Source organism: Vulpes vulpes, chromosome 3, assembly GCF_048418805.1.
Source record: "Vulpes vulpes isolate BD-2025 chromosome 3, VulVul3, whole genome shotgun sequence".
In the NCBI taxonomy this organism is placed as follows: Eukaryota; Metazoa; Chordata; class Mammalia; order Carnivora; family Canidae; genus Vulpes; species Vulpes vulpes.
In genome coordinates, this window is record NC_132782.1 from 59109851 (window position 1) to 59254029 (window position 144179).

Sequence of the window (144179 nt, forward strand, 5' to 3'; positions counted from 1 at the left end):
TCACCTCAGGATTGCCATATACTACAAACTGTGACACAGTCAGGCAACCATTCTCCAAGCATGGGCCCAGCAAGCAGTAGAACTGTGGCTAGAATACCCTCCCTTCCCCCAGGAGGTGTGGTGCAGGTGTGTGCTACAGGAGTCTTCAGGGTCTGAGGATTCAAAAGGGAATCATGATAGAAATGCTCAGTCACAGCTTGGGTGAGTACAGAGTGCAGATAGAGACCATGGAAACAGGATTGATTGTGTGTTTTTCATCCTAAAGCAACAGAATACACACTCTTCTTGAGTACATTCTCCAGAACAGATCACATACTGAGTCACAAATCAGGTCTCAACTGGTACCAAAAGACTGAGATCATTCCCTACATATTTTCAGACCACAATGCTTGGAAACTGGAACTCAATCACAAGAGGAAATTTGGAAAGAACTCAAATAAGTAAAGGCTAAAGGACATCCTACTAAAGAATGAATGGGTCAACCAGGAAATTAAAAATTCATGGAAACAAATGAAAATGAAAACACTACAGTCCAAAACCTTTGGGACACAGCAAAGGGAGTTCTAAGAAGGAAGTATATAGCAATACAAGCCTTTCTCAAGAAAAAAGAAAGATCTCAAATACACAACCTGACCTTATACCTAAAGAAAATGGAGAAAGAACAGAAAATAAAACCTAAAAGCAGGAGAAGAGAATTAATAAAGATTAGAGCAGAAATCAATGTTACAAAAACCAAAAGAAGAGTTGAACAGATCAACGAAACTAAGAGCTGGTTCATTTAAAGAATTAATAAGATCAACAAACCCCTGGCCAGACTTACCAAAAAGAAAAGAGAAAGGACCCAAATAAACAAATTCATAAATGAAATAGAAAAGATCACAACCAACATCAAAGAAATACAAACAAGTATAAGAACATATTATAAGCAACTATGCCAATAAATGAGGTAATCTGAAAGAAATGGATGCATTCCAGAAATGAATAAACTTCCAAAACTGACACAGGAAGAAAGAGATAACCTGAACCGACCCATAACCAAAAAGGAAATTGTAGCAGTAATCAAAAATCTCCCAACAAACAAGAGTCCAGGCCCAGATGGCTTACCAGGGGGAATTCCACCAAACATTTAATGAAGAAGTAATACCTATTCTTCTGAAGCTATTTCAAAAAATAGAAATGGAAGGAAAACTTTCAAACTCTTTCAGTGAGGCCAACATTACCTTGATCCCAAAACCAGACAAAAACAAAACCCCACCAAAAAAGAGAATTATAGACTAATATTCCTAACGAACATAGATACAAAAATTCTCACCAAGATACTAGCCAATGGGACTGAACAGTGCATTAGAAGGATTTACCATGACCAAATGGGATTTATTCCTGGGCTGCAAGCATAGTTCAACATCCACAAATCAATCAATGTAATACACTACATTAATAAAAGAAAGGGCAAGAACCATATGAACTCAATTGATGTAAAAAAAAGCACTTGACAAAGTACAGCATCTTTTCTTGATTAAAACTCTTCACAGTATTGTAGGGATAGAGGGAACATACTTCAATATCATAAAAGCCATATATGAAAAGCCCACAGCAAATACCATTCTCCCTGGGGAAAAACAGTGCTTTTCCTCTAAGGTCAGGATCACGACAGAGATGACCACTCTCACCACTGCTGTTTAACATAGTATTAGAAATCCTAGCCTCAGGAATCAGACAACAAAAAGAAATAAAACGTATCTGAATAGCCAAAGAAGTCAAATTCTCACTCTTTGCAGATAACATAACACTCTGTGGAAAAGCAAAAGATCCCACCCCAAAATTGCTAGAACTCATACAGGAATTCAGCAAAGTGACAGTATATAAAACCAATGCACAGAAATCAATTGAATTTTTATACACTAACAATGAGACAGAAGAAAGAGACATTAAGGAGTCAATTCCATTTACAATTGTACCAAAAACCATTAAGATACCTAGGAATAATCCAACCAAAGAGGCAAAAGATCTGTATTCAGAAAACTACTGAACACACATTAAACAATCCATTTGTAACTGCATTAAAAAGAATAAAATACCTAGAAATAAATTTAACCAAGAAGGGGAAAGACTTATATACTGAAAATTACGAGACATTAAGGTAAGAAATTGAAGAAAGTACAAAAAAATGGAAAAATATTTTGTGATCATGTATTGGAATAATTAATATTGTTAAAATGTCCATACTACCCAAAGCAATCTACAGATTCAACATAATCCTTAAAAATTCCAATGGTATTTTTCACAGAAATAGAAAAACAATCTTAAAATTTGTATGGAATCACAAGACACTCCAAATTCCCCAAGAAATCTTGAAAAAAAAGAACAAAGCTGGAGCCATCACACTCTCTGATTTCAAACTCTATTACAAAGCTATAATAATGAAAATGGTATAGTTATTAACATAAAAACAGACACATTAATCAATTTGATAGAATAGTGAGCCCAGAAATAAACACATACATATGTTTAAATTTACAAGAAAGGATCTAAGAATATACGATAGAGAAAGGACAGTCTCTTCAATAAATAGTGCTGGAAAAACTATACAGTCATGCAAAAGAATGAAACTGGACTTTCTTACACCATATACAAAAATTAACTCAAACGGATAAAGATACAAATGTAACACCTGAAACCATGAACATTCTAGAAGAAAACATAGATGGTAAACTCCTTAACACAAGTTTTAATAATGATTTTTTGAATCTGATACTAAAAACAAGAGCAAAAATATCAAGTAGTACTATATGAAATTAAAAGGCTTCTGCACAACATAGGAAACAATCAACAAGATAAATAAAAAGGTAACCTACTGAACGGGAAAAGATATTTGCAGATCATCCATCTATCTGGTAAGGGGTTCATACCCAAAATATATAAAGACGGCATACAATCCAATAGCAAAAACACAAATAATCCTTTTTAAAAATGGGGAGATCTGAATAGACATTTTTCCAAAGACATACAAATGGCCAACAAGTAAATGAAAAGATGCTCAACATCATTAATCTTCAGGAAAATGAAGGGCACCTGGGTGGCTCAGTCAGTTAGCATCTGCCTTCAGCTCAGGTCATGACCCCAGAGTCCTAGGATCAAGCCCTGTGTAGACTCCCTGCTCAGTGGGGAGCTTGCTTCTCCCTTTTCCTCTGCCACTCCCCAGCTTGTGCTTTCTCTCTCCCTCTCTCCCTCTCCCTCCCTCCCTCTCTCACACACACAAATATTTTTTTTAAATCTTCAATAAGATGAAAATCAAAACCATAGTGAGATATTACCTCACACCTGTCAGAATGGCCAGTATGAAAAAGACAAGAAAAAACAAGTTTTGGTGAAGATACAGAAAACAGAGAACCCCTGTGCACTCTTGATGGGAATGAATATTGGTGCAGCATCTATGGAAAACAGTATGGAGGTTTCTCATAAAATCAAAAATAGAATTATCATATGATCCAGCAATTCTACTACCAGGTATTTACAGGAATAAAATAAAAACAATAACTTGAAAAGATATATGCATCCCTATGCTTATGGTAGCACTCTTTACAATAGCAAAGATATAGAAACAATCTTAAGTATTCAATGATAGATGAATAGGTAATGAAATTGTGGTATATATATACAATGGAATACTATTCGGCCATAACAAGGAATGAAATCTTGTCACTTGTGACAACATGGATGTTGAGGGTTTAATGCTAAATGAAATAAGTAAGACAGAGAGAAACAATGTACCACATCACCTTCATTTACAATCTTTAAAGAGAAAAAAAACAAGATCAAAGATATAAAAAACAGACTACTTGTTACCAGAAGCAAAAAGTGGAGGGTGAGATAAGTGGGTAAAAGGGTGGATGGGGTGTCAAAAGATTTTTTTAAAGTTTTTAATTAAAAAAGAAATTAAACAAAAATTTTTAAACATAATGGAATCCAGAGTCTCCACAGTCTCCAATATTTTTCAAAATGTCCAGGATACAATCCAAAATCACTTAACATATTAAAGAAAAAAAAAACAGGAAAGAAAATGACTTATACTCAAAAGAAAGGATAGGAAAGTGTGACCTCAGGATGACTCTGACATTAAAATTGGCAGACAATGATTTTAAAGCAGTTATAAAACTATGCTTAAGTACATAAAGGAAAATATGTTTGTAACAAATGTTAAGTATGATAAATCTCAGGAGAAATAAAAACTATATAAAAGAAATAAATGGAAACCATTGAATTAAAAGAAATGGAAACCACTGAGTTCATGAATAGGAAAATTCAATACTGATTAGCTGTCAATTCTTCCAAATTTTATCTATATATCCAATGTAATCATAATCAAAATACAAGAAAATTGTTCTGTGGATATTGACAAAGGACACACAAAAGACCAAGAATATCCTTACACAATAGTGAAGTAGAATAGCAAAGTCAAAGGACTGACACTATTTGACTTCAAGACTTACACTAAAATTACAGTAATTAAGACAGTACAGTATGGTGAAAGAACAGAGAGGCAAATCAGTGGAACAGATTAGAGAGCCCAGAAACATATTCATGCTTATATAGCCAACTGATCTTTAAGAAAAAAGCAAAGGCAATTCAATTAAGAAAAGATATCCTCTTGAGGAATGGTGGGAGAATAAATGTACATAAAAAAAATTTACATGCAAAAGAAAAAAGAAAAGAAATCTAGACACAGACTCTCCACCTTTCAAAAAAAAAATGCAAAACGGCTCATTGACCTAAATGTAAAACACAAAGCTATATATAATACAGGAAAATATAATATAGGAAAAAATTTGGTGACCATGGGTTTGACTGCAGTTTTTTAGACACAAAACCAAAAGCAAAATCTATGAAAAAAAAAAAATCAGTAAGTTGGATGTCATTGAAATTTAAATCTTCTGCTCTGTGAAAGATGCTGTTAAAAGAGCAAAAAGACAAGCCTAAGACTTAAAGAAAATATCAGCAAAACATACATCTGAAATAAGATTTTTATCCAACATATACCAAGAATTCTTAAAACTCAATAATAAAAAACAAAACAATTAGAAATAGGGAGATTCATGAAATTCTTTGGCAGACTATACCCTACCAGTGCCACCAGTGCCACCATTCCATCACCAAAACTGTTCTCATGAAACTGAATGACCCATTGAGGAAAGCCAGGACTATTAGTGTGGGTGATGCTGTGCGCTTGTCATATATGGGCTGTTTATTATGTTGAAGTATATTTCCTCTATGCCTAGTTTGAATTTTTACCATGAAAGGATGTTGGATTATACTGAAAGCTTTGTCTAAATCTACTGAGATATTTATATGACTTATCCTTCATTCAGTTAAAATGTATCACACTTATTGATTTATGTATGTTGAAGCATCCTTGTATCTCAGGGATAAATCCTTCATGATCATAGGGTATAATCCTTTTAATGTGCTATTGAATTCAGTTTGCTAGTATTTTGTAGGTGCCAGTACCCCATAATGATGTTTTCTTATTCTGGTATTCAGGGTCATCCAACAAAATGTACAGTACCCTCACACTAAGCTCTCAGTCTTCATTTTCCTTCATTTCCAACCAAATGTAGACAGGTAAAAATCATCAGATATTTGCGGGAAACCTACAGCATTTAAGGAAAAAAAATCATACGAAGTACAAAATAATTGTCTCTGGATGAAAAAGTAAGCATTTGGAGAAACAAGACAATTTAGAAAGTATGCCCTGATTGAAGTAGACTTTGCTGAGCCAAACATTTCAAATTTATCTCTTGTTTGATACACTGGGATTTTGACACTTTGGAACAATATTCCATGATAAGATTTGGAGTGGATAAAAGCTATGCTCTTCTCGCATTCTCATAAAAAAAACCATGGCCTACAGACCCTTATATCCTCAGAGATACAAGTACTCTAAAGACCACTGTTATATTCAACTCTAAACTATTAAAAAATTTAAATGAAATGTTTGATCGTTATAAAAGATAAATTAACGAAAGTGATTAATAAAGAAGTAAAAAAAACCTTAATAGAATAAATTCAAGTGGCAAAGATCTACATTCCCAGTTTCCACCGTGAATGAAAGACAAAGAAGGATAAAGAAACCAGGCCCAAAGAGGCTTTACTTGTTAATCTTCTATAAAATCATCAAGTAATAATTATTAAGTTATTTAAATTTTACAGCCTACATAAAAAGAAAACTTCCCAATCCAAACTAATATATTAGTAAGTTTGTACTCAAAATTTGATTTAAAGGATAGTATGTCATAATTAAGTAAATATTACCCAGGAATGTCAGCAAAAATGGCAGGAGAAGGACCTCTGAAAGTTCATTCCTTCATAAAATCAATGAAAAACTTGCAAAAAATGTCAAAATCAACTTTTCAGAAATACTCAAAAGTTTGCAATACCCTAGGGAGCATTTAGTCAAGAAAAACGGCTAGATCTTGATAAGAACAGTGAACTTTGTGGCATTTAACACACCCTATTACCATTTGCTTCCTATCCCTTCAGCAGCTTTGAAAAAACAACAAACCACATTTAGATATTGCAGGGAGCAAAACAGACCCAGAGCTCTTTCAGAGGCTCAATCCCAAAGAGGAGTCATTATTTGATGTCTCATTGTTCCTGGTAAGGCCCTACTGGAAAGGCTTGTCATTATCAACAATCAAGAGGGAAGTGACCCATCACATACAAGGATTCTCAGTAACATTAATTGCTAATTCCCTATCAGAAACCATGGAGGCCAGAAGGCAGTGGGATAATGTATTCAAAGTGCTGTAAAATTAAACCATCTCAACAAAGAATTCTATATCCAGCAAAACTAACCCTCAAAAAATGAAGGAGTACTTAAGATACTCCCAGATATTAAAAAACCTAAGATAGCTCTTCTCTAGCAGATCTGCCCTACAATTAATACTAATGGAAGGTTTTCAAACTGAAATAAAAGGATACTAGGCTATAATAAAATAAAGAACACCAATAAATATAATTACATAGGTAAATGTAAAAGGTAGTATAAATATATTTTTTGTTTATAACTTATTGTCTATATAATTTAAATAACAAATGCATAATTCAATAATTATACATCTTAATTGGTGGGCAAATTAAATTACAAAAATGTAATCTGTGACAATAACAGCATAAGAGGATTAGGGGATTGGATCTATTAGGAGTAGAGTTTTGTATACTACTGAATTAAGTTGGTATTAACTGAAATCAAATTGCTATAAATTAAGATGTTAATGGTAACCCCAAAACAACCAATAATGAAAATACTTTAAGACATATAGTAAAAGAACTGACAACTGATATTTTTTGTAATAGAAAATATCTATTTAACACAAAAGAAAGTAGTAAGGGCGGACTAGATGAACAAAAAAATAAAGATATAAGATATATTTAAAAAGCAAAATGGAATATGTAATTCCTAACTTATTAGTAATTATATTAAATGTGAAGAGATTAAACTCTCCAATTAAAAGGCAAAAATTGCTAAAATGAACAAAGAAACATGATCCAGGTATATGCTTTATACAATAGACACACGTCAGATTCAAAAACACAAATAGGTTGAAAGAGAATGGAAAAAGATACACCAGGAGATCCCTGGGTGGCTCAACAGTTTACCACCACCTTCCGCCCAGGGCATGACCCTGGAGTCCTGGGATCGAGTCCCACATCGGGCTCCCTGCATGGAGTCTGCTTCTCTTTCTGCCTGTGTCTCTGTCTCTCTGCCTCTCTGTGTCTCTCATGAATAAATAAATTTAAAAAAAAAAGAAAAAAAGGAAAAGATACACTATGCAAAAGGTAATGAAAAGAGCTAGAATAACCATATTAACATCAGACAAAATAGAATTTAAGACAAGAACTGTTACGAGATGGGGGATCCCTGGGTGGCTCAGCGGTTTAGCGCCTGCCTTCGGCCCAGGGTGTGATCCTGGAGTCCCGGGATAGAGTCCCACATTGGGCTCCCTGCATGGAGCCTGCTTCTCCCTCTGCCTGTGTCTCTGCCTCTCTCTCTCTCTCTCTCTCTCTCTCATGAATAAATAAATAAAATCTTTTTAAAAAAAAAACTGTTACTAGAGACAAAGAATGACATTTTATAATGATAAAAAGTGTCAACCAAGAAGATATAACATTTATATATACATAGGCATCTAACAACAGAGCCCAAAAATACAAGAATAAAAAACGGAAATAATTAAAGAGAGAAACAGATAATTCAACAGCAATAGTTGGAAATTTCAATACCTTCATTTTCAATAATGGACAGAACAACTAGACAGAAAATCGGTAAGGAAGTAGAAGCCTTAAACAACACTATAAACCAACTAGACCTAATGGTCGTCTATAGAATGCTCCACTCTATAACAGAAAAATACATATTACATTCAAGTACACATGGAATATTCTCTAAAATAGACCATATGTTAGGCCATAAAACAATTCTCATTAATTTAAGGAACTGAAATCATACAAAGTATATTCTCTGATAACAAGAGAATGAAACTAAAAATCAATAAAAGAAGGAAATTGGGGAAATTAAATAACACATTCCAAAATAACCAATGGGTTAAAAAAAATCAGAAAGGAAATTAGAAAATACTGTGAGATTAATAATAAAAACAAAAGTACAACTTATAAAACTGTGGAACTGAGTCAAAGCAAGACTTCAGAGGGAAATTTATAGCTGAAGATGCCTACCTTAAAAAAGAAGGTTGGCATATTTCTACATACACTCCCCCTTCAATAACTACACTCTGATAATATTTTAATTTATTTATGATAGCCACAGAGAGAAAGAGAGGCAGAGTCACAGGCAGAGGGAGAAGCAGGCTCCATGCACCGGAAGCCCGATGTGGGACTCGATCCCGGGTCTCCAGGATCGCGCCCTGGGCCAAAGGCAGGCACCAAACTGCTGCGCCACCCAGGGATCCCACACTTTGATAATATTAAAATAGCATTTGAAACATTGAAAAGCCTTCTCTAATACATGGCCATTTTCTGACTACGGTATTTCCATGTAGAGAGTATATATTTTCATCATTTACATATAAGACAGGCCTGGAAATCCTGTCTCTTTCCTACTTTTGTTCCACCTCATCTTCACCAGAAGGGTGGAACAGGATTCTCTTTCTCCTTTATCTCTTTTTTTTTTTTTAATTTTTATTTATTTACGATAGTCACAGAGAGATAGAGAGAGAGGCAGAGACACAGGCAGAGGGAGAAGCAGGCTCCACGCACCGGGAGCCCCACGTGGGATTCCGGGATCGCACCCTGGGCCAAAGGCAGGCGCCAAACCGCTGCGCCACCCAGGGATCCCTCCTTTATCTCTTTCATCCAACCCCCTGATCACACCAAGTGAAAAGGAAATAATTTACCATAATAATAAACTAACTACACCTGAAGGTTTGTTTGTTTGCTAGGTCTCCATGAACATCCCGGACAAGGGGGAAGAGTAGAATGGGAAGAAGACAGGAGAACAAAGGGAAAACAGACTTCCTAGTGCCCCAGGTAGTGAATTCTCAATTGTCTGAAGGTTACCTGAGAAAAGAAGAAAGAGAAGTTCACAGAAATCATTCAATTGCAAATTTATCCTTGATTCTGTCTAATGAATGCTTTCTGGTATCTGAGACTGAGCCCTTTTGTTTTTCTAACTACGGCAGTTAATGTATTATAAAATACATTGCAGTCTGTGGAGAATGAATGATTCTGTTCTTAATTCCATTTTTCTTTTCATTTCTTTAACCCTCACTAAGTCCTCACTCGCAAGCTACTCCTACTCTGCTACCTGGCCAATTCCTCTTAGTGGCATCACTGTTTCACTGTTCTTTATGTGCCTTTTACAAACCCCTTCAACTCTGAATGATCCAATAAGCATCTCAACTCAGGAATAGGTCAAGAATAAAGAAATACAAACATAAGTTAACTATTTAAAATAAAAATTTTTTACAGTTTATATAGTATCACTATTTTTAACAATATCCTTGTTTCTGAGAGTATTGATCTCAACTCTGGGCTAATGACTGCCAAATTTAATTTTTCCATACTATATTCTCACACTCCATAACATAATTCCAGTTGCCTATCGAACTTTCATTTGATGTCTCATTGTCACAGCACCAAACTACATAAATAGCACTTGATTCCCACAGAGTTCCCAGTGTCAAACCCTCTCATGGGCATTCTGTGTCTCACTTGTCGCTGGGAATTAGAACAGCTTTGCTGGTGCCTTCATTTCAATAAGCCCATCATTAAAGCAACAACTTCAGCTTCTGCCTGAAGTTCCTCTCTTCACAGGGCTCGGCCTCAAATCCAAAGTGTCACACTCTCCTCCCCACTTTCAGGCACATATGACCACAATCCTTACGCAATTAAACTCCCAGTTTATCCCACAGGCCTACATATAAACCTGTTTAGGCTTGTAGTAATATCCCAAGGAAAATCATATCCATGAAGTCAGAAATCCCTCACTACCATTCAACTGTGTTCCTCCTCATTGCAAGTAAATGGGATAACTACCATTTGTGATATCAAGCAAGGTCTGCAAGATTTTCTATGTCCATTCTCAGAAGACGAGCAATATTTTTGCAACAAAGGAAAAAAACCCTGTAATTTCTTCTATGCTTTGTTAAAGCCTTTATTTGTTTATAATCAGATCTTGCTAGTTTTTTATTTTGCTATAAGGAACAGGGAGACTTTGGATTTCAGTGATGGTGGCCAAAGTAATTCAGATCATCCTACCTACAAAGGAAAACTGGGAAGAAGAGATAAGAGATAACATACATACATTATTCACCTGTATGGGTCAGGAGATTTAAGAAGATTAAAGAATAACTTATCTGAGATATTGGAGAAGTCAGAGATTCAGAGAAGTTAGCCAAACATTGGCCTCTTTTGCCTTTAGAGCATTTATCAATTTTAAGTGAGGTGACTGAGACACTAAACAACACTTTTTGACAGGCTTAGCAGCAAGCATGGCAAAAGTGATTCCAGGCTTCCCAATGATATGAGCCCCAGTAAGCCATCCATCTTTGTTTTGGCACTCCCAAAGAGCTGTAGCCAGTGATTTAGGAAAACCACAATAAAACCCCAACTTCAAGTCATCTGAGTGGTTCAGAAAATATAAATTGGATTAAGGTAATCCCAAAGGTAGGTGTTTGTAGATACTTGGAAGAAGGGAGGGAAATCCCCTATGGAAGAAAATAACATCTCTTAAGTTCCAAGTAATTTCTACAGATAATTTTTCAAACAAAATATCCAGCAGATAATCAAGTATAAGCAAACATGAGAAGTCAAGATAACACAAACAAGAGTAAGTATAAACAACAAATCGCTCCAGATTTGAATTGATCAGCTATAAAGTTAAAATAGCTAGGTTTTTGTTTCATTGAAAAGACTAAAAATTTTGTCAGTGAACTAGAAACTATATCCAGTGACCAGAAAGTTTATAATGCACCAAATAGAAATTCTAGAATTGAAAAAGAACCAAACTTCAGAATTCATTTGGTATGTTTCACTGCATATTAAACTCAGCTAATAAGAGAATCTGTAAACTGAAAGACAGCTCAGAAAAAATACTTGAGAATAAAACACAGAGGAATCCCTGGGTGGCGCAGTGGTTTAGTGCCTGCCTTTGGCCCAGGGCGTGATCCTGGAGACCTGGGATCGAATCCCACGTCGGGCTCCCTGTGCATTGAGCCTGCTTCTCCCTCTGCCTATGTCTCTGCCTCTCTCTCTCTCTCTCTCTCTCTCTCTCTGTGTGTGTGACTATCATAAATAAATAAAAATTAAAAAAAAAAGAATAAAACACAGAAATAGAAAAGAATGGACAAAATAGAATTCAGGGTTTGGTGAGGGGTTTTTGTTTGTTTTTTCTTTCAAGATGTACTTTATTTTTTTTAATTTTTTTATTGGAGTCCAATTTGCTAATATATAGCATAACACACATTGCTCATCCCACCAAGCGCCCCCCTCAGTGCCCATCACCAAGTCCCCCAACCCCCTACTCACCTTCCCTTCCACTACCCTTTGTTCATTTCCCAGAGTTAGGTGTCTCTCATGTTTTGTCACCCTCACTGATATTTTCACTCATCCTCTCTCCTTTCCCTTTATTCCCTTTCACTAATTTTTATATTCCCCAAATGACTGAGAACATATAATGTTTGTCCTTCTCCGATTGACTTATTTCACTCAGCAAAATACCTTCCAGGTCTCTCAACATCGAAGCAAATAGTGGGTATTTGTCGTTTCTAATGGCTGAGTAATATTCCATTGTATACATAGACCATATCTTCTTTATCCATTCATCTTTCTTTTCTTTTTTTAAGATTTATTTATTTATTTATGACAGACATAGAGAAAGACGCAGAGACACAGACAAAGGGAGAAGCAGGCTGCATGCCAGGAGCCCGACACGGGACTCGATCCCGGGACTCCAGGATCGCACCCTGGGCCAACGGCAGGTGCTAAACAGCTGGGCCACCCAGGGATCCCCTCCATTCATCTTTCAATGGACACCGAGGATCCTTCCAGTTTGGCTATTGTGGACATTGCTGCTATAAGCATCCGGGTACAGCTACCAGCGTTTCACTGCATCTGTATCTTTGGGGTAAATCCCCAACAGTGCAATTGCTGGGTCGTAGGGCAGATCTATTTTTAAATCTTTGAGGAACCTCCACACAGTTTTCCAGAGTGGCTGCACCAGTTCACATTCCCACCAACAGTGCAAGAGGGTTCCCCTTTCTCCACATCCTCTCCAACATTTGTTGTTTCCTGTCTTGTTGATTTTCCCCATTCTCACTGGTGCGAGATGGTATCTCATTGTGGTTTTGATTTGTATTTCCTTGATGGCCAGTGATGTGGTGCATTCTCTCACGTGCTTGTTGGCCATGTCCATGTCTTCCTCTGTGAGATTTCCCTTCATGTCTTTTGCCCATTTCATGGTTGGATTGTTTCTTTGCTGTTGAATTTAATAAGTTCTTTATAGATCTTGGGTACTAGCCCTTTATCTGATATGCCATTTGCAAATCTCTTCTCCCATTCTGAAGGTTGTCTTTTAGTTTTGTTGACTGTTTCTTTTGCTGTGCAGAAGCTTTTTATCTTGATGAGGTCCCAATAATACATTTTTGCTTTTGTTTCTCTTGCCTTCATGGATTATCTTGCAAGAAGTTGCTGTGGCCAAGTTCAAAAAGGGTGTTGCCTGTGTTCTCCTCAAGGATTTTGATGGAATCTTGTCTCACATTTAGATCTTTCATCCATTTTGAGTTTATCTTTGGGTATGGTGAGAGGGAATGGTCTAGTTTCATTCCTCTGCATGTGGATGTCCAATTTTCCCAGCACCATTCATTGAAGAGAGTGTCTTTTTTCCAGCGGACTCTTTTCTGCTTTGTCGAATATTAGTTGACCATAAAGTTGAGGGTCCACTTCTGGATTCTCTATTCTGTTCCATTGATCTATGTGTCTGTTTTTGTGCCAGTACCACGCTGTCTTGATGACCACAGCTTTGTAGTACAACCTGAAATTGTTTCCCCCCACTTTTTTTTTCTCTCTCTTTTTCTCCCTTTTCCAGTACAACTTGTTTTTGGCCACTCTGCACTGAGCAAAATGACTAGAAGGAAAAACTCACCACAAAAGAAAGAATCAGAAACAGTCCTATCTCCCACAGAGTTACAAAATTTGGATTACAATTCCTCGTCAGAAAGCCAATTCAGAAGCAAATTATAAAGCTACTGGTGGCTCTAGAAAAAAGCATAAAGGATTCAAGAGACTTCATGACTGCAGAATTTAGATCTAATCAGGCTGAAATTAAAAATCAGTTAAATGAGATGCAATCCAAACTAGAGGTCCTAACGATGAGGGTTAATGAGGTAGAAGAACGAGTGAGTGACAAAGAAGATAAGTTGATGGCAAGGAAGGAAACTGAGGAAAAAAGAGAAAAGCAATTAAAAGATCATGAGGACAGGTTAAGGGAAATAAATGACAGCCTCAGAGGAAAAATCTACGTTTAATTGGGGTTCCCGAGGGCATAGAAAGGGACAGAGGTCTAGAAATTGTATTTGAACAAATCATAGCTGAGAACTTCCCTAACTTGGGAAGGGAAACAGGCATTCAGATCCAGGAGAGAGAGAGAGACAACCCCCCCTAAAATCAATAAAAAACACTCAACACCTCGACATTTAATAGTGAAACTTGCAAATTCCAAAGATAAAGAGAAGATCCTTAAAACAGCAAGACACAAGAAATCCATAACCTTATGGGGAGAAGTATCAGAATAACAGCAGACCTCTCCACAGAGACCTGGCAGGCCAGAAAGGGCTGACAAGATATATTCAGGGTCCTAAATGAGAAGAACATGCAGCCAAGAATACTTTATCCAGCAAGGCTCTCATTCAGAATAGAAGGAGAGATAAAGAGTTTCCAAGATAGGCAGAAACTGAAAGAATACGTGACCACCAAACCAGCTCTGCAAGAAATATTAAGGGGGACCCTGTAAAAGAAAGAGGAAGTCCAAGGAAACAATCCACAAAAACAGGGACTGAATAGATATCATGATGACACTAAATTCATATCTTTCAATAGTAACTCTGAACATGAATGGGCTTAATGACCCCATCAAAAGGCGCAGGGTTTCAGACTAGATAAAAAAGCAAGACCCATCTATTTGCTGTTTACAAGAGACTCATTTTACACAGAAAGACACCTACAGCCTGAAAATAAAAGGTTTTTTATTTTTTGAGAACCATTTACCATTCGAATGGTCCTCAAAAGAAAGCAGGGGTAGCCATCCTTATATCAGATAAACTAAAATTTACCCCGAAGACTACAGTGAGAGATGAAGAGGGACACTATATCATACTCAAAGGATCTATCCAACAAGAGGACTTAACAATCCTCAATATATATGCCCCGAATGTGGGAGCTGCCAAATATTTAAACCAATTAATAACCAAACTGAAGAAATACTTTGATAATAATACACTTATACTTGGTGACTTCAATCTAGCTCTTTCTACCCTCGATAGATCTTCTAAGCACAACATCTCCAAAGAAACGAGAGCTTTAAATGATACACTGGACCAGATGGATTTCACAGATATCTACAGAACTTTACATCCAAACTCAACTGAATACACATTCTTCTCAAGTACACATGGAACTTTCTCCAGAATAGACCACATACTGGGTCACAAAACGGGTCTGAACCGATACCAAAAGAGCGGGATAGTCCCCTGTATATTCCCAGACCATAATGCCTTGAAATTAGAACTAAATCACAACAAGAAGTTTGGAAGGACCTCAAACACGTGGAGGTTAAGGACCATCCTGCTAAAAGATGAAAAGGTCAACCAGGAAATTAAGGAAGAATTAAAAAGATTCATGGAAACTAATGAGAATGAAGATACAACCGTTCAAAATCTTTGGGATGCAGCAAAAGCAGTCCTGAGGGGGAAATATATCCCAATACAAGCATCCATTCAAAAACTGGAAAGAACTTAAATACAAAAGCTAACCTTACACATAAAGGAGCTAGAGAAAAAACAGCAAATAGATCCTACACCCAGGAGAAGAAGAGGATTAATAAAGATTCGAGCAGAACTCAACGAAATTGAGACCAGAAGAACTGTGGAACAGATCAACAGAACCAGGAGTTGGTTCTTTGAAAGAATTAATAAGATAGATAAACCATTAGCCAGCCTTATTAAAAAGAAGAGAGAGAAGACTCAGATTAATAAAATCATGACTGAAAAAGGAGAGATCACTACCAACGCCAAGGAAATACAAATGATTTTAAAAACATATTATGAACAGCTATACGCCAATAAATTAGGCAATCTAGAAGAAATGGACGCATTCCTGGAAAACCACAAACTACCAAAACTGGAACTGGAAGAAACAGAAAACCTGAACAGGCCAATAACCAGGGAGGAAATTGAAGCAGTCATCAAAAACCTCCCAAGACACAAAAGTCCAGGGCCAGATGGCTTCCCAGGGGAATTCTATCAAACGTTTAACGAAGAAACCATACCTATTCTCCTAAAGCTGTTTGGAAAGATAGAAAGAGATGGAGTACTTCCAAATTCGTTCTATGAGGCCAGCATCACCTTAATTCCAAAACCAGACAAAGACCCCACCAAAAAGGAGAATTACAGACCAATATCCCTGATGAACATGGATGCAAAAATTCTCAACAAGATACTAGCCAATAGGATCCAACAACACATTAAGAAAATTATTCACCATGACCAAGTAGGAATTATCCCCGGGACACAAGGCTGGTTCAACACCCGTGAAACAATCAATGTGATTCATCATATCAGCAAGAGAAAAACCAAGAACCATATGATCCTCTCATTAGATGCAGAGAAAGCATTTGACAAAATACAGCATCCATTTCTGATCAAAACTCTTCAGAGTGTAGGGATAGAGGGAACATTCCTCAACATCTTAAAAGCCATCTACGAAAAGCCCACAGCAAATATCATTCTCAATGGGGAAGCACTGGGAGCCTTTCCCCTAAGATCAGGAACAAGACAGGGATGTCCACTCTCACCACTGCTATTCAACATAGTACTGGAAGTCCTAGCCTCAGCAATCAGACAACAAAAAGACATTAAAGGCATTCAAATTGGCAAAGAAGAAATCAAACTCTCCCTCTTCGCCTTTGACATGATACTCTACATAGAAAACCCAAAAGTCTCCACCCCAAGATTGCTAGAACTCATACAGCAATTTGGTAGCGTGGCAGGATACAAAATCAATGCCCAGAAATCAGTGGCATTTCTATACACTAACAATGAGACTGAAGAAAGAGAAATTAAGGAGTCAATCCCATTTACAATTGCACCCAAAAGCATAAGATACCTAGGAATAAACCTAACCAAAGAGGTAAAGGATCTATACCCTAAAAACTATAGAACACTTCTGAAAGAAATTGAGGAAGACATAAAGAGATGGAAAAATATTCCATGCTCATGGATTGGCAGAATTAATATTATGAAAATGTCAATGTTACCCAAGGCAATATACACGTTTAATGCAATCCCTATCAAAATACCATGGACTTTCTTCAGAGAGTTAGAACAAATTATTTTAAGATTTGTGTGGAATCAGAAAAGACCCCGAATAGCCAGGGGAATTTTAAAAAAGAAAACCATAGCTGGGGGCATCACAATGCCAGATTTCAGGTTGTACTACAAAGCTGTGGTCATCAAGACAGTGTGGTACTGGCACAAAAACAGACACATAGATCAATGGAACAGAATAGAGAACCCAGAAGTGGACCCTCAACTTTATGGTCAACTAATATTCGATAAAGGAGGAAAGACTATCCATTGGAAGAAAGACAGTCTCTTCAATAAATGGTGCTGGGAAAATTGGACATCCACATGCAGAAGAATGAAACTAGACCACTCTCTTTCACCATACACAAAGATAAACTCAAAATGGATGAAAGATCTAAATGTGAGACAAGATTCCATCAAAATCCTTGAGGAGAACACAGGCAACATCCTTTTTGAACTTGGCCACAGTAACTTCTTGCAAGATACATCCACGAAGGCAAAAGAAACAAAAGCAAAAATGAACTATTGGGACTTCATCAAGATAAAAAGCTTTTGCACAGCAAAAGATACAGTCAACAAAACTAAAAGACAACCTACAGAATGGGAGAAGATATTTGCAAATGACATATCAGATAAAGGGCTAGTTTCCAAGATTTATAAAGAACTTATTAAACTCAACACCAAAGAAACAAACAATCCAATCATGAAATGGGCAAAAGACATGAAGAGAAATCGCACAGAGGAAGACATGGACATGGCCAACATGCACAGGAGAAAATGCTCTGCATCACTTGCCATCAGGGAAATACAAATCAAAACCACAATGAGATACCACCTCATACCAGTGAGAATGGGGAAAATTAACAAGGCAGGAAACCACAAATGTTGGAGAGCATGTGGAGAAAAGGGAACCCTCTTACACTGTTGGTGGGAATGTGAACTGGTGCAGCCACTCTGGAAAACTGTGTGGAGGTTCCTCAAAGAGTTAAAAATAGACCTGCCCTACAACCCAGCAATTGCACTGTTGGGGATTTAGCCAAAGATACAGATGCAGTGAAACGCCGGGACACCTGCACCCCAATGTTTATAGCAGCAATATCCACAATAGCCAAACTGTGGATGGAGACTTGGTGTCCATCGAAAGACGAGTGGATAAAGAAGATGTGGTTTATGTATACGATGGAATATTACTCAGCCATTAGAAATGACAAATACGCACCATTTGCTTCGATGTGGATGGAACTGGAGGGTATTATGCTGAGTGAGGTAAGTCAATCGGAGAAGGACAAACATTATATGTTCTCATTCATTTGGGGAATATAAATAATAGTGAAAGGGAATATAAGGGAAGGGAGAAGAAATATGTGGTAAATATCAGGAAGGGAGACAGAACATAAAGACTCCTAACTCTGGGAAACGAACTAGGGGTGGTAGAAGGGGAGGAGGGCGGGGGGTGGGAATGAATGGGTGACGGGCACTAGGGGTTATTCTGTATGTTGGTAAATTGAACACCAATAAAAAATAAATTAAAAAAAAAGATGTACGTTAAATTTACGTTAGTTAATATGTAGTGTAGTATTAGTATCAGGGGTGGAATTTAGTGATTCATCACTTGCATGTAACACCCAGTGCTCATTACAAGTGTCCTCCTTACAGAATGTGGTGATTTTAAAATATATCCAAAAATTATTTGGCATTTCTCCTCTCAAAAGGTAGAATCTAATTCCTCTCCTCTTGGTCGTGGGCTGAATTTAATAATTCACTTCTAACAAATGGAATGTGGTGGAAGTAACAGTGTGGAACTTCCAAAATTAGGTCACAGAAGGCATTACAGTCTCTTCCTTGCATTCTCTATCTTGTTTCACTTAATCTGGGGATAGCCAGATGTCATATCAAAGACACTCAAGCAGTCTTATGAAATATATCATCCATGTGTAAGGAAATGAGACCTCCTTTCAAGAGCCATATGAGTAAGCATCTTGAAAGAGTTCCCTTTAGCCACATAAAACCTTTAGATGACTAGGGCTCTGGCCAACATCTCAACTGCAATCTCATGACAGAGCTTGAACCAGAATGATGGTTGTTCTGTAATTCCTGATCTAAGGAAACTGTGTAGTAACTAATGTTTGTTGCTTTAAGCTATAAATTTTGCGATGATTTAATTAGTCGTAGATAACTAATTCACGGAGTAAGAAAAAGCAGATACGTAAGAAGTCTTTACATGCATCTTACTAAGGTTTCAGAAAGAGAAAACATTAAACAGAGTAAAAATAATACCTAAAAAAATATGATTGAGAAATTTTCAAACTGAAAACAAAAATCCATAGGTTCATGAAGAAAAACTATCCCCAACAAATACAGATTTTAAAAAATCCATATCGAGGTATGTTATAAATTGCTGGGAAAAAGATTAAAACTTAAAAAGCACATCCCCTCCCAAAATGACAGAAGTACAAAATTATACTGAGAACTTTCTTCTCACCAGAATACAATGAGAGCCAGAGACAATCAAATGGTCTATTTAAAGTGATAGAAGAAATGAACTATTCTACAACTATATAGTGAATATATCCTTTAATAAATAAAACAAAATATATTTCCAAGCAAACAAAAACGAGGTCACCAACAGGCCAGCAATAAAGAAATACTAAAAGTATTTTTTTAGGTGAAGGAATATGATCATAGGAAGAGGCATGGAAATGAAGAAAAGAAAAACAGAAAAATAAAGAATATAGCTGATAATTATATGGGTAAATCTTAGTGTATGTTAACTGTATAAAATAAAAATAAAGTTTTCAGTATTTAAAATACATGTATAATTAAAATAACAACAAAAACACAAAAGACAGGAAGGGAAAATCTCTTAGGAGATGGCATAAGTATTAATGTATATTAGATTCTAGTAAGTTGAAGATCCATGCTGTACTATTAAGAGTAGCCACCACAAGAATTGTAAGAGTATAACCAACAAGTAAAGGAGGAGCAGAAATGGAATTTTTTAAAAAGATTTTATTTATTTGAAAGACAGCATGGGCACAAGTGGGGAGGAGGGGATGGGTAGAGGGAGAAGAAGCAGACCCCCCACTGAGCAGTGAGCCAGATGCAGGGCATGATCCCAAGACTCTGAGATCACGACCTTAGCCGAAGGCAGATGCTTAACTGACTGAGCTACCCAGGTACTCCATAAATGGAATTTAAAAAACAAAACAGAACACTTAACTAACCAAAAAGAAGATGATAAAGGAACACTGTGGCTAAATTCTCTACTCAGGGTCCACAAGGCTGAAACCAAGGTATTAACCCTGGCTGCAATCTCATCAGAGGCTTGGGGGCCACTTCCCAACTCAGTAAAGTTGTTGACAGAATTGAGTTCTTGGAGGTGAAGTACGAAAGCCCCATTTTCTTACTGGCTGTCAGCTCCTATAGGTTGTTCTCAGCTCCCAAAAACCACCTTCAGGTCCTAACCACAGGGCTTTTGAAACATGACAACTTACTTTATCAAAGCAAGCATGAGAATCTCACTCTGGTCCACTATGACAGTTTCTTACATAAAGTAACATAACCACAGGAATGACTAATCACCTTTGCCATATTACCTAATCTAATCCAGGGGCAATGAGCCCACCATGTCCACAGGTTGAGCTCACACCCATGGGGATAAAAATCACAGAGCAGGTGAACACCAGTGCCTGGGCATCTTGGGAACTTAGAATTTGATTTACCACAGTGTGGACTGCAGGGAGACAGAGATCATAAACGAACAGGAAAACCTTGAATGGACAGATAGTAACTGGAAAAGAGGAATACAGCAGAATCCCCAGAATGGTAGCAAGAGGAAAAAGAGCTGAGCAAACAGCACTGGGGGAACTGGGAGAGCTAAGAGCTTTGTCTGGCAATGGATTTTGTGTGAGGCAGACAGTAAGGAAGAGCTACTATAAAAAAAAAAAAAAAAAAAGAACTTAAGGAAAATCTTAATAGAAGAAGGGAAGTTCTTAATATTAAGAACTTAGTCCCTCTTCAAATATTTTCTTCCAGAGATTGCCATAAATGTCTTCATTTCTTTCAACAAATTGTATGTGTAGCTATTTTTGTTTCTTATTTTTATGTTTTGCTCCACTATTGTTCATATCAGTACAACGGACTCAAAATAAAACCACATGCGCCAACATAACTTTGATTACACTGGAAAGATCAGGCTTAGGACTCAAATAGACCTTAAATCAAATCTTTAGTCCTTCACTTACTGGCTAAGTTAGCTTTTTAACCACCACTTATTACTCACTATGTGCCTATGCTAACTGATGTTGCTTATTTAGTGGGTGATCAAGATACTACCTCTGGTAGACTGCTTTATCTCCTATAATCTGGTTAAGTGACAGCTGTGATCACCAGCCAATCCAAATTGACAATAAAATAACTAAACACAGTTTATTTCTTCATTAAATTCCTAAAGGATAAATTTCCCACTGTCCCTATGGTTGTACATATTAAAGAGGATATCTATAACTGCCTAAAGTATATGTTAAATGTCAGCTTCAAGTATTATAATTTTTATTATTTCTTCCACCATAGGAAACCAAGTAGCAAATATCAACTCATGATCTGAAAAACAGAAAAGTACAGTTGAGAAATGTTAGAAGGGGAGCTCATATTAAGATCATGCTTCCCAGCAGAGACTGCAAAAGCACCTCTGGGGCTGAGGCTGCCATTTATCTTGTCCACAGATGTTTTCTCAGAGCTCTGCATATAATAAGTGCTCAATGAATACAATATTGAATAAATGAAAACAATATGCTATGTCTAAATATCAGTTGTATTTTGGTGTACAATGGCCTTATTAAGGGGTCCAGCTTCAGAGTAGAGGTGGGAAACCTACCTGTCAGGAAGTCAAGGGCTGGAAGAGCTTGGAAAGGTTGAGAAATAAATTACGTTCCTGCTGGAAGATACTGTAACTGATTCATTCATTTCATAAACATCCTTTAGCTACTTCCTATGTCCAGATATTATAATTGATAGATGTTAAGTATAGGAGACATGATTACAACTGTCAAGAATCTTCAGTTCAGTAGAAAAAATACTTGTATACCAATAATTTCTATACAAGGCTAGATGTGGTAAGTGGCATGTGTAACACAAACAAAATTGTACAGGAGTTCAGAGAAAGGAGAAATCGCTTTAGACTGTGGATTAGCTAACTAAGGCCCATGAGCCATTAAATTCATCCTGTGACTTGTTTTTGTCAAGGCCCATGAGCTAAAGATAGTTTTCACATTTTGATAAAACAAAGAATAAATAGACTATATGTGTCCTACAGAGCCTAATTTTAATATCTGTTCCTTTACATAAAGTTGTGGACACCTGTTCACAATGAACAAAGAAGAATAAACAAAGATGGCTTTACAGAAGGCACATTTGATCTGGGCCTTTAACTAAGGGACAGAGATGGGATGGGAAAAAGGCACCTGGAATAGAGAGAATGAGTGAAAGCCTTGAGTGAAATCCCAGGGCAGTGAGCTTCAGGGACATCTGGAGAATGATGGTGACAAATCCTATTTGGCAGGACTATGAAGCTTACAAAGGGAGAAGTGGAAGAGTCTAGAATGGCTGCCTGTGTTGGGTGGGCTAAGGAAGTTGACTTTGCAGTAACCAAGGATATCACACTCCATATCATGGAGTTTTTGCAATCGTCTCTATTCAAGGACTCTAATGAGAAGAGTGAAGATGATTTTTCACAAAAAGATGATTTTCTCATTACCACAGTAATGAGATTTTTATGACAATTAGCCAAGAACAAACTCTGTGTTTCATTCTGGCCACCAAATAATTTATGATGACAACATGTATTCTCTTAACTTCAGCCTAAGTCAAACTGAAACTCCCAAACGGGTGCCTAAAGACACCTTGTTTTATTACATCGCATCTCCTCCATCATCTACCTCCCTGAAAATGTGATTTAAAATGGGACTTCAGACAGACCCTCCAGTGTAGCTTTGTTTCACATGACACTATGTTATTAATGCATGACACTATATTATTAATAATATTCACCAACAAGTCTCAGACCCACTATTTCACCCTCATTTAGTGGCAATCTTCTGCAATCAAATAATTGTGCTTGTCTGTCTGGCCCAAGCACAAGGTGCACTTTCACAGACTGTTCTGTTGGTCAGTTCCATTTGCTGACAGCTCAGCAGGGAGGGCTTGATTTAGTCAGTGCATAAAGCTGCTATATACAAGTGGAACCCTGGCTAAAGAAGGGGGAAAAAGAACTGAGAAACACAACAGAAAAAGACACGCAAAGATGAAATGAAATGGAGGGTTGACTGGAAAATCTCCACTTGGAAAAAAGGCGCTAGAAGCTACCCCAACTTCCAAGTCCCCCGAATCCCAAGCACCTCAATTTTCCTTCCTTACAGACTGAAAGCAGAGCCTTCTCCACAAAGACATGCCTCCTAAGGCATGTCCAAGTGACATGCTGTCACTCTGGTCAGACATACTTCAGTTCTCTGACTGGCCCTCTACTCATACTCCAGACTAATAAGGACAAGGGTTCTTGTAATTAAAAATCCAAGTGGGAAGTCAGATTACAACAGATACAGTGAGGAAAAAAATGAAACTTGAGAAAAGGGGAGAGAAAAATCACAGAAGAAATAGTTATAAACTAAAAAAAGAAAAAGAAAGAAAGAAGAAAGAAAGAAAAGAAAAAAAAAGAAAAGAAAAGAAAAGAAAAGAAAAGAAAAGAAACAGTTATAAATTATTTTATAGTAGCCCAAGGCAGGGTGGGCTCAGCTGAGGTTGACTGCAGCCTTCCCTCTACTTCCTCACTGTCCTAGGTCTTCATAGGATTCCTGCCTGGGCCTGTCCTTGGTCCCTCTTGCTCCAAATCTCTTTTTTCTGTACCCCATTAAAGTATTCCTTTTATTACTTATAACCCCAAAAGAATCTGTTAAAATACTTCACAGAGAAGCTGTTCAGTATGATCATCTACCAAGAGCATTCATATCCAAACAGGGGACAACAGTATGAATTCCCAATGGTAGACTGTAAGGTCATGGCAGGATCACTGGAGGAAAGGAGGGAAGGAATAGGATAAACAGAGGTGGAATGAAGGAGGAAAGGAAGAAAATATTTACTGAGTGCCATTTAGTTTTACATATTTCATTATGTGAGCTGCCCACACAAGACCCCTTAGACTAAATGGTTGTTAGTCGGGAAGTTCAACTCCATTAATCCAGATCTGAGAAAATTCCTAAAAGCAACAGTCAGGAACTACAGAGAAAGGCAATTCTGTGACCCTCTCATTGCTCATCTTATTACCCTAACATTATACACATCCAGAAAGCAGACAAGAAGTGTGGGCAGGTACTGACTCTGTCAGGGCTTTAGAAGTCAGTCAACCAACCACTCTGAGGCCCTGTGTTTTCACTAATAAAGCAAAGCTATTGGGGGAAAAAAATGGTCTCTACACTTTCTTCTCATTGTTAAGTTATATACTTTATTAATATTATTTAATTAATATTAAAAATTATTAATTTAAATCATTAATATTAACTATACGATTAAAGATTAAATTATGTGATTCAATGAATTTTGTCAAATTTTCCCCTCTATAAGGTCATTCATTTAGCAGATAAAGATGCTTTTATTTCTTCCATTTAAAAAGAAAGAGGGACCAAAAAAAGAAAAAAAGAAAGAGGGACACCTGGGTGGCTCAGTGGTTGGGTGTCTGCCTTTGGCTCAGGTCATGATCCCATGGGGGTTCTGGGATCGAGTCCCACAGCAGGCTCCCTATGGAGAGCTTCTCCCTCTGTCTGTGTTTCTGCCTCTCTCTCTCTGTGTGTCTCTCATGAATAAATAAAATCTTTAAAAACAAACAAACAAAAAACAAAACAGAATCATAGCCACTCAAAGAAACCCAGAACTTCTCTAGCTCAGGGTAAAATCCACAGAGGATATGACAGGAAATTGATGGAATAAAGATTTCTGTTAATGGTTCCTTTTTCTCCTCTTCGCCCTGGAATTCCTTTTTTCCATCTTTTCCTATCTCTGCTGCTAGATGCTTCCTCCTTTCCTTCTTTTCCTTCTCCTTTGACTCTGTTTCTTTCTCTTTTATATCAATCTCAGAATCTTAGATTTGACACTTGAGAAATGGAAACATTTTATGTACATGTCTTTGATTTCATAGGAATCAACATCATGATCTTCTTCTTACTTTTTTTTCTCTTCTTACTTTTTTTTAAATATTTTATTTATTTATTAAAGTGAGCATGAGCAAGGGGGAGGGGTAGAAGGAGAAGGAGAAGCAGATTCCCCACTAAACAGGAAGCCCTAGTTCTGCTCTATATCCCAGAGGAACATATAAGGTTAGGAGGCTCTCTAATCTGCTGGCTTGGGGTTGATTTATGTCCATGATCAGAAGATCAGAAGGTAGAATAGTGAGTTAAATCTGTTCATTTCTCCATCTTCATTCCTGGAGGTTGCCACAGGCAGATTGAGTTTGTACACTGAAAAATACAGGTTCTGTTTCATGTGTGTGTTCAGGTAATTAGTCCCATTCCTTGCTCCTTCAGGTCTAAGAACAGTAATGACTCCTTTGGCCCCAGCGGCCTTACTATACTCAGGACATGTGGCCATCATTTGTGAATTTCTCTTAATCTTGTGTGTACCTTTGTAAACAGTTCCTTTATTAAATTCTCAGTTACTCCATTTGGGTATAGTTTCCATTGGTTTCCAGCATGGATAATGACTATTATAAGAAGCTACTGCTATAATTCAACTAGGAGCTGATGATAACAGTGGAAATGGAAAGACGTGCTGGACTCCTGCTATATGCTGAAGAAAGAATTGATAGAATTTGCTGATGGAGGAAATGTAATGTGTGAGTAAAAGAAAGGATTCAAAAGTGACTCACTCCAAAGCTATAGGCTTGAGCAGCTGGAAGGATGGAGTTGCCACTTGCTGGGACTGGAAAGACTTCAGGAAGAACAAGCCAGGGAACATTTATCATGTTAAATTTGAACTTAGATATCATCTAGGTATCTAAGGAGTGTTTCAGATAGGCATTTGGAAGTACAAGTCTAACGTCAAGAGAGAGGTCTGGGAGTCATCAGTCTAAAGATAGTCTTCAAGGCTATGGAACAAATGAAATCATCCATTGCCTGAGTGGAGAGAGAGGGGGGAATAAGGAATGTCTTAGGGTGAGAGAGATCACAGTGGGAGAAGGAAAAGCAGAGTCCTCAATCCTCAGACTCCTGATGCTAGGCTCCATCCCAAGACCTCAAAATCATGACTAGAGCTGAAGGCAGACACGTAACCGACTGAGCCACACAGGTGCCACTGTTTTTGTTTCTTTTTATTTTTTTAAAAGATTTGATTTACTTATTCATGAGAGACACAGAGAAAGACTCAGAAACATAGGCAGAGGGAGAAGCAGGCTGCATGCAGGGAGCCCGACGTGGGACTCTATCCCGGGTTTCCAGGATCATGCCCTGGACTGAAGGCGGTGCTAAACCGCTGAGCCACCGGGGCTGCCCGATTCTGGTTTTTTGTATCATTGTGAGTTCCCCACATATGACAAGAGCAGTGATATCACAGAAAAGAAAGATGAACATTCTGATTTTCTTCTTGAAGATACAGAGGATAATCCCATCCAAACTATCACATTTGGCATTAACCAATATTGATGTTTGGTGGAATGCAAAATGGAAAATTTTGAGTCTGTATCAAAAGCCAGAATAATCCATTGACAAATATAGTAGACTACTGGCACTTAAATATGCTTGGAATAGGCATTAATATTTTTGTTTTCACTACTTTTTCTGAATTTGAACGAAATTGAAGCCATCAACGTTAAAGTGCTGTCTTCCAGGTTGGGAACTGAAGCCAATTCCAGAAAATATGGAAGATCCCAAAGCCTAAAGTACTGAGAATGTCAGAAGAAAAAGACAACATGACAAGTTAATGAAAGAAGTGAAGGAATAAAGGCTGGGAAGAGAGAACAGCTCAAAGCTTTAAGGAATAAATTTTGGAAACTCCTATAAATGAATGACAAATTGCCAAAGCATATGCAGTTTAAACAAACAGATCTTGATCTAGATTCCCAAATTCAAGCTGAGATTATCAGAAAAACAGCTTAGAAAATTCAACAAGTGGAAAAGGAATGAGTTTGGAAAGAAGAAAATATCAACTTGGCCTCATGAAGCTACAGAGTGATTTGTTAGAAAACGATATTGTTGTGGTTCATGCCATCCAAAGTAACCACAAGATATCAAGTTTGTGAAGTAACCGAAGTAACCACAAGATATCCTCAAGTTTGTGAAGCCTTCTAAGTGCTCCAAGTCAAAATGAGCAAGTTAGAGAGAAGAACAAGCAATTTGGAGAGATTTGAAAAAGAGACAGGAGTAGCAGTATGCCAGAAGAATCAATTACAGAAAAAGGGAAAAATTTTCTACCTAAAACCCTGAGTGAAATTATGGTGGAAAATCAAATTAAGAAAAGAAAGAAACAGGGCAGCCCTGGTGGCGCAGCGGATTAGCGCCGCCTGCAGTCTAGGGTGTGATCCTGGAGACCCTGGATCGAGTCCCACGTCGGGCTCTCTGCATGGTGCCTGCTTCTCCCTGCCTGTGCTTCTGCCTCTCTCTCTCTCTGTGTCTCTATGAATAAATAAATAAACAAACAAACAAATAAATAAATAATCTTTAAAAAAAAAGGAAGAAACATATTAAAAGCTTAAATGGGCCCAATTTAAGATTCAGCAGTGAAAAAAATAAAGGAAGAAACTGTATAAGAATAAGTCTGATGATGACTATGACGATCTCAAAGATAGCTGGAGCCATCAAAGAGGCCCAGTTGTATACGGGAGACTTCAATATGAAGACAGCCTCAGACTATAAGATACCTCAACATATGAGAATAAATACCACCAAGAAGAAAGAGAAACTGGGACACCTAGACTCCATAGCCCATTCAAAGGAAAAGCACACAAACAGGTGCATCCTCTCTCTTCAAGACCCAACAGTGGCTGGTAATACATCAAGGTAATATCATCAAGGTAATACAGTGACTGGTACAAGAACTGAAGAGCATTCAGTCAATTCTTAACATGTCCAGGCATACGCCTATTACCCAAATCCCCCTGATATACCCAGGAGAAGTTCCAGAAAAGAGATCTCAGTATGATGAGGAAACTCTCCTTGTTTTAAGCAACAGCAGATAGAGTCAGGATGAAAAGGCAGGGTCTTGTAGGCTCAGATGCAGGAGTCCTCAGACTGTCTTCTGGAAAGAACACTGATCTGACAACATGAGATTCATTGTCAGGTCATCAAAGGCATTAACACTCAGCCTAGATCTCCAAAGTTAATGGAATTTGCAAAAGCAAATCCAACTGATGTGAACCTGGAGATCACAAAAAGGGATGAGATTTAACACTTATACGTTCAACAGTATTTGACCAGCAGGATCAAAGAACTAACTGTCACTTTTGATGCAGAACTCTATCTCCCAAGGAATCAGAAAATGAATCTAGATACTCAGATAAAATTATCTTACCTGCACCATGTCACATTATTTCAAGAAATGCTTCTCCTCAAGAATTTTGAAAAACAGGAGAACATACTTCAAGAGTATGTTAATTCATTAGACAGAAAGGAATTAGACATGCAATGGAAAATGAATGAAACTCTTAAAGAGAAGGAAGACAAAAAGAATGAAATTGACAAACTCCAGGACACCCCCCCCCCAAAAGGCACCCTATACGGGCTTCCAAGCTGCCACTGGAGAAAACAATACATTTGGCAATTTCCTCAAGAAGGTCTTAAAGAGGATTAAGTGGAGGAAGAAAAAAGGAGGTTGAAGGAGATGCTGATGAAGTTGTGGAAAGTGATGAATCACATGAAGATCCAGCTAGGAGAGTGATAAGGAAGAATATGAATCTCATGATGAGGTTTTTGATGATTCTATTTGCCCAACAAATTGTGATATGGGTCTTTCAGAACTGGCCCTTCAACTTTAAGAGAAAAGACTGGACATAGAGGAGGGCTTAGTTGAAGAAAATAAAATTATAATAACCTCAAAAAAGAATACGATACACTATCCAAAAAAGTAAAAATAAAAATAAATAAAAATTTAAAAAAGTAAAAATTGTGGCAACTATCCTGAACACAGTGAAGGAGGCCCTAGGCTTTTACAATGAGAGATGCACCAGTGGTTGAATGACCTGCTGGTTGTGAATCCACTCAAGCTCCACTTGAGAGAGCACATAGAATTAGGAGAAATACTTAATGATCTTCCTGGAACCTTGTTTTTTTCTAACCATTCCTTGGGTTGGATGCAAGAACAAATCGTATGACTCCATGAGGAAAATTCCAAGCAACAAAAATTTAACAAAGAATGTTGGAAGAGATACAAACAGCTTATCAAAGAAGAGAGATGGTAAAAAAGGTAAGCAAAATGGAAGAAACAGTTTGTCAACTAATGATCAGCAAGTCTGGCTGTGTGATGGACTTAGAAGCCTTTCAGACATGAATACAACCTTGAAGAGCTAAAGATCAAGAAACTCTGATAGAAATTATTGAACGCAAAGGAAGATATGGTAGGAAAAGTTTGTTGAGGTGCAATGGGAGCTGATGACAAAGATAAAGGAACACACCAAAAAGCTTCATCAGATGAATGATTTATGTATCAAAAGGAGGTAATTGATTGTTTTGGATACACTACAAAACTACCAGGGCAATGGCTTCCAGGGGCCTAGGAAAGCAGATATTGTGGCAAGAGAGAAGGTCATAGAACTGATCCAAGTCCAGGCAGAAAAGATGAAGAGGGTGCACTTATGTATTAGAAAGGTGGTCTTATCCTCTCCACCCATTCAGCTTCTGCAAGAGAAAAAGATGAAATCCATGCATGGGCCTTTAAGTTTGCTTTTTTCTCAAATCCATCCAAGATTTCTGGCATATATACAAGAAGATCTGTTTCCTTGCCACCTACAACAATCCTGTTACTATAAAGTGAACTTACCTAAAAGTCTAAGACCAGATTCAGTTAAATAGTTTTAATAATTTTTCTCCAATTGGGTTATCTTGGAACTGACTGTAGTACCCAACATCTATTTCTTATTGAACTGAACCATTTTAGATCCGTTTGGATCCCACTGGATTGAATGTGGAGTCTTAGAAGGATGTCTATCAAAACTGCAAGAAAGCATCTGTAATAGATCATATTTTAGGAAATTTGTCCCTTGGTTATCTGACTGTTTAGCCACTGGCAAGACAAACTAAATTGCTAAATCATTTAGCAATCTGTGAGAAAACTTGCATTTTTTTAATCCTTGGAAAATAAACTCTGATGTTAATATTCTTGAAAGGGCAAAAAAGAAAAGCACAATCCCAAGGGAGAGGAAGTAAGTAAAAACTCAAACAAATCAGCCATCAAAAGAGAAAGGGACAAACCAGGGGTGGAGGCCAAGCAGCCCTAATTCCTTGGAGTTGGTTATTTGTGGCTGAAGATGGATTTAGGTCCATTAGAGAGACATATTGAATACCTACAAAACAATACAACAGAACTCATCTTTGTGAGAAGACACAGAGGAATACATTTTCTTTGTATCTATTGGGTTGACAGAATAATTTATATAATAATAATAATAATAATAATAATAAATTTTAGGCTCCTCTCATTGGAGCCTAAAAATTGAAATCAATAATGAGACTCTGGAGTTGTGGGGACTGGTTTGAGAATTATAACCTGAGCTAGAAAGGGCTAAATTAGAGAAGATGGGGTTGAAGAGATAAGCTGAAAATAATATGCTCTCTGGGCAGTTATGCAGTTATGTTATTTATATACTATCTGCTTCCCATATATTATCTAATTTAATTCTTAAAACAATGCAATGAAGTACTAGTATTATGTTGACTTTACAGAGGAGGAAACAAATTATGTAAACTATTCTTTTATTGAACATTTATTTCCTGTTTCTTTCTATGCTGAATTAAACATTCATTTCATATTCTTGAAAAGCACAAATTATTCTACCAACAATATCTTAGAACAAGAAATGCAAATTAGAATCCTGACATTGTTAATTTTGTGTAGAGTAGTTATTTGAGAGTTAAGGATGCAGGACATGCACACAGCAGAGTGGTTTGTTTTGGACTGGCAGATACCCAGTTTCCTACTCTGGTTTCAGCAAACTCCTCAGCTCTGAATGGAGCAGAGGAGTGTGTTTCAACATATTGGCTAATGAGGCTTTTCTCTGAAGATGTTTGCACCTCTACCAGTATTCTAAGTATTCCCTAAGTTCTCATGTCCTACATCACTTTTTTTTCAGGTTCTCATCAAGTCATTTGTTGTTTTCAATATAGATCTATGGGATGCCTGGGTGGCTCAGGGGTTGAGCATTTGCCTTCAGCTCAGGGCATGATCCTGGAATCCTGGTATCGAGTCCCACATTGGGCTCCCTGCATGGAGCCTGCTTCTCCCTCTGCCTGTGTCTCTGCCTCTCTCTGTCTCTCATGAATAAATAAACAAAATCTTAAAAAAATAATAATATAGATCTAGAAGTAAAGGCAGGTTACACCACTCTGAGAGATCATCTCTAACAATCATTTTTGATTGTGCATAACATTTTAAACTAGTTCGAAAGTGTCATTTTCATTTTGGGGTAAGTGGTCATGGGAATTCATGGCTATATCCACCTAAGAATGATATCACTGATACCTGGATTCATATTAGTAATAGAACATAGCACATTAGATTGAGAGCTCTATGGGTCCATATTAAGCTACTCCACTGAGCTGTCCCAGAATATAAGTTGTCCCAGAAGGAAAGGTGAAGACAGGCAATAGAACATCAATGTAGAAAGTGACTCAGCAATGTCAATTCTTCCTAACCTGATGAGGTTGCTGATCTGTCCCCCAAATTATATAAGACTTGTTTCCTTCAAAGATTCTTGTATATTCCTATTAACAGGTCTGAACAGTTTGTACCTATTACTGTAAACCTCTGGTATAGTAACTTCTCTATTGGAGAGTCTTTGCCACTTTTTCTGCTACATGCCCTAAAGCTCTACCTAAACTATGTTTACCCTTCAGGGCACCTGAGTGGCTCAGTGGGGTTGAGCATCTGCCTTTGGCTCAGACTGTGATCCCAGGCTCCTGGGATTGAATCTCACATCGGGTTCCTGCAGGGAGCCTGCTTCTCTCTCTGCCTGTGTCTCTGACTCTCTGTCACTCTCATGAATATTTTAAAGAAATAAATCTTAAAAAGAAACAACAACAACTACGTTTGGCTTTTAAGCACTTAAAAAATGTGCTAATCATAAAAAATAATAATAAATTAAAAATACACATTAAATTCAATGTGTATTTGTGTGTGCATGTATGGGTACTTCTGTGTGTTAAGTATGTATTTGTTCTCAGGGTCACAATGTAAAATGTATTTTTTACAAACAGTTATGTTCAAAATGTATTTGAAAGGCACAGTGCAAGAACACTTGTCTCTACTCTCACTTTCAAGAAGTGACTTACCTTCTGGCAAATTTGGGAGAAGAAATTGAGCAGAGTCCTTTCTCATTCTCTTGTCCCTATTGTCTTCTCTTACTCTCTATAATAAATAATGGCCCCCAAGGATATCAGGTCCTAAAGCCAGGAACCTGTAAATAATAATTTATGTGGCAAAGTCTTTGCAGATATGATTAAGCTAAGGATTTTGAGATGGGGAGATTATCCCAGATTATAGGATTGGGCCCTAAATACAATCATATGCATCTTTTAAAAGGGAGGAAAAAGAGATTCAATGTGAAGACAGAGTAGAAAGTGATTTCAAGATACTGACCTTCCTTGAAGATTGAAGTGATGCAGCCACAAGTCAAGGAATGCTAGCAGTCATCAGAAGCTAGAAGAAGCAAGGAATAATTATCCATTCATCAGTGTATAGAAATTTCAAAAACTTACTTTTAAAGGTTCTTTCCATGTCCTTAGTGGGAATGGAAAAGATTACCAGACTTACATCCATGAGTGAGATATCATGAGAATTGGGAAGGCCTCTGCAAACCAATTTGTACTTCAACATGCCTCATTATGATAATGGCCAACACATTAAGTGATGATTACATGCAGAGCATATTATGTACATAATTCTTTACCCTCACAAAAATTTGGTGAGGTAGTCATCATTACCCTTGTTTTACAAATGAGAAAACTCAGAAACAACTTATCCAAAGTCATACAACTAGTGACAGAACTGGGTTGTACATCTATTTTGATTTGCCTCCAAAAACAAGAGCCCTGTCCACTTCAAGTGTCTCTCTGTGTTACTTATCCTTGGCTTCCTGAGGCTGGGCTACCTCATGTTAACCTGTTCCTTAAGCAAGCTGTATGGTGTAGTTTGTATATACCAAAAAATATACAGAATAAAAGAATCTTTATGTGACGCGTAATTCTTTACAGAATACATTTATTGGTTGACAATAAATTACATCACAAAAATCGCAGGGCTAGAAGAATTCTTAAAGATCCAAATGCAGAACCTTTTTAAAGATGGGGAAAACTAGGCCAACAAATTTGCATGCATCTCTAATATGCAACCAATTCATCGAAGCAGAATTTCATTGCAACATAAACTGATTTCTAATACTTCAGTAAGTTCTAACTGGAAAGTAACTCCAAATTTACTTGATCATCCAAACACTGTAAAACTTCCTTTCTTTCCTCTTCTCAAGCATTTATTATTATTTAGGGGATATATGAGACTGATGCTAGTTTTCGAGGAAAGGGAGAGAACTTTGAAATAGCCCTTTTCGGTTGTGCGGATTTGGGGACCCCGTGTTCAGAATATTAACTGTCTCTGAAGTGAAAAATTCCGCTCTACAAAACAAAACCCCAGATATTTATTTACACGAGGTCAAGTCACAAATTAAAAATCCTTTTTAAATAAGAAAAAAAAAAGCTACTGAGCAGCCCTGAAACACAATGTGGTTTGTTGTTTTGGTTTTGGAGGCGGGGGGCGGGGCGGGGGGACATATTCTCGTTTGCTGTACCGGCTTGCCACATATTTGGCTTCGAGGTGGAACTGTCGTGGCATATTTGAGGATGTTCATTACCCTTGACAATTAAAAACAAAATGAAAGGCGAATGCACGTGCTGAAAAGGGGGGTGGGGGAGCGTTCTGAGTAAGGCTACACCGTATTCGTCGTCGCCCTTCCGCATCAATACCTTCCCCGACAGGAGTCTCCAAGCCCCTTCCGCCTGGTAGCCAAGGGCAAAACGGAGAAGCCCCAGCTCCGAGCCCGAGGAAGGAGGCGGCCCGCCCGCCGCCAGCCAATCTCCAGGCGACTTCTGCACCTGCCCACTGCTCCAGCGACCTTTCCCCTCTGGCCCTCCGCGGGCCCCGTTTACGACAGTTTTCCGGCCTGTTGGCGGCCCGGCTGCCGTCTTTCCTGACGCGCCGCTGGCGGGGCGGTTTGCGTCCGCCGCTGGCGGGGCCGCTTGGCTGTCGGGTAGGAGCGTGCGAGCTGGCTGCGGCCTTTGGGCTGGGATGAGCCGCGCTCTCGGTGGAGGCCGCGGAGCCGAGCCGGAGCCATGGTGAGTGCGGCCTGCCGGTCTCCTGAGCGGTCTCGGGCCCGGGCCTCGCGACCTGAGGTCGCGACCTCGGAGGAAAAGAGCCGAGGTTTTCTTCCCCCTTGCGACTCTAGGCTGGAGACGTAGGGCCCCGGACAGCCACACCTTCTGGGACACAATCCCTCTAGGGCCTTTATGGTCTTCTGTGGCCCTTCCGCCAGGGGCTCCGGTCTCGGCCCATCGGCCCCGAGGCTCCGAGATTAGTGGAAACGCGTTTGATTGTCGCTGCTCTTCGCCCGGCGCAGCCTCGCGACCTTCCTTAGTGTGTCCTTCCCCTGGACTCCGGCCGACGCGTCTCTTCTCGGGCCCAGAACACATTGGGGATTCTGCGCGGGGACCGGGAGACGCCACAGGGTCGAAGGCGCTTCGGCCCACGTTTTGACGTTGAAGCGTGTTGTCAGAATTCTGCGGTGACCTCACATCGTGCTTTCTCCAGCAGAAATGTTACTTCCTTCGTTCTTGATTGAACATCAGTGTGGTTTCGTTTGCCCAGAGATGAGAGGTGTTCAGTTCCACTGTCGTAAAAGTAAATAAGCAAATCCACTCGCCCTTCTCTTTCACAGTTGAAAATCCCATAGCTTTACAATGAATTAGAGTCAAAAAGTTGCAGTCCTCCTGAGAGATCATGGGCAGACGATTTTCTTCCTCAAAGTTGTTTTCCCCTTTGAAGTAAAACTTGTAATGAGTTTGGGATGGGACGATAGGTACGCACAGGGAAAGGAGAGAATTCCAGAAGTAAATGATTCACTCTGCTTCCCCTTACCAGGCCAGTACCGTGGTAGCTGTTGGACTGACCATTGCTGCTGCGGGATTTGCAGGTTTGTTTATGGTTTGGGAGTCGAAGTGAAGTGTAGGGGAGGTTGGAGATTTTTTTAATTATTCTGTTGCTTTTGTTTGTAGGCCGTTATGTTTTGCAAGCCGTGAAACATGTGGAACCTCAAGTAAAACAAGTTTTTCAGAGTCTACCAAAATCTGTAAGACATGCTAAACATTTTTGCTAATTCTTTGCTGCCTATGTAGGAAGCTTAGAGTCACACTTGGAGAGGGTAAATTTCCAAACATCCATGAGGTTCTTAGTGCTTTGGGCCCCTTCTCTTGTCTCCCACAAACAGGGTTTAGAAGTTCTGAGGTTTGTGACAGAATTATGGCTAAGGTATTGAAATTTTAGTATCGTGAAAGTTAATAATCACTTTATTGTTTAGAGTACTTCAGTACCATTTGTCCAGATTCTTGCCTTCCCTCATTTGCTCTGCATGACCCACACAGGGATCTAAGGATCTGCAGTGTCTAGGGATCCTGTGTTGTGTGGCCCTGGCACTCCCCAAGGTACTTGGGTAGCACCAGAGTGAAGTAGGCTAAAGAGTATGACTGGATGTGATGTTTGGCTGTGACAGCTTGTTAGTATTTTTATTGCTGTAATTGAATGTGACAATATGGTGATGGTAGGCTTTACTAATATGATGTGGTAGCCTGGTTTTCTCAGTACATATCTTTTTTTTTTTTTTTTTAAGATTTTACTTATTCATGAGAGACACAGAGAGAGGCAGAGACACAGGCAAAGGGAGAAGCAGGCTCCTCTCAGGGAGCCGGATGTGGGACTCCATCCCAGGACCCTTGAATCATACCCTGGGCCGAAGGAAGAGGCTCAACCCTGAGCCACCCTGGCAACCCTCCATACATACCTTAAAAGTCTTGTTTTAGTAATTACCTTGACTCTCAGAATACCCTTGGACCACTCATCATAAAAGATCTCCAAATCCTTTTCTTGAAGCCCTTGTTTTTCTAACACATAATCATATTCTTAGGTCAGATTTTCACCTGTAACACAGCTAACTTGGAATAAGCTTCCCTTTATTCCCAGAATAACTGGCTATGAGGCACCTCTTCTGTCTTACATTTTTTAGAATTTTTCTGGAGGAAAAAATTGATGTTTAATATCATTAAAATACTGGTTGCTCCCTATAAAGCTAAAATGCCATAGTAGTTTTAAAGTTCTCTGAATTGTCTTAATTTTTCTGCTGTGAACATTTTCAACATTTTTTAGCAACTTTCCGTTTATTATCTATGTTTATGAATGCATTTCCTCTCTCAGGCCTTCAGTGGTGGCTATTATAGAGGTGGATTTGAACCCAAAATGACAAAAAGAGAAGCAGCACTAATACTAGGCGTAAGGTAAATAATTTCTAATATTTGTAATATTTTTCTACAACTCTGAGATATGAGCAAATATCCTTTTACTAAGAGTTATAATAGGGTTACATACATTGTAATATCTAAACACTCCCTGTAAAAGTCCAGTGAGAAGGCACACTAGCACATAAGGACTTTTTAATTCACTGAAGATTATTGTTCTTTATAACATTTTTTTTAAGATTTTATTTATTCATGACAGACACAGAGAGGCAGAGACACCGGCAGAGGGAGAAGCAGGCTCCATGCAGGGAGCCCGACGTGGGACTCAATCCCAGGTCCCCAGGATTACACCCTGGGCTGAAGGCGGTGCCAAACCACTAGGCCACCAGGGCTGCCCTATAACATTTTTCGTAGTGAAATTCTGCCTTCATTTTCAGATACTTAAACATGCTTTCCCTTTCAATAAAAGGACTTATATAATGATTAGAAAGTTCAAATAATCTTAAGATTTTATTTGAGAGAGAGCACGAGTTGGGGGAGAAGCAGAGGGAGAGAGACAAGCAGACACTGTGCTGAGCTCAGAGCCCAATGCAGGGCTGGATCCCAGCCTAACCCCAAGATCATGACTTGAACCAAATCAAAGGCAGACATTTAACCAACTAAGCCATCCAGGTGCCCCTCAACTAATTATAAAAATGCATTATTTTCCTAAGGAGCTATTTAGTTCTGTGATTCAGAATATTCATCATCCGTGTATGTTAGGGAAGAGGTTCCTAAACCACTTTTCATGTTGACTTCAGTTTCACAGTATCTTTAATTGGCCTTTATTTTTTTGATGTGATCCAGAAGTAGTCTGAAGTAAACTATACCTTTTTCTTTTTAAATTAGCCCTACTGCCAATAAAGGAAAAATAAGAGATGCTCATCGACGAATTATGCTTTTAAATCACCCAGACAAGGGTAAGTAGTCATTAAATTCTTGTTTTACATGTTTTTTTTAGTGACCAATTGTTACTAGTGGAATAATTTCATAAATTTAATTCTTGACTGTTTCAAGGAAATGCTTAAATCTATGTGTGAGCACCGTTGCCCAGGCTAGATCCATTTGTTTACCAGCTTCAAAATCAATGAAGCTGAAGATTTACTAGAAGGTCAAGCTAAAAAATGAAGTAAATGTGTGATGAATTTTAAGTTCTTGTTAGTTCTTTTATTAACTATTCTTTTATAACTATTAGTTTTATAACTTAACTATTCTTGTTAGTTCTTATATTCTTTTATTCTTAAAAGAATAAATTCTAAGTGAAAAATTTATAGTATAGTCTTATACTTAGTAGTTACTGTAATTTGAAAGTAATGATAAGCATTACCATTTTCTCATCTCCAATAGTGATAAAATGTAGCTTTTACTAGTCTAAATACTATTAATACTGTTTTGGGGTTGGGGGGTCTATATGAAAGGAAATGTTAAGTTTCAGTTAATGAAATGTCATTTTTTTCTATCCATTTAGACCTTGGAACTAGGGGTTACCTAGTTAGAAACCTGTATAATTTGATACATTTCTAAGCAGACCTGGCTGTGTCGAAAGCAAATAATTACTAGGAACACCCAAATCCATGTTCTACTGCTCAAAAAAGGATAGGCCTTTCATTAAGTTTGTGATTGTTTGGTACTAGACTGTCGTAGCCTACTTTACAAAATTTAGCTTGTTTTATTGGTGGGCTTCTGATAAAGTGTAGTTTAGAGCCTATAAAGTTCCGTTTCTCCAAGCTGCTTCTTGGGATGTTGATGCTTCCTGCTCTGAGAACTGCATTTTGAGAATCACTGCTCCAGTACAAAAAGCACCGGTAAGGAACATCATGAAGGCACAATAACAGGAAAAGAAAAAAAACTGAAGGACAGAGAAAGTACAAAGTATACTGGGGTCTTTCCAGCAAAGCTCACAAACCTCTTAAAACATCATGTTTTCAAAGTAACATAGTACAATAAATTCATGTTCATTTATAGGCTTGTAATCATAAATAGGTAACTTACATTATTTCAAGGTCACATGCGTTGGGGGCAGCTCTTATTTGTCACTTTAGTTTTTGAAGGTGCCATTTTTGTGGAATTCTTCCTCACATGAATTACTTCATTTCCCTTTGGTCAAATATATTTGACCATATACATTTGGTGATCTGGTTGCAGTGTCATGATTACTTTAAAAAGTCAAAATACGATTTCTGCTAGGTCCACCTCCCAGATAAGTAGTAGGGATCCTTGAAACAAGAGAATAGGTCTTCACCAAACAGAAATTGAAATGTCATATTATAACTATTCCTTTTTTCTTTCTTCCTATAGGAGGATCTCCTTATATAGCAGCCAAAATCAATGAAGCTAAAGATTTACTAGAAGGTCAAGCTAAAAAATGAAGTAAACGTGTGATGAATTTTAAGCTCTTGTTAGTTTATGTGTATGAGTGCTAGCTTTTTATAATAAAATGCCTCAAAGCTACAAATCTTAAAAATGATTTAACACAATCTAAACCAAAGCTTTGATAGAAGTTTCTTCTTAGAATTTGGAGATTTTAAATCAGATTATACAGAATATTTGGAGATTTAACATTCAGTGATTATGGATAAATACATTCCATTTGAATAGAAATAGACCTCCTCTGGCTTTGAAGGAGCCCCCAATTTAATGGGATACTGAAAAACTGGAAATTAAAACACAATATGATAAATTCTGCAGTGGAATTCGCACAGGTTGTTATAGGAGGGATTTATCTTATTGAGAGAAAACACACAGGTTTTAATAGGATGGGTTCTTATTGGGAGAAAAGGCTGCTCAAATTTGAGAAACCAACCTCACTGCTTAGATAAACCTTAAATCTTAAGAGTGAGTTTAGCCACAACTTTGACCCTTTAAGAAATACATCTAACTCTACACACATATATATGAATTAGAATTTAGATTTCATACCTTAAAAACTGTAAGATTTGACAGTAGAGGTCTTGTTTTTATCAAGAAGTATTTCATTGTATTGAACTAGCCACTTAAAGAAACTGACAGTTTATAAATTGGGTTTTGTTTTTTAAGTTTTTCCATTTGTTATGACCAAGCTTAAATACAATTAGCAAAACTAAAAACTGAAATCGCTCAATTATGAAAATATTCAGCTTGGGCTATTGGAAAATTTGTAAGCTCCTATTTAAATGACATTTGAGGGTAAACGGCTATTTGTCTAACAAACTATCGTAGGATTTTTTTTTTTTTTTTAATCGTAGGATCTTAACCAGAGGACCTGTATAAGAACACCTGAGGTAAAATAGTCTGTGGCCACCAGCAGGAATATTTTCTTTAGCTCTAAGATATTAATTTATACTATCATGTGAACTTTATGTCATGTTAAAAATTCTCATAAATGGAGAACACAAAACTTTCAAGGTCAGATCAAAATGGTGGTAATCCTATTTAGTATTGGAATGTGTTTACCTGCACTTCAGATTAGGGTTATATCCGCCTTCTCCGTTTCCTTAAAATCTGATCAATTCCACTTATGATTTAGAGTAGGAGAAAACACCAGCTTAAGGCAGCCATGGCTTTTATAAAGTTGGATAAATCTTTTTAGTTCTTTCTAGAGATAAGGGCTATAAAGGTTAATTTGTTACTCAAAGTAGTTTTGTTCTGTGAAGTTACTGGAACACTGAAATTAGCAAATACTGAACCATGTGTTCATAGGGGAATTAAGGTTCCTCTGAACCTCTGGGCCATGTTTTTATCAACCAGTCAATATATAGCTTTGTTTTAGCTGTGTTTCATATATAAAGACATTTATGTCGTTGATTCATTAACGTTAAACTTGCAGCCAACCCTAACACCTGTCATTACGTCACAACCTTCTTGTTTAGGACTTCACTAGGCTTGAGGGCCATCTTAAAGTCCCGAGTAAGCACAAAAATGTGAAAAACTTGGCATTAAATGCACCATAGAAGGGATGCTTCTTTACAGTATGGTAACGGAAACAAAGCAAGCATCACTTTGGGCATTGGGTGATATAAATTCTTCACCACTCTGCATGTCCCTGAGCAGGAAATTAACTTGGGTGTTAATTCTGGGGTTACAAATAAATTTTGACAAGTGAATTTGCAAACAAGGACTCTAATAACAGGATCAACTAAATTGGCTTACTAACCTTTTTTTTTTTTAACTAAATCAAGTTTTAAGAAAAGATACCAATTAAAACTTTTAAATTAGGGGCACCCAAGTGGCTCGGCATGATCCCCGATCCAGTCCCACATCAGGCTCCCCATGAGGATTCTGCTTCTCTGCCTTTCTCATGAATATAATGAAATCTTAAAAAAAAATTTTTTTTAAGTTACAACAAAGCAAATTTTTGAAAAACACATGGGAAGTGCGAGAACATGCCCACAGGCAATCAAGTATTAACTCTAAAAGGGCAAACTTCTATACTGGGTATGCTTATAGGTGTTTAATACAAATAGCATGCCTGTTTTAAGGCAAGTATTAAAACAATGAAAAAATGCTTTTAAAATAACACTAAAGCACAAGAGCACGTTTTTCTTTCATAGTCATCAGTTTTATTTCTTCTAGGTTTACCTTTTTTAAGTAGAAGAATCTACATCTCATTATAGAGTATGAAGCAAACCTACCATATTTTTCTTGGGAAAAAGTCACCTGTGTGAGGGTTCCTAATCATAGTGGGTAACTGATGCAAGTATGATCTGTATTAAGAGAGCCTCCATCTTTTAACTTTTTAACAAAATATGTATGTATAATGTTAACATTTATTGACTACTTACAGTGTACTAGGATTGTGCAGGTTTGGCAAGCAAGGAAACAATAGTGAGGTTAAGTAAGGCCCAAAACAGTATCTGGGTGACAAGGCTGGTCTTTCTCAAATCTAAAGTCCATTCTGTTAAGCTGTACTGTGATATCTGTCACTAATTTGATAACCAGGGATGGCTTGGTGTTTTTTTTTGTTTTGTTTTTGGTGGTAATGAAATTTGAATCTGGGAGCTGTCATTACTTTGCTTTGGGGCCATTTTATCAGTAGGCACTCAAGCCTTTTTTTTTTTAAGGGGGAGGGAGGTATGAACACAAGACACAGGAAGTGCAGGTTTCAAGTCAACTTAGGCAGTAATATCCAGGCAACTTTGAGTATACTACCTACATCCTTAGGCCTCTGCCTCTCCACATGTTAATAAGGACCAACTCAAAAAAAACAAAAAAACAAAAAAACACAGGTTCCTCTACATTTCATAGGTAGGGAAACAAAAAGAGCAAAGTATTTTGGAGGTTACACAGCTCATGAAACTACAAGCAAGCCCCGGGGGGTGTCTGATCCAATTTACTATGTTCATTTGTAACAGTTCTCTCTATATTGGTTGAATAGGTTACAGGGGAATTCCCACCCACAGTCTTAAATGTTAGATCTGGCATACTAGAGATTAGTTCCCCTACTTTGTCCCTTCCATTTTGCCTTCACTGCCTCTGGGTTGACATTACTAGAGGACACATGTGGCTTTGTAAAAAAACTCCTTTGCTGGTGATCAAAGTGGACTATGAGTGGTCCTGAAAGTTAAATCCTTTCCTACTTAGAATTTTAGGAAAATTCTCAACATACTTCCCAAATGATGGGAATACCTATGGAAGCATTAAAAAAAAAAAAAAAGTCCAATTATACAAATCAATATCCCAGAACGCCCAAACCATTCAAGAAACGAGAACTTGTATGAAACAGGTGGCATACTCATGCCTATATATTCTAATTCTACATATTGATAAGATTTTCTCTGCTAACCTTAACAGAAGCTTTGAAAAGGGTCTCAAAGGCAGGTAGAAAACCAATTGGAAAAAATCAGGTAACAAGCATCTTAACACAAAGGTAAAACCCTAAAAGCATGCTGAACTGTGCCACACTAAAAAGCTATATTCAGCCTATTGAAAATGTATGCCTACCTTAAAACCTTGCATCAGAAATAATTCTTTAAAAAATTCACTCAGGCAGAATGCTTCATTTAAAGAGTTGACAAGTGAGATTTTAAGTTTCCACACTGGCTGAATACAGAATTGTTTCAATGGGAGAACAAATATGATAGAAAAAATTTAAATTTGAAGTATAAAAACGTTATCTAAAATGCTTGAATGGGTTTTTGGTTATAAAAAGAATCCTGAACTGTGAGTAACCTTGAGTACCAGGAAACTTAAATGACCTAAGCTCTGCTTTTTGTCACTGGCACTGTTGTTCAGAGTACAGTGTGTCTGCTTATAGCCAAATGTTGCCTTAGCAACAGGATCTAGGAAGAGCTTCTATCCAGTGTTACAGATTATTCCTTACCCAATGAAAAGGTCCATGGTCTAGTGTTAAGGTATAATCTGAAATGTTAACATTTGCTGCTACTTTAGTACAGCTGCAATTAATGGAATTTCTCCAGTAATGTTTACATTTTTCTTTACAACCTGAAAAGGGCAGGTTCTAAAGTGAAACTCAACCAGGTCGAAGCAGCATTAGCTCCAGGCAACAATGTAAACTGGTTTGTCTACAAAAACTATGGGAAATATTTTCTAATACCAAAAAAATATGTATCTACTTTTGACAAGTTATTTTTTTTTGACAACTCAAGTTAAAAAAAAAAATACAAAACATTTGGAAAATATTCCTGTTAATTTCACCCCAGGAAAAACATACCAATCAGTGAAACACAAATTTGAGCTCTTCACTAGTATACTTAGTGAAGTACTAGTCCTGTAGCAGGACTCTGCATACAGTTTAGTTGTGAATGTCTGGTTTAGGTACATAGAAACTGCCAATTCTGTACACCAATACCTACAATTCCGAAATTATCAAAGAAACAGGCAAGTCAAATGGACTAGTGGAAAAATCCTCTTACAAAGAGTATAGCCTGCATTATAGTCCATACCTTATTTCAGTACTTGAAGTAGTGAATATAGAAGGTACAGAAGAATGTCAATTTAAGCAATCCACTAATAAACCCTTCTTTAAAAATTATTTCCTTAGTGTTAGGTACTTTCCTCATCAAGAAGGGATTTTTCTGGGTGTGTTAAAAGACTCTTGGATTTCTAGAGTAAATGATAATACTTAGAAATGTTTTGAGCAACACTGAGCCATAGGAAATTGTCACTGGGTCTAAAATTGCCAACTATTGACAATTTTGTATGGTTCAACATAATTTACTTATTTTCAACCAACAGTTGAGTTCAACTTCAAATTACTACCATTTGCCAAAGTTTATAGCAGACTATGATTGTTGCTTTATTACAGATCCTGAAAACCCAAATGTTATTAAAAGTTGTAATTACTATTCAAGAACACTTAAGAACTAAAAGTTTTAAAAAGGAGTCACCAAATTCACTATACCAGATATCCTTATAAAAGTTAACAGGGAGCCAAACCATAACACCAAAGATAAACTAAGTGAGGCTTCAACCAAACATCCTTTTGCATATTGAAATTTTGTCACTTATATCCAGTTCAAATCCAAGTTCTTTAAGGTCTTTCTAGAAAATCCAAGTGTAGGGCAGCCCATGTGGCTTAGTGGTTTAGCGGTTTAGCACCACCTTCAGCCCAGGGCATGATCCTGGAGGCCCGGGAACAAGTCCCACACATTGGGCTCCCTGCATGGAGCCTGCTTCTCCCTCTGCCTGTGTCTCTGCCTCTCTCTTGTGAATGAATAAATAAAATCTTTAAAAAAAAAAAGAAAGAAAAAGAAAATCCAAATGTAAAAATTTCCTTTACCCTCATTCCATTATCAATCTCCACCATCTGCCATAGGACTTACTGCATCATAGCTAGTTTTCCATTCATCTGCCCTCAGTAGACCAAGTTTATTGTAGACATAACCTAGGAAAAAACTAACTAGGTTGGTTTCAAACTCAAAAAAGTAGAAATCTGTGTGAAGACAAATGGTACTATTTCCCAACCTAATTGCAACATTCAGTTAATATACCAACTCCGTAGTGACCTTTCTCAAGTTACTCATTAGACTCACAGCAAATACAAAAATACCTGTGACTTAGCATAAAGGTAATGGATCAAAACTACAGAAGAATGGCTGCCATGGAGAACCGGAACACAAAAAAATGCCAGCTACTTTTGCCTCTTCCTTACTAGCTTAGTGTATGTCCTTAGGTTATTTTACTTGCCTACATGTACCTCTGTGTGTGGGTTTTTGGTTTTTTGTTTTGTTTTTTTGCAAAATCATTTAAAGCAATCTCCCATAACCTGGTTCTAAGGAATGCCTGTAAGGTTTTCATGAACTCATCAGTTTGATGTGCTGCTTCTCTTAACCTACAACTACTTAAAATCTCATCTACCCCTATTATAATTTTACCAACAGTAACTGAGCTATCAACAAAGACCCCTTTTTACACCATTTTGCAAAAGTTTTAGGCCCAATGAAGTCTTTAAAAAGGTTATGCCAGGGAGTGCCTGGCTGGCTCAGTCAGGAGAGCAGGTGACTCAATCTAAGTTTAAGTCCCATGTTGGGGATTGACATTACTTAAAAATAAAATCTCTAAAAAGATGATGCCAAACCCAAGAATACTAGGTTTCCCAAGTCTCCACCTGTGGTTTCATGTAAGTATACTGAAACAATGTAAGGACTACATAAGACCTTTATACATATAAATTTGAGTGTCTTCTAGCAGGTCCTAACTTACCAGTAAGTTTTCCCATAGCAACATCTAACTGGTGTAGTAGCCAAAAAAGATGCACTCCTCTCAAAATAAATCGGAACATATTACTTCTGTTGGGGAGTAGTAGGCTTTTCACTTCTTGATCAGAGTATATGGTATTTACCCCCCCAAAAAAGCCTATCTTGGGAGTGCCTGGGTGACTCAGTCGGTTAAGCATCCAATCAATTTTGGCTCAGGGAAGCATCTCAAGATTATGAAATCAAGCCCCAGGCATCAGTCTGTGCTAGGCGTGTGGAGCCTGCTTAAGATTCTCTCTCCCATTCTCTCTCTGCCCCTCCTTTCCCTCTACTTGGAGGACTGGGGGAGGCCTATATGGTTCTGCAGTACACAAGACAATAGGTTGTTATTAAATAATAAAATCTTGGTTCTGATTTCCTAGAATATGGTTATTCTAAAGAACTGCTTGCACTATTCTAAGATGGTTTTATATTACTTTCTCAATAAAATATGGAAGAAGGAACTTAATGTATCTATTCCATATGAAAGAAAATGAGAACTCATTTTTTCTTTTTACCATATTTACCAATTTGGGTATTAATGAAAATTCTCATACCTTATAATTAATCTGTAACCCTGTTACTGAAAAGAACAAGAGTTTTACTTCTAACCTTTGATGGTTAAAAAAGATGTGTGTGGGGTAAGTTTTTAAAAATGAGAGTATGAAATTATTTGGTACCATTATTTTAAAAATGCAAGGATTATGCTATTCATACCACATCTTAACTTATAGTTACCAGGGTTTTTTAGGAAAATGCATTTAATACCATCACATCTTAACTTCGGTGATAATAAATTTGAGGTGTAGGGTTATATGTACACTCACCTGGCAAATAATACATTTTTAGCAATACTTTGAATTGTCTTTGTTATTATAAATTAACTAAAATCACTTAAAAGTTTTATGCACATAACAAATTAAGACAAATTATGCACATAAAAAACACTTTTCAACACCAAGGGTTGTCTTTCTTGCTCATCTGCCTATGCGTTATTATTGGGGGGACCCCTCCAGTAAACCCACTTTGGTATGACCTCACAATTATCTGCGTAATTACTCTATCATTGTTACTCTGAACACACTTTATGTGAAGTCTTTATCTTCTAAAATTAAGTCATGTGGCTAAAATAAATACAAAAAAACCTACAATCGTTAGTATGACAGCCTTCAAAATTATTTCCTTATAGAATCAAAAACCAAGTTAATGGTCTATTTCTTATTTTAAAATTGCTTACCATTCTTTACAAAAATAAACCAAAGCAAAATTCTGGATTTTACCCCATAGCCTTCCCAAAAGTTGCCTTTGTAAGATTATAAAGACTTGCCTAATAAATATATGATCAATTCCCTAAGCCAATCTACCCCAAAAGACTAAATTTTAAGTGCTAAGATTTCAGAGGATTCATAACAAAATGATTAACTGACCAATTAATATTTTAGTACTATTTATGAGCAAGTATAAATGCTTTTGAAAAAGCAATCAAGATGACTATTCTAGGCCTATTACTAGCTCCAGCTACTTTGCTACAATTGTTATAAAAATTAGAAAGTTAAAAATCAGCAAATGGAAGATCAAAGTTTATTTACTACCTGCATACAAAAACATATTGCACATCAAACAACCAAAATCAAAAAAAAAGGGGGGGGGGGGGAGAAAAAGGAAAAAAAAAGAAAAAGGAAAAAGGAAAAGATACTCTACTGAAGACTAACATGTACTTTTATACAGAATAAACCTCCTGGAAATTGATCTTTTCAGTAGTTCAGGTTATGTCTGAAATGGACAGGACTAATTCAGCTTAGTGTTTTAACTAAAGCTATGTTTGATTTTTAAATACTGTACACTTTAATAAATAAACCAAACAAAGCCTCAATGTAGAACAGTCACTGCCAATATCACCCAGTGTCCCTGCAGATGAGAGTTTAACAAATGAATTCCAGTGGTCTGCAGATTTTCCCCTACATACAGCATTTAAAAAAACACATTAAAACAGACCAGTTTCCAGACTAAACTAATGGAGAAATTACAATTCAGTGCAAAATATTTTAGACTGCATTTCATTCTAGTTTTCCTCAGGTGAAGAAGTGGTTGCATATTATTAAAAATGTAACAAAAGCAGCTAATGCTTTCATAAAGATATTAGGGATCCCACCCCACCCACCTCCCCCCATCTCTGCCATATTTTGAAAACAAAATAACATTTCCTATAGCCAGCAACTTTTTTTTAATGTTACATATACTATTCTCAAGGCACATCTGATGATATATTTTATAACACAGTAGGTGTCAAAGTATGTTTAACATATGATTTCTTCAGGATCCCTCCCCTTTCTGAATTCCAAATGGAGGAACTGAAAGTGCGATGTAAAGACTGGCGATCCATATTCTATCTTTGGCAAGCTTGTACAAGCACTATTGTAAAATGTAATGTAAAAGAACTGTAAACTAGGAACTTCTTCAGTTTATGAAACACCATTCAGGACTGCTGCTTCTTGAGTGTTTTCTTCTTTTAAGGTATTAATCTTTTCTTCTCCTGGAGTACGCTGTAGCTTAGAAATTTCATCGCCAGAAGCACTAGTTGGGCCATTTATTGCCTTTTCTGAAGGACCATGCTCTTCAATCACATCTTTTGCCTGCCAAAGGGAGACAACTTTTTCAACTTCTTTATAAATGAAATCTACAGCTGAGGAGGAAAACAGCTATATAAACATTAATTAGCTAATAAATCATTTTAGTTTCATAACCACATTGGATCAAAGAATTAAAATGTTCTTAAATTTTCAAAGCATATACCAATGTACTCCACTTTTTTCATCTCTACCTTTAGTTCCTAGCAGTACTAAATCAAAGGAAGAATCTGTACTTGTTTACTGAAAACTCGAACCTAATTTAAACCACTGGAGAACTCATCATGTAAAAGACACAAAGTTAACACCCTAATAAGCACATAAACACCTATTTTACTCACCTTTTTTTTTTCTGAAATTCACATTTACATTTCAAATCCCTTAAAGCATTTAAAGAATTGAAACTTAAAAGGTCTATATCCATCAATGAGAAGAGGTATATAGCCTATTGCTCCCCCAAAATTAAGCCAACAGTCTCTATGCCCAATATGCTTGGGTAGACTGAATTTTACAAATGCTATTTGGAATTCTAAATGAAAAGTATTCCAGGCTCAAGCATGCATATCTTCAGTTACCTGGGGCCAAGAACAAAACAAGAGTAGTCTTTAAAATATTATTTGTCTAGTTGGGGAACAAGTGATCGATCATACAGTAAGTTAAGTAAAAATAAAGCTAAACCATACCAAAAAAAACAAAACAAAAAACAAAACAAAAAACAACAAAACCTACAGGTTAAATTCTCCTTACCATTTCTTTCTTGTTTTTAGCCAAAGTTTCCCTTGGGAGGTTTCTTTGTCTGCTCTGAGACTCAGCTCTAGAAATATAATCTGCAACTGTGACTGTTGAAGATGAGAAAAAAATTACAGGTGTTGAAAAAATATTTCTAAAGTTTATTTATGGATAAAGAGTAATTTTACTTTTAAAATAAACTGATGGTGGGTAACCCAATTTCGAAATTTTAAGCGGGGTACCACCTCCAACCAAAAACAAAACTTAAAAAATGTGCCTGTGATTTAATGGTGACAAGAGAAAATTCCAAGCTGGAGATCCAAGGAAGCCCAGATTAAATCTGCTTTCACAAGAATCCAGCCATTTCTTCTGGTTGACTCTACAGTTGTGGGATATAAAGTTTGATATAGAAATCCACAACCAAGAATAGGAAATGCAGCATTCTAAGCCCAGTGTTTGCAACTCTCAGTGGGAAAAAAATGGGGCATATTTGGTGCAATCATGGTGTGCTATATATATATTTAAATTTGAAAAGTTCATCAAAGATATAAAAGACTTAAATATTAGTCGGGTTAAAAAAAAAAGCACAAGATATCCAAATGTGGTATTTTTTGGTTCCTTTTTCACATTTCACGCTAGAAACCATTCTGAGTGATCTAAAATAAAAAACTACAAGCAAACTAAAACCACCCTAAAAATGTGAACAATGATCCTGGTGGGAAAAGGGCCACCATTAATTCTGTAATCACCTCTTCCCCACTTCACAATCTTTCAAGAGACTGACTGAATGAAGCGTATGTGTGTTTGCAAGGGAAGTGGATGGCAACACTGATAGAAGACTACACCCTTGGGCCAACCCAAGTGCAACAAATGATCTCTGTTCTACAGGTACTCTGGCCTTTACACCTCAATCCTTTCTCTTTATGACTTACAACTTAGAATTTACTGATTTGGAGAAGTAGCAAAATAGTCGCTCTCTTTCAAGGAATTATTTTCTCCCAGAAACTGGTGAGGAAAATCTCTGATTATATGAAATATGGTATATTTTAATTTATAGGAGAGGAAGTTAATGTAAAGAATGAAAACTCAAGAAAATTTTAAAGTATTTATTAAAAGTCACTAGGGGAGAAGTGGCCCATCAAGTTCAAATTATATGAAAATAAATCATTTTGATAAAGAAGCTGGATAGTATTTACAATTCATTTTTTGTGAACATGGATTACCATAAAACTTTTATTAAGATCCAAGAATTTTCTGAAACTATTAAGTGAATCTTAATCTCAAAGAAACCACTGAATTCAGAATATAAACAATTTATAAGAAACAGCACTAAAGATGTTTCCTGTCTAATAAAACTGCCTCTTCCAAATTTTAAGAAACCTGGTGTGCTCATTTTTGGAGCTTTTAAAAAAAATCATTTAAATCCACTCTCAATTTATAAATACAATTAATAATAGTTTCCAAATTTGAGAAGAGGCATACTATCATATCCATTTCATTATGATGTCTACATACATGGTGGCAAAACCATTAGATCTGATTCTAGTTTGGGGAGCACCTTAATGAATTCATCCTGTTTCCATAGTTCCACCCTCAGTGACACCTGAACAACCCAGCTACTTGCACAAACATATTGCTAAATTTGAATTCGTCATCCACTTCTTCCACTATCTACACACACAGAACAAAAAACAAACCCTGCTGACTCAAAGCCTGTCTACAGCCAATCCTTAAAAGACTAGCCATTTAAAAGGACAATAAAGATTAATAAATATTTAGTATCTAGGAAAAAATATAGGGATTTGTGCAGCATAATTTGGACTGCAGAATTTCTTTCTAAGGGTCCCAGGTAAATCAACTGGACAAAAGTGCAGAGTCCCATTCCAAGTATACTAAGGAATATTCATTCACTTCTTAATTTATACTAAAGACGAAAAGAAATTTTGAGCAAACGAGAACAAAATGATTGTGTGTATAAGGGAATGTTGATATTTTTAGATGAGGCAACTTTTCTAGAAGTACTGCGAGGGGCAAGAAGAAAATGATGTGCCTGTTCCACTAATGCTACCTTAAGGGGCTTTTAAAAGTTGGGGGGAGGGGAGAAGGCAGGACAAGAATTTCTAAACAGGAAAAGCAGCAATTCCAAAGAACAGTAAAATAGGAATAAATGCAGTATGGAACACAAATCATCAAATCACTGGACACCCCAAATTACTCAGGTTTCACTTAATATCATGCAGAAATGTCTCTACCTCTTCAACACCACTATGTCTTTTATGTCCAATGACTTGGTAATAAACCACCGTTCACAGAGTTAACAAATTATGTTATCTACCCTATGTTAACACCCCACAATGATAGCGTGAATTTTCTTATGTACAAAGTATTATAGAAATTGCATTCACTGCCATGACAACTTTAAACAATGTAAATATGATCTCTCGATCTAAAGAATATTTCTTTCTAACACTACAAAGAAAGTGAAAAGAAAGGAAAACAAACACTTTCTGGAAACCTTCTATTTTGGACAATATTTAATTCCTTTTAAATTTACAACTATCTTTAAAACATGAACTTTTCTTCAAGAGTGGGAACACCTTTAACCAGTTTTCCCAAATGTCTCTACCACCACTAAACTTAAAATATTAAAGATACTTGAGTTTACATTCTTTATTTGGGGAAAACACACCCAAGAATTTGCTTTGGAAAGAATGCAGAAATTGATTAGTTTAAAAGGGGTTTATTTTTGGTGCACACAATTTCTTGTGAATATACACGTGATTCTCTGTATACAGGAAATGGAATTATGTTCAAAATAATATAGACACAGCAAACAAGTTTCTTTGAAGTTACTAAAAATTATGACTACTTAAACATTCTAAAACTAATAAATAAGTACTATTAATTTGAATAGTTAGTAGGTGTAAGGGAAAAGGCATCACACTACAAAAAACAAACAAAACATAACATGCATTCCTCTTATTAGAAAAAGACACTTTCAAGTTTTTTTCTCATTTATACTTTTTTTTAAAACTGTGGGTATTAAAATTCCCACAAAAATGAGGTGCTGAATCCAAATATAGTAAGCAGCACCATGCAAAAGTTGCCCAGTTTTGCCAATCGACCTCAATCACAATCTACAACATAGTCCCTGGGGTGGCAGGCCCAAACTCAAGTATAAAGAATCTGCCAAGTGGACAAAATAATGGTTTTCTCAACAGTATTTCCATGGAAAAAAATTAAGACACAACATTAGTTCAATTAGACAGGTTACTAAACATTTACGGAGTGAAGGAAGAATGCATTTTCTTAAGAGTAGTAGTCTTATTAGTTGAGTAAACAATTTATGCAATGCACATCTTTGAATGTATATGCACACATGTGTACATGTAAGTATAATATATTTAGAAAGCAGACACATGACATTTTTTCATGCTGGTGACCTGGTGTTGTCCACAGGTCCACTCAAGTTACCTGGCTGTCTATCTTCTGCCTGACCCCTGAAACGACGCCTGCGGCTACGATTGCGTCGCTGGGGTTTTTTTTCACTATCATCTGTAATTGCAAAGTTTACCATGAACTATACTGACAAAAACAAAAACAAAACAAAAAAATTTCTTTCCTTCAAAGATTTAAGAAAGGGTAAGAGAATCTTTTAATTAAGCAGGGAAGATAAAACAACATACATTACTGACAGGAAAATAATTTTGTAGTTTTAAGCATTTCAAATAGATTAAAAATGGAATCATCATCATCTGGAAATTAAGAGGGTTTTAACTCTTAATTGAACAAACTCCATAACTTAATTATCATCATTCAGGAATAAAGTCTTCCTTTCCAATACAATTTAGGTTTTTAAGCAAAGTTAACATTTTAGCCCTTTGGAAGTTAATGACTACTCAATATACATACCTTCACTAGTGTCGTTTACATAAATTTTAAAGAGGCAGCTGAAAGCCCAATTTTGGTTTAGGAACAATAAACTGCCTTGCAGTTTGACTATCTGTATTGATTTAATGACATCAAAGGGCACTTTAAATAAACACTTCCGGTTGCAAATAAGTTGGATATACGAATCTGAGAACTAGACACCTCAGACAGACTATCTACCTTGTTTGAAGTAAACACTAAGAAAAAATCAATATGCGAATTGCATTACGTTGGGAATTTTTTTTTTGAAAAAAGCATCATACATTAATATTATACAATAATGTATCTTTTCCCTAAGTGCTTACATACCTAGCCCATTTTCATTAACTGAAGCTGTATCAGATTCAGTCATCCCATCCATCAGAACAGCATCTTCATCAGTCCTTCGTCTACGAGACCGCCTACGACGGTTAGTACTGTGATGAGATTCGCTGGCATCAGTGTCTGCAGTCTGATCAGATTCTGTATTATCAAGTAAGCTGTATGGATTGCTGTCTGGATCTTTGAGCACTATATGCATGTCAGAGGCAAGAAATAGTCGTTTAAGAGAGCTGCAGTCATTAGTAATGTTTTGATCTATATTGAACTATATCTATTAATGATAAAGAAACTTCAATTCTATCCCCTATATTCTGTATTCAAATGTTTTCTGTATCACTATTTTTCCTGGAAAACAAACATGAAGAACTCCAAATGGCAATGAAAAATTAAAGATGAGCTTATACCCTCAGTTTCCTACCATTTGACTTCTTTTGAAAATTTATTAGAAAATAGTATATTGTTACATGCTATTTTTGACACTCACAATTTTAGCTAATCCTGCCCAGAGGCTAGAGAAATGAAAATGAAGAGAAATAAATATTCAATTTTGCCCCCTTTATGGAGTTCAAGGTGTTGGCTGCTTCTCTGTACTAATAATGGATTATTCCCAGATAACTCTCAACACCTGCACTCCATGGCATTACAGAAATGTTACTGAACTGAAGCAATCAAAACAAGTCTACACAAAAAAGCAAACTAAAAAAAACTTCAAATTCTAATTGGTTATAGGAAAATACAGAAATGAATGTTGACTAGTACTCCCATCTCCAGAAAGAGAAGGCAGGGTAAGGTGGGGTGAGGGTGGGAAAGGGAAAGTTTTAAGATATAATTTATAAGAAAAAAAAATACCCATCTTACCTATGTGCATTTATTGCCTCCACCAAATTATAGGAGAAATTCACCTAATCACGATTTTTCCTTTCTAAGTTTCCTTTGGTAACAGCTAGCAAGCTAGCATCTTTGCAAAAGACACTAAGTTTATCCATTAATCATAAGCACTAGGTTAAAGTACATTTATTGTGCAATTCAGCATACTACAACTTTATAAACCTTGGTAATAGTGAGCATTGTAGTAAAATATAAAAAAAAAGTATTTCCCTAAATATCTATAAACTAACCTTAGGGCTCAAAGAATATCACTGGTACTAGAGTACCTTTTAAAAAGCCCTAAAATTTTATGATTTGTTCCAGATTTTTATAGGTTGTGAGCACGTGTGGTATACATTTAATTATATATATGTTCTATAACATTTAAAATACTATATAAACTTTCAAGTGGTATACAATAAAGATATGTAAAGGTCATATTCTGATATAATCTGGTCACATATGGCTGACAATTCTTTCCCCAGCCCATTATGCTAAACAAAAACATTCTGGCAACTTCTACAAAAAGACATGAGTAAGAAGTTGCTTATGCACCTCAGTTCTCAGTCTTTACAGCTCAATTTCACAAAAAATTTAAAAAATTTTAATTTCACAAACTTTGTTCCCAAAATAGTACATAGTACAGCAAAAAGTCTTCCCAGTTAATTTTCAATGTTAAGTATATAAAGTTATTTAGATCTCTCTGTGCATTAAAATTTTCTGGGTCTGTCTAGCAAAAAGAAATAACTAACCCAAATATTCTGGAGAAAAATATACAATCTAATTAATTATATAAGCCCTCCCCCCAAGAAACTAGAGAGAAATCTTTGACCATCAAAACAGAGTCAGCCAACCAAAATTTCTCTGACCTAAATATTCTAGCTAAACTTTCACTGAGAAACACCCTAGAGGGTTTCTCCTTATCTTGCCATATGCTCCACTACTTTCCTCATGGAAAAGACACTTCCCAAAACAGGTGGCCTTGGGAAATGGATTGACTTGTATAAAGTTACACTGTTTACAAAGTAAGGATGCTGACATAGTATATAAAAGACTACCAGAACTGATGGAGGATTTGCCACCACGTGGTCCACCACGACCGCGACCCCCTGAAACACTTCTCCCTCTTCCTCCTGGGCGTCTCCTGCTGTCACGCTGATGTCGGCTCTCTCGATCATCTTCTCCTGCCAATGACCAATCACTCAGCTCATCTTTACGCTCAGATTCTGTTTCAGAGGGGTTAGACAGCTCAGAGTTTGTACCTTGGGAAAGAGAACATAAGCCAATTAGATTCCTATTTTTTTTAAAGGTGAAAAAAAGGAGTGAAATTTTCCAAAATTATTTCCTACAAACCATTATTTAATAATCCTAATTGGCTGATTAAAAGAAAGCTAAAAAAAATTTTAATCAATTTGAAATTTACTAAGTAATAATCACACACTAATATTACACTAGTAATACAGGATCTACTAGTGGGAGATTAAAAATTGGTCCAGATGTATGAAATAGAGCCAATATAATATTAAAGACAACACAAAACATTAATATCCAAATGCAGTTAAAATGGGGAAATAATCAAAAAACTTTGCCCTTTTGGTTTTAAAAACAAATTACTATAATAAAAATAACTGCTACCCAATATTTAAAAACAAATTCAATCATATTTAGAAAAAGGAGTAGTCTTATTATGTAAGTGTACTCTCTTCCATTATTTCAGTGATTTCCAGGGAGCATTTTTTCCCCGTATTTTAGCATTTCTGAAATCAGTTTCTTGTAATTGATGGTCTCTCATAAATTAGAAGTGTATTTCTAGTGGCTATACAAAAACTAATTGTTTTATGAACAATAGTGGCTTAAATTAGAATACACTATTTGAAATCACAGAACAAATTTTAAGAATATTGCTGAGAAGACAACTTTACCTTGACAAGAAGAATTTGTGACTAACGGTTTACAAGACCATTCTTAAGTTTCCAATGACCTATTTTAATATTGACCTTTTAAAAATTTAAACACTGCAAATATTCTAAAACAGTTTGTAATATTATTACTATTATATCACAATTAAAGTGTCAGATTTAGATGACTCAATCACTATAATACTCCCACTTCTCTTCTTTAATTCTGGAATGCCACTTCTACCTCCCCTCTCCTTTTTATCATGTATCCAAACTTATCTCCTCCAGAGGCCTGTTCAATTTCTAGTTTTAGATCAGTTTACTGAAAACAGACCTCTTCTCTCCTTTTATTTCCTTAAAGCAATATGTATCTATCATGCAATGTTGTCATGTGTTGTTTTCCATTTTTTGCCCTTTGGATTTACGTCCCACATGGTCTGTATTCAAATGGTAGAGCTCTTTTTCCTATCACTAAATATCCCCCAGACATCTAACAATATGCTTAACAATTCTCTCTTGATAAATAAATGCTGCATGATTTTGAAGGTCTCTTGCTTATCTATTCCCAAATAAAAGTGATTCCATGATAAACTACAAGTTCCTTACATTAAACTCTAGTCATCTGATGATGAAAGTAAAACATAAGAACTCTTCAGATGCACAAAAGGAGTATTAAGGTACCCAGAATAAAATTTAAGTTTAACAAATGATAGAGCCTAACAACTTCCTATCTCCTTTACAGATAATTCTTTTTTCCTTCACATGACCTTAAATATGGATGTAACCATTCAATTATGTAAGAATGGTTTAATTAGTTGGAACTAATTTTAGAAAAAATATAGCAAGTTTCTAGTATTCATTAGGATTGAGAGTCTTGGGACTGCATCTCCCAAATATTTATTTCTCCAAATGACAAAAAAATTCACTAAATAATGTCATGGTTTGTTAGAATAAGGGCAATTTATCATTTCAGGAGTAGTGAAAACATCTTTTGGAATGTATAAGAATTTTTTAATTTAATGACAAGCCTATACACTGCCTAAAAACACGGCCAAAATCTGAAGTACCTCATTTTTCAAATTTTTACAAAAGTCCATGTTGAATTTTCTCTAGAAATATAGTGGATTATTTAACTCAGTGTCACAAGCAAGGAAATTATTCTAAATTTTAACCTTAATCTAGTATTGTAAATGGTTAAAAGGGGGTGGTCCAAAACATAAATAGATCTCCACAGATAAGATGGTAAAGTCAAAAACAAAAAAAAGGGGGCTAATGAATTGGCTAGTGCTCTTGATTTATTCATATTAAATAAAGTACTTTTAAATGTTTCTGGGATGGTAAAAGGGACTTTACAGATGTGATAAGGTTAAGAATATTGAGGTGGGGAGATTATCATGGATTATCCTGGTGAGCCAAAACTAATCATATGGAATCTCAGCTGCAGAGAACCAAAGAGACAGGAGAACTCTGCAGTCACTGGCTTTACAAGACAGAGGAAGATGGTGTCATATGCAAAGGAACTCCCAGAAGCTGGAAATGTTACAGGATCAGATCCTATTCTAGAGCTTCAAGAAAGGACACACAGCCTTGCTGACACTTAATTTTAGCCCAATGAGACTCATGTTTGACCTAGAGAACTGAAAGATAATAAATCTTAAGCTTTTATAAACTTTTTTTTTCTTTAATTTATTTATGATAGTCACACAGAGAGAGAGAGAGAGAGAGAGAGAGAGGCAGAGACACAGGCAGAGGGAGAAGCAGGCTCCATGCACCGGGAGCCCGACGTGGGACTCGATCCCGGGTCCCCAGGATCGCACCCTGGGCCAAAGGCAGGCGCTAAACTGCTGCGCCACCCAGGGATCCCAAATCTTAAGCTTTTAAGTTTGAAATTTGTTAAAGCATCGGGCAGCGCTGGTGGCTCAGCGGTTTAGCACTGCCTTTGGCCCAGGGTGTAATCCTGGAGACCTGGGATTGAGTCCCTGCAAGGAGCCTGCTTCTCCCTCTGCCTCTGTCTCTCGTGAATAAATAAATAAAATCTTAAAAAAAAAAAGAGAGAGAAGAAGAAGAAGAAATTTGTTAAAGCATCAAAAGAAAACACTGCTGAAATCACTGCAACCACTCTAATTTTGCAAAATATCAAGTGCATTAATCCAAAAAAAATTTTAATAGCTCTAAAAATTATTCATGAAACTAACTCAATTTTTAGGGACTCCAACAAATAAAACCTGTTTTTAACAGGATTCTGAATCACATTTTCCCCTCTAAAACTTCTAAAATCACTTATGAAGATGCTTCACATCCTTTTGAGTGTTCATGTATGCTAAACTTAATTTAATAGCTAAAGTACATTTTATCAACTTCAATAAGCTTTCCACTCATTTTAAGACAGTTTGTGTGCCATTAAAGAAAATGTTGCCAATTAGCTTTAAAATCTCATCCATTCCAAGGACATACCAACTTCAGAGACATTATGAGGAAATATTTCTTATACAACTTATCACCTAAATATCCTGATATTAAGTAGAGAACATCTATAACCAAATTCAAATGGTTTTTCTCTCAAGCTCACTTAAATTCAATAGCTATTTCAAAAAATGCAATTCTACCACCAATCTGCAAAGTTTCAGAGGTAAGAGTGCCATCTACTGAACAACTTGCATAACTTACTTCAATCCAGATGATATGCCTCTACTAACCTTTACTAACCTTTACTAACTCGTAAAAACCTTTACTAACTCGTAAAAAACCTTTACTAACTCGTAAAAATTTTATCTACTGTCAACAAAAGCATTTTGCAAGAGACTGGTCCCATCAGTAAAGCTGACTTTCCATAGAGGCTTAGAAAAGTCTTCAATGAATTCATTATCCTATCATCCAAAAAGCCAAATCTGATTATCTGTACTAGTAATTTGCATCTCTAGAATCATTCAGTATTTCTCTTTAATTACGGGTTAACTGTCTTTTTTATTAAATGTATTTTCAGGAATACAGTTAATACTTCGCAATTTTCTGCCCTTCAAATGCTTTACTAAAATTTTTCAAGTTTCAATACAGAGTTAACTTTAAATAAAAACTACAAAACTACCAAGAAATAAGAACATGGAAATATATGAAAGAAAAGGGATAATTAACCTTTCAGCTGTACAATAAATGAAAGGGCAAATTTAATATAATTCTGGCATCATTAGATGATCCTTCAAACATGAAATCTGGATGTGCAATCTGCATACTCTAAGCTTTTATGTTTATCCATTTTCCCTAAAATGTCTTCAATTTTGGAAAAAGCTTAGGAATTATTTCTCTAAAGCAGTTAGAATAAGCATTGAGGAGTGGAGAAAAGAAAAGGAAAAAGAAAGGGAAGAAAATGAGGTAAGACAAAAGTCAGGTCACTGCTAAGATCCAAGTCCAAATGTAGAAAAATGGAACAACTCCAAAGCTGAAGAAGAATAAGTGAAAATTTAGGATTAGAAAATTGTTGACCACCACCATCCACTAGCCCCTTCCTATATGGGTTACAGCCCCATCCTCACACTGAAATACATTTGGGAAAAATATATACTCATTTATAAAATGTTAATTTGGTTCTGGATTTTTAAAAAGCCCTCCTAGTGAAATGTTATTTCATAAAACAATTCCAAATGTAAAATTATTTATATTCAAAATTGCCAAGTGAGTCAACACAGTACATTTTATAAAGGTAGTACAGATGTGCTATACACAACCTTAGCACACTGACTAGGATATTTTTCATTTTTATTTTCCATGGAGGGTAGGCAAAAGAGAATTCCTAGAGGGACCATCACTAGGTTTTCTTATGTATACATTTTTGTATATAAATATGTATATATAAGCTCCATCTATATTTATTCTAAATATTTAGAATATGATCATAAACTGCCAATGTAACAAAAACATGTCTGATCTAATTACACAGCTGCTTGAACAATATACACCTTTTACTATATGCCTTCACTACCATGCACATAGCTCAAACCCAGCTCCTGCCCCCAAAGCCAAGGGAGAAAAACGAACTAAATAATATTTTAGCAATAATTTTTGAAGATCCTAAACTAGAACGACTAACAAAAAAAATTGGTTTTTTACCATAACCGGAGGTGTAATTAGGGCCCCGACGACCTCTGCCTCTTCCACTATAAGACCTAGAACCTTGTACAGAAGAGACGGTACTTTCATCAGTGGCATATCCTTTTTCTTTTTCAGGCCCTCTGGTGGAAGAAGGTCTGAAACCCATACCAATCTGTCGTAGCTGTTCATCAATCTGTAGGCGTTCCATTCTTAGCTGTTCTACTTCCTATAAGCAAAACAAAAAAGGGTAAATATTCTATGTTGCACCATTCTTACCTTCTTTAAAGCCTACAGATAAAGCTATATTTTCTCTATCAATGAAAGAAGCTGTGATTTTGGCCAATTATTTGGTAAAATACAAATGGGTGCCTAGTAAATACAATTCACAAGGTCACTGCTGACTCAATTCACTAAACATTTACTAAATACCTTAGCAAGCTCCAAGTATACTAAGTGCCACAAGCATACAATAGAGAAAAAGACAAGGACTTTCCACCTTTACGGCTATGTTTAACAGACAGCATTGAAATAAACTATTCGTTGGTGCTTATGGGGCAGAATAAATGTTTCTTATGCTAGAGCAGTATTCACAGTGTGAGTTTAGTTCCTAGCACTAAATATGAATGAATGAATGAACAAATGGTGATAGACCTAATAATGACACAGTATTACCAGATTCAGCCCCTCAAGAAGTTAAAACTTTGCTGAGATACAAGTACCATGTATGAGAGGGACTATTAACCTACTTTTCCATCAAAATGTTGACATCTAAGTTGTGGCCTAGGAGACTTGGTCATTCAGAAATTGAGGTCATTACAGAATGTGAAGGTAAGGTGACCAGACAAAGCTCCTGGCTAAAAGGTAGCAGAACACTGGAAGATAAAGCATGAGCTTTAAAATGCCAGACCGAATGGAGATTTTAAACATGAGTTTAAAAGAAAAAAAAATGACATCATAAGGTGTGCTTTCAAAATATTAACATAGCAGCAATGATATGAGTGACTAACAAAGTAAAACCTACCAGAGATAGAGCTGTTAGGGTATTACAAAACTTGGTAATAATAGATAAAGTAGAAAATGACAATTCCAACTTTTAATACATTATAGGCCATTTCTTTTTTTAAATCTTTGCTCTTTATCAACTCAAATAAATTATGTTAGAAACAATGGTTAAGAATTATCAAATGATGTCTGTGAGATAGACACATCTGATTCAAATACCAGTTACCAAGAAAGCCTATCTTATTCCCTGTCCTCTACCCTATTTGCATGTAAAACGACGACATAAAAACAAAGTGATTTCAGTACAACACATGTATACATATAATGTGATGACAGTCAAATTACAGCAACACAAGCGTGACCCTTTAACAGAAAGGAAAGAATATAAAACTTCAGAGAAAAAGAGGAACAATGTGCATAAGAGGCCATTCATTTTATTATGGCAACAGACCTTTTAACTTCTCATGTAGGAAAACAGGGTAAATTTGAAGCGGAATTAACAAAAAATATTTAATGACTTGAAATTTAATACAAATACAAAACTGATTTAATTTTAACATGTGAAGCAACAGTGATACAAATGTGAACAGTATACAAACCTTTAGGTAAGCAATATGATATTCTAAAAGAACTTGCACATTTCCAATGCTTTCTTTAGTGCCAACGAATACAAATGGAACCATACCCTGTAAGAAAACGAAACATCCTCAGTATTTTGTATTTTAACAAAGTTCCAGCTTAAATCTGACATACCAATATATAATACAGAAAACTTTCCTAAAATAGTGATTTACATGTACTAAAATACAAGATTTACAAATAAACTAAGAATAAAATCAATATAATTTCAAATACTGAGGTTTTCAAGAACTCATTGTATTTGCCCCACAACTTAAGTATGCTAAAAATTTAAATTGCTTTTAAAATATCAGTTTATATCAGATTTTCTAATTTCTAATTCAATCTTTCTCCACATATAAATTACCTTTTAAAGAAATTTTCCTTCAAACTGGTATAAATTTACAGACTTAGACTGCCCTGGTAGTTATGGCTTTAAAAAGATAAAGCACACTAGAGCTAGGCTATCCCTAATGTGTGCTCACATAACAAAACTGTCAATGTCAGTACACTGGAAGGAGTGCCTCCTGACCATTTACAGAAGTGTCACATACAGAGTACAAACATTTACAAACAAATATACTTCCAGCTTTCTAATGGCTAAGGAAAATGAGTAAAAACCTAAATAAACTCTCCTAATCAATTTCAGGGTCTCTCACTTGATTCTACAGGTGAGTTCCTAACAGCTATTTAAACAGACTGGCTTAAGAGGGCATGAAAAAAAGGACTATAAGTTTAGGAAGTAAGAAGTCTTGACCCTATCCTCAGGAATTCATGGGCAGATAAGAAAGAATGTCAAATGAATGAAAGATGGAGGAGGGGTTAAAAAAAAGATCTATTATATTTTAAGCACATACCATGTTTCTAATAGTGTATTATTATCCTATATCTATATCTTATTTAATATTAAAGAGTAACTTTTAAAAATACTCCACTTAAAAAAATTCTCCAGTTTAACCGTTGACAAAACAATTTGCCCGGTCATACCATTAGCAAGTGGGCCAGCCAATTTCATACCCAGTTACCTAATCCCAACAAACCACTTGTTACTTGCCAGAATCTCTACAATGAAAAAGGATCAAGTCCCTATTCTAAAGGCATTCGCAATTTACAGAAAAGATACTAAACATTCCTGCAATAATCTTACTGTATAGTATTAGTGGTATCAATGAAAAACATAGAAATATTAAGTAGAATGTGGATTATGCCACTCCCAGAAGTGGAAATTTAGGGGAATTCCCAAAATATTAAAGTAAATGTTAAAAACAAATAGAATTTTGCCACCAAGTAGGTAAAGAAGTCATTCCAGATGATCTGCGAGGAATAAGAGAAATACAATGCCTTGAACCTGAATTTGAGATGCTAACACCAACAGTTACCACCAAAGAAAAGGACAAGTGGGGACACAACCTTAAAGACACACTTTAAAAAAAAAAAAAAAAAGACACACTTTACAAAATATTTTAATCGCTGCTATAAAGCCATAATAAAAGATTTCAGGAAAAAATTATTACTGAATATACAAATGCGTTTCTAACAGTTATTTCAGTGAAATTCCCAGATTTTTAAAAAATGCCAATACCTGATTACTTAATATTTAATAGATTACACTGACACTACCAACTAGCACTTGGGAAAAATAAAGCAGGATCCCTGGTTCCTCATACCTTATACCCTGCCCCCGCCAAAAAATATATATATATCACACTGAGGTAAAAAATTTACACACTTAAAAAAAACTAGACAATGAAATATTAAAGGATTTCTAAATGATCTACATGTAGATAAGACCTTACCAACCAGGACAAAAAGTGCAAAAGTATTAAGTCATAAAGCAAAAGTCTTAAAAAAATACAATATAAAAAAATTTATATTGGAGGTGAAAATCAAGGAAAAAGAGTATTTGCTACGAATAGGAAAAGACAAAAGACTAGCTTTCTTAAAATGTAAAAGCTCTAACAACTTAATAAAGGCAAAAAATATGCAAAAGACAAGATGCTTAAGAGAAAACTTAAAATGTCTTAAGCATTTGGAGAGAAAACATGTACACCTTCTGGAATAGCACTAATTAAAAGTTTGATGAAACTCTATACTGGCAAGTATGTAGAAAATAGACCCATTTCCGACACTGACGGAAGGAATGTGTGGGGAAAAATAATATCTAAATATTGAAATGCCTTTTACCCTTTGATCTAAAAAACCCACTTCCAGGAATTTACTCTGCAGTGGTAAGGGATATTTGCTGCAGCACTGTTTTTAGTAGCAAAACAAAGACATGAAAAGGCAACCGACAACAGTCTAAAATCTATTAGACACAACAGAGAGAGGAGAAATATGGACAGGACATAGATACACATTTACTTTTCACGCTATACTCTTCAGTGCTGTTCTAACCTTTATAGAACTATATTTCTCTAACAGTGAAAAACTCAAAACCAATCTTAAAAACTGAGTGGAAATATTGATTAAGCACCTAACTCTATACACTTCATAGGGCTAGAGAAAAGTAGAGAATATGAGAATTCAGACTTTCTTGATTTCAGAGTTCATAATGTGGTTGGTGAGACAATAAACATAGGTTGAGAAAATCATCAAATACACAATTATACAGATAATAATTGCTATGATACACAGGTGGGAAAGGTCATTTCAGGCTAAAGATGGGTGACCAAAGACTTCAGAGTAAATAAATTATAAACAGAGTCTATCAGCGCATTAAGACAGCTTAAATTATGAAACGGTGGCTCCCAACAACCTTCAGGTTTGTTTTAACTTGCATTGTTCTGAGTATTTTTAAATCCTGCCTATTATTATAGGTTTCCAGTTTCTCTTATCATCAAAAGATATAGCAACATGCATGCGTTCTCACATGGCAACCACATTAAAGCTAATAAGCAGCACAAGCTTCTTTTATAGAAAGGGACCATGTACCCTCCTATCCCTATCTTGTGTATCCCAACTTCCTATTTAATAAACTACTTGGTTTCTATAAGCATTTCAGTTTCTTAACCCTGGCACAGAAATGGGAGGTAACAATAACCAAAACTGCAAACAGTAAAATACAATAAACTTATTTATCAAGAAAATCTTAAAAGAATCAGCTTTATAACAAAATGTTAAATACTGGAAAGCAACAAGAGATTAAGACAAGGTAAAAGAATAGATACTTCTACCAAGCTAAGAAATTTAGAGTTGACTAATATAATGGCCCTGATCAGTAAACATTTTGATATACAGATCAATTTTAGGAGTGGTCGTATGTCAAATGGATCATCATTATTTTATACATTAAAAAGGGGAAAGTGCTAATTTTAATGACACTTTGATTTTAATCCTCCTCTCAAAGGAAATGGGAAGGAGGGCTGCTTAAAGGTTGAAATTTATAGCAATTCTGGAAGCAGTATAAGATGAAACAATCTGAGCCACAAGTACTCATTTCTGTAATACTAAGTCATGTGTTTTCCTCATTTGTTTTTTTTTTTTTTGCTTCTATATTGGAATTAAAATAATAAAGGAAGTGGTCCTTTAATAGGCATCTTTACAAATTCAATACTTGATGTGAGGTTATCTAGGCTAACATGACTAGTTTTTTCTTTCTTTTTTTTAAAGAAGACAAATTCTTTCCAATAGGCTAACAAGCTCTCCAAGCCGTAATCTATTGTGCAGAACTGAAGCTGCTTCCTGGGAGATAATTTAGGAGAAAATCCTTGCCTTGAGAAAATCCTTGCCTTATATTCATAGGCATATAAGCTTTAAGCCACCATAGCCACCAAAGTAAGAGATCCTTAAAATGATGAGTAAAGAACAGCATTGTAGACAAAACATTAACATGCGAGACAGAAAAAGAAATTTCAGAATGTTGGTGTCATAATTAATAGCAACACAAAAGCTTAAAAGATTTCAATTAAAAAATGATTGTTTTCAGGGAATCCCTGGGTGGCTCAGCGGTTTAGCGCCTGCCTTTGGCCCAGGGCGCGATCCTGGAATCCCAGGATCAAGTCCTGTGTCAGGCTCCCTGCAGGGAACCCGCTTCTCCCTCTGCCTGTGTCTCTGCCCTCTGTCTCTCATGAATAAATAAATAAAATCTTTAAAAAAAAAAAATTGTTTTCAGATTCTAGAAAAGGTTAAGTTTATAGTTATTTACTAAAAATTCCTTTACGACAAACTTTTAAATACAAAAAAAGAACTCTTAAAATTATCAAATTAAAACTTTTTTTCCCCCAAAAAAATTTGCTTTTTACTGGAGTACTATGAAACCAAAATCCCAAGGCCTACAACTGAAAGATGACTTGTTTCTAAGCATGTAAAGCAATATTGTGGGGAACAAAAATTTTAAAAAAGAAGAAGAAGAAAATCGGGACGCCTGGGTGGCTAAGGGGTTGAGTGTTTGCCTTCAGCTCAGGGAGTGATCCTAGAGTTCCGGGATCGAGTCCCACATCGGGCTCCCTGCATGAAGCCTGCTTCTCCCTCTGCCTGTGTCTCTCTGCCAATCTCTCTGTGAATCTCTCATGAATAAATAAAATCTTTAACAAAAATAAGAAGAAAAAAAACTCCACTGCATCAGACCCTAAGTAGTTTGCTAAATACAACTCACCAAAATGATTTCTAAAATATACATTTTTTTTTAATTTTTTTATTTTTTATTTATTTATGATAGGCACACAGTGAGAGAGAGAGAGAGGCAGAGACACAGGCAGAGGGAGAAGCAGGCTCCATGCACCGGGAGCCTGATGTGGGATTCGATCCCGAGTCTCCAGGATCGCGCCCTGGGCCAAAGGCAGGCGCCAAACCGCTGCGCCACCCAGGGATCCCTAAAATATACATTTTTTTAAATTTTTATTTATTTATGATAGAGAGAGAGAGAGAGAGAGAGAGAGAGAGAGAGAGAGGCAGAGACACAGGCAGAGGGAGAAGCAGGCTCCATGCACCGGGAGCCCAATGTGGGACTCGATCCCGGGTCTCCAGGATCGCGCTCTGGGCCAAAGGCAGGCGCTAAACCGCTGCGCCACCCAGGGAACCCGATTTCTAATATATAAAGTAATATCGTTAAGTCAGGCAAGAACAAAACATGGTTTTAAAAAACAAAGAAAAAGGCATATTAAATTACATGTTAAAGGTGCAGCCCTGGTGGCTCAGCAGTTTAGCGCTGCCTTCAGCCCAGGGTGTGATCCTGGAGACTGGGGATCAAGTCCCATGTCAGGCTCCCTGCATGGAGCCTGCTTCTTCCTCTGCCTGTGTCTCTGCCTCTCTGTCTCTCATGAATAAATAAATAAAAATTAAAAAAAAAAAAAAGATTTAAAAAAATTACATGTTAAATACTTACATCTTCTCTAGGTAGTTTATTTTCATTGTCTCCTTCAATCCTCACCCGAACCACACCAGATTTGTCCACTATTTCCTGAATAACTTTGCCATTTTTTCCAATTACTTTTCCTTTAATAAGAGAAAAAAATGTAACAAGTTAAAACCAATATTGCTATTCTTCCAACTCCAGCCCAAATAATTTGACTTGCTATCAAATTTAAAAAACCAAGCAAAACTCCATTTTTTTACTCTCAATATATTCACCCTGAACACTAGAGGAATTTTATCCTTGCCTCAAACTTCCTTCTCTTCAGAATGCCTAAGGTTATTATTAACTAAGATTGACACGCTGCTCACACATAAGACATTTTCCAAGTCTAAACATTTTTTAATGTGCTCTACATCATTTCAATATTTTAAAATACCAATGCAACCCATTCCAAAACTATGGACATACAAGGCAAAAGAAACACTTTATTTCGGCATTAATCATATCAATTTGTTTATATTAACAAATTCAATCTTACTTTCATATTCAAGTTGCTATTCGAACAAAACACATCTATAACTTGAAGATACTTTTAAAATGAATACTCTGTTCAATGAAATGTTTGCACTTAACATTTTTCACCAAGTACTTCATAGCTATACAAACACATATAGTATGTATATAGTATGCTATCTTCCTAGGTATGAAATACTATATATTGACATAAAATCCAAATAATTTACCTTCTACCACACTTAACGTGTATCAAACAGCAGTTACGGAGTATCCAATAACTAAAAGAGAAACTAAAAGGGGGGTAGGAAATTCTCTCCCTCTTAGGAACTTACTCTTCTTACAAAGATTGCAAATTTGTAAAATAGTAAAGCAATACTGGATAAGGTTACCTGATAACAGAAGTAAATATTCATGTAACCTTCCCTGTATGAAACAGATGTATCCCTTATAAAAGTTAACTCCAAATCACTCTTTTTTAAGTAAATCAGCAATCTATTTCCAAAGTAAGTTAATTTTGGTTGAAACGGGTTAAAAATGGAAGTTTTTCCTATTGCATGCTTGAGAAGACAGTTTCCACTGACAAATAAATAAGGGAAGAGTAAATGGGTCAATACAGCAAACACACCATTATAAGATTTTTTTTTTAAGATTTTCTAACCCTATTCTCAAACCTCCTTCCCCACTAATAACCCTAAATTTAAAAGCAGCAATTAAACAGGTAAAAACAAAAACAGAGTAGGACAGGGAATTCACATGATGTAGGTAGGTCTTCTCTGAGCAGCCCTAGCAGCAGTATATAAAAGCAACCTTCATTGTTAACACAGTGAAGCTCAAGCAGCAACTCCATCCTTGACCCTGCTAAAAATAAGCAAATGTCTTTCGAAACATCAAAAATCAGATTGATATATCATAATCCCTCCCCCAGAATCTTTGCCCCTTCCTTCTATTAACTATACCAGTGGTGAGTGTACATCCATCACCTTTCTGGGGTCTGTGGCAGGGACCTACCTGAATGTTTTATTTAGTCCCACCAGAGACCGTCAATATTTTAACTGATCATTTCCAAAGTTTAAATTCCAAAGCATATTGACAAACTGAAGCAGACCTGTAGTATAAATTGAGCACTGAGCATAAATGCTGAAGGGACAGAGTAAAGAAGTGATTAAGGAAGGCTTCCAGGAGGTGAAACGTTTCATTTTTAAATCAATGTTCACATATTTTTCTTTTGACTTAGGAGGGGAGGAAATGGTCAGGGTCTAGAACTCTTAGAGCCTGAATATATAAGAGAATTCTCTTGAACTTACCCACCAAGTAGTCCTCATTCCCTTTTACTCCTCAGTCCACTTTCTTTTTCACTTGTACTAAGAATGTACTATTTTTCAAAAGACTGCTTCACCCATAAAATATTTTGGAGGGAAATGTAGTATTATTATATACAACAACCAAGAAATCTTCACACTACCTCAGAGTATTTCACCAATGTATACAATGGTTATACTAATGTATATTTTCTAAAGGGTCCCAAATAACCCAAATCACCAAAGCAAACCAAGAGAGTAGAGGAAAAAATAGACAGGATCGGTACTCACATCACTGCACAGATAAATGAATAAAGAGAAAAACCAGAGAACTACAAATAATTCCAATTTCCTTATTTCTGAAGTATCAGGAATTTTTACTCAAATTTAACACTACCACAAATTCTGTAGGACCAACTCTATCTTCTATAGAATCAGGTTGAAAAGAACTCTAATTTCCTTGCACACCCTCATCTCCAAATCATTTTTACAAGTAAAAAAACCTAAGTTAAATTATGTTCTATAAAGCAGCAAGCACAATGTTAACTCCTAATAAGTATCAATAATTGTGATTTAAAGAAAATAGGGGATTCATTTTCCAAAGCAGCTTGTCAAAAGTAATTTCACTGGACAATGATAAACATTTGATAATACTTTGTATCTTAATGTGTTAGAATTATATAAAGCTTCTTCAAGCTTTTTCAACATCTCAACTCATCATACCAGCAGTTCAATCTACAGTGAACAGGAACAAATAAAATGGAGCTTACTTATTTGGTAGTATGTCATACCTATTCAAAAGCTTGGGTAAAAAAAACAAAAACAAAAACAAAAACAAAAGCTTGGGTAAAGGTAAGAAGCAAACTAACAGTAAAAAAACAAGAAAACTGTCCAAGCTCTTGTGCTGTAGATTAACTGTCCCAGAGTATACAAACTTGTTACTGGTCAAAACAAACATCTTTTTACAGTGGAAACTTGGGGCATTTTACCTACAGCTAAAAAATGTTTTTAAAAAAAGATAAGATTTGATAAATAGAACACCTAAAACAGAAAATCATTCCCTAAAGGCAGAACAGGTATAATTATGTACAAATAGAGTCCAAAGGGTTCTGTTTCAGTAAGGTCAAGAAACTAATAGTGGACACTCAAGCCCCTCCTAGGAAATGTTTCTGCTGCTTTATGTTAATGCTTACTTTTATAATAAATGTTTAAGATAATTACGGAGTATTAATACATGACCAAAATTTTCCCATTTATCTCAAACAGCATTTAAAAGGATAACACACAGATGTAGAGGGTATTAATAACAAAGCTATTAAACAACTCATCCCAAGCTATAAAGCTCCTTTAACTACAGCTTAAAACTCAAAACCTTGTCACTTAACTTACAACCCATGGGTTAATAATTTCCATTAACGGTGTCAGATACTTAATAATGAAACTTCCCCTATCATCATAACCATCCTTCTCTCCTGCCCATGACTTCTTATCATATTCTATGCCTTTGCAACAACCAAGTATTATTTATTCAAGGCCTACTGTGTAGAAGTTTATTTCCCTATTGTTAGTCCACTTACTTTCTCTTTTGCACTAAACAAAAAATAAATATCACACCTTCTCAAAAAATACTATGACAATTTTGATTGACATATATGAGAGATAAAAATATATTAAGTGAATGGAGTATAAGTAGAGCAAACCTAAGTGGTCAGATGGCTTTTAAAAAAAATGTAGTGACACACTTATTAAAATCATGGTCTTATTAGTGAGTCAACCTGTATAGAAGAAAATTACTTTTTAATATGACAATAATGAGATACTAGTCATATACTACATTACTAAAAAGTGAAAACAACTATCAAATACTCCATATAACTACAAATAAAATACATCAAACAAAATTAAATTTCAATTAAATTACCATAGAGAATTAATAACATTTAACTTATTTAACATTTAGTAGAATACCTACCAACAAGATTCCTAGGAACCTGAATAAAATCCTCCACGAATTCCAAGAAACCTCTAGCCTTTTTTACAGCATCAGCACTCTGCAAGAACAATAAACATAAAATAAAATCCTAATCCAAAACAAAAACACAAAAAATGAAAAATTCTGAATTATGCTCTAGTACAAGATTCTGCTCAGCCCACTAAAGTGACATTTCAGGTCAAGTAATTCATGAAGTACTTTAAAAAAAATTATTAAAGCATTAAGGGAAAAAAAAAAACAGACTATGAGAACATCTCTAAGGGAAAGGGGGGAAAAACAATATGCCCTTTTAAGTTCCTATGAAAACAGCAGCAAAGAGTTTAGCTTACTTACAGTAGCCAAACTTTAACCCAATCCTTAAAATATTTGGCCCGTACTTCAGTGTTAAATTTCTCTAGATGAATGTTAAATACAAATTATTCATATTGTCTATACCGTCTGCACTGTTTTTTCATTCTCAACATAATTTTAAAAAGCGGGTTTTGTGGAGATGCATATTTTTTAAGAAGTACTTATTGATAAAATCACTGAAAGTCCTAACTTCTAATGGGTATAATTTAAAAAGACTAGAAGATTGGAGAAGGGAGCCCTTCTAAAGGGAATCGGTAGTTCTCAGGAAGTTACCTTCCACTTTTACTGTTTTGGTTTTTTTTAAGATTTTATTTATTCATGAAAGTGGGGGGGGGGGGGTGGGCAGAGACATAGGCAGAGGGAGACACAGGCTCCGTATGGGGAGCTGGACTGAGACTTGATCCCTGGACCCCAGGATAACGCCGAGCCAAAGGCAGACAGACGTTCAACCCCTGAGCCACCCAGGTGCCCAGTTTGTTCTTCAGTAATGACAAAGTGTACTGTGGGCTCATCATCATATATAACACAAATATATCTTTTAAATGTTTTTAATCCTTTCCAACTGTAATGTAAGCACTACTCATTTTATATTGAGGAAAATTATGCAGGGAAGTTAAGTAACTTTCAGCAAGTTCACTCCAAGTGATAGAAACAATTCCTATCCAGGCAGTGTGGCTCCAAAGCCTTTTAATTACTGTATACTGGCCATGTCTCAAGTTTCAGAAATGAAAAATGAATTCTAGTCAGATTCACTATATGACCCAGCTTTTCATGAGAAGAGCTTTGTATGAATAGTTAAGACTTCAGAGGTGCCTAGTGCCTCAGTCAGTTAAGTGTCTGCCTTCCACTCAGGTCATGATCCATGGTCTTGGATCAAGCCCATGCTGGGCTCCCTGCTCAGAGTCCGACTCTCCCTCTCCATATCTGTCCCTCCTCCTCATTTGTGCTCTTATGCTTGTGTGCACACACGTGCTACTAAATAAAAAAATAAATAAATAAATAAATAAAGACTTGAAATTATCACCCCAAAACTCATCCATTTATTCTAATGCAAAGGATGGTCGTACTGAAAAGTCTGAATTATTTTTGAGATTATTATTTTCTAGTACACACAAATGTCACAATTAACCAATGACAAAACATTAAATTCAAGTTCTTCAAAAGCTCCATTATATGCTATTTACAACTGACAGTGCCTGACACACAGTAAGCACTCCAAAAAAAAAAAAAAGGCGAATTATATGTAAAGCACATAAAATGGAGTTAAAATCAGAAGCAGGGGATGCCTGGGTGGCTCAGCGGTTTAGCACCTGCCTTTGGCTCAGGGCATGATTCTGGCATCCCGGGATCAAGTCCCACATCGAGCTCCCTGCATAGAGCCTGCCTCTCTGTTTCTCTCATGAATATATAAAATCTTTTTTAAAAATTTAAAAATAAAAAAAATCAGAAGCAGCTGGTTAAACGTCTGATAACAGTACACATTACTCAGTAAACCTTTTATTGTCCATAATACAATATTACTTTCAATCCATCTGTACGCATGTAATGATTACTACAGTTGACTGATTTTTAAACTATTTCACTGGGAAATTAAAATTCCAAATAAAATATGATCGAACAATAGTTAAAATAAAGTTACCAAAGAAATTTTTTTTAAAAATAATGTTATTATGGTGAGGGACAAATAATACCTTACCTCTCCATAGATTCTAAATGTTCCAGTATCTTCATCTAGCTCAATAGCTGTAACTCCAGGAACCTTCCTAGCTTGCTGTATGTTACTACCATGTGTTCCAATTGCCAGGCCCATTAAATCTTCTCTCACAACAAATTCCTCATGAAAAGCTGCTGCAAGTTGCTTCGTGCACTAGTAAAAGAGATATATTAGAATCTATATTACAAAAAGACCAAAATATTTTTTTTGTATGCCCACGTTTGTGGTATTCATAGTAATCAGGAAGAAGCAGCAAACCAAATCTGACTGAACAGATAAACAAAATGAGATATAAGCATACAAAATTATTCAGCCTTCAAAAGGAAACTCTGACACAGGCTACAATGTGGATTGAAGACCATGAACTTAGTAAAAATAAGTTGGGAACAACAACAACAAAACTAATACTGTATGATCCCACCTACATGAGGTTTCTAGAAGTAGACAGATTTATAGAAACAAAGTAGAATGCTGGTTGCCTGAGGTGGGGGGAAGGGGATATGGGAAATCGTCTAATGGATATAGTTTCAGTTTTGCAAAATGAAAAGTTGTGGAAATTGGTTAACAACATGAATAGTCTTAACACTACTCGAATGCACACTTAAAAATGGTTTAAGATAGTAAATTTTATGTTGCATTTTACCATAATTTAAAAAAAAAAAGACAAAAAGAACTAAGGAAAAATATAAGATACTCATTTGGGATATAAATAGAAGGGGAAAAAAGTTTGATAAATATAAGATACTCATTTGGGATATAAATAGAAGGGGAAAAAAGTCTGATAAAGTCATGATCACAGAAAATAATAATTCTATAACAATTTTCTAGAATTATTGATGCAAGGAGTTCTCCAATTCAGATGATTCATTTTTCAAAACTCACTCACATATCCCTTGTTTGGAAATTTTAAATTAGTAGGGGTATTTAGAAATTTGTCCTAAAGACAAACATACCTCAATTTCTCTAAGATCTGAATGTGGTGCATTGGGAGAAGGGGTCTCCTAACAGTGTGTCAATGAAGAATAGGAGAAAACAGAGTACCTTAGGATGGGACAGAAAAGCAATAACAGGCTTCTTTTTTAAAACTTACATCTACATGCCCTCCTCTCCGCTTACATTAGTTATTATAGTGAACTAGTTACTAATGGAAATGTGTTATAAATAACAGCTGACAGGGTAGTAAAAAAGGTGAAGGACAGAGTAAAGAAAAAGTAGTAATACAGTTCTACTAGATATTCCCACTGAATTTCTAAGTTCTGTGACACTTGTTATCTAAGTCCTAACAAAAAACTCAACAGGTATTTAGCAAATGAAGGCTACGTTTGGGGGAAAGTAACAGAAAAAAATAATTGCTCTAAAGGTACAATGACTCCTATTAGCCACAAAATAGGTCCCAACTTCTTGGCTTACCTAACAATCAAGCAGTTTGAGCCAGGGAAGTTGATACACAAAAAACCTTTTGAATAAACCCACTTACTTCTAAATGCTTAGTGGCCTCTTCATTTCTGGACATAAGCATCAACTTCGTACGAATACTTCGCAAATGCATGTCACTTAAAATATTTACTCTCTTCACAGTTGCTTCGCTGGCAGACTATGAACAAAGAAATTAATCACTCAAAAATCCTATTTTTTAAGGTAATACGAACAAGGACCTTCCACATAGAGTCTTCCTTGATTCTTATCTACTACACTTCTCTCCTCACCCACCATTCCTCCTCTCACAGGTAATTTACCCCCCTTTACTGAATTCTCATATTTAGTTCTGCTATTTAAATTATGATGGGGGAGAGGGATGGGAGCAGGGAAGGATCTAGATTCCCATACATTAAGAATTTCATATTGTTAAGAATATCATATTGATCTTTTTCCTTACTCCATGAAAGATAGAAATTTAACATTTTAGAGCTCTAAAAAAAATTTTCTTCCATAAATTAATAAATTCACTGTATACCAAGTTAGTTCTTAACTTTTCAAATATTTAATTATAATAAAATCTGTGAAACATCCATTGGCTACTTTAAAATACGGAGTTATCTTACCAGTATCATTAGCTGTGTGGTTTCTGGATGGTAAAAAATTCTGCATGCTCCTACTGCTTTCTTAAAATCTTTATGTGCATTCTCATTAGCACACCTAGGGAGAAATTAATTCATATTTAAGACCTAAATAATAGATTAAACTCAGAAGGCAATTATAATGCAAATGAAGTATTTCATTTTGACACTATTAAAACTTTTGTTTACTAAAAAGATTTTCTATCGTAAGTTTTTGATTGGATGTTTGGGGGAAAAAAGATTTCTGTGGCACTAGAAAAATCCTCTTAATTCACAAGGCAATTCAATAGTAAACAAAGTTACTCACGCCTCTCTCAAATCCTCAGGAACATCCACTGTGCATTTAAAGAAGGTATTTTTTTTGACAGTTTTATTTTGATTGACAGGCCGAAGTCGTTCAAATGTGACTATTTCATTGTAAGTGGCATCACAAGCAGCATATTCAATGACATAAAACTAAAAGACATCAAAATACTTTAAAAATCCCATCTGAACAAAAATAATGAGCTTAAATGAAGTTCTAATTGCCTTGCTCAGCTTAACCAGTAGACCCACCCCCTTGTGGCACAAATACTAAGCACAGCTTAGTAACATCAATCTGATTTGCCTAAACTAGATTATAGGCTCTTACAAGCATGAACCTTGGTGGTCCTCACATTCTTGAAGTGCGTCCCTGAAGAAAAGCTTAGATGTTTCCAAAATCAGAAAACAAATAAAACTAAATGGTCTAATGAGTTTTTTAAATGTATGGTCAACTATTTCCAAAGGAGATATTTTGAAATAAAACTAAGAATTAAAGTAATGTTTACAGAAACCAAGAGTTGAGGTATTTCCTTGGAAACTAGTCACAAAGCAAGTGTAAATATCACTTACTTCTCCTTTCATCATTCGAACTTTAGCCAACCACCATCCACATGGTTCTTGGTCATTTGCTCTTGAATATACCTGAGAAGAGGAAAAAAAAGGCCTTTATCCATTTATTCTGAAATATTTCAACATTATAATGACTTATTATAAATGCAAAATCCCACTAAACTCTAGAATCAAAAATGCCACTGCACTAAAAGTGCACTAAAACATAATTTAGGGAGTCACATGTGCTTAAATTTTACTACTGAAAAACAAAACAACCCTTTTTGGGCAATTTGGCTCCTTGGAAATCTAATTCCAAATTCATGAGTGTTTCCAAACATAAATTATTAAAGAATGCTTCTCACAAAGCAGTTTAATATAGTAAAACTGAGTTCTTTCAATTTGTCAATACTATCCATCTTTAAGCACTATTCTGATGATTTAAGTATCAGACACAAGGATATGCTAAAACTAATTAAAGACATTTTAAATCTCATAATATTTTTAGAATGCTAAAATAAAGAGCTGTTTTCAAAAAGTAAGAAATCCAATTTTAAAACCTTCAAGTATAGGATTCCTTCATGACGACACTACATCAAATGCAGTAAAATTGTTCTGTTGAACAATAAATTTATACACATTTAGTACATCTAGCAAGGTACAAAGTATCTTATAAACCTCTTTTGTGGGGCAGCCCCGGTGGCGCAGCAGTTTAGCACCGCCTGTGGCCTGGGGCGTGATCCTGGAGACCCTAGATCGAGTCCCATGTCAGGCTCTCTGCATGGAGCCTGCTTCTCCCTCTCCCTGTGTCTCTGCCTCTCTCTCTCTGCATCTCTATGAATGAATAAATAAAAATCTTTAAAAAATAATAATAAAAAAATAAACCAGGATCCCTGGGTGGCGCAGCGGTTTGGCGCCTGCCTCTGGCCCAGGGCGCGATCCTGGAGACCCGGGATCGAATCCCACATCGGGCTCCCGGTGCATGGAGCCTGCTTCTCCCTCTGCCTGTGTCTCTGCCTCTGTGTGTGTGTGTGTGTGACTATCATAAATAAATAAAAATTAAAAAAATAAATAAATAAATAAACCTCTTTTGTGAAAAAAATCTTATATGCCCTGTATTCATAATAATCAGGTATTTTGTAAAGTAACAAATTAAGAAAGTTTCCTTTCAAGGATTAGAGTTATTTCTTATGGTACAGTATCTCGATCTATTTTTCAATACGTGGAAAACTAGGGGGATGGAAGAAAAGACAACCAAGAGGAACTCCATAAAAATCTTTATTATATGACTGAAGGAGGTCTCTGCAGAGAAAGACAAGAAATCTACCAACATACGTTAACACTTATCTTTGGTTAAATACAAACAACTACTGATAATAAGCAAAGTTTTGGAATGCTGGAACCTTCACTGATCAGAGAATAATCTGGGAAGTGGGGGAATACTAGAAATGTAACTGGATATTCAAGCCAAAAGCTCATAATCAACTTCACTGTGCACCATAATCAGAAAGAAGACCAACATAACAGTCAGGCTCCACTGGACTCAATTTTAGCTTTGCATTTCTTTATGACCAAATCTATTTGTAACTCTTATCTTTTCTTATACGTCTCCAAAAAAAAAAAAACAGTAAATTTTACTTCTTTTTTATATAAAACAAAATTCATCCTATCTTGCAAATTATTTTATGTATCCAGTGGAACCTCTTATAAACCTACAAGGAAATCTAATGATCTTGGTTTTTTTCTGTATCTTGAAACACTTTACTATTTCATCATCATTCATCAATTATTCCCAACTATGCTACAAAAAAATGGCTAGAAAAGAGAAGAATGATGGTATCACCTGGAAGAACACAACAGTGAAATATAGCGTTACTACTGCATCATCCTGTAGTTTCTTTACTGCATAGTCTTTCAAGAAATAATAAAAAGACTGGAGACATCATTCTTGCAGTCTGCTTTTGGTTTTCACTCAACAGTTAAGAATTCAGAATTTTTAATTTTCCACCCATAACTGCAAAGACAAAATTCACAGAGGAAGGGCTTTCACAATTATCAGAGGAATCAGGACTGATGAAGAGACAGATAATAGCACGCTAGATTCTAATGGTGAATGTGAAATTATAAGCAGAATCTCCCACCATGAAGCCTCCAGATGATGAATATTCCCAAACAATATACTTCTAAAGAGAAAAAGGAAATTTAGTATCCTCACCCAGTTAATCATTCAAACTGGGACAAAATCCTGCAACAAGACTCTGGACCATTCTGTTTTTCTAAAAGGACATGTGACCATATTCTCTCATCTTTGATGATTGCGCACCAAAATGTACCTCATACAGTTCCTAAGTGGACAAATGCCAAAGGCAGCTGTGTATGCAAAGATGACTAGAAAGAAACAAATGATGGAGACATGCAAAAAACTCAATGGATTAGTCGATGCAATTGGTTAAATTTGAAAATGGTATAATTAAAGCACAAGAATGACTATGCTCTCTGTTCAATAAAACTAGAAGCCACTAAAATTAGTTCCAAAATATTCTTAAAGTACTGCATTATAATAATTCAAGTATAAGATAAATCAGAATGAAATGATCAACTAGAACTTACTGGATGTGTTGGTATCAGTATTTGTAAGATGAATTTCTTCTGGGTTTAGGCATAATAGCTTAATGTGTAGTAAGTAATATTTTAGAGACCTGTACTCATTTTAGGTATATGCATTATCAAAACCAGGAAAATATGGAATAAAAAGTTCTTTTTGCCATGTCTTTTAAAAGATTTATTTATTTATTCCAGAAAGAGAGAGATGGGAATGGGGTGGGGGGGATGTAGAGGGATGAGAGAGAAACTCAAGTAGACTCTGCTCTGAGCAGAGAGCCCCAACAGGGCAGGCTTGATCTCCACCACCATGAGACCAGACCTGAGCAAAATCCAAGAGTCAAACGCTTAATTGTGCCACCTGTGCCAAGGCACCCCTGTATTTGCTAAATACTCATTAAGATTAAGATACTTAATGTTGATCTTCAGCATCCTTTTATTAACGTCTGCAAAATTACATGTAAACATACTTAAATTTTTTTTAAATGGCTACTGGACCCAAGTGGTTAAGTGATGATGACCATTTTCCCAAGTATGACACAGGTTAAAAGAAAACCCTCAGAACAAGAGAGAAAGTGCCCATTCCAAGTACTATTTCAGAAAGGCAGTTCATCTAAACGGACTGGAGTTATCTCTTGGTAACCTAGTGAATAGGTGCCTCAAAAGGTTGGGGGGGTGGAAAGAGTCTTTAAATTACCTAAATCCCTCTGTTCTAATTCCATTTTCACCAAAACACAAATTTCTAAGGAATGTGGCTTCCTATGTGAGCTTACCACCAAAAAAGAGAATAAACCATTCTGGACTGCCTTGAGGCAGCAGCTCTCATTGAACCTTACAAATGCTAGATTCCATTTTATACTTATTCTACCTCCATAAGCTACACTAGTAACTTTACTCCTGAAAGACAAAGCCACTCTCATTAAGTCAACTAAATCCAAGTTCCTGAACTTGAATCAAAAACTTTGAATTTGGCTCCACTTGAGTGTAGTGGGCCCAACCACATTCTTTCCAAAATGAACAGTATTATCTCACACAATAAAAAATCACTTTAATGACCCAGCATTAAAACTGTGCCCTAGTATACTGTGTCCCAGATATTGATTACTATATTTATTACTGCATCATTGAAGTAGGAGTAGCTCATAGAAACTCTTTATTCAGACTTTAAATTTCCAAACTATTCCCAAGGAGCAAATCACACTCTAAAGCAATAGCCCTCATTATTTTAACATTCTAAGTTTCTACAAATCCAAAGAAGAGCTTTTTAAAAAGACCAGAAAGTACCCATGAGAGACCTAAAAACAAAACAGCACTCAGGCTGAATAAGTCCAATTTTATGGAGTGGAGGATGGAACATGAAGAATCAAATTCCAAAATTCTACTTCAGGGTTCCTTCTGCCAAATAACTCTAAGTCAAACCTTATTAAAAATGGCCTCTAAATTCTAGCACACAACTAAACTATTACTTTAATGAACTCCAGTCTGGATCCTAATGTTATCAACCTTTCTTTCAGGTTAATAATGTTCAATATGAGCCTGGGTGGCTCAGTGGTGGAGCATCGTCTGCCTTTGGCTCAGGGCGTGATCCTAGGAGTCCTGGGACTGAATTCCACATCAGGCAGGGAGCCCAGTTCTCCTCCCTCTGCCTGTGTCTCTGCCTCTCTCTGTGTGTCTCTCATGAATAAATAAAATCTTTAAAAAATAAGTAAATAAAATTTAAATTTAAAAAAAAATCATGTTCAGCTATGCTTTTCAAAATCACAACATATATGTTCAAATATGAACACCAAAAATCAAGAAATTTTACCAGTTTTCACCAAATTCCTTATAAAGAAAATTTCTAAGTAATATTAACCATTAAACTGAACACTTAATCATAACAGCTGATTTTATAACTATGAGATACATTTATTGAGTATATTGAGTACTGTTCCTCTATATCCACTATTTCATCTCATTACAATCATAAAGCATTATGAAGAAATGGAAAATGTACATCAGGAAAGCAAGTTTAACATCTAGAACACACTAATGTGATTTATCTACCTATACAGCAGTATTTTCTCATTTATATACTTTGCTGATACTTTTAACAAATGGGTTTAAGTCTTAGAAAATAGCCATTTTCCATATAATAATGTTTACCACTTCTTTAACATATGCAAATCTCCCAAGCACTAAGACTAACAATAGGCTTGGTATTATAAGACTAATTACAGATAAGTAAATTTCAGATGAGTAGCAAGAATCAATTTGAGGCTTTTCTTAAGGTAAAATGGAAGCTACATGTATTAAAAAATACTGAATTTAAAATTTTTTAGGGTGCGCACCTGAGTGGCCCAGTGGGTTATAAGCATCTGACTCTTGATTTCAGCTCAGGTCATGATTTCAAGATTGTGAGACTGAGCCCTGCACTGGGCTCCATGGTCAGCATGGGGTCCACTTCAGATTCATTCTCTCTCTCCTCTTCTCTTCACTCACATGGGCTCAGGTGCCCTCCCCCCACCAACCGATAATTTTTTTTTTTTTTACTTTAAGATAAAGGAGCATCTTATCCCAAATTATTATTACCCTTATTTCTCAAGACATCTATCCCCACATTATAATTAAAATATAAAGACACATAATGTGGGCAGCCAGGGTGGTTCAGCGGTTTAGCACCACCTTCAGCCCAGGGCATGATCCTGGAGACCCGGTATAGAGTCCCATGTCAGGCTCCCTGCATGGAGCCTGCTTCTCCCTCTGCCTGTGTCTCTGTACCTCTTTCTCTCTTTCTCTCTCATGAATAAATAAAATCTAAAAAAAAAAAAAAAAAGACATAATGTCCAACAATCCACATAATAGATGAAACAAAAGGCAAGAACAAAAACTTGGCTCTTATCTCAATCAGAAAATATACCAATTAAAAAAGAAAAGTTTTTTAATCAAATATGATAAAGAGGAAAACCTAAAAAACCTTGTAAAATTATATACTGGCTTAAGTGTCAAGCTAATCTGCTAAACAAAGCAGGTATCTATAAGAAAAGACAAAACACTTCACACGTGAAATCACTGGGGAAAAAAACACTTGCTACTGCACTTCCCGTATCCCAGGATACTATAATATATATCCAGCTTAAGAAAATCTAAAGAAGGGGACCCCTGGGTGGCTCAGCAATTTAGCTCCTGCCTTTGGCTCAGGGCAAGATTTTGGAGTTCCAGAATCAAGTCCCACATCAGGGTCTCTTCATGGAGCCTGCTTCTCCCTCTGCCTGTGTCTCTCATGAATAAATAAAATCTTTAAAAAAAAGAAAATCTAAAGAAATCATTTTCCCATTACTTCCAGTTTCCATAAGCAAAAACCTACTGAAAAAATTTAATTGTATAAAAATGTTAAAAATTTTAAAACATACGCTGCTTTTTAAAGTCAAAGAAAAAGCCATTAAGAAAAAAAATGAAAAAAAAAAAAGAAAAAAAATGCCACTAAGAGTTTAAAAATAAAGCTTTGAATTTTAAACCTTTCAAATACATCTTTCTCTTATAAATCATATGGTGTTTTCTTGAGGACATTAGACCATGACACTAATTTATGTTCTATTAATTCCACATAAGCCTCACAAGTTGACTGGAAAGATAAACCTCAAGTAGCTAAACATTTTTAAAATTGTAAAATTTTAGGATAAACCAAATCAAATTGTCAATATTCAACCATTCCTAAGCTACAAGAATGAAACTTTCATGACTGAAAACATTTTATTTTTTTTTTAATTTTTATTTATTTATGATAGTCACAGAGAGAGAGAGAGAGGCAGAGACATAGGCAGAGGGAGAAGCAGGCTCCATGCACCGGGAGCCCGACGTGGGATTCGATCCCGGGTCTCCAGGATCGTGCCCTGGGCCAAAGGCAGGCGCTAAACCGCTGTGCCACTCCAGGATCCCTGAAAACTTTTTAAAAAGATTTTATTTACTCATGAGAGCCAGATAGAGAAGGGCAAAGAGAGAAGAGCGGAGACAGAGGCATAGGGAGAAGCAGGCCCCTCACAGGGAGCCTGAAGTGAACCTGGATCACAGGACCCCAGGATCACACCATGAGCCAAAGGCAGACACTCAACCCCTGAGCCATCCAGGAACCCCTCATGACTGAATTTTAAATAAATGACTGAAAAGTTCAATAAAAAGCTCTCTCCTGTATCTTTTTTGTTCTAAATCCATTATTGATGGCCAAATCAAAGTCACCTTTCCCTTCTTAAAAGAGGAAGGATTCCTGGAGGTGCAAAAGATCAAGAGTTCTAAATCTGGCAAAAAAACTGTCAACACCATGTTAATACAGCATAATATATGAGAAAATAACACTCAAGACAAAAACTGGAACTGCTCCTCAGCTTCCCAACCTTCAGGCTATATGACCTTGGAAAGCTTCATAAAGTATTCATAGAGTTTAGAAAAGGCCCTCAAGAGACTGTTATGTCAAATGGAGATAATCTGTTTTAAAAGCCAGTTAGGGGGTACCTTGGGTGCCTCAGCCAGTTAAGAGCCTGCCTTTGGTTCAGGTCATGATCCCAGGGTCCTAGGATCAAGCCCTGGGTCAGGCTCCCCCGCTTACTATCCACCTTCTTGTGCACACCCATGCGTACTCTCTCTCTCAAATAAATAAAATCTTAAAATTAAAAAAAAAGTTACATATATATATACATATATATATATATATGTTACTGCTATACAAGCAGTAAGCTGTTATTACTGCTATATGGTATGCAACTGGCAGAACAGTGGCTGATGACTTAACTCTAAAGAATCAAATTAGATTAAAAACCTAAATACTCCTGGGGCACTGGGGTGGCTATCAGTGGTGTCTGGCTCTTGATTTCAGCTCAGGTCATGATCTAAGGGTCATGGGAATGAGTCCATCATCAGAGACTCTGCTTGGGGGTGGGACTGGGGTGTCCTGCTTGAGATTTTTCTCTTTCCCCCTCTCCCTCTGCTCCTCCCCAACATGAGCTCACATGTGCACACTCTCTTTCTAAAGTAAATCTTAAAAAACAAAAAACAAAACCTGAATATTCCTTAAAACAAAAAAGATACAAGCTACAGAAATACTGAAAAGAGTATCTTGGATGCCACACCAAAAAAATTCAGCAAATTGGAATAAAATATTACTTCTTCATGGGTAAAGCCATTAAATACACTTTTTTATTGCCTGGGAGAAAGCATAACAGAAAAAAAAAAAAAAACTATTCACAAAGCCCAAAACTTTCCTACATTAAAGTCTGCATAGACAAAAAACCCCCACAAAATTCACAGAAATGGCTAATAGCTGAAAAACTAATTTAAAAGATGCTCCCAAAAAATAAAAGATGCTCCGTATCTCTAGTGATCAAAGAAATAAACACTCAAAAGACATCAGCTTCCTCCTATCAGGTTTATGAAACTTTATAGATTAATAATAACCCAGCCAGTCGATCTATGAGGATACAAACACCTTCACGTGTTACCAAAAGTATGATGTAGTAAATCAAAAATACATTTTTGGAGGGTAAAATTGGTACATTTTGGCACCATCAGAAATTTAAATATACGTGGCTTCCAATTTCGCAAGTGAACCATTTAGATTCCACAGTATCAGAAAATGGTTTACATAAGGACATTAACTCTCGGTGTTTTTTGGTTGTTTTTTTTTTTTTTGGCAATAGTAAATCTGCCAATCATTTCAATTTCTTCTAATTATGATACGTCTATTAAAATATTATGAGGTGGTTAGAAAAAAATCAGGCAAATCTAAATCACAAATATATACCATATTCCCAATTTCTGTGATACACAGACACACACACAACTGTGGTCAATGACATTTAAGCTAGGGTTCACACACAAGCATACCTACACTGAGAAGGAAAGTTCACTTTTACTTAATATAATTCTGTATCATTTCATTTTTTTAGATTAAACTTTATTTGAATTTAAAGGGGGAGGAAATTTAAAAGAGAACTACCCTAAGACCCAGTAATCACACCACTCTGTATTTCCTCAAAGAATACAAAAACACTAATTCAAAGGGATATATACGCACCCCTATTGTTTACTGCAGGATTATTTATAATAGCCAAACTATGGAAACAAGCCCAAGTGTGTACCGACTGATGAATGGACAAAGATGTGGTGTACACACACACACACACACACACGAGTATTATTCATCCACAAAAAGAATGAAATCTTGCCATTTGCAATGACACGGATGGAGCTAGAGAGCAATGTTAAGCAAAATAAACTAGTCAGAGAAAGGTAAATGCCACATGATTTCACTCTAGGTGAAATTTAAGGAATAAAACAAAGGAACTATAAAGGAACTATAGAGAATAATCAGATGGTTACCATAGGGAAGTGGGGTGGGGGAATGGGTAAAAGAGGTGAAGGGGATTTTGGATACGACTTATCTTGATGAGCACTGAGTAATATACATGGACCTACTGAATCACTACATTGTACCCTAGAAACTAACGTATCACTCTATGTTAACTACACCAGAAATAAAAATTTTTTTAATTTAAAAATTTCGAAAAAGGGGTAAGGAATTTTCATGAATTTTTTTGGTTCAAAATGTAAAGCACTAACAGCCATAATTCCTCAACATTCCAAATCAAACAGGTTCCTAAAACTAACGGTGGCCAAAAAAAGAAAAAAGTACAAAGGAAAAGCCAATAAATCAGTGGGTGGCAAGATCGATTTTAGACTTCTTTATGTGAAGTTTCAAATTTTTCAAAAGTGGAAAAAAGTGACATCATCTTACTTTCAGATAATGATTCTTACAATTTAAAGAGCAAATTTCACTAAGACTGAACCATAAAATACAATGTGAAATAAGACACTCTGCAATCATCAATTTTCAAATCATGCCATCTCTTACATCAATATTTTGTACACAGCTGGGGAGGCAGGCCAAAAATATGGTCCAGAAACTGGACAGGAACTTCTTAGTCTAAGACATGCAAAAAGCACAACAAAACACCATCATGAGCATACCATCAAGTTTTTACTTTAATCTGAGCCTTTATACTACACTTGAATATGTAAACAACAATTTAAAAGTATGAAAAGGGATGCCTGGGTGGCTCCGCGGCTGAGCATCTGCCTTCCACCCAGGGCACGATCCTGGAGTCCCAGGATCAAGTCCCACATTGGGCTCCTTGCATGGAGCCTGCTTCTCCCTCTGCCTGTGTCTCTGCCTCTCTCTCTCTTTCTCATGAATAAATGAATAAAATCTCTAAAAAAATAATAATAAAATAAAATAAAATAAAAATAAAATAAAATAAAATGAAAGTATGAAAAGCACTAGTCTCAGAATTGACCACCACACATTTCTAATTCTAGAACATTTCCAAAATGAAGTCATTTCTTGCTTGACCTGACTCATCACCAGAATTCCAGAAGAAAAAACTTCTAAAATTAGAAATATATTTTGAAAAATGAAAATAAATCAAGCCTTTTATCCACCCCTACAAAAGATGGGGATCAGAGAAGGATACAATATTGAGAAAACCATTTTCCCTGGAGCCTAAAAGTCCAAGTGAACAAGCACAGTAGTGATCAGCAGCATCACCACTACAGTACATAGTACCCAGTGGTACTGTATTTCACACTTAATTTTCAGCACTGGACACTTTGTTTCCCTTTGTCTTCCCATACCATCCAAAGACACAAATACACACCACACCTAAGCTACAGTTACAGGTCTCCTTAGGAAAAAAGCAGTTAGTTCCCACTTTTGGTGGAATTGAACTACGAAAGAAAAAAGTAAAGTGAAGGCTATATATACCGTTAGGGAGTGAGGCTCATGGTGCCCTGATACAAGTTATAATATGTTTTGATTTAGCAAAAGCCAAAGAGTGCCCAGTGAACTTAGAGCAAGTAAATAAAATCTAGGCCAAATTTTAGAATGGAAAGTAGTTCAGGCTGCCAGGGATTAAAAATGCCACAATTCTGGTTCCTAGCATTTAACATCTACAATTAATGAGAATTCAAAATTTACCATAAAAATTACAAAATATAAAAAAGGCAGATAACTGAATTCATGTGCAAAGTGCTCAGAACATTACCTGGCACAGAGTATGTACTGGTAAGTGCTTATAAAAATATTTAGATATTTCATCTGTTATCAGTTCTCCTATACCTCCTGTTCCCCTAACACTACCCTACATAAGCTAAGTACAAATGAGATTTGAAATATCTTCCAATATTATCAAATCAACTCCCTGTGAGAAATATATTTAGTCTAGTAGAGCACCTTGAAAGAATTACATCTCTTAAAAACTACAAATCAAATTTTCTATCTCCAACAAACTCATACCTCTAATAATTATTTCCACATTTCACATAACATCAGGAATATTTAACGTTAACATATTGAAAACAGACATCCATACTCTAGAAAGCATGAAAAAAATCAATATACAAAGAAGTGGCAGCATATGATCCCACTTTTATTTTTAAAAATAGAGGAGGGAGAGCCTGGGAATGACAAAAATGGAGAACAGTGTTTTTTCTTCCTCTCAGCAGTAATTCCTGTTTAGTCCTTTTTGTTTTTCTGTACTTTTTAAATTTTCTGGACATTCCTAAACTATTCAACAAGACAGTAGGGTAATTATAACATTTCACAGTTTTACATATCAACTATGTTAATAACTGCCATAATAAAGGGTATTAAAAAAAAAAATAAAGGGTATTAATATGCTATAGATATACTAAGAAAAAAAACACAAAAAATTTTTAAATTAGCAAAAAGGAAAACAGCAATTAATACTACAGAGCTCTCTGTGCCAGATTTTATACAAAGCGATTCAGTACTATACTATCATTCTTAACTCCCAAATTATTTTCATTTTAGTGGCAAAGAAACTTGACTAAGGCCACAAAGCTAAAAATGGTATAAAGCTGAGACACGAATCCTACCTCTGACTCAAAAACTCAAGCCCTGCCATATTACACAGCCAATAAAAGACTCGAGAAAAGGAATTAGATTTATTCTCTATCAGCTAAACAGATTTTCCTACAAGAATACTTATTAAAAGGGGGGGGGGGGGCACACAAAAAAATAAGCTTAAAATACATACCTCTACTTCATCTCCTTCACTAATTTCTTTTTTTATGTCAGGTGGTGGTGGTAATCTAACTTCATTAAATGGAACCTGGCGTTCTGGCTGCCAGCTGAAAGATGAGAAAAGGAATTCATAATTTTGAAATAACTATTGTAAAAGCCTCTATATGAAAGCTATACACAGTCTATGCTTAGTGGTGCGTTATTTTTTGAGTTAATCATTTAGCTTTCCCTAATTAAAAGCTTCATTCGTAGTATATATTTTTCCAAGTAATTAGTTTGTTGAGGTAAAACGTTTTGCATGACTCTTGATGAAGTTTATAAATTAACATCAACCATAATTATGTATTACCATCCAAATTACTCATCCTAAGGAAATGGTACATTTTTCTAAAAATGAAATAGGCTAAGTACATAATGTCACATCTACATTTCAATAAAGAATTGTGCAACCAACTTATTTCAAACCATTTTACAATCTTATGACCTATCAAAGAAACAGAATTTCAGAGCTTATAAAATGTTAACTGCGTTCTTTGTGTACATGTCCACAGAAATGCAGAAAATCAGTTATTTTGCGTAACCGAACTACAATATTTAATTTTCTTACAAAGAATTTACTTTTCTGCAATGGATACAAATATTAGTATTAAAACTTGGGAAAAGCTGACTTTCATCTTTGAAGCAATTATGACCATATTAAAACAAATTTGGCTGTTGCTTAACCTTTTTTGTGTCATATTGTATAAACTGGATTGATAAAGTTAAAAATTCTTCCCTAGTCTAAGTTCTAATAGGTCATTCATATGCCTGGGAGTTATATAGCACATAAAAATGCACATAAATTCCTATAGCTTCCAACTGCAAATGCTGGGCAAAACATCAGGAGACAAGATTCGTGGGTGCTTCGTTTCACCATTACTATCTAAATGGCAGTCGCTCAAAGACAGGAATCATCCTAACACTTGTTTCTACATGAAACAGCTGCTGGGCAGATATCTTTTCAGGTCGTTCCAGAGGCAGCTTAAAAGTGAAAGCTGAAGACTTCTTTTCTGACCTTCAATTATACAGCGCTCCTTTATAACTCTTCCAAACCAAACCCAATATACGTACAGTCTTTCACATTTTTAAAACAAGACCTAGACCCTACAACAACTGTAAAACTCATACTATTCCTAATATCAAGTTTAAATTAAAGGCGACCCCAATACATATTCTGACTACTAGCAACCATTTGGAAGACCTATATCATTTCATCATTCTGGCATTTTAAGAATTAAGCATAGTATAATCCTATTTGTGCCATCTACTTCTGAAAAAAAAAAAACTAATTCATGTTTACACATGTTTTGGCAAAAGGAAGGAAGCAAAGAAAGGAAGATGAAAAAAGTGACAGTATATTGTGGGGAGAAAAACAGGTGAAAAGTTATCAAAACTAGGACTACCTGAACTGAACAGATGATCTAACAACCAAAGACCTCTACCCAAAAGCAAAATCATTTTCCACTGGCTTTCCACTGGCAATAGGAACACCCAAAAGCAAACATGAATTTACACAACCAATCTTTAAAATTAAGATCTCTATCGATAAAAAATGACATACTTGTTCTCAAAAACAACTGTGAGGGAGTCTTCATGAACATCTTTGATAAATCCCTGCAAAAAAACAAAAACATTATCAAAAGCATGTCAATATCCAATTAAACATTACATCAGGGGTACCTCGCTGGCTTCATCAGTAGGGCATACAACTTCTGATCCCATGGTTGTGAGGCCAAGCCCCACTTTGGGTGTACACTGCACATCAAAGAATTACATTAACTCTAAAAGCCTGTAATCAGACATACAAATATGGAATACCAAAAAGAACAAAAAGATTGGAATTAGGCATACATGAGTTTGATTTCCATCTCCATCCTTTATCAGCTATACAACCTCAGAATTTACTTAGTCTCTCTCTCAATCTGTTTTTACATATGTAGTGTCACCTAACTCGGGATTAGAAAAAAATGATGTGGGGATGGATCCCTGGGTGGCTCAGTGGTTTAGCACCTGCCTTTGGCCCGGGGCGTGATCCTGGAGTCCCGGGATCGAGTCCTGAGTCAGGCTACAGGAATGGAGCCTGCTTCTCCCTCCTCCTGTGTCTCTGCCTCTCTCTCTCTATCATGAATATACAAATATTTAAAAAAAAAAAAAGAAAGAAAATGATGTACAGCCCTAAAACACCATAGGCATTAGTTGACATTCAAACTGAGCAAGGTTGTCTTTAAGTGTTACTTAAAGAATAACTCTGTGAATACCTAAAGTATACTCTGTGAATAAGAGTTCAGGCTCTTAAAATCAGGCTGCCAGGGTTCAAATCCCAAGCTCTAGCACTTACACATTCTTGGACACAGTTTTAACCTAATGATTCATTACAGCATCATTCCTCATGGAATTACGAGAATTAAGAAATGTCATGTTCACCATAGTACTTGGTGAATTTACAAATATCCTAAGTATCATACTGCACCATTAGTAAAAAGCATAACTACGTTTTGAATACTAACGTTCTGTTAATTTAATCTTATTTTTCCTACCAATTTCCCTCCCTCCTTCACTTAAAAATTAAAAAAAAACTGAACTATAGTAAGTATATTCTCTCAAAATCATTTTGGAATGAAGATAAAGATTCACAATAAAAATCAGTGGTCATTTTCTAGTCTTAAAATTAATTTTGAAACTAGTTATTTTTGAGGTGCCTAGGTGGCTCAGTTAGTTGGGCATCTCTGCCTTCGGCTCAAGTCATGGTCTCAGGGTCCTGAGCTTCGGCCCCTCATCAGGCTCCCTGCTCGGCGAGAGGTCTGTTTCTCCTCCCTCTGCTGTTCCCGCTGCTTTGTTCTCTTTCTCTTGCTGTGTCAAATGAATGAATAAAATCTTTTAAAAAAGTGAAATTAGTATTTTTAATCTATCTTCCATTGATTGATACAGCTGAAAGAAATCTTAATATCGGTCATTCAAGAAAGAGCAAAGGAGGGATCCCTGGGTGGCGCAGTGGTTTGGTGCCTGCCTTTGGCCCAGGGCGCGATCCTGGAGGCCCGGGATCGAAACCCGCATCGTGCTCCCGGTGCATGGAGCCTGCTTCTCCCTCTGCCTATGTCTCTGCCTCTCTCTCTCTATCTCTCTCTCTGTGACTATCATAAATAAATAAATAAATAAATAAATAAATAAGGAGCAAAGGACTTCAGTGTAGAATAAATGTTCAAATACTTGCTCAGCCACTATGTAACCTTCTAGTGCAGTCCACTTGGCAGTTCTATGATTAAAATTGACATTAAGCAACACTTTATATTACTGTGGAGAAGGACTGCAAAGTTCTCAACCTTAGTCAAATGCTTACACACACACTCTGAGACACAGAGTACTCACTAAATAATTTTCCAAAACATCTTTATCACACCACACTTCATAATATCCACTAAATACTAGCTAAATAAACACACTTGCAGTACCTGGTTAAAACAAGGCAGAAATGAACATTTCCAGTTTCCTTCATCTTCCTCCCCCCCCCCAAAAAGTCCACTGAGTAATACACTAAAAACTTTAAAGCATAAAACCAAGAATAAAGAGGACAAAGAGAAAAGAAAAAATTGCAACAAAATTCTGGAAATTTACAAAACAGATCGAAGAGGAGTATCAGTAATTTAAAAACAAAGCTACCATTACTAATATTGAAATGCTTATTATATATCAGACATTATTCTAAGCAAAGAGCAAACCAAGAACTAAAACAAACTGGTAATGGAAAAACTGAAAAGCAAGCAGATTACTACCAAACCAGAAAATCCTTGAAAATGAAGAGAGAGGGGATCCCTGGGTGGCTCAGAGGTTTAGCGCCTGCCTTTGGCAGGGGGCATGATCCTGGAGTCCCGGGATCAAGTCCCGCGTCGGGCTCCCTGCATGGGGCCTGCTTCTCCCCCTCTGCCTATGTCTCTGCCTCTCTCTCTCTCTCTCTCTCTCTCTCTATGTCTATCATGAATAAATAAAAAATTAAAAAATAAAAAAGAAAATGAAGAGAGAAACTCTTGGAAAGGAGAGGGTAACAGATGTGATTAAATATAAAAATCATCTTTCTTAATAACATAAGACTCACCAATCACAGAACATAGGTAACCAATATATCTAAATCAGTGCCCTACTCTCACGTTTGTTAGTCAACTGCATGATTTTGTATTGGCTCCGATCTCACACTCCAGCTTCAAATGTCTATTATCTGCTTTATCTGTGTGCTATAGGACATTTCAATGCAAATTTCCTCATATGAAGCATAAACTCTGAATATATTCCTTTCAAGAATGCTATACCAGCTCCTGCCATGTAATTCCAGAGCCATTTTTTTTATTCCTTTCTTCCCTAAAGCTAAAAATTAAGAGCTGCCATTCCAGTTCTGATTATCTGATCCTGCTATAATAATGACAGTCTGGCCAGTTTCTTTATTTCTAGTAGGGTCAGCCTCATCACCTTCTGCAATCATTTTGGTCAGCACTTTCATAGTTAGGTTACCAGCAAATCTATCTCTATTAATACCCTTAACATTTGTAAGGAGTATTTCAGGAACAGAATTTCGTAGTTCATGAATATGAAAGTAAAGCACACCTTTAGAGATCAGTTCTTTTAAACTTTCACTGAAGTTTTCTACTTCTTCACAAACAACTTTCAGAATCTACAGTGTTTCACTGAGAAATCTTTGCCATTTCTGTTTAATTTATACAATGAGTTCCTTGAAGTCAGAGGTCCAAGCCACTGGGAAATTCTACCCTTTATTACAATAAAAACCTATCTTTCTACCTGAAAATCAACACTTATTCAACTCTTCCCAATCCATCCCTTTACTTCCACCACCATCATCAGCTTTATTTGGGTGCACATTTTCCACAAACTTTAAGAAAAAAAATACAACCCTTGTAGACAACCTACACTATTTACTAACGTCCTCCAAACATAAAATTAAACAGATTGAGAATGAACAGTTAAGCAAACATGTTTTAATCCCCAAACCCTAGATTCTAGGGTTAAGTTGCTTTTCTAATGACCAGATCTCTATGAAATTGTGTCTATCTAATGCAGGACTCAGTCATCACTTCTCAGGGTTTTTCTGTATGCTCAAAGTCACTAGAATGACGATGCTAGGTCCCTAATACTTAAGACCCAAAATGGCAGGGTTAGGTCTTTGCCAAAATCTTTGAGCGAGGGTACACTAAGTAACAATGGTAACAGTGGTCTGCACAAGATAAGAATGGTCTCCACAACTTCTGTCCCTTCTGTGTTCTAGTCCAGCCTTTGGGGACTTTGTGTCTCTTCCTAGTCATCATCCATCTGTCCCAGGACCTGTATTTCTCAGAACAAAATCTTTTACATTTCCTTCTCTTCTTCCCAAATATGCAAATATGAAGATTCCAAAGCACCATTATAAAATGGTCCCCTTATATGTTTATAAGTGAAACTCTTTAAGTATCACCAGTAAGCAACAAGCAGTGTAACACATCAAAAATGTAATAAAAGTATCTTTAGAATGTTGTCCCCAACAAAGAAATAAATATTACATAGTAAAAACCCAGGAAATGCCACAAACTATGTGTATAATGCAGGTAAGGGACAGGGCGAAGAAAACAGCAAGAATCCCTGAGCTATAGAAGTATTATTTGAAGAACCAATTTTTTCAAAAGCAATATAGCCTTAAAAAGAAAGGGGGGGGGGGGGGAGTGTAGAGACACGTGGGTGGCTCAGCCGTTGAGCATATGCCTTGGGCTCAGGGCATGATCTCAGAGTTCCCTGCATGGAACTTGCTTCTCCCTCTTCCCAGGTCTCTGCCCCTCTCTCCCTGTCTCTCTCATGAATAAATAAAACCTTAAAAAAAAAAACTTTAATTCAATTCAATAAAGTGGCAAGTTAACCAATAATCAGTTTGCTCTCTAGATAAAACAATAAGCAGGTGGAAAATAAAAGACAAAAAATAATCTAACAATAGCAATGAAAAAAAAAATCTTAGGAACACCCTCAACAACTACAACAAAAATGTACGGGACCTATGCACAGAAACCTTTAAAATTCAACAACTGAATAAAAATAAAATAGTCAGGAAAACGTAAATCATCACATCCTTAGATCTTGATGTAAAAATTTTATTTTATTTTTTTGATGTAAAAATTTTAAATGCCTCTAAAGGAGACGCCACTAAAATACTAAAGAGTGCATGATTGTGTTGAGGGTAAAGAGGTTAATCTTAATAAAATTACATCAAAATCTATTTTTAAAACAAGTTAAAACACTCAAAAAGGGAACTTTTAAATGGGAGTAGAGAGTAAAGAAGATATGCTAACCTACGAATATTAAAGCTTATTTTAAAGCTACAACCATCAAGACCAAAGAAATACATTTTAAGAGAACAAAACAGATTCCAAAAACAGGTCTAAGTCATTTAGGAAATTACAAATAGAGGAAAGAATGGATTGTTTTATATAGTATCGGGACATCTGGATAATTATTGGATAAAAGAGTCAAAAATTTTTTAGGTCAATAAAGATTTCAAAAGAAACCATAAGTTACCAATAACTTCAGACTTAAAAAAAAAAATAACTTCAGACTTTTTCTAACAAAAAAAAAAAAAACCGTAAAACAAAAAACAAAAGCCACGAAGCGCCTAGGTGGCTCAGTTGGTTAAGTATCTGACTCTTGATTTACACTCAAGTCATGATCTCAGGGTTGTGAGACTGAGTCCCACAGAGCCCTCACATTAGGCTCCGCTCACTCAATGGGGAGTGTGTTGGAGGGCATGCATGCATGTGAGGGCTCTAAAATAAATCTTTAAAATATTTTTTAAAAGTGAAAAGCCACAAAAAGTTTGATATGTTATACTACCTGAAAGCTAAAAATTAATAATCATCACATATAAAGGAAGGAGTAGAATGTGAAATACAGCAAATTCCTAATTTATAATAGTCTCAAGTGAGCTAACAGTTGAACTAAAAAACGAAAGTAACAATGGGTATGAACTATGTGAATGGGTAGTCAGAGAAAAAATAAGTTGTAGTTTGAATTATACAAATCCTCTTTAAAATCCTAGGTTTAGGGCAGCCCCGGTGGCACAGCGGTTTAGCGCTGCCTGCAGTCCAGGGTGTGATCCTGGAGTCCCACATCAGGCTTCCCGCATGGAGCCTGCTTCTCTCTCTCTCTGTGTTGCTCATGAATAAATAAAATCTTGAAAAAAAAAATCTTAGGTTTACTACTATGTATTCTAATTTTCACTTTTCTCCTCCCACTTTGTTGCAGACTCTTCCTTACCAGAATATAGAGTAACTTCATTTTTTTTTACCAGTCACATTTAAGGTTAGCAATTTTGAGGTGGAAGCTTAAATTGCTTGTGAAAAGAAAAAGGTGCAGAGTACCTACCCAACTTAAGGGTACATTTTTAAAAAGATTTTATTTATTCATTAGAGAGAGAGAGTAGAGAGAGAGAGACATAGGCAGAGGGAGCAGCAGGCTCCCTGCAAGGAGCTCAGTGCCGTACTTGATCCCCCGACCCCGGGATCACAACCCTGAGCAGAAGGCAGAAGACGCTCAACCACTGAGCCACCCAGGCACCCTTAAGGATACATTTCTGATGACAGCTAAATACAGCTAAATACCAGGTTTTGAGCTTGATGAGGGCAGTCATGGGGGGGGGGGGGGGGGAATCCTACTGGTTAAGCAAAAAGAAACATGACAGAAATTATTTTAGGAATTGAAAGACCAAGATTATAGTAGAAAATCAGGATATAAAAATCAGAGACCCTGTCTATGGGAAAGTTACCTGATTCTGAAGATAAAATTTCTATTAAGGGGGGAAGCCTGGGCGGCTCAGCAGTTAAGAGTATGCCTTTGGCTCAGACCGTGATCTTGGGAGTCCTGGGATCAAGTCCCACATCGGGCTCCCTGAATGGAGTCTGCTTCTCCCTTTACCTGTGTCTCTGCCTCTCTCTCTCTCGCTCTGTGTGTGTGACTTGTCTCTCATGAATAAATAAAATCTTTAAAAAAGAAAAAAATTTTCTATTGGGGCACCTGGTTTGTTCAGTCAAATGAGCATGAGACTGGGATCTCACAATTTTGAGTTCAAGCCCCATATAGGGTGTAAAGCTTACTTGAAAAAATTTCTCTTTTGTAGACCTTCCAGATCTCTCACTTTAGTAAAAGGGAAGCTAAAACCACATACATCACATCTACAGAACCCCAAAATTCACTCCCTAAGTTATAAATGGTGAATCTGAACACTCATCTGGAGCTCTTTTCATGAACTCATTATCAAATGATAAAATGCCTTTCATGACTTGTACTTTTAAGTTCCGAAAGGTTAAGTTTGGTAGCAAGGGGATCCCTGGGTGGCTCAGTGGTTTAGCGCCTGCCTTTGGCCCAGGACGTGATTCTGGAGTCCTGGGATCGAGTCCCACAGCGGGCTCCCTGCATGGAGCCTGCTTCTCCCTCTGCCTATATCTCTGCCTCTCGCTCTCTCGGTCTCTCATGAATAAATAAATAAAATCTTAAAAAAAAAAAAAAAAAAAGTTTGGTAGCAATACTAATTTAAAGAAATAAAGCACCTTTCCTAAAAAGCCTCTTTAAGGCAAAGTTCCAGAAAGAAAACTTCAGTATATTCTTCACAACTGGAAAGACAAGCTATCTTACCCAAAACAGGCTCGAAATAAAACAAGATTTCAGTGTTTAAAATCAACTTATCAGGGATCCCTGGGTGGCGCAGCAGTTTAGCCCCTTCCTTTGGCCCAGGGCGTGATCCTGGAGACCCAGGATCGAATCCCACGTCAGGCTCCTGGTGCATGGAGCCTGCTTCTCTCTCTGCCTATGTCTCTGCCTCTCTCTCTTTCTCTCTGTGACTATCATAAATAAATAAAAATTTTTAAAAAAATGAAAAAAATAAAAAAGGTTTATTTAAAAAAAATAAATTAATTAAATAAAATCAACTTATCAGGGCAGCCCCAGCGGCTCAGCACCTCAGTCCAGGGCATGATCCTGGAGACCCAGGATGGAGTCCCACATCAGGCTCCCTGCATGGAGCCTGCTTCTCTCTCTGCCTCCCTCTGCCTCTCTGTGTCTGTCATGAATAAATAAAATATTTTTAAAAAATAAAATACAATAAACTTACCAAATGCCTTGCTTCACTGAACTGTGGCTTATAACTACGGAGATGCATGAATCCCTTTGAGAACGTTCTCACTAAATCACTAAGAACATATCTTTGTCCAGAAAATTCCTTTGACTGCAAAGTATTTTAAATTCACCCATTTCTTTAGATTTCCGAAAAATCCACTAGTAATCTCCTATAATTCCAACTCATTACATCACAAAATTTGCCTTCTTATCAAAAGGAAAACTCCAAAACCTTAATACTTGGCAAACTACCCAGAAACCAGACAGCTTGAATCTTCAATTTAAAAGTAAGGTTTTAGGGTGGAAACCCAGATCCAAAAACCTAAGATTTATTCCCTAAAGCTGTAACTCTTAAACCTCAGAATTCTCGTTAGCAGAGTTTACGGACTGCCAACAGACCAAGCCAAAAAACCCCTGCCACAAACAGCACCATCTTCCTAAATGGAGAGTAGGTTTTTGAGACTCCAGTCTCAAGCAATAAAAGGGATCCATCAAAAATTTCTAGTTCACATTTACTCTAAGCAAAAGGTAAGAAGTTCTTACACATCACTGCCTCCCTCAAAATATTCTTATTCGATTTAAGATTCACTCTACCTTTAATACTTCTATCAAAATGTTTCTTTCTAAGTCTTTCTCAGGGGGTGCCTGGCTGGCTCAGTCAGTTATGGGTCTGCCTTCCGCTCAGGTGGTGATCTCAGGTGGATCAATGCCCACACTAGACTTGCTGCTCAGTGGGAATCTGCTTCTCCCTCTCCACCTGCCTCCCTCCTGTTTGTGCACAAGCTCTCAAATAAAAAAATACATTTTTTAAAAATTTTTTAAAAATAAAGTCTCAGGATCACTTTCACAAAATTTTAGAATCTTTTTTTTTATTTGGCCACCACAAACAACATTTTTGATGCCTTTTCCAATGTGTTAAAACATCACAAGTAGATGATTTAATTACTGAAACAAGCTTGTGACAAAATTTGGTATTGCTAAAATTAAGAGAATTAGAATAAATTCTCTCTATATTAAAGGCATTGGGCTCAGTTTGGTTGTGTTTCTTCTAAATGGGCTAACTCCATTTTCACCAGCAGCATTAGTTAGTTACTGCTGTGGATACATAGGATTATGAAAACATAACCCATAAGAAAGGAAAAGTTAATAGCATAATTTATACAAAATTCACCTCAGGGTAGCCCTGGTGGCGCAGCAGTTTAGCGCCACCTGCAGCCCGGGGTGTGATCCTGGAGGCCCGGGATCGAGTCCCACATGGGGCTTCCTGCATGGAGCCTGCTTCTCCCTCTGCCTGTGTCTCTGCCTCTCTCTCGCTCTCACTGAATGAATAATTAAATAAATCTTTAAAAAAAAAAAAAATTCACCTCAGATTCTCCTCCCCAAGAACTGCCACTGATTTATCACTTCTTATCCTTTTATCCATTTATTTGCTGATATCATTGTCTGGCCCCAGTCTACCTTCCCAGCCCATAACTCCTAAACAATTTATTAACTCTGAAATCAGGATCTTACAACTGATGGCAAATCTTAGAAAACAGCAGATAACCACATGGCAATCAGTATATAAATGTCAGCATTTGAGCATGCTCAAACTTGGGTCAGCTTGCAATTTTCTGTAGCACTTGACTTCAACCTCCTGACATTTCATTCAGCAAACCATTAAAGGCCAATTTTAGCAAGGATTAAGTTTTCTTACCAGAAGGTTGTTCTGTTGACACCTTCTGATAAAATCAAGAAAGCACCAGCACCAAAACTTGCAGAGTGGATGAAAATTCTTGCAAGAAAATCCTGGAGATAATAGAGGAGAGCTCATTTAAAGTATGCTTGCAACATCAATGCTCTCCATGACACTGAGGAAGATATTGTAAGAAAAAACACAATCACCTGAATGTGAAGATGTTTTAACCAGTTTATTTTGTTTACATCTTCCATTTTATGCATGCAAGTGTTTAAAGATATCTTTCAGGGGCTCCTGGCTGGCTCAGTTAGTTGGTGGAGCATGCAACCCCTGACCTTAAGGTTGTAAGTTTGAGCCCCACGCTGAGTGTAGAGATTACTTTAAAAATCTTAAAAATAACGATACCTTTCAGTAAGTATGAACCACCACAAACAGATTAACTGGCAACACTTCTTTGTGTCTCTCAAAACTAATGCCACTTTAGATGAAATTGTAGTACAATCTTACACTAACTTCCCAAATCTGCATATAGAAAAGTAACCTATTCCTTGGATTCTAAATCCTATTGAAACTGTGTAGACACCTCTGCCATTGGCTCACTTTCATACCTCAAATCAACAGGTCTACAATCAATCCACCCCTTGTCCTGCTCTGCACTCTACATGTTATGACCCATTCTACAAGAGTAAAAATAAGACAAAATACAGTACAGTATTTCTTAACCAGGGTTCTAAGAGACTACAGCCCAATCACTACGGCATTCACAGTGTGTAATGAATTAACTTCTCTCCCATGCATTAGGATGGTACTAGCTATGTACTAACCTGAGAAAAACTGTGAAAATAGTGCTTCTGTGTTATAATTTGGATGATAGACTGGATTATGTTGAGAAACTGACTAGCACAGGTGACCATCATTGCCTAAGTAATTTTGTGTATGTCTCAATTTGCAAATGGAAAGAATTGAAGCTTCCTAAACTAAGGTATTCCCAGGTACTCAAGTACCCAAAGTACTTAAAGCTACTCTTCTCCCCCAAAATACCACGAGAAATCGTCCTCCTGGTGCTTCTATATCAAGTAATGTAAATAACTTACAATTAAACATTTTATGTTTCTGGACTGTGTACTCAAGTAACATACAGAAATTGGGGAAAGGAAAAAATCTCACCAGAGACTAGAGTACAATGGTTTCGCTGTTAAGATCCACTACGTACTATGTGATAGATAAGACAAGAGGGCCCAGGGCAGTAAGGTAAGGGTAATAAGACCCCTAACTGGCAGTATTTTTGCTACAAAGCAAGTCACAATGTCCTCCTTCAATGAGTCTTTATATTCTTCTGACAGCACTTTAGAGACTTTCTGGAGCAATTCTCAGGAGGTTCTATCAACCCTGAATGAGATACAGCTCTCTAAGACGCTGGGCATCCTCCTCCTAATTCCTCCACATGCAAAAACAAAACATCCTAAAGCAAATGATTTTTTAAATACATGGTACTAGCACATTTGCCTATGAATATTCAAAATAAAGTCCTGTTGTAGTAAAGATAAATGGAAAAAAACAACTAGGAGATTTAAGAAATTTTATGTATAAACATGACCCAGGCTGTTTAACCAAGCCTGGAAACCCTGGAGCCCTGATATGGAAAAAAATAGTTCAGTATGTAAAAAATAAAACTTCTCTATAACCAGAAATACCAAAAAGTCAACAGGTATTTTAAATGAGAAGGGGGCATTCTTAAGTGAGTCCTAAGAAATCTCAAAAAGTGACAAAAGACATCCAATAAGAAGCAAACATAAATTTATGGAAAAGCAAATCCAAATAGCCAACAAACATTAAAATTCACAAGTGGGACTCAGCAAATGAAATTTCCATCGAGGTAACCGTTTATATCCAACAGACTGGCCAAAATTAAAGATTACAGAACTCATTTTCTGCCACGGATGTACAGAAAAGCCTTCACATTTACTAAGAAAGCAGAATTAAGCCTTTTGGAAGGTAATGTTAACATTTATTAAAGTTAAAAAAGAAAGTTCCCTTACACCAAGCTTCCCATTATTTATAACCCCTCCAATGGAAACAGATATGTGGAGTGGGAAAGAAACTGAAAACAAAGTGAGTGTCTATTAACAGGGGAATGGCTGAACTTTACCATTCTTGCCATTAGATATTATGTAACCATTTAAAGATAAACTATACTCCAAGGGAAAACAGTCAAATACAGACTACCATATTTTTATAGAGCAATACTGAAAAAAAAAACCCACATGTGTATATGACTATACATCTATGCACCATTCTATTGAGTACAGAGAAAAATCCAGTATGATGTACACCTGGCTATAAAGACAAAGTGAAATGGAGTGGGGATGGGAGGAGATTAAGTGCAAAGAGGACCAAAGAAAAAAGGGAAAAAATTTACAAGTTCATGAATATTTAACATCTACATATAAAATTATACATATACATATGTATGCATAAATATTCTTTAAAGAGGGGCACCTGGGTGGCTCAGTGGTTGAACAAGTCTGCCTTTGGCTCAGGTCATGATCCCAGGGTCCTGGGATCCAGCCCCACATCCAGCTCCCTGCAGGGAACCTGCTTCTCCCTCTGCCTAAGTCTCTGTCTCTCTCACGAATAAATAAATAAAATCTTCAAAAAATAATACTCTTTAAAGAAGAGACACATACCCTTTTTTTTTAAGATTTAGAAGATTTTATTTATTCATGAGAGAGAGAGAGAGAGACACGCAGACACATAGGCAGAGGGAGAAACAGGCTCTCCTGCAAGAAGCCCGATGTGGGACTCGATCCTAGACCCCAGGATCATGCCCTGAGCCAACGGCAGAAGGCAGATGCTTAACCGCTGAGCCACAGAGGCGTCCCACAGAGACATATCCTAAAGCACTTTCTCAACCAGCACTTTTTCCATAGAGCACATACATATATACAAGCACTACTCCATCTTTTTAATTTTTCCATCCCTAGGGATCTCAAATCTACATTCTAATTAACAAACTAGTGTGATGCTTGTAACACCTAAAAGATTTAAACTGTAATTTGATTCCAGTAACAAGCACAAACATTTAAGACTAATAACTGTGATCAAATTTCTTAACTTTAAAAAAAAAAAAAATTTCTTAACTTTAAGCAGCACTTTTTTTTTTTTTGAAGATCTACATAACTAAATCTACAAGTGGAAGTCATTTTAAGTCAATGGACACAATAATAATCCAAATCCAGTTCTTCTTGAAATGGGATTACTTAATGGTTCCACAGGGCCATCTGAAATTATTATAACTTTCCAGTTGCAAAGAGTTAAAGTTCCCTATAGTTCTATGTTCTAGTTCTATGTATCCCTAAAGTTCTGTAACAACATCAGAACTAGACCAGGATCAACATACAACTGCTAAAAGAAAATTTTCAATTAAATGAATCAAAATTAGAAATGATGAAGTTAATTTTGCATATATGTCATTACCTAAAATTAAAAACAAATCAGTGTCCCAAAGTCAAAAATGAGATCCACTTGATCATTTGACAAACACGTACAGAAGGCCTACTATGTATTAAATACATATAACCAGTCACCAGAAAATTCAAGGCTTGAAATATTCTATGATCTGAAACACTATAAAAGCAAAAATGGGAAAAATAAGTTTTACTATAATTAACCAGCCAGTGTAAGAAACAGAGATACAGAAAGCCTGAGTCTTGACCCTGAACAAATCAACAGGGAATGCATGCATGTTCATCTGCCAAAAATAACTACAAACTTCATCAGTTATTAATGAAGACCTCTACTCATCTTCCCAAAAAAAGCAAAGCAAAAAAACGCTGAGGCTAGGGTAAAAGACAAAGTAAAACAACTGATATTTAATTGAGTTTCAATATGGAATCAGCTTTGCCACTCTTTTCAGCATCTTTTAACATGAGGACAAATAAACTAAAAGGATTGTGCGAATAATTAGAATTGTTTGAAACAACAAAGCAATCCTTTATATTACTTCATTTTGTTTTGCTCAAGGTACTTATGAAGACTTGGTATTAGAAAATTTAACAGAGCTATCAAAGTCTCTTACTACTGACTAAACATGTGCAATGAATATTCTTTTTTTTTTTTTTTAAAGATTTTATTTATTTATTCATGATAGTCACACACACACACAGAGAGAGAGAGAGAGAGAGAGAGGCAGAGACACAGGCAGAGGGAGAAGCAGGCTCCATGCACCGGGAGCCCGACGTGGGATTCGATCCCGGGTCTCCAGGATCGCGCCCCGGGCCAAAGGCAGGCGCCAAACCGCAGCGCCACCCAGGGATCCCTGCAATGAATATTCTAAAGCCTTTTAATACTCAATACTACATGGCAAGAAAACGCAGAGGTGCCTCATGATAAGAAAATTTGAAAAGTTTAATGTACAGTTGCCTCCTGGAACAATACAAGGAAATAGGGGTACCCACCCCAACACAACTGAAAGTCCACATATAACATCTGATTCCCCCCCAAAACTGCTGACCAGAAGTATTGCCGATTACACAAAACAATCAACATTTTTTATATATCACAGTATTCTAATATATAGCAAAGCTAGAAAAAAAAATACATTTACACATGTAAGTGGATGCATGCAGTTCAAACCTCTGTTAAAGGGTCAACTGTATATGCATATATATATATATAAAGCATTTCAAATATTTTGAGAAATACTTCATATAACAAGCAATATTAAGATAGTAACTGAGGAGGGATGCCTGCGTGGCTCAGCGGTAAATGTCCAACTTCGGCTCAAGTTGTGATCCCGGAGTACCAGGATCGAGTCCCACATCAGGCATCAGGCTCCCTACACGGAGCCAACTTCTCTCTCTGCCTATGTCTCTGCCTCCTTTCTGTGTGTGTGTCTCTAATGAATAAACAAAATCTTTAAAAAATAAATCGGGATCCCTGGGTGGTGCAACGGTTTAGCGCCTGCCTTTGGCCCAGGGCGCGATCCTGGAGACCTGGGATTGAATCCCAGGTCGGGCTCCCTGCATGGAGCCTGCTTCTCCCTCTGCCTATGTCTCTGCCTCTCTCGCTCTCTCTGTGTGTGTGTGTGTGTGTGTGTGTGTGTGTGTGACTATCATGAATAAATAAATAAAATCTTTAAAAAATAAATAAATAAATAAATAAATAATAACCATCTAGCACACCATTTGAAGCATATTCGTAGTTTTAAATTTTCTAGTAACCATATTTAAATAAATTTTTAAAAAGTACATTAGCTTCCATAATACTTTTACTTAACCCAACATATCCAAAATACTATTTTAACATGTAATGATGTATTTTTTTATACTAACTCTTTGAAATCTGGTATAGGGACACCTGGATGGCTCAGTGGTTGAGCATCTGACTTTGGCTCAGGTCGTGATCCTGGGGTTGGTTCCCACATCAGGCTCCCTGAAGGGAGCCTGCTTCTCTGTCTCTCATGAATAAATAAAATCTTAAAATAAATGAATAAATCTGGCATAGATTTTACAACTAAAGTACATCTCAATTCACGTTAGCACATTTCACCTGTGGCTAGTGGCCACCATATTGGAAAGAGCAGATTTTTATCAAGACGCAGAGCAAATCATTTCTCTAGGAATCCTCCCAATTAGTTTTCTGGACTCCCGCTGTATTAACAGCTTGTTAATAATAATATATAATCAGTAATTTAATGTCATATATTTGAACTTTAAAAAAAATTACACTTTAAGAGGAGGAAAGGGCCCTGGAAGGCCGACGGGCTCAAAGAAGAATGAGGAGGAAGTGGAAGAAGATAAGGAGGAAGAAAGATGAAGAATGGCTCTCCTGTAATAATGTTTAAGAAGCGTGCATGTGTACTAGACAGCTATTCTGCTAAGAATGTGAATTCAAGTGCAGGTCAGTATTAGCATCAGTATAAAACTGTTCAGATTTCTATATAGCTGATAGTATTCTTTTTAGAGAAAATACTCTTAAAAATCTAAGTTGTAGGGACGCCTGGGTGGCTCAGTGATTGTCTTTGGCTCAGGTCATGATCCCAGGGTTCTGGGATAGAGTCCCACACTGGGCTCCCTGCTTCTCCCTCTCCCTGCCACATCCCCTGCTTGTGCTGGCACACTCTGTCACCTGAATCTTTAAAAAAAAAAAAAATCAGTTGTAGAGGTCCCTGTATGGCACAGTCAAGTGTCTAATAACTCTTGGGTTTCTGCTCAGTTCATGATCTCAGGGTCCTGGGATCCAGCCCCAAGTACTCCTGCTCAGCAAGGAGTCCGCTTGCAATTCTCTCCCCCCTCCCTCTGCCCCTCTTCCCACTTGTGCGGAATTGCTCGCTCACAATCTAAAATAAATCAATCTTCAAAAACATAAAAGAGGGATGCCTGGGTGGCTCAGTGGTTAAGCATCCACCTTTGGCTCGCTCAGGACATGGTCCCAGAGACCCAGGATCAAGTTCCACATGAGGCTCCCCTAAAGGAGCCCGCTTCTGCCTGAGTCTTTGCCTCTCTGTCTCTCTCATGAATAAATAAAATCTTTAAAAGAAAAAAAAAAAGACATAAAAGAATAAAAATGCAGACTGTAAGCTTTCTGAGGAGCTCCTACAGTTAGACTTTAAAGTTGAATGTTTGGGCAACCCTGGGTGGCCCAGGGTTTAAGCGCCACCTTCAGCCTAGGGTGTGATCCTGGAGACCTGGGATCGAGTCCCATGTCGGGCTCCCTGCAGGGATCACGCTTCTCCCTCTGCCTGTGTCTCTGCCTCTCAGAAGGAAAGGAAGGAAAGGATGGAAGGAAGTTGAATGTTTCTGGGACACCTGGGTGGCTCAGCGGTTGAGCATCTGCCTTTGGCCCAAGGCGTGATCCTGGAGTCCCGATGGAGTCCCACATTGAGCTTCCTGCATGGAGCCTGCTTCTCCCTCTGCCTATGTCTCTGCCCCTCTCTCTGTGTCTTTCATGAGTAAATAAATAAAATTTTTAAAATAAAGCTGAATGTTTCTAAATACTTTAAGATTTAATTTCTTGACTAGTGTAGCACAGTAGACTTGTAAGAATTAGTGTAATTTCTTGACTTGTGTAGCACAGTAGACTTGTAGGAATCAGTATCAACGGTAAATTTTCAGTTTTTGGAATGCTGCATTGTTTCTTGGAAAAATGATGTAATAAAAAAATTTTTAAATCACACCACTCAAATCTGAAAACCCAATCTGAACCTCGAATCAGCCTATTAATTCTTTGGACCTAGATTCATTTGGCCTCAGTTTCCACAGTTGTTGGTAACATTACTGTCCCCTTCACTGTGACTGAGAAGACTAAATGAGATAAATTCATGTAAAGTACCTGCACAGTCCAACAGATAGCCTGAGTGCTCAATATATAGTAGCTTTGTTAGTGCAAGACAGGATCTTAATGAACAGAGCCAAGCAGAAAGCACCACTTGATAAATTGTTAAAAAGCAATCTAACTGCAAAACACTGCAGATGAAAAGGAAAAAAGGATCTTACGACTGCCTAGTACAAGAATCGGGATCACTCATGGAACACCATATTGCTCTTCCCGCTATTAAAAAAAAAAAAAAAAAAAAAAAAAGCTAATCTGGGGTACCTGGCTGGCTCATTTGGAAGAACATGCAATGCCTAATCTCAGGGTCATGAGTTGGAGCCCCATAGGAATGCAGACATTACTAAAAATAAATAAAACTTAAAAAAAAAAAAAAACTAGTTTGCTACAGCCTTAACATTGTGGTAGAGAAATTGCTTCTTTAATTATTATCAAGTGTTTGCCTTGTCTTTTTTATTCTTTTTAAGACGTTATTCATTTGACAGCACAAGCAGAGAAAGCCAGAGAGGGAGAAGCAAACTCTCCACTAACCAGGGAGCCCGATAGCAGGTTGGATCCCAAGGTGCTAAGATTATAACCTGAGGGGAAGGCAACACTTAACCGGTTGAGCCACGCAGGTGCCCTGCCTTGTCTTTCTAACTAAAATACTTAAATATAAGCTCACTATTGGAAGATTTCCTTTGAAGAACTTCTAATACTATGTTAAATTAAGTATTGGAAATGAGAAGCCCTAGAGTTAAATCTCATTTCAGCATGGACAAGTTACTTATTATTATCAGTTTCCTAGTATGTAAAATGGGAATAAAAACACATTTACCTCAGGGAGTCTTTGAAAGAACAGAATCAGAAAATACTAGTATAAGCTGTATACACTATCTAGTAAGTAACAGACACAGTAACCTATTTTAGAGAATGCACAGAAATATGATATGAAACATATAGGTGTGTGAAAATATGGAAATAAAGTTTGTTTTCTGTACATAAAGCCAAGGCCTTGATAATATCTCTCTAGGTGGATAAAGTTTTCCCCTTTTTTTGGTTTTGTTTTCAGATTTTTCATATTTACATATTGCTTTTATAATTTAAAAAAATAGACTTCCTTACAGAGGAAGTCTAATTTTCAAAAATTAAGTGGCTTTTTCAGTTACACCTTAGTTCTGTTTTTATAAAGTTCTGTATATAACATATACAGTTACGGCAATCTTTGGAATTTCCATGTCTGTGTAGATTCCCATATTTTTACAGTATTAAGTTAAATCTTTTGCTTAAAAAAATTTCAATAATAAAAAATGCATAACTATTATTTTATATTTATAAATATTCTTATATTTAAGATATCTGGAAATATGATTTTAACAGTGTCCCTAATATTAAGACAGCCACCATCTAGCTTTTCAATTACTAACCTGCACAAAGAAATAAATATTCTATATTAATTTTGAAGTCAGTACTCTCTCAAGAAACTCCTCTAAAACTCTAGGTTATGATCATTAACGCTAATAAACCTACTACATAATTTAATTACCATCGAATTTCATTTTAATATTAAATCAAGGTAAAGTAATGGGAAGTTTTGGAAATACTGTAGTGCTTTGAAATTTGTAGTCAATTAGTCAAAGCAGAAATTGCAGAGCTGTAAAAATAACTGTTTTCTACAGAAGACCTGAAATTTCATTCAGCCATCTTAAGAGATTACACATTTCCTTGGAATACCATGGAAACTTTCCTTAACATCAGCAGAAACTGAGGCACTTCTTTCCAACTTTTATTTAAATTACATTCTGAAAAAAATAAATAAAATAAATAAAAAACAAATTACATTCTGCCCACAGCTATGCAATTTGTAATGCTATTGCAAAGCTAAGTATCATATACATCAATTGTTAAGCATTTTAATGACTCCAAGGAGGCACAGGGTTTTTGGGGAGCTAACTAAAATGTTCTAAAGCAAGCTTATGATAACGGTTACACAACTCTTTAAATACACTAACAATCATAAAACTTAAATTCTATCTTAAATATTTTTTTAGAGAAGCACCTTCAATGGCCAGTAGTATAAACCCTAAAATGCCTCACTCTAGGTAGAAACGGCTGTAAATACAAATTTTTATCTAGAATTATATCTCCTCAGGTACTTACAATATATCCCACTCTTTCCAACCCCATAGATTCATAAAGCTGCAAACAGAAGCAAATCAAGTTTTTATCTAACTACAAATCCACTCAAAAAAAAAGATACAAAACATAGTATGCTTTATTAAAAAAAAAATCCTAATTTTAGGTAACATCTTCTTTTAGCTTTTCACTGGTTCCAATTAATTTGGAAGATGAAGTTTCAGTTCCACCAGAAAATCTTTAATAAATGTCTACAGGGTACTGCCTCAAGGCAGGACGACACCGGTAACTAAACCCATGACTTTTTTTTTTTTAATTTTATTTATTTATTCATGAGAGACAGAGAGAGAGAGGCAGACATAGGCAGAGGGAGAAGCAGGCTCCATGCGGCTAACCCGATGTGGGACTTGGTCCTGGGACTCCAGGATCATGCCCTGGGCGGAAGGCAGACAGACACTAAACCGCTGAGCTACCTACCCAGGGATCCCCTAAACTCATGACTTTGAAATTCTACTGCGATTAGCGTTTACAACTGTGTGTAAATGGGAGGAGGGGAGGAAGAAAAGGAGGAAAATCAGAATCACCTGCACACTGAAAACTGGAAAGAATAAACCAAAATGTCAACAGCTGTTAACCCAGACAACTTTTGTTTCCAAAATGCCCTCACTGACCACTATTATTGTTTAAATTAGAAAATTTTACTTAAAATTAAATTGCTGCTATGCTAAATGAAAGAAGCACAGATTCAAAACACTAGTAAGTACACTGTATGAAACTACATATAGAACATTCTGGAAAAGGGGAAACTATGGAAATACTGAGGGGTGAGGCGAGAAGGTGACTGCAAAGGTGCCTGAGAGAAATCTGGGGAATAATGGAAATCTCCAACATGTTGGCAGTTAACAACCTTTACCAAAGCTCACGTAACTATGTACCAGAAAAGGTGAATTTTACCACATGCAAATTAATCTAAAAAATTCATGTATTAAAAAATAAATTGCTTGCGCAGTAAACCTTTTTTTTTCCAAGTGAGCAGTTCTGTGGGATTAAAAAAAAAAAAAAAAGGATCTGAACTACACTTCAAATCCTTCATTTTACAGCAAAGATATGCTCAAGGGTACATGGGGAACAAAATGGGAATTCTAGGTCTGTACTTCAGGTTTGCCATTATCTAACTGCAAGTTCAGGGCTCCTTCTGCTTCACCATTCTCGCTCTCCCAGAGTTCTCAAGACCTGTTTCCACAATGTATAAGTGGGTTATGGTAGGACATAAAATTCCAAACGTTCAAGTGCAATTTGAGTACACACAATGTACTTCCCAACCTTCGCCAAATTACCACCTTTCTTTGTCAAATAAAAACAAGCAATGCACTCTAAGATGTGTAGAGTGAGGATAAGGATCAAGAGTATTTCAAAGTTCCAAAAAGGGAATATTCATTGTGAATTTGATTTTTTAATAACTATGAAAAACCAAACACCATAAAGGCATCTGGGTGGCTCAGAAGATTAAGTACCTGCCTTCAGCTCAGGTCAAGATCCTAGGGTCCTGGGATCCAGCCCCTCCTTGGGCTTTCCTGCTCTGCCAGGAGTGGGCTTCTCCCTCTCCCGCCCCTTCCCAGGCTCATGCTCTCAAAATTTTTAAGACAAAATACCCAAAAAAAAAAACACTAAACAATCTTTACTAAAACTTTCAGACGGATGACCTTAAATCTTATAAAAGAAAACAAATATCTTCTATAGCATCAACACAAATACTCAGCAAAAAATGGGATGTTCTGGGATGCCTGGGTGGCTCCGTGGTTGAGCGTCTGCCTTCAGCTCAGGGTGTCATCCCTGGGTACCCCAATCGAGTCCCTCATCTGGCTCCCCAGAGGGAGCCGGCTTCTCCCTCCGCCTATGCCTATGCTTCGGTCTCTCATGAGTAAATTAATAAAATCTTTAAAATTCTTAAGAAAAAAAAAAAAAAAAAAGGACGTTCAATCTACCATCCACAAGCCTCAAAATAATGGCAAAAAAATTTTATTTTTCCGGGCACCTGGGTGGCTCAGGGCGTGATCCTGGGGTCCTGGGATCAAGTCCCGCATCAGGCTCCCGTGAAGAGCCTACTTCTTCCTCTGCCTAGGTCTATGCCCCTCTCTGTCTCTCTCATGAGTAAAAGTCTTTAAAAATTTTATTCTCAACTTGCCAGAAAAAAAAAAAAAAAGCCCATTACACAATTGTATCACAACAGTGGGAATATGAAACTTTTCCATGGGAGGCAGTGTGCAAGAATGATGAATCCTACCTACCCTTGACAGAAAAAGTATAGCAAGCCCATTCTTTGTGCTTTGTGCCACAACTGTATCTGGGGTCAGAGAAGGCAACCACTAGGTTTTCAATAACAGAAGTCAATGAAATATCTACTCAAATTTCACTTCGGTCTTTTGTCTGACACCAAATGTTAAAAAACTAGACCGCTAATACATCTACTCAAGCAAAAAGACTCCTTTCCACCAAGAAGTCACTGTTTTTATTTTCTGTTGACCACCTAAGGCGACTTGAAACTCGTAAAAAGCTTAGGGAGATCCTTTAGACACCAACTGTGATGCCCCACCAGGCCATTACCACGTGACAGTTAAACCAAAGCCACACAGCTTATCAGTAAACTACAAAAGGAAAAACAAACGCTAAAATGAGGAAATTACGACCACCAAGTAAAACAAAATCCCGTGGGACAAAAGGTACGCTGAAGTGAAACCCAGGGAGACCACATTCTGCGTACACACAATACTCCTGTATTAAGAGGCGGCCCTTCATAAAAATAGCCAGGACTCTCAAACATTTGAGATCCTGGCTTAGTAAGATTGACTGACAGACAACAGCTGGGGGAGACTTTGTATTGATCTCGAAACACCGTCGTATACTTCTGGAGAAGGAGAATCGAGACCGTCTTAAGGACAAAACTAAACCGTAAGGATTTCATTTCCAGTTACGTGACCCCTACACCCTGGAAGCCCCCACCCAATTCCTCTGCTCTCGAATTCCCCTTCGGTTTTCCAGTCCCCATCCCATAAGAGAACGTATCTCCCGGTGCAAACAAACAAACAAAAAACCTCGTGGGGAAGAAACCAGAAAAAAAAAAATCAACAGTTCTTTACAAAAACACTGAATAATATGAAGAAACTAGTCACCTCCCCACCGGTCTCCCTCATCGATTTCCTTTTTCTTCCCCCCCATCTTACTTTAAAGCCTGTAACTCTAGCCTTTTCTTCCGTAAGAGAGGGGCTAAGGCGCCGCCCAATTACCCAGGCCGCAAAAATATCTCAAACCCGCCACCTTACAAGGGTTTCTAGTTTTCTCTCCGACCCTGACCCTCCACTCGGCACCCGCTTCCCCGTCAGACACTGAAGTTTATTAGCCCCAAACCCTAATACAAAGGTGAATTCTTAAGATTCCGCGACGCACCCCCCCAGGGGCGGGGAGGGGTCGGAGCAGCGGGCCGAGGCGCCGGGCTCGGCCCAGGCCGAGGGGCGGGGGAGCGGCGGTGACCGCACAATCCCACCACCTCCTTCCACGACTCCGCAGCCTCCCGGCGCTCAGGCCTGCGCCCGGGGAGCTCCCCGCCGCCCCAGCAGCGACTCGACTCCTCCTCCCCGGCCCGAGCACGGCCGCCCCAGCATCCAGAGGGAAGGCTCCCGAGTAGGAAAACGCAAGAGGTGTCCGACGTGCTGTTTCAAAACATAACGGAGCCCTGGCCCCCGAGACCGTTAAACCGCGGGCGGAGGGGGGAGAAGCGAGGAACCCAGCAGCCCCGGGCTTCGGCCTGCGCGCCCTTTCGACCCCAAACCTCACTCCCCGGGACCACCGGCCTTGCCCCAAAGCTGCCTTAGCCCCCCAGAACACCCGACAAAGCGGCAAGAGGGTCGGTACCTTGTAGAAAGCCCCGTTGGAGCCGCGAACCTCCACCGTCAGCTCCGCCATGTTGGAACCGCAAAGGCCGCTGGGAAGAGATTCTAGAAACTTTCCAACCAGAGGGGAGGAGGGGGGAGGGGCGTGCAGGAGGCGGGGGGAGGGGCGGGGAAACAGGGCGGGGACTGGGATCCCCCGCCCCACACCCCTGGGGTCTCGCCGCGCCGCGCCGCGCCGCGCCGCCCCGCCCCGACTCTCGCAGGGGGATGCCTCCGCGCCTTACATCACTGGTCGGGGGCTCCGCCCGCCGCTGCCGCGCCTCGCTCACCTCCCGACACAATTGCCAGCCCTTTGCTGACCCGGCGCCGCGTCCCCGCCCTCCGGGGCCGGCGGCTTCGCGGCGCGCGCGGGTGGGTGCCTGCGGCCGCCCAGGCCTCTGCTCTCCGCCCGGCCGCGGCGTTTTGCCCCGAAACTCCTCCAAGTGCTGGGAGCCCTGCGGGAGCTGCCTCGCCTGGGAAGGAGCAACTCCGAGGGCTCCGGTTGTCCCCTGGTTCCGCCTTCAGACGAGGGAGGGAGCCTGAGGATGCACGTGCCAGGTGTCCCCCCCCCCCAATTCTTCCATCTAAGCCGGTGGCCTTCCCGTGACCCGGGGGGGGGGGGGGGCAGTTCACAGTTCCACAGATTCTCACGCAGTTCGCTGCAGCCCTCCCCGCACCTGTTCACATTTACACTGGTTCAAAGTCAGGCTGTGAAGTTAGTTTGTGAGTCACAAGTATTTAACAACTTGCTTGAGACTTTGAGGTTAATACTCAGATTGTTGGGAGGTGGTCAGGGAAACTGGCTACTGAGCCCCAGACCACGTCTTCCCCTTCGGCAATGCCTGCAAACGTCCACACAAAGGATCAACGCAGAATCCTCTTGTATGGCTTTCCACCAAGCTCTATGTCTGAATAGTTTGACTATCTATTTGAACAACGTTAAGGCTTTTTCCCAAAGCAAGGTCTTTAGGAAAAACACTAGGACTCTTTTATGTGTGTGTTTTATTACCATTTTGACAAACTTTAAAAATAAAAGGGGGGGGGGATCCCTGGGTGGCGCAGCGGTTTAGCGCCTGCCTTTGGCCCAGGGCGCGATCCTGAGGACCAGGAATCGAATCCCACGTCGGGCTCCTGGTGCGTGGATCCTGCTTCTCCCTCTGCCTGTGTCTCTGCCTCTCTCTCTCTCTCTCTCTCTCTCTGTGACTATCATAAATAAATAAAAAAATAAAAGTGTCCGACAGGTTTTAGTACATTCACAGAGTTGTGTAATTGCCACCACAGTTGATTTAGAACATTTTCATCAGGCCAAAAGGAATTACTGTACCTTTAGGGAGTCACCCCTCATTTCATCAAAGCCTTGGGCGCTATGCAATCACTAACCCACTTTTTGTCTATAGCTTTGCTTAGTCCAGACATTTCACATAAATAATATAAATCATACAATATGTGGTTTTTTTATATAAATTTATTTTTTATTGGTGTTCAATTTGCCAACATATAGAATAACACCCAGTGCTCATCCTATCAAGGGCCCCCCTCAGTGCCAGTCACCCAGTCACCCCCTACCCCACCCCCTCCCACCTCCCTTTCTTATGTGGTCTTCTTTTTTTTTTTAAGATTTTATTTATTCATGAGAGACACAGAGAGAGAAAGAGAGAGAAAGAGGCAGAGACACAGGCAGAGGGAGAAGCACGTTCCATGCAGGAAGCCTGACATGGGACTCGATCCCAGGTCTCCAGGATCAGGCCCTGGGCTGAAGCAGCACTAAACCACTGAGCCACGAGGGCTGCCCCTTATGTGGTCTTTTTTTTACAGTTCTTTCACTTAGCATACCATTTTCAAGATTCAACCATGTTGTATCATGTATCACACTACTCATTCCATTTTATTGTCAAATACACCACTGTATGGATTTTTTTTTATCCATTTTATTAATTCATTCATGCTTTTTTTTTTCACTCATGCTTTGATAGACATTTGAGTTGTTTACACTTTTTTGACTGTTAGGAATATTGGCTTTTATTAGGAATAATGCTAATAATGTTAATTATTATTATGCTAATAATGCAATGAAGATTCCTGTACAAGTTATTGTATAAGCAGAGGTATGTTTTCATTTCTCTTGGGTACATACCTAGAATTGATATTGCTGACTCATATGGATGCCAGCAGGCTGGGTTCCAGGACCAGGGGTGTTCAGCAGGACCAGCCAAGAGGGCCCTTGGCTTCACACAGGATGGAAATCAAACATGAGCCAGCAGGAGGTGAAAGCAGAGTTTATTGAAGACACAGAGCAATTAGCAGAGTGAGTGTCCAACACACTTAGAGAGGAAAGGAGGGAGTTTCATCTTTGTTTGAGGTCTGGGGGTTTTTATTGAGGGAGGAATTCTGGTGTATGGTCCTCTCAGGCTTTCAGGAACCAGTCAGAACAAAGACAAGGGCCTAGGTGTCATTCCTTGAAGCCAGGGGATCTCGCTTTCAGGTGTCTAGCTCCAGTGGTCTGGAATGTGCATTAGGATAGCTTTCCTGAGGATCCCTGGGTGGCTCAGCAGTTTAGCGCCTGCCTTTGGTCCCGGGTGTGATCCTGGAGTCCCAGGATTGAGTCCCGCGTCTGGCCTCTGGCATGGAGCCTGCTTCTCCCTCTGCCTGTGTCTCTGCCTCACTCTCTCTCTCTCCTCTCTATCATGAATAAATAAATAAAAATCTTAAAAAAAAAAAAAAAAAAAAGAAAAAGAAAAAGAAAAGAAAAAAAGATAGATTTCCTGGTCATTCTCACCTGGTCCTTCTTAGATGTTTTTTTGTTTTTGTTTTTAAGATTTTATTTATTAAGAAAAAAAAATCTTATTTATTTATTCATGAAAGACACACAGAGAGAGGCAGATAGATACTGTGTATCTACAGGCAGAGAGATAAGCAGGCTCCATGCAGGGAGCCAGATGTGAGACTTGATCCTGGGACCCTCAACCGCTGAGCCACCCAGGCATCCCCTTAAATGTTAACTATTCTAGAGAACCATTAACTCCTTGTCCCTTACAAGGAGGATATATATTTATTTACAAGGCATGTGTAAAGTAGGGTGGAGGTGCAAGTCCTAGTAAGAAAAAGGAGCAAAAAGCAGATTTTTATAGAGTCCTTTAGTTTCCCTGTCTCAATATGGTAACTCCATTTAACCTTTTGAGGAGTTGGTTGACTCTTTTTCAAAGTGGCTACACCATTTGCATTTCCATCAGCAATGGATGAGGGGTCTAGTTTTCTTCCTGAGTTGTTTTTTTCTCTCTCTCTCTCTCTTCCTTTCCTTCTCTCTCTCTGTTTCTTCCTTCCTCCCTTCCTTTCTTCCCTTCTTTCTTGTCGTTTTGGCCTGTGGTGTATTGTTTTCTCTTCTTCGTAATGTGAGTGACTTTGGGTAGGGCTGCAATAATTCCATTTGGACACAAAATAAAGCATTCCATATTATCTGAACTTTGAAGAATAAAAGTTGGTCCTCTTCAGGACTTGCATGCTGAAAACGTTTGAATTTGCCCCCACCTGCACCAGTTCCCACTAACACTTCACTCTTCCTGCTAGGCACACCTCATGTTTACCATTAAGCAATTGATAATGTTCTCAGCAACCAGTCATTTATCTAAGATCACACAAGTGCTAGGATTTAAGTCTTTCTTTCTTTTCTTTTCTTTTTTCTTTTCTTTTCTTTCTTTTCTTTCTTTCCTTTCATTATTTGGGAGAGAAAAAGCACATGCCAGCAGGCAGAGGGACTGAGGGAGTGGGAGAGATAGGATCTCCAGTAGACTCCTCACTGAGTGGACCCTTCTGCCCCAATAAGGCTCCATATCACAACCTGGAGATCATGACCTGAGCCAAAACTAAGAGTGGGACATTTAACCAACTGAACCACAGAGGTACTCCCTTCCCTTTCCATTTCTAAAACCCCCATCAATAGTCCTGTTTGTTATATTTATAATTAAATATTACAAAAAGTTTAAAATGTTGACATAGATCTATTTTTGTGATTTTGAAAAGATATTTGTTATTAAAAGGAAAGAATGTCGATTATATCTCAATAAAACTGGAAAAAAGTGAAAGTAAAAAAAGTGTTAAAGGAAAAGAAAGGTACAAAACAGCATGTATAATCCCATTTTTTTTTATAATCCCATTTAAAATACAGTGTGCATATTAATAGTATATATTTCCAGAAGGCTGACTTATGGTTGACATAAATTTTATAATTGTTATATTTGTTGCACTCTTTGGATTTTTTGGAATGAGGAAATCACTTTATTCTCACATAAAAATGTATTTTCATCTTCTAAACATTATACGATGAACTAATTCTACAGCCATTAGAGGTGAAGTTTTAAAGTAATATTTATTGATATGAGAAAATGTTTATGATATACCTATAAAAAGATTGTTAAATACTGTATGTTGAATCAGTTTTGTACAGAAAATATATACGTATATTACATGAAAATACATTGTAAAGACTTCTACCAAAATATTAACAATGGTTATATTAAGGCAGTGACATTATGAATGATCAATTTTCTCCCAGTTTCTGTTTTCCAATTTTCTGCTTTGATATGCAGTACCATTTCTAATTTTAAAAAATTATAAATTAAATAAGAAAGTGTTCTTGGGGTGCCTGGCTAGCTTAGTTGGTTAAGTGTCTGACTCTTGATTTGATTTCAGCTGGGTCATGATTTCAGGATCATGAACTTGAACCCCATGTTGGGCTCGGTGCTTAGGGGCAAGTCTGGTTGAGATTCTGTTTCTGGGGATCCCTGGGTGGCGCAGCGGTTTGGCGCCTGCCTTTGGCCCAGGGTGCGATCCTGGAGACTCGGGATCGAATCCCACGTCGAGCTCCCGGTGCATGGAGCCTGCTTCTCCCTCTGCCTGTGTCTCTGCCTCTCTCTCTCTCTCTGTGACTATCATAAATAAATAAAGATTAAAAAAAAAAAATGTTAAAAAAAAGAAATTAAAAAAAAAAAAAGAGATTCTCTTTCTGCCTCTGCCTCTGCCCCTCCTCCCTTCTAAAATAAATAAATCTTTAAAAAAAAAAAAAAAGGTATTCTTTATTTTTTTTGAAAGATTTTATTTATTCATTTGAGACACACAGAGAGAGAGCATGAGAAGGGGGAGAGGGAAAGGGAGAGGAAGAGGGAGAAGCAGACTCCCCACTAAGCTGTAAAGGATGGAGCTCAATCCCAGAACCTAGAGATCATGACCTGAGCCAAAGGCAAGTGCTTCTTCTGAGCCACCCAGGCACCTCAAAAAAGTGTTCTTTAACAATAGAAGTAAATGTGTGCATATTGAAACTTTGTATACACAGCTACTGAAACACTAAGAATTCAAGATTTTTATCAACTTTGTGGGACCATATTTAGTTTGAGTTTTATTAATGAAATGTGATATGGAAACATGCTATCATTTTAAATCTTCTCAAAGTACTGCACTGGAAAATAATTTTAACTTGACTAAATTGAGACTATGAGTTTTCTTTCCTGAAGAAACAAAAATTTAGGGCAGCCCCGGGGGCGGGGGTGGGGGGGCTCAGCGGTTTAGCGCCACCTTTGGCCCAGGGTGTGAGCCTGAAGACCAGGGATTGAGTCCCACATCCGGCTCCCTGCATGGAGCCTGCTTCTCCCTCTGCCTGTGTCTCTGCCTCTCTCTGTGTGTGTGTGTCTCTCATGAATAAATAAATAAAAATCTTTAAAAAAAATATATATATATATATAAGAAACAAAGATTTATAAAGTGTTAAATATGGGTGCCTGGCTGGTTCAGTTGGAAGAGTGTTTAACACTTGATCTTCAGGTTGTGAGTGTGAACTCCATGTTAAGTGTAGAGATTACTAAAAGGAATAAGTAAACCTAAAAAAAAGTGTGAAATTAACTTTTACTATTTCAACCAACAATTTCCAAAACAAATTGTGCCCTATTTCATAAATAATGAAAAATTCAGAAGCCATAGTTAAAAATATTTCAGCTTTTGGGATACTTGGGTGACTCTAGTTGAGCAGCTGGCTGCCTTTGGCTCAGGTCATGATCCCAGGGTCCTGAGATGGAGACTTGCATCAGGCTCCCTGCAGAAGTCTGCTTCTCCCTCTGCCTACATCTCTGCCTCTCTGTTGGTCTCTCGTGAATAAATAAATAAAATCTTAAAAAAAAATAAAAATAAATAAAGAAAACTGCATTGGGCGGCCCAGCTGGCTCAGCGGTTTAGCTCCGCCTTCAGCCCAGGGCCTGATCCTGGAGATCTGGGATCCTCCGAAGTCCGGCTCCCTGCATGGAGCCTGCTTCTCCCTCTGCCTGTGTCTCTGACTCTCTCTCTCTCCCTGTCTCTCATGAATAAATAAATAAAATATTTTAAAAGAAAAAAAATTGGGATCCCTGGGTGGCGCAGCGGTTTAGCGCCTGCCTTTGGCCCAGGGCGTGATTCTGGAGACCCGGGATCGAATCCCACGTCGGGCTCCCGGTGCATGGAGCCTGCTTCTATGTCTCTGTCTCTGTCTCTCTCTCTGTGTAACTATCATAAATTAAAATTAAAAAAAATAAAAGAAAAAAATTAAGAAAACTGCATTAAAATTAACTATTGAGTTCAGTTGTCTTCATATTGTAATAAGTCCCTCAATCTATTTCTTATGACATTGGAAACTCAGGGTGAAAGAAGAAAGAAACTATATCAGTTTTATTTTGCAGTCAGAAATTGAATGTCTTTCCTCCCCAAGGCCCTAACCTAATATGAAGTTGAACTTAAAGCAAAAAGGACTAGATCACATGTCCACTTGAAGAATAATTAATAGAATTAAGAGCATGGGCTCTGAATGTGGATTTCCCCTTTGAAGTCCAACTCTGTCATTTTCTAGTTTGAATTATGTATAAATAAGAAAGAAATTTTTATTAATGTTAAGGTACAATGATTTTAGGCTACTAACATTTTTACTCTACTACCTGCTTTAAAATAAATTCCCACTGAAACAAAAACTTAAGTGTAAAAATAACCACAAAAATACTATATAGGTAAGTAAGTACCTTTTAATTTATTGTTTAATTTATTCTGTTGAAACGAATTACCCAGAAGCCAATGGGGAAAGACATGTAAATTTGAATACATGAACATTTAAGACTTTCAGAGGAAAAAAAAAAATACCATAAGGGCTGGGGGGGGGGGGGTGACTAAATTCCTTACTAAACAAAGAAGTCTTGCAAATCATAAGGAAACACAAATAGTCTCAAAAATGGGAAAGAACACTTGATATAAAATTAAATATAAATGGTCAATAAACATTAAAAACACAAAACTCTCAACAAAAGAAATATATCTAGATGCCACTTTTTCCTCTCTTTGAAAAATAAAGATTTATAAACAATATATTTATACACAATATGAATAATACATAGAAATATATAAAGATTGATGAAAAAAGTGTTAAAAATTTTTGGAAAGAGGTCATATTGGCACAAATGTGTAAATTGGTTCAACCTCTCCGGATGCCTGGGGGGCTCAGCTGTTTAGCATCTGCCTTGGAATCCAGGATCGAGGCCCCCTCCTCCCCCAACATCGGGCTCCCTGCACGGAGCCTGCTTCTCCCTCTGCCTGTGTCTCTGCCTCTCATCTCTCATGAATAAATAGATAAATCTTAAAAAAAAAACACACACAATGGTTCAACCTCCTTGGAGACATTTGTCAATGGTATCAGTGTTTAAATTAATCATATTGTTTAAGGCAGCAGTTCAATTTGTAGGACTTTATTTTACAGATCAACTCAATAAGTTTGCAAGACTGTTTATAAGGATTTTTCAGGGCACCCCGGGTGGCTCAGCGGTTTGGTGCCTGCCTTCAGCCCAGGGTGTGATCCTGGAGACCCAGGATCAAGTCCCACTTTGGGCTCCCTTTCAGACTTGCCAGCCCTCACAGTCCTGTGAAACAATTCCTTATCTGTCTCAGTCTCTCTCTCCCTCGGAATTTCCTAAATAATGGAAGTGTCTTTTGTCATTCATTTAGGGGCTTTTTGAACACTCTGGAGTTTATGCTAATGAGGTGCTTTAGGGTGGGGCCCCCAGATAGCCTCAGGATGGAGCTGGTCACCACAAAGACCAAGGGATTAGAGGGTTGGAACTTTCAGCCCCACCCCTGACCTCTGGTAACCAGAAGGAGTGAGTGGCTGGAAATTAAAGCTCTATAAAAACTCTCGAACAAGGAGATAAAATGACACATCCACATATTGGGAGGGTGGTGCATCCTAGTTCCCTAGGAACACAAATTCCTATGATCATGATTTTTCCTGACCTCACACTATGTACCACTTCATTTTTATCATTTATAATTTCCTTTATAGGGGAGCCCGGGTGGCTCAGCAGTTTAGCGCACCTTCAGCCCAGGGCCTGATCCTGGAGACCTGGGATTGAGTCCCACGTGGGGCTCCTGCGGGGAATCTGCTCCTCCGTCAGCCTGTGTCTCTGCCTTTCTCTGTGTATCTCATGAATAAATGAATAAATTATTTAAAAATAATAATAATTTCGTTTATAATATTTCTGTGAACTGCTCTAGCAAAGTAATTGAACCCCAAGAACAGGTCATGGAAAACTCCACAATCTGTAGGCTGCTCAGAAGCACAGGACAACCTGGATTTGGTTATTGGCCTCTGCAGTAGGTGAAGTCTTATGGGACTGTTCCCTTAAATTGTGATATCTGATGCTATCTCTAGGTAGATAATGTGAAAATTGAGTTAAATTTGTAGAACACACAGTCAGTGTCTGCTGAGAATTGTTTGGTGATACCTTAAAAAACACAAAAGGGTGAACAAGCTATTTGAGTCACAATAAGTGCTGCTGATACAATAGTTAATCACATGTTTAAAATACTTTCACAGCAACATCTACACTAGTGTCTGACCAAACAACTGGGCACCATAGCCTAGCCAGGCTGACAAATAAAATTAACCACCATTGTCTCTTGACTTCTAGACTCTCTTTTAAAGGGCTCACCTGAAACAAACAAACAAACAAACAAACAAATAAATAAATAAATAAATGGCTTACTTGATTATGTCAGTTCCACTTTTTTTTTTTTTAAAGTCTCCTTTTTAAGTAACTTGAAATCAATTTATTAGGAACTTTAACAACATCTGCAAAAATCCTTCACTTTGCCCTCTTCTATTGGTTGCAGGCAAGTTACAGATTCTGCCCACACAAAACCATGGGTTCCCAGGGAGCAAGCATCAGGAGACCCATCTTAGAATTCTACCACAAAATATGGGGATGCCTGGGTGACTCAGTGGTAGAGTGTCTGCCTTTGGCCCAGGGCATGATCCTGGAGACCTGGAATCAAGTCCCACATCGGGCTCCCTGCATGGAGCCTGCTTCTCCCTCTGCCTATGTCTCTGCCTCTCTCTTTCTGTCTCTCATGAACAAATAGATAAATAAAATCTTTAAAAAAAAAAGTAAAGAGAGCAGAACATACCAGTGACTCTGAGAATCTGTGAAGCACAGCCTTAACCAGCCAACTTTTCTCTAGACTATTTCTTTTATTTATTCATTCATTCATCTATCAATTTCTTCATCTGATTTATCTAAAGCACTTAAAGCCAGATACAAAATACACAGTAAAGTGGTGACTGCCTTCATTTTTATTTTTTATGTTTTTTGTTTTTAATATTTTACTTTTTTATTTGAGAGAGAGAGAGAGAGAGATTGAGCATGAACCAAGGGTAGAGGCAGAGAGAGAAGCAGGCTCCCCGCTGAGCAGGGAGCTCGATGTGGGACTCTATTCCAGGACCACAAGATCATGACCCGAGCCAAAGGCAGATGCTCAACCAACTGAGCCACCCAGGCTCCCCTATTTTTTATGCTTAAGCAATTATCGATAGTGTATGCCTCATACTAGATGTGATAGAAGGGAATATAAAGAAAAATCAAATTGATATCTGTTTATAGTTTGGGGCTAGGTAGAGGATAGCTCCATAAAATAAGGGTAAAATAGGAAAGATGTGGCTCTCACAAGGCCAGAAGCTTATGCAAGAAAGTATAGGATTTCATCAAAAAGTGGAGCTTAGAGCAGAGACTATCACAAAATAACTGTTCACATGACTTGCATAGCCAAATGACCTTAGGAAAATTCTCAAAACTCTCTAAGTATAAAATACTGAAAAGAGGTGATCTCAAATTCTTATTATCCGAGGGCTGTGATCAGCCTTCTAAAACCTTGCTCACCTCCACTTAGTTTCCAGAACTTGCATGGAAGATTATGGGCCTCTTTATACTAGAGTTCCTTGCTTTCAGTTCTTTTTTTTTTTTTTTAAGATTGATTTATTTATGATAGACATAGAGAGAGAGAGAGAGAGAGAGAGAGAGAGGCAGAGCCACAGGAGGAGGGAGAAGCAGGCTCCATGCAGGGAGCCCGATGTGGGACTCGATCTCGGGACTCCAGGATCGAACCCTGGGCCAAAGGCAGGCACTAAACTGCTGAGCCACCCAGGGATCCCCGCTTTCAGTTCTTTATCAATATTTGTTATTGTATTTGCTTCTTTTTTTTAAAAGATTTTATTTATTCGTGAGATACACACAGAGAGAGGCAGAGACACAGGCAGAGGGAGAAGCAGGCTCTCTGCAGGGACCCTGATGTGGGACTTGATCCCAGGACTCTGGGATCATGACCTGAGCCAAAGGCAGATGCCTGGGCATCCCATTTGCTTCTGTTTGTTTTGTTTTGTTTTGTTTGTTTTTTATATATATTTTTTATTGAAGTTTGATTTGCCAACATATAGTATAACACCCAGGGCTCATCCTGTAAGTCCATTTGCTTCTTTTTAAAAATATTTTATTTTAGAATGATTTTTTTTTTTTTAAGTAGGCTCCATACCCAAAGTGGGGCTCAAACTTACAACCCTGAGATCAAGAGTTACATGCTAGTTTGACTGAGACAGCCAGGTGCCCCTGGAATAACTTTAAAATTACTGTTAAGTTACAAAGTTAGTGCAAAGAGTTCCCATATACCCTTCACCTAGTTTTTCCTGATGTTAATATCTTACGTTATCACCATAGATTTGTTAAAACCAAAAAACTGATGTTGGAATATTGGTATTAACTAAATCTAGACTTTACTTAAGTTTTTTTTTTTTTTAAGATTTTATTTATTTATTCATAGACACACAGAGAGAGAGGCAGAGACACAGGCAGAGGGAGAAGCAGGCTCCAGGGAGCCCGATGTGGGACTCGATCCCGAGTCCCCAGGATCACACCCCAGGCTGCAGGTGGTGCCAAACCGCTGGGCTACCAGGGCTGCCCTTTACTTAAGTTTCAACAGTTTTTCCCCTAATACTCTTTCATTGTTTCTGGATCCAAATTAGAATATCAGACTGCATATAGTTGTCATGTTTCCTTGTCTTCTTTGGTCTATGACAGTTTTTTAGTCTTTCTTAGTTTTTCATGACCTTGACATTTTTGAGACACACTGGTCAGATATTTCTTAGAATGTCCCTCAATTTGGTTTTGTCTGATGGTTTTCTCATGATTAAACTGGAGTTATAAATTTGGAAGAAGAATACTATAGAGGTGGAGTGTCTTCATCACATCACATGACAGAGGTAAAATGTCAACATGACTTTTTTTTTTTTTAAGATTTTATTTATTTATTCATGAGAGACACACAGAGAGAGGGGAGGCACAGACAGAGGCAGAGGGAGAAGCAGGCTCCATGCAGGAAGCCTGATGTGGGACTGAAACCCAGGTCTCCAGGATCACGCCCTGGGCAGAAGGCAGTGCTAAACCGCTGAGTCACCGGGCTGCCTAAAGTGACTTGTTACTAATGATATTAACCTTGATCACTTGGTTAAGCTAGTGTCTTCCAGATTTTTCCACTGCAATTGCTCCTTATCTATACTGTATTCTTTGGAAGTCAATAAATCCAAACCAGGACACCTGGATGGTTCAGTTGGTTAAGCATCCAACCCTTGATTTTGGCTCAGGTCATGAGGGTTGTGAAATTGAGCCCCCACATTGGGCTCCACACTGGACATGGAGCCTACTTAAGATTATCTCTCTCCCTCACCCTCTGCCCACAACCTGCCACCCCTGCATGTGTGCATGCAAGTGTACTTACTAGCTCTCTCTTAAAAAAAAAAAAAAAAAATCCAAACCACATTCAAGGCAAAGGGTAGTGGGGAATGGAGAGGGGGATTAAACTTTATTTCTGGGAGGGAAGAGTATCTATACATGTTTTTTGAAATCCTTCAGTACAGGAAATTTGTCCCTTCACTTTCATTTATTTATTTATTCAATCATTTAGTTATATAAGTATAGACTCATGATTATTTATTTTATACTCTGGATATAATCCAACACTACTTTATTTATTTTGTTTGAATTATTCCAGCTTTGGCCATTAGAAGCTCTTTAGGTTGGTTCCTATATCTTGATAAACTCCCATTGTTTCATTTTTTATGTGTGTTTTCTGTTTCTGATGATTCAGGTTCATTTTGCATTTTCCCTACCTCAGCCCAATATTTTTCTAAATATTTCTTTTGATTCACAATTTGTCACAGGTTTGGGCAGCAGGAATCTCTTCAAACTGGTCAGCAATTTCTTTTTAACATGACTTATCACTATTTGAGCAATATGTATTTTCTTGTACAACAACATGTTCCAGGTTCATTTTATACTTTTCCACCCTCTATTATGGAAATAGTCATTTCTTTAGAGAGCCCCGATTCCTTTTATTGTGGAATTGGATCTAGAAACCAAAGTCTGGATTTTAAACAAATACCTGCTTCTTTTAAAACATATTTATCACACGTTTGTATAATCTAAATTTATTTATAAGACTTCAGAATTTTATTCTTAGACATGCAAGATGAGCTAGAATGCAATGGACTCCAAAAAGCACCTTTTTGGACTTTGGTAGTTTTGAAAATTAGGAGTTATCTTATTGGACTCAACTTTAGATTTTATTATAACTTGCTATTGTAGCAAAAAATTGAAAAACACAATTATTTATATCATTTTGAACCTATTTTTCTTTTTTTTTTTTTTTAAGATTTTATTTATTCATGAGACACAGGGAGAGAGAGAGAGGCAGAGACACAGGCAGAGGGAGAAGCAGGCTCTATGCAGGGAGCCTGACATGGGACTCGATCCCAGGTCTCCAAGATCAGGCTCTGGACTGAAGGTGGCGCTAAACCGCTGAGCCACCCGGGCTGCCCTGAATCCATTTTTCTATGACTGTACTTTTACTTAAAAAGAGAAAACTACCGTTAAGAGAGAACTACCACTACCAAATAGCATGCTTCACTCCCATCAACACCTGGGACAATGTTTCTCAAACATTTAAATAAACCCTTATTAGTGCAGAGTACTCTGGTATATTAATTTCTACTTTGTTTTCATTTTTAAATGTTTTTTTTTTAAGGATTTTATTTATTTATTCATGAGAGACACAGAGAGAGAGAGAGAGAGAGAGACAGAGACAGAGACAGAGACACAGGCAGAGGGAGAAGAAGGCTCCACTCAGGGAGCCCAATGAGGGACTCAATCCTGGGACTCCAGGATCAGGCCCTGAGCCAAAGGCAGAAGTTCAAAAGCTGAGCCACCCAGGTGTCCCAATTTTTAAATGTTGGTAATGGTCCACTGAATTGATTCCATGATCCAATAGTGAGTCAGTTTTAAAAAGTACAAAGAGCCCATAGTGATTTCATATAAATTAGTCACATGCTTAAATTAAAATACTGATTCTAGGGGTGCCTGGGTGGTACAGTCATTTGAGTGACCAACTCTTAGTTTCAGCTCTGGTTGTGATCTTAGGGTCTTTTTTTTTTTTTTTAGAAGATGTTATTTATTTATTTATTCGAGAGAGAGAGGAGAAAGAGAAAGAATGTGCATGAGTGAGGGGGAAAGGCAGAGGGAGAAGCAGACTCCTGTGCTGAGCAGGGAGCCCACTGGGGGTTTGATTCCTGGGCCCTGGGATCATGATCTGAGCCCAAGGCAGATGCTTACTGACTGGGCCTTGCAGACACCTCCTTGAAATGACGTTTAGGCAATTAGTGAGGAGTTTGCGATATAATATATATATATATATATATATATAAACCCTTATTAGTATATTAGTATATTAGTATATTAGTATATTAGTATATTAGTATATTAGTATACTAATATACTAGTGTATATATATATATATAAATATATATATTTATATATTATATATATATATATAAACCCTTATTAGTATATTAGTATATTAGTATATTAGTATATTAGTATATTAATATACTAGTATTAGTATATTATATACTAATAATATATATTATAATATTATAATATAATATAATATATATATAATATAATATAATATATAATAATATTATAATATAATAATATATAGTACTAATATACTAGTATTAGTATATTAGTATATTTATATATTATATATATATATATATATATATAAACCCTTATAGTATATTATATATATACTTATATATACTTATATATACTTATATATATATAAGTATATATACTAGTATAAGTATATACTTATATATATACATATATAAGTATATATATATATATATAAGTATATACTTATATATATACTTATATATATACTTATATATACTTATATATACTTATATATATATATACTATACTTATATATAGTATATATATATAACCCTTATTAGTATATTAGTATATTAGTATATTAGTATATTAGTATATTAGTATACTAATATACTAGTATTAGTATATTAGTATATTAGTATATTAGTATATTAGTATACTAATATATATATTAGTATTAGTATATATATATATACTAATACTATATATATACTAAGTATATATATATATACTAAACCCTATATATATATATATATATCCAATTTAAATTCCAGTAAGAAAAAAAAAATAAATTCCAGTAAGACTAAATAAGAGGAAGAACAACAGAACAGTAATAGGAAGTGTGCATGTGTAGTAGAGGCAGTAAAAAGAAGAGAGCTGAGGCCTCCTCTTCCACAATGGGAAGTCAGTAGATAATACCCACATATTATTTAGAGGTATAAAAGATAGAAAAATATTAAGCTAAAAAGTTAAAAGGGTTGTCTCTGGGAAAGAGGAAATGAGATTATAGATGGGAGTGGGGCACTGAAGTTTCTAAAATTCCTTGAGAACCAACTGATTCTTTAAGTTAGGTATAATTTTTGACAGAAAGAAAAACTTAAGAGGGGATATGTAATTTCTCAAAAGAGAAAGAGTATCCTATATACTCCACAGAGAATTCAAGACTGAAAATTTTGAAGTCTGCTAACACCAGTGGTAATTAAGAAAAGTGAAAGCATGTTCAGAAGGTCAATAGGCAAGATTTGGTTCTCAAATTCAGATTCCCATTCTGGCTCACATTATTGCATCATTTGTCCTTTTTTTTAAAAAAATATTTTATTTTTAAGTAATCTCCAAACCCAATGTGAAGCTTTACCCCACACCCTGAGGTCAAGAACCACATACTCTACTGACTGATCCAGCCATGTGCTCCATTTGTTCATTGGTAAGCTGACTTCCTTTACCATCCTTTGAGGAAACTCCTATCATCTAACCTTTGTGCCCATTTCACCTTAATTAGCTTAGTGGTGGTACTAAGATGTTGTAATATATATAGCACTTCAGTACATGAACTTTAGACTTAGAAAGACTGACTTTGAATTTTGACCTGAATTTTTATTTGTTATATGATATTTGGCTAGTTAACACCTCTGAGCTTTGGTTTTCTCTTCTGTGAAATAAAGAATAATAATGGCCACCCTTAAGGGATAATGGGAAAATTAAGTGAAGCAATATATGTAAAGGTGCTGAGTGCAGTGTCTGGCATGTAATAAATGCTTAGTTGTTATTACTAAACTCCAGAAGCACTGATTAGACTGTTAGGATTATTATTACTTTTAGAATGAGTATTTTTTATTTTAATTTTAATTTTTAAAAATATTTTATTTATTTATTTATTTATTTATTTATTTATTTATTTATTTATTAGAGACACCGAGAGAGAGAGAGAGAGAGAGGGAGAGACATAGGCAGAGAGAGAACCAGGCTCCATGCAGGGAGCTGGATGTGGGACTCGATCTCAGGACCCAGGGATCACACCCTGAACTGAAGGCAGTTGCTCAACAGCTGAGCCACCCAGTCGTCCCTCTTTCTAATTTTCTAAAATAAATAAATATATAATTGTCTTAGCCCATTTGGGCTGCTATAACAAAATACCACAGATTGGGTGGTTTATTTTTTTTTTTTTAATATTTTATTTATTTATTCATAGAGACACACAGAGAGAGAGGGGGATAGGCACAGGCAGAGGGAGAACAGGGAGCCCGAAGTGAGACTTAATCCAGGGTCCCCAGGATCAAACCCCAGGCTGCAGGCGGCGCTAAACCTCTGCGCCACCGGGGCTGCCAGATTGGGTGGTTTATAACAACAGAAATTTATTTATCATAGTTCTGGAGGGTAGGAAGTCCAAGATCATGGTGCTGACAATTTTGGTGCCTGGTGAGGGCCCATTTCCTCAGAGATAGTTTTCTTTTCAATATAATCTCACATGGTGGAAGAGGCACAGGATCTAACTGGGATCTCCGTTATAACGGCACTAATCCCATTCATGAGGGCTCCACTCTCAGGAACTAATCACTTCCCAAAGGTCCCAATACCTTTACTTAATACCATTATTTTGGGGGTTAGGATTTCAACAGGAGTTTAGAGGGACATAATTGTTCAGTCCATAGCATGCATGCTATTTATGTGTGATATAGTTTTTTTTTTTTTTTAAAGTTTCATAGGGAATCTTCTTGCCTTATACCAGACTTGGTGCAATGCCTGAGAGTTGCAAAGACTAAGGCCTCTTTGTCCAGTCACACTCTTTTTTTTTTTAATATTTTTATTTATTTATTCATGAGAGACATACACAGAGAGAGACAGAGGCAAAGACACAGGCAGAGGAAGAAGCAGGCGCCATGCAGGGAGCCTGACATGGGACTCCATCCCGGGTCTCCAGGATCAGGCCCTGGACTGAAGGTGGCACTAAACCGCTGAGCCACCTGGGCTGCCCGGATATAGTTTTTATACATGTGATTTATATACTTCAGAGAAATATATATATATATTTCGATACACACATGTAAACACATGTATATATGTATACATTCCTATCATATTTTGGCTATATTAATGATATTATTGAGTAACGATTCTGTGTAATTTTGTCCTCTTTTTGTTGTCTGTTTTTGTCAGGTTGACCCACATGACTGTCCTGACTGCTGTTGCAGCTACTCACTTATGGCCTTGCTCAGTGAATCCCTAAAAAGGGGCTCATTTAGATTCTCAGGGAAGCTGAAACAAGAGTATAACATACAAACTGTTCAGTTTCCATTGTCCTTAGAAGGTATGTATAACAGTACCAGTATAGCTCTTTCCATATACATCTAGATTTGGGTTTGTTGCTCAGGTTTTTAAAGTTAAGCAATACACAGGAAATTGCTTAGGGAAAAGTGGTATAAGCTATTAAATATTAGGGACTGATTAACAGAGAAATCAGGATAGCAGTTACCTCTTGAACTGGGCGTGGAGCCCAAGGTGGGCCTTGAACTCATGACCCTGAGATCAAGACCTGAGCTGAGATCAAGAACTCAATGTACTGAGCCACCCAGGCATCCCAAAGGAAAGATTTTTCAATCTGAGTGTGACATCAAGAGAGTTGTTCTTTTTTTTTAAGATTTTATTTATTTATTCATGAGAGACCGAGAGAGAGAGGCAGAGAGAGAAGCAGGCTCCATTTAGGGAGCCTGATGCGGGACTCCATCCCAGGACCCCAGGATCACGTCCTGGGCTAAAGGCAGGTGCTCAACCACTGAAGCACCCAGGCATCCCATTAAAAGAGTTTCTAATATATAAGTAACGTTTTATCTATTAGGCTACTAGGTTCATGGGTGTTCATTCTGATATTATTTTATTCTCTAGATGGTCTGCTTTTTATATGCTTTTATGAATGTATGATATATCTAAACATTTTTAAAAGATGATTTACAAACTAAAAAAGATAATGGGCATTTCCAATTTTACTATACAGTTCCTTATATTTTGGACTTAACTTCTTTGACTAATTTTGACTATGCCATTTCTAGGACACATTTTGAAAGGTAACTGCAGATAACATTTACTTCATACCACTTTCAAAATATATTTGGAGGGGTGCCTGGCTGTCTGTCAGTAGAGTATGTGCCTCTTGATCTCAGAGTTGTAAATTCAAGCCCCATACTGGGCCAAGAGCTTACTTTAAAATGTGTGTATATGCATATACACACACACATATACATATTTATAACATTTATTTATGTATTTTAATATATATAAATAAGTATATATATGTATATTTGGGATCAGTAAAGTTATACAGTTGAAGTTTAATAGTGTTTTCTTCAATTTCCAATATGAAGGAAATTTCTAAATCAAGAAGGAAATAAATAATTTACAAAATTTTTATTGTTTAGTACCCTCAAGAGTTAATAAGACAGGAGAAGGAAACAATTTTATAAGACATATCTTTAAACAGGCCATATCATTCATAATGATATGAAATGTGCATCAAAGAAAATTATTCTAAAACTCTATAAAGCACGGCAGTACCACAGTTCTGGTCAATTATGATAAGAGGAATTGGCTGGAGCCCACATAATCTGCATGTGAATTTGATTAAAATTGTTTTGCTTTAAATCTATACTTGGTGATGTTGAGAGGAAGATACTTCTATTTAAAGCACATTAAATCAGGTAGATTCAGTTAGGCAAAATGGGAAAGAAGACATCTGCTGTAATTGAGGGTAGACAGAAAATTTTTTGGTTGTCTTAGATTTGATGAATCTTTTGACCTGGTTTGATTATTTTGTTTGTTTTTCTTTTGTGAGTTTTTCATTTTCCTCCCTGTGAATACACTAATGACTTAAGAAAAAGGAGATGCGGTAATTCTTCTAATGACACACTGCTTTTAAGAAACCATAAAATCAAAAAAAAAAAAAAAAAGAAACCATAAAATCAGGGGATGTAGAAGCTGTATTGGATTCATTCCACTAAATAAAGCTAGGTTCTTATCCATAAATAAGGTTTTTTCCTCTGCCAAGTATTATTAGATGTATTAGTTAACATAAACAATATAAGCAAATCCACATTTGTACAGAGATTAAAATTTTTGAAAATTCTAATGTGATCTTAAGAATAATTCTTACAAAAACTGTTTTTGATTCATCCATCCATTAAGCACTTCTGTGATATATACTATATATTAAGTGTTTGCTAAGTGCTAAGTATAAAAAGAGCAAATATATATGTGTATATATATGTACATTTATATATATATGTATATTTATGTATGGTCAATTTCTTTGACTCTCATTTTCTTTTGATGGGTATATGTTGAGTAAAATTTTTTATATTATGTGGGATCCCTGGATGGCTCAGCGGTTTAGCGCCTACCTTTGGCCCAGGGCGTGATCCTGCAGTCCCAGGATCGAGTCCCACGTCAGGCTCCCGGCATGGAGCCTGCACCCTGCCTCTCTCTCTCTCTCTCTCTCTCTATGTCTATCATAAATAAATAAATCTTAAAAAAGAATTTTTTTTATATTATGTGAATTACCCATCACCTCTCCAAGGAGTACACAGTGGGAGAAAAGAGGAAAAAAAGGAGATAATGCTTGGATCTCCAATTTCCTTTGAAGTTTCCAATTTACTGATTACATTATATAAGCTTTAATATCAAAATAGAAACCATCATACTCTTATTCATAGATCATATTGTATTTTTAGACTAAGATAGGCTTGGTATTCATCATGAGGAAGACCAGAAAATGTCACGTTACTTAAGAAATGACTTGAGAACTTAAAAAATTGTTAATGTACCAATGTAGTCTTGATATTTCATTATAATTTTGTTTTCTGAAAGTTGCCTATAGATTTATTTCTTTTTGTGATCTTGCTTTGTAAATTCTTTTTCTACCATGGCTAGAAAACAGAAATATTTTTCTTCTCTACTAAGTATTATCTTCTTAGGGAAAATGATGTCCTTGGTTAAATGACATTTTTGGAGAAAAATATGTAATTAACTCATAGCAACTCAATAAGTCTGATAACTCTGAATTTCATCTTAATGACTCCACATTCAAAGACACCAGTTTTCTAAATATGTTTTGAAGGCATTTTAATATTATTTAGTTATTATGATTATATTTTCCATGCAAAAATGTACATATTAATGGATTAGAGGAAGAGTAAAGTGATCAAAACCTTAGGAAATTGCAAGACTAATACAATTATTTTTTAAAATAATAATCTTTAATAATGAAAATAAAGTTCTATGAAAAGAAGAAAGAGCTCCAATTTTGATTTTTCATTCACCTTGCAAGTATTTATTAGACTTCTACTGTGTCGTATGTTGTGCTAGATACACATAGGATATAACGGTGAGAAAGATGGATAGAAAAAAACTGAAGTGAAAAAAATTAAAAAAAAAACAAAATCCACACACATACACACACAAAAAAGATAGATAGAGTCCTTATTTCCGAAGAGCTTTCAGTTTATCAGGTGAATGGACAAGGAATCACAATAAAATGAGACAGGTTCCAGATGGGGAAAGAACTGGTTTCTATTAGACCGAATGGCAGGGTATCATAACATAATCATGGGGAGAAGCAGTGCATTATTTCCTGGAGGAAGTGAGATTTAAGTAGAAATCTTAAGGTAAGAAATTATACAATATATCTATACTTGGAATATATGGGAATTACAGTTGACCTTTCAACAAAGAGGGGAATTGGGAGTGCCAACCCCCTTGTACATTGGATAATCCGAATGTAACTTTTGACTTTCCAAAACTTAACTATAAACATCAATTAACACACATTTTGAATATGTGTTATATACTATATTCTTACAATAAAGTAAGCTAGAGAAAATAAAATTTTATTTAGAAAATCATAAGAAAGATAAAATATACTTATAGTGCTGTGCTATATTTATTGAAAAAAATTCACATATAAGTTAACCTGTGCAGTTCAAACCCATGTCATTTAAGGTTAAGCTGTATAGTGAAAATACTTAAAGACACATCCATGAACCTTCACAAACTTGGTATCTGACAGATAATTAATTTTTACAAATAAATGATCCTTAGGTGAGCAACTTTATCCCCCCCCTTTTTTAAAGATTCTATTTATTTATTCATAAGAGACAACAGAAAGAGAGAAGCAGAGACATAGGCAGAAGGAGAAGCAGGCTCCATGCAGGGAGTCGGGTGTGGGACTCGATCCCAGGACTCCAGGATCATGACCTGAACCAAAGGTAGATGCTCAACAGCTGAGCCACCCGGGTATTCCAACTTTATCTCCATTTTAAAGAATGGGAAACATGTTAAGAATGCCAAGGTATACTTAGGATTCTAACTGCTTGAATCAATGTATATGGAACTTAGGTATATTTCAAAAACGGTATGAATATATAAAGTTGACATAAAAAGTTTAAGCCTCTTGCATGGTAATTTAAAATCAAAAGAACCAAGAATGTAAAATGTCCAGTTATTCGGAAAGTCAAAGCATACTGAATAAGACAATGAAAAAGTTTAGACTTATTTCACTATTACTAATCAACAATACATTATTATTCTGAGAGAGAATGCAAAGGATTTTTGGTATTACCAAGTAATCCTGTATTTCAAAATATTTTCTTGATTTCAGCATTACTTTAAAAACCTATTTATGTGACTCCTGAGTGGCTCAGCAGTTGAGCATCTGCCTTTGGCTCAGGGCATGATACTAGAGTCCCCGGATTGAGTCCCACATCAGGCTCTCTGCATTGACCCTGCTTTTCCTCCCTCTTCCTGTCTCTGCCTCTCTCTCACGAAGATATAAATAAAATCTTCTTCAAAAAAAAAAAAAGAGAACATATTTATAAAGCTATTTATATGAATACTCCTGAAGGAAAAACCAATTTTAAAAAAAGTCACACTTTTCACCAAAATTGTCTAAAATCTCTGCCAGAACCTATCATACAGGATTGTTTTGAAGATTATGTGTTTATTTATTCAAGAGAGAGCTAGCAAGAGAGACCACATGAGCAGAATGGAGAGGGACTCATGACCTGACCTGACCCTGCAGAGCCGGGTCACAGGGCTCCCTCTCAGGACTCTGGGGTCATGACCTGAGACGAAGGCAGATGCTTAACCGACTGAGCCAACCCAGAGCCCCCATACAGGATTGTTTTGAGAAAACAAAGTATAGTAATGTATTTTAAAAACTCCCAAAGGCTGTTTAAACTTATTCTCCTCCAATTTCCTCTTGTACACTAAGGGCTGGCACCAATGCCAGTAAGTAAAAAAGTAAACAAGGAATATCTGCTCCATGGAATTGTTTCTAATCATATAACAATTGCACAATGTTTGCTAGGGAATGATGTTGCTCTGTGTGACCATTCGTCTTCACATTATTAGCTCTGCTTTTATTTCTTTACCATTTTATTTTTAAAAATTTTTTAAATTTTTTTCCTTCACCATTTTGTTTTATTTTTTTATTTTATTTTATTTATTTTATTTTTTTCTTCACCATTTTAGACTTCATTGTAAGTTTGCCATACCGAAAACTGTTATTTTTGTAAAATCATAGAAAACTACTGCAGTAAACTATGGTTACTTGATGCTGGTATTCTCAGCTATGTTAATCCAGATTTACACATTTTAGACTGAATGGGTTTGAGGAAGGCATATGAGCAATGTTTCTTAGGGCCATTCTAATTTTGTGATATGGAAGTTATGACTTTGAGATACTTTGCAATGCTGTATGGAACCAGACCTAACTTGAATTATTTGACTTCTATAGCAGTTTTCTATAATTTGGCTTTGTAGCAGTTGTCATAAAGGCTATCCCCTTGGCAATTTGACTTCGTCCATCTTGTGGGATTCCTTCAATTCAGTAGTTAATTTCTATCCTAAGTTTTCACATGTTTGTCTTCTTTCTAGAACATGAACATATAGTAGGCACTCAAAAATTTTTTTGATTAGTTAATAAATGTGAATGTTACAGTTCTACACCTCTCCATATTCTGGGATTTGGCAAAGTAAGTCACAAAAAAATCTTAGGCCTAATATAGTATATATAGTAGAATGTTGTGAGTTTTGAATTTAGAGGGATTAAAATCTCTATAATGTTTTAACATTTCTAAACATGTTTCCACTTCTTTAAGTGGGAATATATGATACCCACTTTAGTAGAATGTTGTGAGAGGAAAACACCAAATACCTAATGCTTGTAATTCAATTCTGTTTCATCAAAGCACATATCTTTTATAGATCATGAATTCATTCGGAGCAGTGACATATATTAATCACATCTCTACCTTAAACACCTAGCAAAATGCCCAGTCTGGCACATATATTTAGAGAATTTAGATATGGTTTCTGCCCTGATGTTTCTTTATGAAGTCTCAAAGTCACTTGGAGTTGCTTTTAGAATTGTAATTTATATTAATCTATCTTTACTCTTGCATATAGACTCCTTTTAATCAGCCAATTTGTGTCAGACCAGAACATTTATTTTTGAGAAAATAAAGCTAACATTTGTTCAATGCTTACACTGTGTCAGGCATTGTTGTAATCCTTCTGCACATGCTAATTCATCAAACTTTGGGTTGACCTTTTGAGGTTGATGGTATCATTACTCCCCATTTTTTAAAAATATTTTTTTATTAATTTGAGAGAGAGAGAACACAAGCAGGGAGGAGAGTCAGAGGGAGAGGGAGAAGCAGACTCCCCACTGGGTAGGGAGTCCAATGTGGAGCTTGATCCCAGGACCCTGAGGTCATGACCTGAGCTGAAGGCAGATGCTTAACTGACTGAGCCACCCAGATACTTTACTACCCATTTTATGAATAGGTGGCATAGGCAGAAATAATTTTCCCAACATCATACAGCTAGCAGGTAGCAGAGTCTGGCTTCAGAGACCTTATTCCTTTTTTTTTTTTTTTTTTTTTTTTAAGATTTATTTATTCATTAGAGAGAGCACTGGAATGCAGGTGGAGGGGCAGAGGAAGAGGGAGAGAGCATCTCAAACACTCTGCACTGAGATCAGAGACCACTGTGGGGCCTGATCTCATGACTCTGAGATCACAAAATGAGCTGAAACCAAGAGATGGACACCTGACTGACTGCACCATCCAGGTACCCCTAGAGAACTTATTCTTTGAAAAAAAAAATTTATTTTGAGGGGGAGGGAGAGAAAAGGGTAGAGGTAGAGGAAGAAAAAGAATCCTAAGCAGGAACCACACTGGGTATGGAGCCCAACTTGGAGCTCGATCTCACAAACCCTGAGATCACAACCTGAGCCAAAACCAAGAGTCAGCTGCTTAACCAACTGAACCACCCAGGCACCCCTCAGAGCCCTTATTCTTAAGCATTGTGCTGTATAGGCTGCCAGTGGCTGGTATCTGGGGACCGAGGCAGTTCTCAACATTGTCCAGGGCCTAGCCATCTGACCTAGGAGGTCCCAGGCCTGCTCCTTTCTATGATTCAGCAGTAGCATATAAAAAATATATGCATTGCAAAATATATACATTGCAAAAACTTAGGAACAATGATATGGATGAAAGAAGTGATAAATTAATCAGGCATAGATAAAATATTTAATGTCATTGCAATTTGTACAAAGAAATTACATGAATTTTGATGGGATTTTTTTATTTTTTATTTTTATTTTTTAAAATTTTGATGGGATTAATCAGAAAAAGCTATTTCTGATGTTAGCAAAAATGAAAGGTTTTGATAGACAAGGAATTATCCCTAGCTAGAGAAGCTGAACTGCCTCTTTTTTTTTTTTTTTTTAAGATTTTATTTATTTATTCATCAGAGATACACAGAGCGAGAGAGAGAGGCGGAGACACAGGCAGAGGGAAAGGGAGAAGCAGGCTCCATGAACCGGGAGCCCGACGTAGGCAGGCGCCAAACCGCTGCGCCACCCAGGGATTCCCCCTGAACTGCCTCTTTTCACCACAATTTAGACCTTGCGCTGGATAGCTTCTGTTTGTTTCGCTAGGCCCTCTCTCCACTTTCCTTCAGCCTACTCTGTGAGCTGGGAGGCTGACCTGCGTAGACTGCCTCGGTGGGCTTTTTTGCCTTCTAGCTTTGAGTGGTTACTTGCAGGAGATGGTAGGAGGGCAGTGAATCATAGGGAACTGTTTTCCACCATCTCATACCTGTTAGATGACTGAAGGTTAGGGTATCTGTCAGACGGCCCTCTCCACAGAGAATCCTGAGGTTCTAGTTCTGGAAGCCAGAAAGCCCCTCTCTGTATAGGCCTACCAGTGGCAAGGGACCCCAGTTCCTACTGCACTATCTCCTATGGTAGTTTCCCTACATCCTGAGGACACTTGTAAAATAGTCTTTTTTTCAAGCTGTCTTGGAATGATTCAATTCAAGAATGTTTTCAATTTCCTACCAGTCCCTCACTGATTAAATCCTGTAGGACTCTGTGGCTTTTGACCTTTACCTTAAAGAATTTGAAAATAAATCAAGTAAAATATTTAGGATATTCATAATGTATTTTTCCCAATAGAATGAAGCTATACTTGTTCTCTTATGTTTCTCCATTTATATTTGAAAAGGAAAGAAAGAGGAGGTGGGGGAAGAGAAAGAAATAAGATTTTAAAAAGGAAGTTAACAGTAAACCAGGAAACAAAAAGAAATTAAGACCAATCAGATGCACACCAGAGCTGAGTCCTGAGGGCTGAGTTTCTGAAGTCACCAATCTGGGGTTCAAACACACAGCTACTTAATTGTGTGACATTGAAAAATTTACTTTTCTTCAAATTAAAACTGTTTTTCTGACCTCATAATACTGATGTAGGTATTGAAAAAAAAGTTTGTATCAATTCCTGGCAAATTTAGTTCTTCAACAATTGTTACTTATTTCTTTTTTTCTTTCCCCTGGACTTTATTGACGATTACTAAAACTATATGAAAATATTTTGTGTGTATTTTCATTGACATTAAATTAAATATGAATTTGAAAGAAAATCCAAACCTATTCTTTCTAATTCCTAACACCATAGCAAAATTAATCATTCCAACCTGCTCCAATTAACTTATATTTCATAAATTCAGAGGTTTAGGCATGAATTCAAGATTTTCAGGATCTATTTAGTTCATATTCCATAATATAGAACTTCTGGTTTGAGAAGATAAAGCCAAAAGTGGAACTTAACAATAAAATATCATAAAGAATTCCAAAATCATGCCTATCAGTTCTGGGATGACTATTTGAATTTACCAAGAAACTTTAAAAAGAATCATGTGTCAAAGAATCAAGAGTGGACAGCCCGTGGGGCTCAGCAGTTGAGCATCTGCCTTCTGCCCAGGGTGTAGTGATCCTGGAGTCCTGGATCAGTCCCACATCAGGCTTCCTGGAGGGAGCCTGCTTCTCCCTCTGCCTGTGTCTCTGCCTCTCTTTCTATCGCTAGTGGTTCATATCCTTGACCTAACCCATATGCAACATTGAACAAGTCATTCCCTTTCTCTAGGTCTCCATTTCCTTCTCCATGAGATGAAAGTGCAAGCCTATCAGAAGCATGCGTGGAAGATGTCATGAGTTGAACACCAAACACTTTCCCAATGAACCTGGATATGGTTAGAAGATCCTCAATATGGGCAACCCAGGTGGCTCAGCGGTTTAGTGCCGCCTTCAGCCCAGGGCTGATCCTGGAGACCTGGGATCGGGTCCCACGTCGGGCTCCCTGCATGGAGCCTGCTTCTCCCTCTGCCTGTGCCTCTGCCTCTCTCTCTCTGTCTCTCATGAGTAAATAAATAAATCTTAAAAAAGAAAAAAACACAAGTGTAATCTAACTCCAATTCTTGGTTTATTTTTAAGTTTTGTGATTCATGTTTTAGAAAATTTTTGGAAATCATGAAACATAGCTAGCATTGAAGATAAAGACACTTTACGTATTATAATATTATCTCTAAATCCTGTTTTCAATTAGTTTGTTTTGTCCTTTCTCCTGGCTTTTCCCCCTACTCATTGAAAACAAACACACAAATCTACCTTGATGTAATTTATGTTACTTGAGAAAGCAGTTCCCTCTGTTAATTTTTTCTGCTGCAGTTTAAATTAAACTTGCATTAAAGGGTCTCAGCTGTTTTTTGAACTTCAATAAAATAGGAGCTGAATGTGAGCTTCATGGCAAAGGAAGTTTTGTTCACTGATGTAGTCCAAATACAGTGCTGGTATACTATAAAAGTTGAATAAATATTTGTTGACTATCATACTTTTTGATTATAACATATAAACAATACAAAATTGTTTAAATTTTAAAATAAAAGATTTGTCTTCTACAGTTATAATTCCCCAAAATAGCTGGTATTAAGTAGTATGTATTGTATTCTTTCAGGTTTTGTTCTATCTATACCTACTCTTTTTTTTTTTTTTAAGATTTATTTATTTACTTTAGAGAGATAAGAGGGAGAGGGAGAGAGAGAGAGATTCCCAAGCAGACTCCCCACTGAGTGCAGAGCCTGATACGAGGTTGGAACCCAAGACCCTGAGATCGCAATCCAAGCCCAAACCAAGAGCCAGAAGCCTAACTGACTGAGCCACCCAGGTACCCCTATGTATACTTACTTTTTTTAGTTCTTAGTGAGAATACATATTTTTATATGCTAATTGGTTATTTATATTTCCTTTTCTGTTTATACACTTTGCCCTTCTTTTCCTCTTAGGAAAAGTTTAAATATAACAAGCTTCTGTTCAATGGCATCAGCAACAATTCATTCCTACATCCAGTCACTGCATTAGTATTTTAAGATCATTTTATAGGTTAAGTCACATCGTAAAATTTCCAGAAAGACTATTCTGATTTGTGACTAACATGTTATGTGAACTTGGAAAAGTTATTCAACATCTCCACACCTTATATTCCTTGTCTATAAAATGGAAGCAACCAAGAGGATAGTGGTGAATATTTGGCAAACTTTGGACATAGAAAATGAATAATGCATGGAACTTTCACCTCTCATGATCTAACCCCATGCCACCACTGAGCAGGAATCAAATAAATTGCACATGCTGCAAAATTAAAAGCTGATAGTAGTCACTTTCTTCCCCTATGTGATTAATAACATCATTTAAAATACAAGCTTCAAAAATTTGAATCATATTGGAATACTATGTCATCATACAATCAAAACTTGAGAAAGCATTTATGATTTATAAATCACAAATGATATGAAATAGTTGTGACTGTTACCTAAAGTTATTTAGAGTGAATCAAAATTAGAATGAAAACCTCTTGTGGGGGATCCCTGGATGGTCAGTGGTTTAGTGCCTGCCTTCAGCCCAGGGCATGGTCCTGGAGTCCTGGGATCAAGTCCCACATCTGGGCTTCCTGAATGGATCCAGCTTCTCCCTCTGCCTGTGTCTCTGCCTCTCTCTCTCTCTCTATGTCTCTCATGAATAAATAGATAAAATCTTAAAAAAAAAAAAAGAAAACCTCTTGTGGATTTACTAGTGCATTTTAAAACTTCTTCCTAATTTTGTAAGCACCTTGGCAGATACAAATGAAAACTTGATTCTACTTCATTACATCTTAAAACAATCTTTGGTCAAAGTACAAAGAGATTGCTCTGGATGTCAGTCAGTATGAAAATGCTGAGAGAGTATAATTAAGATTTTTTAAAAGACTCAAATGAGAGATCAAAGCCAGTTTTATAGCCTTCTAAGAAATCTATTTACAAAGTCTCTAGAAGTTTTCTTTATTTAGTATGTTTAAATTAAATCAACCTGGCAAGAAATCTTGTTTAACAAAAATGCCTTACACATACAAGGAATGTTATCTGTTGCTGCACTTTACTGCTATCTAACCTGGCATTTGTGCTAATTGGAAATAACTAAGTGTCCATTCTTTTATGGCTCTAATACTGCCAAATCACAGAACTCTTTTACCACTGGCTGCCTAGGAAGATCTAGGACATAGCAATAAACAAGTTGAATAATTACTGAAAACAATACTGGAAATAAAATTAAAATGTATCCCTTGTTACTGTTTTGGGATCCTGCAGAATTTTTCATTATGCATTTTGCCTTAAGGGTTTTATAAGTTTAGGAAAGCTAGTCACTGAATTTTAATATATGAAATCCACACCTAAAAAGAGCAGATCATGACCCCACTGAAGTCTAAAAATACCCTCTGATGCCTTCAGACCTTGATTCTGTTACAATATTCTTCTTAGGTTGCTAAACTAAGAAGGACTGCTAATGCAGACTGTAGTATATGAGGGAGATTTGGTGTAGTTGTTCAGTTTGTTGATCCATGAACCATAGGTATATTTGGTATCTTATGTAAAAGTGATGAAATCTCTCTTTCTTTTCTGCTAAATGAGAAAATCTATTTATAGATTACATGATACCATGAAAAGCAAGGCAGGGTTTTCTTCCAGGCAATAAAAACATAATGCAAGTCTTTCCTTGTAATGAAATACTGCTTGACAAGTGTAATCTTGTAATAGCTTGAAAGAGGACCACTTTTTAAAAACTGATCTTTTAGTCTTCTAAAAGTTGTGAAAATTAGAAACACCTCTTGGTAGCTGTCCATACATCATAACTCCTTCACAGATGTGTCTCGGTGGTTAATATAAATACCAAGACTTGAAAGGTGTATTCTAACATTTAATAAATGGTTACTGATTTGCACAAGGGTTAGAAAAAGGAAAGAAGGAGGGAAGTAGGAAAAAAAGGAAAGAAGAAAGGAAGGGGGGAGGGAAGGGAAAGCAGAAGAGAGGGAAGGAAGAAGGAAGGAAAGAAATTTGGTCTAATAAACCATGCCTAAAGTCAGCTTGCATTTCCAATTGGATTAGTCAGCTCATGTACTTGTCTGTTGCAGTTCCATTTTAAGACATGAGACTTTTATTAAGCATACTATTTTAGGTAACATCCACACAAGCAGTGATCCATTTGTTCAATTAATGTGTTATTATAACCTGTTAGATAAATCTCTATATGTAATGAAGGGAAGACCTTAACATAAGCATATGGGAGTGGTTCTGGGGATATTTTGTTGTTCTAGGTTTACACTGTCTGAACTGACTTCTCAAAATGCTACAGAAAATTATGAAGAAAGGCATGTTTATGGTTTGTTGTAGCATTGTTTGTAATAACTAAAAATTGGAAGGAACCTAATTATCCATTAATAGATATGGTTGAATGAATTATATGCATTCCCCTGTTGAATATCATGCAGTCGTTAAAATGAGCTCTGTACAACTGGAAAATTTTCAAAACAAATTATTAACTAAAAATGTAAGCCACAGAACAATAATACATTTACAATGACTCCATTTATGTAAAATATTTAAAGTTATATGTATGTATGTATGTAAATACTTATAAAAAGGAATGAAACTTTGGAATGGTTTGAATCTTTCATAATAGAACATATTCATGGGTTACTTAAGAAATTAAACAGACATCTGAAAATAGCAGTTATATTTGGGTTCAAATTGATTCACTGTGTGTTTAGCATGCAGCTGGGTACAAAATTAGTGCTCTTTGTTCTAGGTCTTTTGGTTTCTTGTCAGTTTTTAAAGCAAATATATTACAGTTACTGTTTACAACATATGGGCATTCCATCTGATTCCCAAAATACAGTGAAAATAAAATCTGTCAATCTTAGGAAAAACTCACTTAGGGAGGTTTAAGGAGAAAAGTCTGGGAACCCTGCCCTTAGTTTATTTGGAGATAAGGCTTTCAGGACTTTAAAATATATTTCCCCATTATAATTTTATTTAAAATCATAATCAATTCATTAGTCTTCTCAACAATTAGCAACTACCCTCCCATAAAATAAGCAGGATATCAGGAAGACAAAAATAAAATTTGATGTGCCACTATTATCAGCAATTTGCCTTGGTTGCAGATAACCTCAAACTATGACTTAAACAATTGGAAAAAGAATAATTTCACACAGCAAGAAATTTTTCCAAGATTGCCTGGAAGGGTAATGGGTTACCAACAGAGAATCTGAGAGGTGGGCTACTGTTTTCAGCAGTGACTACAGAGCATCCATAGCTTTAAGTACAGAAAGAATGACTCATGTCATGGGAAGGTTGGAAGTTGGAAAGGTTTAGCAGGATAGTCTCCAAAGAGTAAAACCACTTGATCTTAGCCAAAAGGCTGAGAAGTGATTCCAAGGAATAAAACCAAATTTAAGAATGATTCGGTTTTAGGGATCCCTGGGTGGCGCAGCGGTTTGGCGCCTGCCTTTGGCCCAGGGCGCGATCCAGGAGACTCGGGATCGAATCCCACATCAGGCTCCCGGTGCATGGAGCCTGCTTCTCCCTCTGCCTATGTCTCTGCCTCTCTCTCTCTCTCACTGTGTGCCTATCATAAATTAAAAAAAAAAAAAAAAAAAAAAAGAATGATTCGGTTTTAAACATCTGCCAAACCAGAGAGTGCAAAGCCATTTTAAGATAGTACCTATCATGGAAGAACTCTTCTGCCTTCTTTTCCTCCCCTCCCTCTTAGTACTATAACTTAGGTCAGCAGTGGTTGCTGAGAATGTGGGAAGGGGTAAACAAACAAGAAAGAAGTCTAACATGTCCACATTTTGCAAAGGCCTGCCTGCAATTATGCTCTTGCTAAATAAGAGGATGAATGAAGGGAATCCTATTATTAATGAAGATTGAATTACTGGTTAACGTAATGGTCTGGGAATTGGAATTTTGGATTCCAATGGCTGTATAGACCGTATAATGTGATTTATTTTTTAAAAGGTTTTATTTATTTATTTGAGAGAGAGAAGAGAGGAGCAGGAGGAGGGGGAGAAGCAGACTCCTTGCTGAGCCCCTGACATGGGGCTCAATCCCAGGACTGGGATCATGATCTGAGCTGAAGGCAGAAGTTTAACCAACTGAGTTACCCAGATGCTCCTAGACCTTATAAGGTGATTTACAGTTGTGGTTCAACTTTGTATGACCTAAGCCTGAAGAGGAAAATTAAGGGAGAATCTGGGTTATCTCCCAAATTCCCTGGAAGAAATTCCTTTGTTGAATATATTTTTCTGACAGAGATTTGGAAATAATTATCTATTTAGATTCATTCACTATCTTCTATTTCTCTTGTATTTTTTACTTTTTTTTAAGTAGGCTCCACACCCAGCCTGGAGCCCAACGTGGGGCTTGAACTCACAACCCTGAGATCAAGACCTGACCTGAGATCAAGAATTGGATGCTTAAGTGACTAAGCCACCCAAGTATCTCTCTTGTATTTTTAACTGCTCACTTCATATTGCCTATTATGCACAAGCACTTAAATGTACTCAAGTCACTTCTAACAAAACTCCTCATTTCCATATTCCCCTTTAGCTATACCAACCTCTCTCTCTGCTACCTTTCAAGGTCAAACTTCCAGAAAAAAAATGTTTATGTTTGATATAGTTGACATCTGTTATTTGTATCCCCCCATTTGGGGGATGTGAGTGGGAACTGTTCCTTACCCATTCCATGTTGGTGGATGTCAGAGGTGTCTAACCCAGG

At 36.9% G+C, this 144179-nt stretch overlaps 2 protein-coding genes and 1 pseudogene across 8 annotated transcripts; 2 read left to right on the plus strand and 1 right to left on the minus strand.

Moving 5' to 3' along the window:
• The first annotated feature begins 22657 nt into the window (after nucleotides 1-22657).
• Nucleotides 22658-34623, plus strand: LOC112926202 (cilia- and flagella-associated protein 44-like; annotated as a pseudogene).
• DNAJC19 (DnaJ heat shock protein family (Hsp40) member C19) lies at nucleotides 34458-39329 on the plus strand. 2 transcript variants are annotated; one of them, XM_026007224.2, is made up of 6 exons: nucleotides 34458-34666; nucleotides 35469-35520; nucleotides 35603-35676; nucleotides 36795-36874; nucleotides 37724-37794; nucleotides 39173-39329. In XM_026007224.2, exons 1-6 carry the CDS (start codon nucleotides 34664-34666, stop codon nucleotides 39241-39243), a joined length of 351 nt encoding a protein of 116 aa, XP_025863009.1. In that variant the 5' UTR covers nucleotides 34458-34663; the 3' UTR covers nucleotides 39244-39329. The 2 variants fall into 2 exon arrangements, with proteins under 2 accessions (XP_025863009.1, XP_025863008.1); XM_026007223.2 differs by lacking the exon at nucleotides 39173-39329 and adding an exon at nucleotides 38603-39019 and having other exon boundaries at nucleotides 34484-34666.
• Nucleotides 39330-47113: 7784 nt separating this feature from the next.
• Nucleotides 47114-111868, minus strand: FXR1 (FMR1 autosomal homolog 1). Of its 6 annotated transcripts, XM_026007222.2 has the most exons (18): nucleotides 111578-111858; nucleotides 88973-89025; nucleotides 87386-87479; nucleotides 75720-75791; nucleotides 75154-75302; nucleotides 74832-74925; nucleotides 74267-74383; nucleotides 72772-72942; nucleotides 70704-70782; nucleotides 66948-67057; nucleotides 61606-61692; nucleotides 60173-60230; nucleotides 60023-60085; nucleotides 55079-55282; nucleotides 53142-53342; nucleotides 52377-52457; nucleotides 48921-49012; nucleotides 47114-48179 (listed from the first exon to the last, which is right to left on the minus strand). In XM_026007222.2, the coding sequence occupies exons 1-18, from the start codon at nucleotides 111626-111628 to the stop codon at nucleotides 48009-48011; spliced, it is 1947 nt and encodes a 648-aa protein (XP_025863007.1). In that variant the 5' UTR covers nucleotides 111629-111858; the 3' UTR covers nucleotides 47114-48008. The 6 variants fall into 6 exon arrangements, with proteins under 6 accessions (XP_025863007.1, XP_072608699.1, XP_025863004.1 ...); XM_072752598.1 differs by having other exon boundaries at nucleotides 60023-60230; nucleotides 111578-111845; XM_026007219.2 differs by lacking the exon at nucleotides 52377-52457 and having other exon boundaries at nucleotides 111578-111831.
• Nucleotides 111869-144179: the final 32311 nt, after the last annotated feature.

Bases quoted from the DNA above. Each gene is read 5' to 3' on its own strand.
- FXR1 (XM_072752598.1), bottom strand. From the start codon at position 111,628: ATGGCGGAGCTGACGGTGGAGGTTCGCGGCTCCAACGGGGCTTTCTAC. The intron at 89,026-111,577 runs GTACCGACCCTC...GTTTTTTTGCAG, and splicing joins CCAACGGGGCTTTCTACAAG to GGATTTATCAAAGATGTTCA. The intron at 52,458-53,141 runs GTATGTAAGCAC...TTGCAATTACAG, and splicing joins AGTTAATGAAAATGGGCTAG to ATGATAGTGAAAAAAAACCC.
- DNAJC19 (XM_026007223.2), top strand. The intron at 35,521-35,602 runs GTTTGTTTATGG...TTTTGTTTGTAG, and splicing joins TGCTGCTGCGGGATTTGCAG to GCCGTTATGTTTTGCAAGCC. The intron at 37,795-38,602 runs GTAAGTAGTCAT...CGTTTCTCCAAG, and splicing joins TTTAAATCACCCAGACAAGG to CTGCTTCTTGGGATGTTGAT.